Consider the following 121,839-nt stretch of genomic DNA (forward strand, 5'->3'; position numbering starts at 1 on the left):
GGAAAGAGCTCTCCGCTTCATATATGAGGACTATATAAGCAGCTATGAAAATTTACTTTTGACTTCTAAACTCCCATCTTTAAAAATTCGCAGACTTAGAACCATTGGAATTGAAACATTTGAAATTGTTCACAAGAAAAGTTCAAGTTATCTCAGTTCATGACTTGATAAATATCAAAACACAACGCCTTATAAATTAAGCTGATATACCGAGAGTAAACACTACAAGATATGGGCTAAATATAGTGCTGCACAATTATGGAATGAGCTGCCAAACCACATCAGACAGGAAACTTCTTTAATTCAATTTTCCAATTTATGCAGACCTGTAATGGCAGCTCATGCCAATGTAATGCATGCAGTTAGTGCTTTATGATTTTAGCTTAGCTTGGATTTTTTGCTGCGTTTTATGCTAAATTATTTTGCTTTGATTTTATGATTTATCTGCATGAACAGTATTATTTCATTTTGCTTATGTGCTTGACTGCTTGCTGTCTTATGTCTTATCATATGTATGTTTGTCTTAATATGTGTGTTTGTTTGCATGTCATTTTGTTTGTGTGTAATGTATTAATAATGTCAATTTTAAAAGCTCACTAGAGCTTGTGTTACTTTGTTTGCAATGTATCGACAATAAATAAAACTTTGATTTGATTTGATATAATTTAAAAGGAACGATGTCAAGTTATAGAAATTAATAGACTGAATTAAAGTTGAGACAGAAAAAACAAATGACTATATTTGGAATTTATTTACCATAAAATTAACAAATACACAAAAAAAAATCAGTGTCGAAATTTTAGTGAGGCAATTGCCTCATTTGCCTCAATGGTAGTTACGGCCTTGATACAAATACATATTATCAGGCTTTACTAAGACGTACGTTTTCGGTAATTTTCGTCGGTAATTGGTTGTACCACGTTTGACTGCTTTCATGTCGATCCGGCCCCACGTCGATCCGGCCCAAGTCGATCCGTCCCACGTCGATCCGGCCCAAGGTCGATCCGGCCCATATTTAAAGTCGATCCGGCCCCAATAAAAAAATATATTTATAAGGAATAAAAATAAAGATATATATTAATTGTAATTCATAAATGTTTATGAATTTTATTATAATGTAAAAGGTGTACGGTAAAAAAAATGGCCTTTGACAAATATTTTCTTTAGATGAGTATAAAACAAGTAGGTTGATTATGTTTTCATTACAAGTTTTCAAGATTATTGGGTATAATTATAATAAAAACGTATATAACAGAATTTAGTACAATCAACAGACATCAACATTAATCAGCAGTAATTATCATTTTCTTTCAATTGACTGTGATCTTAACAAGTCTTTCAAACAAACCAATTATAGGATAATGATTTGATGAAACGCCTAAAACAAGTCATTATATTATGAGTTAAATTTTATAGGTTCCATTGGACTGTTAATATTTATTTAGCTATTATGTGTGTGAATTGAATAAAATAAAAATCGCCATGACATTCAAAGTTATCATGGAAAATAACTTCATATTAAAATGTTGAAGCTGCTATACAAACAGACACAATCACACTCAGTTTCGTATCGATTTAAAATAATTCTTTGACTGGTACACCAATACTTCACTTACATGTTGTCATCCATCATCGATACTTTTTGCAAAATCCATTTATACTGTTAAAATCCTCCAAAGTCAATATAGTTTATTCATATTTTATTATGGGGCCGGATCGACTTTGGGCCGGATCGACGTGGGCCGGATCGACTTGGGACGGATCGACTTTGGGCCGGATCGACTTGGGGCCGGATCGGTTTGGGGACGGAACGACCGGATACCCGTTTGACTCTTCACTTTAAAAACCACGTAATTGAAAATCAGCGGGTAATTTTCACGTGTTAAATTTTTCTTGAAAAAAGTGGTTCATACTGACACATATCCACTATAGATGTATTGAGATAAGATAAGGTAACATCTTTTGTTAGTTAAACATTATTTCTAGTCGGCTGTTGTCTAAACATTTGTTGTTAAATCTGTCATGTCTGTAGACTGTAGTGTAGATCAGTAGTCTAGTAGATGTGTCATGATGTGGTAAAACTAATAAAAAACTATCGCCGACCCCTCTTAGTCCTATAACATAAGCCTTTTCGTAGGTTCATATCGTTTGCTTTCGACGTTTTTTATCGGATACTTTTTTTTTACTGTCAATGCGACCCCTCTCACTTACTACAGCAAGGGACACTTAGAACCATAACAACAGGTCAGGAATAACCATTAATTGGTGAATTATACCTCAATTCAGGTATAATCCACCATTTGACATATAATGAGATACACCAATTGAGGTATAATGCAGTTTATATATGATGGAGCATCTTTTTGCATTTATCATAACAAGCTTTGATGACCACTGAGTGATGACATGTTATTGATTCTGACACTTCGTGCTGCATTTTGTAATAAAAACCCAAAAACTAATATAACCCTCCTTTTTCTACTTATAAATTCTGAATTTTCATCTATTAAATCTTATATTTGTTCTATAGTCTCTTCCTGTCCATTTCGACTAACAAATCTTAAACATGTTAAAGTTGGAACTGATGCAGACTAAGGAAACCAGTCATGAATATCCCTCAATTAGTGGATTATACCTCAATTGAGATATAATCAACATTTTCACAAAACGCAGCACAGGAACATGAGGAAGTCGGAATCAATTACATGTCAACAATGAGAATTCATCAAAGCTTAATATGGTACATGCAAAAAGATGCTCGAATATCTCTTAAAAAAAATTTTGTGATAAAAACTGCATTATACCTCAATTGGTCTATCTCACTATGTGTCAAATGGTGGATTATACCTCAATTGACATATAATCCACCAATTGATGGTTATTCCTGACCTGAACAAGCCTGCTTAAACTTTCACCTCATTCAATTTAGAACGCATTATTGATTAAAAAAACCTGAACAATTGATCTGCTTTTATATAAATTTCTGTTCTAAAGAAATGGTTATGTTGGCGAGTTCTGTACAGCTTCAGCTAAATACAGCAAATCAAGAGATGATGGATGCATCAGAAAAGTTTTGCCTGGCGGATCCAGAAATTTTCATAACTTATGTTAAGGGGGGGCCCACTGACTGCCATAACATAAGACATGTAAGAGGGGCACGCTCCAGTGATTCCCAAAATAATCAACAAAATTTTTCGCACACAAAAAGGGGGAGAGGGGGGAAATGCCCCCCTAAATCCGCCTCTGCTGGTATTGAAGACAGCATAGTGACAGCAAAGTCAATTGAAGGCTTCAAAGCTACACTACATAGCTCGCTCGTTCTTCTTCCTCATTGTAATAAAGCCCATAGGGATTCTACAATGTACCCATACAAGTACAGAGCTTGATCTGGCTAATGAGCTCAATCTGACTATAAAATATTATGACCCTTTTAAGATTTACATGAAATTTCAATTTCTCACTTATTATTCGGAAATGCATTCTAAAACTTTTCATCATCAAACAGTTAATATTTTTGTTTAACAGGTTAGGATTAGTCCCCCAAATGTTATTAATCTTTTTTTAGAGTCTGTGTGTGGAGCAGCTTTTTCTGATTTAGCTGTCCTAATCAATATTAACTATATTCCAGAAAATATTTACCATGCAATTACCTTAGACCAGCACCTTTTAAGTCTACAGCTCTGTTCCCACACATGAAGTAGGTTAGAATTGATAGAAGACAAATTTGCCTTTCAGAATCCCTAAAATTTGGAAAACATCTTATCTTAAATGGTGTTATAGATCCATTTTGTCAGAAATATATTGAGTTACTCTGGAGATGGCCATATTGCTTTCTCCCTTTTTCCTTGACATGTGACATTGCTTTTATTTGAAAAACTGTAGTGGAGAAATTCCAGTTTCCAGAATTTGCTTGTCAATATCACCTGAAAGTCAGTTTGTTGAAAAAGTGACTTGTGCTTCATTTTCTCAAAAGTGTTAGTAGGGCTTGATAATGTAAATTTTTTTATTAAAGCCAAAATATTGAAAATTGCATTTGTTTAGATCTAGTCGAGCAGCTTTTGGTTACCAACTCAGTGATATTGTTGTCTTTTTTCAAAACTACCTCTACCGTTTTTTATTGGGAAAAATGCATATTTTTTATTGAAATTGGGAAATAAGTATATTTTATTCTAAACACATTTCCGATTTTTTGCCGACCTTTGCAGTCTTTTTTGCACTGTTTTTTTCATGTATATTTTGGTTGTCAGACATTTTCAACCTGAAAGGTACTTTTCTAAGAGGGGAAAGAAACAGAAGCAATGATGGTACTTAATGCATTGAAAGCCACATGTGTTACAAACACCATGATGATTCTGATCAGAAAACCGGATCTCAAAAGTGCTTTCTAATATCAAAATAATAACATGAATACGATATTTACAATCATTACTACCAATGCCATCACTGTTAGGGGAAAATGTAAAACTATTCAGTCAGAGCTCTGACATGAACAAGTCAGAATAAAATGACTTCCATAGGTCAGATATAATTTGATGTAAGTGTTGTCTCCCTTCTTGCACTCAACAGAATATGACTTGTACAGGTCAGTTTATGTCAGACTTTAATTTATCATAAAATGACTTCCACAGGTCAGATTTTGCACAAAATATTGTGACTTAATATCTTCATATTCTAATAAGATTTATGCCCCTTTTTAATGCATTTTGACTTCGAGAGGTCATTTTTGTTCTGATTTGAAGCAGTCATTACTACCACTTTGTTATCAATCTCCATAAAAATATGGTGATTACTAGTTTCGAATTAAAGAGTTTTAAAAAGTGGGGCTCATCTGACATCATACCTTCTCCTTTCCAGAATCTAAACATAATATATTTATCTCATCACTTTCAATTATTTCAAAATACAAAGAAAAACCAGGTGAGAAAAAATGGATCATACAATTTTCTGAATATCAAAAGATTTACAAAATACAATATTGGATACATTACATGACAATACTTCAAATCTTCCAAGGAAAAACAAGACACTTATTCAGGATAAGACTATGTTAATAAAAGATATATTCTCATCCACTTTAAGCTAAATGTATTAAGAGCAAAACATTTATTATTTTAATATTTCATTGAGGTAAATACTGTTGTGCAAACTGACTCAAACAAGTCACATTATGTTCTGACTTACTAAATGTATTACAACTTTTAAGTCTAGTATTGTCATATTGATTTAAAAATGTATAGGTAAGCCAGATAAAAGACTGAGGAAATTAGGTCCCCATAAGTCACCATAATGAGGACTATAAAAAAGTTTATTTGGTATATTCAATATTAAATGTATTTTCTGACTTAAAAGAGTCAGTCCAAAACTAAAATAAATTTATTGAAATATTTAAGCCGGGCATTGCCATATGATATTAAATGAATGTATGGGAACGTCAGATAAAAGACACAGGAAATATATGTTAAGATCCCCTAAAATAAATAACCATTTGACTTAATTGTTTCTAAAAATTTATCAAATAATAAACTCGAAAATGGCAGATTCAGAAGCAGTCTGAAAGCAAGGACTTTCTTGGATTAAAGGAAGTACACCTAGCTTTGATTGGAAATTTTGTTCTGTAAACTGACTTTAACAGGTCAAATCATGTTCTGACCTCAAAGAGTCAGTCAAAACTAAACTTATTACAACTTTTAAGTCTAGTATTGTCATATTGATTTAAAAATGTATGGGAGAGCCAGATAAAAAACAGAGGAAATAAGGTCCCCTAAAGTCACAATAATGAGGATTATATAAAAAAGTTTATTTGGTGTATTCAATATTTAAATGTATTTTGTTTTAAACAGGTCAAATTATGTTCTGACTTCAAAGAGTCAGTCAAAAACTATACCTTAACTAATTATTGCAACTTCTAAGTCTGGCATTGTCATATGCATTTAATAATGTATGGGAAAAACAGATAAAGACACCCAATAATAAAGTCACAATAATGAGGGGGAGCTTAGAGGAAGAAGACCTAGTTTTGATTGGAAATTTTGTTCTGTAAACTGACTTTAACAGGTCAAATCATGTTCTGACTTCAAAGAGTCAAACAAAACTAGACTTATTTCAACTTTTAAGTCTAGGTTTTTCATATTGATTTTAAAATGTATGGGAAAGCCAGATAAAAGCCAGATGAAATAAGGTCCCCTTACGTCACAATAATGAGGACTTAAAAAAGTTTATTTGGTATATTCAATATCAAATGCATTTTGTTTTTAAAGATTTTCATCAAATTATCTTAAAATTTTATTTTATTTCTGTATTTTCATGACTTTTCTTTTCTGTTAAGTTTACACATAGAACTTGTGGTTGCCAAAAAAAATAAAATTTTAATAACCATTTGGCTGAATTGTTTCTAAAAAAACTTATCAATTAATTAACTCAACAGTAGCAGATTCATATTTAGGGGGGGGGGCTTAGAGGAAGAACACCTAGCTTTGATTGGAAATTTTGTTCTGTAAACTGACTTTAACAGGTCAAATCATGTTCTGCTTTCAAAGAGTCAGTCAAAACTAAACTTATTAATACAACTTTTAAGTCTAGTATTGTCTTATTGATTTAAAAATGTATGGGAAAGCCAGATAAAAGACAGAGGAAATAAGGTCCCCTAAAGTCACAATAATGAGGACTATAAAAAAGTTTATTTGGTATATTCAATATTAAATGTATTTTGTTTTAAACAGGTCAAATCATGTTCTGACTTAAAACAGTCAGTCCAAAACTAAGTTTATTGAAATTTTAAAGTTGGACACTTCCATATGATATTAATGAATGTATGAGAACGTCAGATAAAAGACATAGGAAATATATGTAAGATCCCCTAAAATAAATAACTATTTGACTTAATTGTTTCTAAAAATTTATCAAATAATAAACTCAAAAATGGCAGATTCAGAAGCAGGGCTTAAAGGAAGTACACCTAGCTTTAATTGGAAATTTTGTTCTGCAAACTGACTTGAACAGGTCAAATTATGTTCTGACAAATTGACTTAAACAGGTCAAATCATGTTCTGACTTAAAAATATCAGTCAAAAACTAAATTTATTAAAATTTTTAAGTCAGGCATTGCCATATGATATTAATGATATGTATGGAAAAGTCAGATAAAATACACACGAAATACATGCAAGATCCTCTAAGATAAATAACCATTTGACTTAATTTTTTCTTAAAACTTATCAATTAATAAACTCAACAGTGGCAGATTCAGAAGGGGACTAAGAGGAAGAACACATAGCTTTGATTGGAAATTGTGTTCTGTAAACTGACTCAAGCAGGTCAAATCATGTTCTGACTTATAAGAGTCTGTCAAACACTAAATGGATTGCAACTGTAACAGTCGGGCATTGTCATGATTGTGATGTGATTGTTACAATGTATGGATACAAGTAGGAAAAAAGATCACAAATATTAAGTCACAATTTTTAGAACTATATAAAAGTTAATTTGGTATATATTTGATATCTTAATATTTCATTGAGGTAAATCCTGTTGTGCAAACTGACTTGAACAAGTCACATTATGTTCTGACTTCAAAGAGTCAGTCAAAAACTATACTTTTACTAATTATTGCAACTTTTAAGTCTGGAATTGTCATATGCATTTAAGAATGTATGGGAAAATCAGATAAAAGACACCCAATATTAAAGTCACAATAATGAGGACTATAAAAAAGTTTATTTGGTATATTTAATATTCAAATGTATTTTGTTTACAAATTTCATCAAATTATCTTAAAATTTTATTCTATTTCTGCATTTTTATGACTTTTTTTTCTGTTAAGTTAACATATGGAACTTTTGGTTATAAAAAATATTATTTTAAAACCATTTGACTGAATTGTTTCTAAACAAACTTATCAATTAATTAACTCAACAGTAGCAGATTCAGATTAGGGAGGGGGGGGGCTTAGAGGAAAAGACCAGTTTTGATTGGAAATTTTGTTCTGTAAACTGACTTTAACAGGTCAAATCATGTTCTGACTTCAAAGAGTCAAACAAAACTTAACTTATTACAACTTTTAAGTCTAGTATTGTCATATTGATTTAAAAATATATAGGTGAGCCAGATAAAAGACAGAGGAAATAAGGTAGCCATAAGGCACAATAATGAGGACTATAAAAAAGTTTACTTGGTATATTCAATATTAAATGTATTTTGTTTTAAACAGGTCAAATCATGTTCTGACTTAAAAGAGTCAGTCCAAAACTAAAATAAATTTATTGAAATATATAAGCTGGGCATTGCCATATGTTATTTTATGAATGTATGGGAACGTCAGATAAAAGACACAGGAAATATATGTAAGATCCCCTAAAATAAATAACCATTTGACTTAATTGTTTCTAAAAACTTATCAAATAATAAACTCGAAAATGGCAGATTCAGAAGCAGGGCTTAAAGGAAGTACACCTAGCTTTGATTGGAAATTTTGTTCTGTAAACTGACTTTAACCGGTCAAATCATGTTCTGACTTCAAAGAGTCAAACAAAACTAAACTTATTACAACTTTTAAGTATAGTATTGTCATATTGATTTAAAAATGTATGGGTGAGCCAGATAAAAGACAGTGAGAATAAAGTCCCCATAAGTCACAATAATGAGGACAATAAAAAAGTTTATTTGGTATATTCAATATTAAATGTATTTTGTTTTAAACAGGTCAAATCATGTTCTGACCTAAAAGAGTCAGTCCAAAACTAAAATAAATTTATTGAAATATTTAAGCCGGGCATTGCAGGGCTTAAAGGAAGTACACCTAGCTTTGATTGGAAATTTTGTTCTACAAATTGACTTAAACAGGTCAAGTCATGTTCTGACTTTAAAAAATCAGTCAAAAACAAAATTTATTGAAATTATTAAGTCAGGCATTGCCATTTGATATTAATGATAATGTATGGAAAAATCAATTAATAAACTCAACAGTGGCAGATTCAGAAGGGGGCTAAGAGGAAGAACACATAGCTTTGATTGAAATTTTGTTCTGCAAATTGACTCAAACAGGTCAAATCATGTTCTGACTTAAAAGAGTCCGTCAAAAACTAAATGGATATGCATAAAATCTGGTTCATAATTTTTTTGAAAAGATGGAGAGATTAATGAGTCTATATTTTGTTATTCCGACTCACAAATGTCACTATGTGACAAATTTCGGGAATTTTTCTCTCCTTTTGACTGATTCCTATATGTTGTATGGGTGCCATAACTATCACTACAACATGTACAAAGTCAGCACATTTTAAGGGACGCCATCAAAAGACCAATGTAGGATAAAAAAACTTAAATCAAATAGTTTGGGGGTGGGGGTGGGGTTAAAGTTGCTGCAAGTTTTGTTTATCCAAAATCGATTTTACATAAATCCATATTGGTCAATCAATCTTTCCCAAATTAAGTTAAGAGGGGGGGGTGGGTTGGTCAGTGAAAAAACTATGTGATGTGAATTAAGTTTTTTTATCCTATATTGAACTTTTGATGTCGTCCCTAATGACTTGACCTATTACAGTATTTCTGTCTGAATTTTTTATGAATATTCTGTATTTACTAATTTAACTACATGTATGTTATTGCAAGTGTATTAATTAGCTTTGTTTATTACTTATATTAAACTAAACCTCTATTAATCAATTATCTTTACTCTGGTTATTGATTATATAAGAAAAACTCTGCCTATTACTATATGACTGTAATCTAAACTCTGATTGTTAACATCCTGGATTGCATATCTGCATGACCATTAAACTCATGGTATACCCATTTTATTTGAGGATATAAAAGTATTGTTTTTTCAATATAACATTTTCAGACACATTGGATCTGTGAAGACAACTTTCAATTTGACTTTAGAAATTAAAGAGTTTGTAAGCAAAATGTTGGGGAAATTTAATTATAATTAAGAATGTTTAAAATTAGTTAAGAAAAAAGCCGACATTAATAATGTTAAAAAAAATTTGAGGAGAAAAAACATACAAATTCAGACCAAATATGGTGACTTTGTTTTCCTTCAAGAAGCCGTACATATAATCCATAATATTTTCACTGTTTTTTAAATACATGTAAAAGTTGAAAGATAACTATCTATTGATTTTTTTTTAAATAGCTTTTTTCACAACACTTATAACTTTGTAATTTATGTTCCATTGTACACTTGTTATTCTTAATATCTTTAAAAATTGTTGTTTGGGAACAAAATCTTGTCAGGGTTTCTTATGGTACTAGCATGACAAGTGCATTCATATTCTAAAATACTCTAAACATTAAAAAAAAGTCAGTATTTTCAGATCATTCTGAGTCTTTCTGACCTTATTAAGTCAGAACATTCAGACTTTTATAAGTCAGAACATTCAGACTTTTATAAGTCAGAGTATTCAGACTTTTATAAGTCAGAGTATTCAGACTTTTATAAGTCAGAACATTCTGACTTCCAATGTTCTTCTCACTTCTGTAGAAACAAAGACTATCTATGTCTCAAATAAGAGGTAAATGCTTCATGTGGCTAAGCATCTGGGGTAAGAATTATAGATGTGTAATTTCAGAGGAAAACAAATATGCCAAAATTTTTTTTTTTTTTTCATATAGATTAGACTGTTGGTTTTTCCGTTTGAATGGTTTTACACTAGTAATTTTTTGAGGCCCTTATAGCTTGCTGTTCGGTGTGAGCCAATGCTCCGTGTTGAAGGCCGTACCTTGACCTATAATGGTTTACTTTTATAAATTGTAACTTGGATGGAGAGTTGTCTCATTGGCACTCATACCACATCTTCCTATATCCATGTAATTAATAAGATGTGATGCATGTGAGAGGAAAATAATACTGAATAGACAATTCTGTTTGCACAAACACTGATAAATATAATATGTAAAGGTGGTCTCTCAGCAGATTAAAATAGACAAGAAATAATTGTAACAGGATGCTGTTACGAAGTCTCCCAAACAAATTTAAGCTCCCATAATTCGTCATTCCCATGGTTGCCTGACATTGGGCAAGTTCCAGTACAAATTGGTTTTGTCTAGTAAAGTGATATGCATAAGTGACGCCTAGGGTTTGACCCTGCATGTCATTCAAATCTTCTTGAAATGACGAACAGGAATATCATATGGTTTACCTTTAGGGGTGGTGATCCAGAACATTTCAAAAAGGGGGATGGGGATGACCCCAATGGACTTCCCCTATATTTCATTTGATTTGTTTTATTGTCCTGTGCAAGAATGTATATGGTGTAGGGGTGGCGATCTCGACCGTTTACAAGTTTTCAAACATGAGGGGGTGGTGTGACCCTCAGGGACTCCACCTTTATTTCATTTGATTTGTCTTATTGACCCTTACAAGAATATATATGGTTAAGGGGTGGGGATCCCGACCGTTTACAAGTTTTCACACAGGAGGGGGTGGGGGTGACCCCAAGGGACTTCCCCTATACTTCATTTGATTTGTTTTATTGTCCTATTCAAGAAAATATATGGTTTAGGGGTGGGGATCTCGACCGTTTACAAGTTTTCAAACAGGAGGGGTAGGGGTGACCCCTAGGGACCTCCCCAACATACCATTTGATTTGTTAAATTGTCCCATACAAGAATATATATGGTTTAGGGGTGGGGATCTCTACCGTTTACAAAATATAAGAACATTTGCAAATGGCAGGGGGTGGGGGTAAACCTGGAGACTAGCCCGGTATATTTCATTCAAATCAATTTGACATTATAAAGAGGAATAGAGAAATGACAGGGATAGGGGTGATCCCTGGAGACTTGCCCTACATTTCATTTGATTTGTTTTATCATGTCCCATGTTCATAAATGAAGACCAGGTGTGTGCATCACTTATTGTTCTCAAGTTATAACTTTAAAAATAAAAAAAAAAACCCTTGGGTTCTTTAGTTAAACCCCTCCCTTCCTTTTTCTTTTATCAAAATTTTTCCCATTTTCGTTTCATTATCATCATATCAGTATTCACAATGATCGTTTTTCTCATAGGGAGAAACGAATCAGAAAGGTTAAAAAATCAGTTCGTGATTGAGTTTAAAAATAGAAAAATCACGTGACGATGTTCAGCTCGAAGCAATAATTTTACTTTTTAAATTGCACTGACTGGTTAATAATGTTAATATTGTTAAAGACAACACGAGTTATCTCCCGAAAATAACAATTCATTATCATAACAACATTTTCTGACCTGAACAAGTCAGAATTGTCAAACACCAGGTCATCTAAAAGACCACGCGTCCGTATTTACAGGTCGCGCGCCTTCATGAAACAGCAAAAAAATCACTTGCAAGGAACTTCTTTATAGGCAAAAAATATAAAAATGCCCATGAAAATACGGAGGTAATATGAATTACCTTTCTAAAAATGCCCACAATGACCTAGATTTTCACTAAAAATCGTAAATAATCAATATAATATTCAATGACTTCTCGTTCGAGACACTTCCAAAACAACGACTCTCAAACACGTGATCTCTTGCAAAAAACCACGTGATCGTATGTGTCGTAGATCGGCGGCAAATTCAAAATAACTTCTGGTTTGACGGACTCGAGTGAAAACTACGCAAAACAAAAATTGACGCGTACAGGTCAGAATTTCAAAACACTTTCTGACTTGAAGAAGTCATTTTATTCTGACTTGTTTATGTCAGAGCTCTGACTGCTATTTGGGAGGAATTTTAAGCCATTTTTTTTAGTAATTGGGAATTTTCTCTAGGGGAAAAAGCCGAATTTCGGCTGTAATTTGAGGCAAACAATATCACTGCAACTATTCCAGAAAATGAATAGGTTGCTAGATTGATCCCTCTAAAAACCACCATCTTCTGAGGGATCAATCTCTTAAACAATCAAGTATCCAGAAAAGTTGCTAACTGCAAGTTGATGCCTTTGATGTAATCATTTGCGCTTGCTGACTTGGTAATATTTTCTATAAAATCCAAAATATTTTGTTTTCACAGTAAATTTATATCCTATTTGAGACCCCTAACCTTTTACAAATATAGATTTGAATCAAAATAAAAAAAAACATATTTTGTTTATTTTAGATTGGAAAATGGTTGTAGTGAAGTATTATAGAGAATCACCATGTACAGGTCGTTTCTATCATGTGGCTCAAACCAAAATACAAAACATCTTGAGAGAAAATCAAATGGACTTAAAAATGGAGCAGTGTTTCTATGTTGATATTGATGAAGATGATGGTACATTATATAGACATATATGAATTAAGGATTTTCCAGAAACATGAGAAAAAAACTATGGACTGAAAATTTTCAGACCAACCTCTAGCCAGTGTCAATTGTCCACATATTTTACCAATAGATATAAGAAGATGTGGTATGAGTGCCAATGAGACAACTCTCCATCCAAGTCAAAATTTATAAAAGTAAACCATTATAGGTCAAAGCCTTGGGCCGCAATTAAAAATATCTTTGTTTCCCCTTACCCTACCCACCATTTTGGAAGTGGGTAGGTAGGTAGGCTTTTTTTTTTTTTTTTTTAGAGAAAATCCCTGAAATATATCTAACACACAGGAAAACACAGAAAAACAACAAATTGGCTTTATTGATACTAAAACAACATACTGTATAACGTATTATGCAGGACTTGAAAACCTTACAATTTCAGACTAGAAAATGTTTGTAAATATCAATGTCTTTGTGACTTAGATTAGACCACATATAAATTGAGACACGGTTCTATATTTTTCTTATAGTTTTATTAATTCAATTGAAAATATAAAACCCCAAGACTGCTACCTAGTAACATTCGATGCAAAAAATATGTACACTTATTTTTCATTTAAGGATATACTAGAAGCCACAAACCGTGATCCAAGCGAGTATGACTACGCCTATTAAGGCTTATTCTAGAAAACTATGAATTTATTTTTAACAATAAACTTTACCATGAAACCTTGGGCGTGCCTATGTGCAGATCAGCATTCGCTGAGTTAGCAGACCTTACAAAATTTGTTAATTCTTGAACACATTTTACAACGCTTTCAACACAGAGAAACAAAATGATAATGATAGTTGAAGTTCACCTACGAATTTTCCTGTAATGAAACAATATTCTTAGACACTGTCATAATTATACAAAGGAGAAAGATTCTTTAACGAAGGCATAGTATGATACAAGACATTAAAACCAATATCAAACCAACTGAAACATATCAATATCTGCACAGACACAGCTCACACCCAAAAAGTGTTTTCATTGAAAGGATTTATCAAGGGTGAAGTATTGAGGTATCTCAGAAACACAAGCAGCAAAACTGATCTTAAAAAAACGCTCAAACGAGGATATCAAATATCTGAAATCAACGATTTTTTTTATCAAACACAAAATACAGAAAGGGAAACTTGCTAACACATCGCCCAGCGAAACGGGAGCAACCGCTAGTAATGTTAACAAAATTCAACCCATCTATACAGAAACTAAAAATATAATAATGAAACACTGGCATCTTATTTCACAAAACCCTGAATGTGTGACCATATTTAATCATCAGCCCATTATAGCTTATAAAAGACATAAGAACTTACAAGAACTTTTATCAAAGCATTAGCTGGTATAGTCATCTCGACTTTTCACAACACAATATGATATTGAGCTCGAAAAAAATCAACTACTATTTTATCCAAAGACAACTGGTGTATGGTCCAATATCACATACGAAATGAAACAAAATAGCATAAATAGCACGCCAATATACAACTTATTTAGTCGACCACTGATGAAGGCGAAATCAGGGATTTGCCACAAACACGGCAGAAACACCGGGCCTAACATTTAAGCTCAAGGGTGAGCTCGGATGCGCAATCGTAACTACTCGGCTACGCATTTTGTTATTGGAGGCGTAGCTAGAATGGAAGAGTAGTTACGATTGCTCGGATGCATTTATTTAAAACATTATTCCATTCCAATTTTAGTATCCTTGCATACGTTGTTTACCCTTTGCTGCAAACACACGGGCGACAATGATTTTGCGGAATGTTGAAAATACGGACCATTCAAGGAAACGAAATTAAAAAACGAACTTTTGAGCGAAACGAAAAAAAAAAAAACAACAACGTGATTTTCGAAAAAAAATTATTTCAGTCGGCGGATTTTTAGAGGGTCGGTCGGGTAAGGGGAAACAAACTTAATTTTAATTTTGGCCTTGGCTCACACCGAACAGCAAGCTATAAAGGGCCCCAAAAATTACTAGTGTAAAACCATTCAAACGGGAAAACCAACGGTCTAATATATATAAAAAACGAGAAACACTTATGAACCACATCAACAAACGACAACTATTGAACATCAGATTCCTGACTTAGGACAGGTGCAAACAATTGCAGCGGGTTTAAATGTTTTAATGGTACTAAACCTTCACCCTTATCTGAAACAATAGTGTAACATCACAACATAGAAAGACACACTATGAAATATCAATTGAAATGGCTTAACTCAGTCAATGCCGGTATAGATAAATATGTACAAGATATAATGGTTGGAGCACAGCAGACATGCTATTTATGAAAGCAAGTGAAATCTACCTTAGTGCATTAAGCTTGAGACATTTGAAGACTTTGGTTTCTTTTATATCATTTCTATTGACTACTTGGAACCTTTAACTAAGTAGCTAATCTGTAGTCCTATAAGGCCAAAAAAAAAAATATATGTCTGTTTAAGGTTACATCCTTTAAAAAAATAGGGTAGGTAGCTATACATGTCGGTAGGTATTTCCATTTTATTTTTTTTTTTCATTTTTTTTTTGGCGAGATGTGTGATGTTGTTACATGTTGTTTTAACTAATATTAAGTGACTATATTAGCTTTTTACTGTCATATAAACTTCAAATAAATTGTTTTGTCCTTTCTAATATATAGGTTTATTAATGTACATGTATGCAGGCATATATGCAGAAATAAATTCATTATGCTGTACTGGTGTATGAACAATCAATATGTATAAAACAAGAAGACCCATCAGAAACGAGGAAAGATGATAAAACCTGCACTTATACATATGAACATACTGGTTCAAGTTTTGGGGGTTGTACCAACTCCTTGTATTAAAGAATGTTTCTTTCACTTTTGCAAATTTGATACATTAAAAAAACTTTTAATAATTTAAATTCTTTTATACCTTAATAAATAACCTTCCCAGGAACATTGCTGACAAAGTTTGGTGCTGTTTTTTTTTTAGAAGACATAAAGAGTAGACACCCCTGCAGACCATACATGTTGTTAAATGTGTGGTATTTACATTTATTTATGAGAGGTTATTCTGAAATTATCTATCTGTCAGTACTTGGCTAACCTCTACAAGTACTGACACATACCTGCAGAATTAATAAATAGAAAAAAAACATGCCTGTTTTAACATGTTTAACAGGTTCAATTCCTGGTTTGAAATATATTTGCAGGGATAGGTGTCAAAAGGGTGATGTCAGAAGACTTTTAATATTTAAAAAAAGTTGGGTATGCTCGTCCTCCAGCCATCATAACTTGAAAAACATTTATTGCAATGTTGGTAGCATTGTCTGCCGCTGTTTGGACAATAGATACCAAATTATTGTTGATTTCCTTCTCTCATAAAATATCTATACATTTAACATTGAATTTATCTACAACATCTCCAACAGTTAAGTTCCCGTCAACAATATAACCGTCAACTTGTTGAATTTCAGTCTTTCAAGTCACCGTTACTTTGTATGTTTTTGCAGGTTGTTTACTATGGTACAGATCAAACACATCGGTACCAATTATTAATTTGTTTGGTAACGTTGTCAAAATAGATTTTGTAAGCATGTGGTCGCATTTTTTTAACTTTAATGTGACCACGCTTGCTGCCTCAGCCTGTTGTGGCCATGCAAGCTGCCATTAAGATCTAGATCGTAAAAACGCTTCAATATCGGGTCCGCGATTTTAAAATTAAAGCGCTCAGATGATTCATCTACTTTCACTTTTGTTTTAAACTGAAAGTAGGTGTTTCCGGCTTTGTACTTTCACTTTCGATTTCATTTTTCAATAAAATGACAAAGGGTCGGCACCACAAAATAGGGACGGTCGGGTAACCGTAAACAGACATATTATTTTTTGGCCTAAACTAAAGGACGCCTAACTGAGTACATAAAATTATTTTGCATTGTAAATTTGTGCTAATTTTCTGAGAGGTATTGAAATAAAAAAATGGTTTTACTGCAAACATGTCAAAATGAAAGTGAAATATCTTGGAAAAAGCATAATTCTTTAAATATTTGGAGAACGCATATCAAAACTCACTGTGTCAAAATTTCAGAAAAAACACCACTATATTGAATGCTCTTACAAAGGTCTTAAGAACAACTGTATGCCAGTGACCTACTTTAATGTCTTAACACCAGGCAAGGTTATTGTGAAAGGTCAATTAGTATTTCAAGGATTGATTCAGATAAATGTTGACAAAAAAAAACTATTATTGTAGTAAATAAACCATTTTTTACGACGTTTCAGCCACTGGCCTTCTTCAGTTTCTTTATTATCCTTCTTAACTACATAGTAGACATTTTACTGTCACAATCATTAAAATGTTATAGATTAAGTTCCTTGGTAATGTTATGACATCATAATAATGTTCTCTATTGGAATTTTGAAACAAGAAAAAAAACGAAGTTAAATTTGGTTAGAACTGTCCAATACTGGTCAGTTGAAAGTCTTATAGAATGAAGTCAGATAAATTGCTGGTCAGACATAAGAAATTTATGGAAATGATTTACTCACAAATGGTAAGAACAAAAAACTAATAAAATGTAAAGTTTGTGTGTCAGCTGACCAGTGCCTAGTTTACCCACCAATAACCTCTGGAAAAATGTGTCTAATCCTTATAAATCTCAATCAAAACATTTACTATTTCTAATGTTAATTAAGACCTTGTTGGAACCATAGAAATGCCTAGGAATCTGTTTGGGCATGGCTATATCACAGTGAAATTGAAATAGTGTTTATATAGGCAACAAAGTAGTTTAATAAACTATGGTCTATCAAAGTTTAACCAATGAAAAAATAGTCTTATGAACCAATCACTCTCAATTGCAAGTATTTATAGATATGCAAATCATTTAAGAATGACCATTTTGTATGAGATTTCTGCATTTCTGTTTACACAAGTTGCTGTTTTAGACAGGGTTATTTTTAAACAGGTTTTACTATTCTATCTTGTCTCCTATAATACAGAGTACAATACTGTAAGAACTAAGGAATTAACATTTTATTTCTTGCTTTTGAACATATAAACATTGAATGTTAGAAAACTGTTCATGAAAAAAATACAAATTACAGGTTTGGAATTTGAAGATGAAAGTAAACTAATGTGGATTTTAGAGACACCATTTCAAAAGAAGAAACTTTCAAGAAAGCCATATCTGAAAGCCGAAGATTCAACGAAATGTTTACTTGTAGAGATTGGTCCAAGGTATTATAGGCCAAAAAAATATAGAAGAATGTTAACTTTCACATCCATAAAAAATATGATCATTTTTCCAACAATTTAAAAAAAAAATTGTTTTTGTTATTACAATTGTAGTACAGTCGTACCTCTTCATGTCGAAGTCGAAGGAACCAGACCAAAGTATTTGACTTATCCAAACTTCAACTTCTCTGAAGTCGAGTTTGTCGTCATAAGTATGGAATGCATGAAATACGGTACGAGATTTGTAATCTACATACTTTGAACAGTGTGCCTTTTTTTCGATATGACACTTTATGATACAAGTGTATTCAATCTCAATATTTTTAGGTCCTTCATAAGAATTAAACACACAAGTACAGATACAAATCATGCACTAATAAAATCAATAGTATACACAAATATTTACAAAGGTCAGTCACTGCAAATTATGAAATCTCTCGTGGAACGAAACAAGTTCTGAACGGTCACTGATGAGGTTGTCTGCTTTACATTGAATTTTTATAAATTTATCATAATTGTCTTAATCCTTTTATTAATTGTAATTAATTGACATCGGGGTCAATTTAAATTAATTTTACAATGACGGGACTATAAAATTTACTTGACTTAATTAAGTATTCGAATCAAACGAGTTCGACTCCTCAGAAGTTATTATGCATTGATCAAACAGGAATTTCAAGACCAAGAAATTATTTGACTCATCCGAGTTTTCAGCACAACCAAGTTTGACACATCGAGGTTCGACTGTAATTACTGGAACAAAAAATCAGAAAACCAATGTTTAATTCCTGTATTTTACACTTGGGTTGAAAACAAATGATCAGAAAGTGATTTTAATCTAGGAATCATTCACCATTGGTTTAAAATGACAACTCTGATTGAAGAACATTATTCAAGCATCATTTAAATGGCAAAATAGGACATAAAATAGAAAACATGTTAAACACTTTAGGATATTGTAGCCTGTTTGATTTAAGTTACATATAGGAGACTGGGAATTATGCCTCCTGTTTCATTTCAACCCACTTGAGACTGAGAAAGATCAACTCCAGACACTATATATAACTAAACTATATAGAAATTAGTACTGAATATGAGTTATGGATCAAACTAAAGTAATGAAAATTAATATTTGCTGCTTCACAGTTAAGCACACAGAAATTAATAGTTAGTGCAGACTGGTTGTAGAAGTAAGAGTAATGTTTCTGGATAAGGTGACACATCTTCCTACAGACTTGAAAGCTTCAACCTTGTGAACCAGCACATTGAAAATCCAGCTCAGTGCCTCAGTCTAACACAAAGCAGGGTTCATATTCATATCACATTAACTTGTTCTTATCCTGATATACATGTGATATTTGCCACTGGACACTTAACACCAATCCATCATCATCATCATCATCATCATCATTATTAATATTATTATGGCTGACATAGGATACTGTTATGTTAGTAGTAGATCTTATAGATTTCAAATTAACTGAACATTAACACATATGACAAACTTCTATTGAATTATACACTCTATTAAATTATTCATTATCAGACAGTTAAGATAATTTAAAACAAATTTTTTCTGTAGATTGAATTTCTCTACCCCTTTCTCAACAAATGCTGTTTCAATGTGTCAGTCAGCTGGTCTTAAGATGGTTACTAGAGTCGAATACTCAACACGCTACCTTCTTCAGTTTGAATCAACCTTCAACCTGAATGCAGATTCTGAGATTGCTATCGTCAACGCATTACATGATAGAATGACAGAATGCAGATACAGCAGTCCTGTAGATGGTTTTAATTTAGAACATAAAACAGAGGACATCTATGAAGTTGATGTAATGAAGGAGGGAAGAGAAGCTTTAGAAAAAGCTAATATAGAAATGGGTAGGTTATATGGTGTGTAGAGAGGTTTTATGGAGCCAATATAGAAATGGGTAGGTTATATGGTGTGTAGAGAGGTTTAAGGGAGCCAATATAGAAATGGGTAGGTTATATGGTGTGTAGAGAGGTTTTAGAGAGCCAATATAGAAATGGGTAGGTTATATGGTGTGTAGAAAGGTTTTAGAGAACTGATATAGAAATGGGTAGGTTATATGGTGTGTAGAGAGGTTTAAGGGAGCCAATATAGAAATGGGTAGGTTGTATGGTGTGTAGAGAGGTTTTAGAGAGCCAATATAGAAATGGGTAGGTTATATGGTGTGTAGAGAGGTTTAAGGGAGCCAATATAGAAATGGGTAGGTTGTATGGTGTGAAGAGAGGTTTTAGAGAGCCAATATAGAAATGGGTAGGTTATATGGTGTGTAGAGAGGTTTAAGGGAGCCAATATAGAAATGGGTAGGTTATATGGTGTGTAGAGAGGTTTTAGAGAGCCAATATAGAAATGGGTAGGTTATATGGTGTGTAGAGAGGTTTAAGGGAGCCAATATAGAAATGGGTAGGTTATATGGTGTGTAGAGAGGTTTTATAGAGCCAATATAGAAATGGGTAGGTTATATGGTGTGAAGAGAGGTTTTAGGGAGCCAATATAGAAATGGGTAGGTTATATGGTGTGTAGAGAGGTTTTAGAGAGCCAATATAGAAATGGATAGGTTATATGATGTGTAGAGAGGTTTTAGGGAGCCAATATAGAAATGGGTAGGTTATATGGTGAGTAGAGAGGTTTTAGAGAGCTGATATAGAAATGGGTAGGTTATATGGTGTGTAGAGAGGTTTTAGAGAGCCAATATAGAAATGGGTAGGTTATATGGTGTGTAGAGAGGTTTTAGAGAGCCAATATAGAAATGGGTAGGTTATATGGTGTGTAGAGAGGTTTTAGAGAGCCAATATAGAAATGGGTAGGTTATATGGTGAGTAGAGAGGTTTAAGAGAGCCAATATAGAAATGGGTAGGTTATATGGTGTGTAGAGAGGTTTTAGGGAGCCAATATAGAAATGGGTAGGTTATATGGTGTGTAGAGAGGTTTAAGGGAGCCAATATAGAAATAGGTAGGTTATATGGTGTGTAGAGAGGTTTTAGGGAGCCAATATAGAAATGGGTAGGTTATATGGTGTGAAGAGAGGTTTTAAGGAGCCAATATAGAAATGGGTAGGTTATATGGTGTGTAGAGAGGTTTTAGAGAGCCAATATAGAAATGGGTAGGTTATATAGTGTGTAGAGAGGTTTTAGAGAGCCAATATAGAAATGGGTAGGTTATATGGTGAGTAGAGAGGTTTAAGAGAGCCAGTATAGAAATGGGTAGGTTATATGGTGTGTAGAGTAGAGAGGTTTTAGAGAGCCAATATAGAAATGGGTAGGTTATATGGTGTGTAGAGAGGTTTAAGGGAGCCAATATAGAAATGGGTAGGTTATATGGTGTGCAGAGAGGTTTAAGGGAGCCAATATAGAAATGGGTAGGTTATATGGTGTGTAGAGAGGTTTTAGAGAGCCAATATAGAAATGGGTAGGTTATATGGTGAAGAGAGGTTTAAGGGAGCCAATATAGAAATGGGTAGGTTATATGGTGTGTAAAGAGGTTTAAGGGAGCCAATATAGAAATGGGTAGGTTATATGGTGTGTAGAGAGGTTTTAGAGAGCTGATATAGAAATGGGTAGGTTATATGGTGTGTAGAGAGGTTTTAGAGAGCTGATATAGAAATGAGTAGGTTTTATAGTGCGTAGTGTGGTTTTATAGAGCCAATATAGAAATGGGTAGGTTGTATGGTGTGAAGAGAGGTTTTAGAGAGCCAATATAGAAATGGGTAGGTTATATGGTGTGTAGAGAGGTTTAAGGGAGCCAATATAGAAATGGGTAGGTTATATGGTGTGTAGAGAGGTTTTAGAGAGCCAATATAGAAATGGGTAGGTTATATGGTGTGTAGAGAGGTTTAAGGGAGCCAATATAGAAATGGGTAGGTTATATGGTGTGTAGAGAGGTTTTAGAGAGCCAATATAGAAAAGGGTAGGTTATATGGTGTGTAGAGAGGTTTAAGGGAGCCAATATAGAAATGGGTAGGTTATATGGTGAGTAGAGAGGTTTTAGAGAGCTGATATAGAAATGGGTAGGTTATATGGTGTGTAGAGAGGTTTTAGAGAGCCAATATAGAAATGGGTAGGTTATATGGTGTGTAGAGAGGTTTTAGAGAGCCAATATAGAAATGGGTAGGTTATATGGTATGTAGAGAGGTTTTAGAGAGCCAATATAGAAATGGGTAGGTTATATGGTGAGTAGAGAGGTTTAAGGGAGCCAATATAGAAATGGGTAGGTTATATGGTGTGTAGAGAGGTTTTAGAGAGCCAATATAGAAATGGGTAGGTTATATGGTGTGTAGAGAGGTTTAAGGGAGCCAATATAGAAATGGGTAGGTTATATGGTGTGTAGAGAGGTTTTATAGAGCCAATATAGAAATGGGTAGGTTATATGGTGTGTAGAGAGGTTTTAGGGAGCCAATATAGAAATGGGTAGGTTATATGGTGTGTAGAGAGGTTTTAGAGAGCCAATATAGAAATGGGTAGGTTATATGGTGTGTAGAGAGGTTTTAGGGAGCCAATATAGAAATGGGTAGGTTATATGGTGAGTAGAGAGGTTTTAGAGAGCTGATATAGAAATGGGTAGGTTATATGGTGTGTAGAGAGGGTTTAGAGAGCCAATATAGAAATGGGTAGGTTATATGGTGTGTAGAGAGGTTTTAGAGAGCCAATATAGATATGGGTAGGTTATATGGTGTGTAGAGAGGTTTTAGAGAGCCAATATAGAAATGGGTAGGTTATATGGTGAGTAGAGAGGTTTAAGAGAGCCAATATAGAAATGGGTAGGTTATATGGTGTGTAGAGAGGTTTTAGGGAGCCAATATAGAAATGGGTAGGTTATATGGTGTGTAGAGAGGTTTAAGGGAGCCAATATAGAAATAGGTAGGTTATATGGTGTGTAGAGAGGTTTTAGGGAGCCAATATAGAAATGGGTAGGTTATATGGTGTGTAGAGAGGTTTTAAGGAGCCAATATAGAAATGGGTAGGTTATATGGTGTGTAGAGAGGTTTTAGAGAGCCAATATAGAAATGGGTAGGTTATATGGTGTGTAGAGAGGTTTTAGAGAGCCAATATAGAAATGGGTAGGTTATATGGTGTGTAGAGAGGTTTTAGAGAGCCAATATAGAAATGGGTAGGTTATATGGTGAGTAGAGAGGTTTAAGAGAGCCAATATAGAAATGGGTAGGTTATATGGTGTGTAGAGAGGTTAAATAGAGAGCCAATATAGAAATGGGTAGGTTATATGGTGTGTAGAGTAGAGAGGTTTTAGAGAGCCAATATAGAAATGGGTAGGTTATATGGTGTGTAGAGAGGTTTAAGGGAGCCAATATAGAAATGGGTAGGTTATATGTTGTGCAGAGAGGTTTAAGGGAGCCAATATAGAAATGGGTAGGTTATATGGTGTGTAGAGAGGTTTTAGAGAGCCAATATAGAAATGGGTAGGTTATATGGTGTGTAGAGAGGTTTAAGGGAGCCAATATAGAAATGGGTAGGTTATATGGTGTGTAGAGAGGTTTAAGGGAGCCAATATAGAAATGGGTAGGTTATATGGTGTGTAGAGAGGTTTTAGAGAGCTGATATAGAAATGGGTAGGTTATATGGTGTGTAGAGAGGTTTTAGAGAGCTGATATAGAAATGAGTAGGTTTTATAGTGCGTAGTGTGGTTTTATAGAGCCAATAGAAAAATGAGTGGGTTATTTGGAGAATAGAATATTCTAAAAAAGAGCAAGTAGTGGAGTATAGAGTGGCTTAAAAAGAGAAGTTCAGAACTATCAAAGTATTTTTGTCAATTGATAGGAGTAAAAACCCATTTGTGTCTCTTCAAATCATGGCCAGTACAGTACTTCTTTAGAAAAACTACTGTAATTTTGATTTTTTTTTTAGCTCACCTGATCTTAAAGGTGAGGTCAGCTTTTGCTATCACTTGGCGTACACAGTAGTCCATCACTTGGCATAAACTTAAATAAATCTTCTTTTCTGAAACTACTGGGTAAATGTTACCAAACTTTACCTGAATGTTCCATAGAGAAACTAGTTTAAACATCAGAAATATACAAAACTGATATAAATACCTGTGGTAACCAGTAATCAGATAACAACAGACAAAAAGCAATAACAAGTATCAATGTAGAACTATTGTTCTGAAAACTAATCCATATAATACATAATGTGATTCAAATTTGATATCTAGAATTGATTTATTTACAAAAGTTAATTTACAGATGTTTCGATTGATTTTCATATTCATAAGTTAATATCAGAGGTGGATTTAGCCCCCCCCCCCTTTTATGGAGCCTCATATATGATAAATGCATAGACTTTTTACAAGTATCACTCCAAACATTGGCTTGCAAGCCCCCCCTTTCAAAATCCTGATTCTGCACCTGAATATTCATGTCATACACACCCTTTAAAAGAAATTTGAAAATTATTTGTGATATTTTTAAGTAATTATAAATTTATATGACAGGAGTGGTATGTAAAACTAGCTTCGTTATTTGTTATACTTATTAAACTTGTGCTTCCTCAACAGGTATGGAATACTTTTTCTATGCAGCCTGAATTTTTTTCCCAGAGAACAAACCCTATTAAAATCTATCTTACAAAGTTAAAGAAGAATTCAAAATATGTAAGAACAAATGCTGAAAATTTATATGAAAAATGCATTTTTTTTCTGACCTGTAATATGGCGACAAGACTCTGTATTCCCCATCCTGAAGAATAACTTGATGGACTCCTTTGAGGCTGACTTCTTTGAGGCTTGTACATTAAAAGAATAGGAAGTAGAAATACTTATTAACATTATCACATGCTTACATCTTAAGTGTCAATTGAAAGAAAGACCATACACAGTTTCAGTCTAGGCTAAGGAGGAGGCGTTGACTTTTCACAGTTTTCTGATCAACAGATTGATTTTTATTTCAGGGGAGAATGACATCTGTTTTGATTTTATGTCAAGTAAAAGATATAACCAACACATTTATGTGTTGCAAAAGTAAAATACAGAAATACAGAAATAAGTATGTGTGGGTTGGTGGTATCATGTCCAAAAAGATATGTACCCAATGGTAAAACCACTGTTCTTAACGATTTCAGGACCTTTTTATTGACCTCTAGGCCAATAGGATGCAGAAAGGTACAGTTTTTATATCATGAGCTGAGAGACATCTTTAGGGAGTAATTTGACCCCGAAGAGCTAACATTGGAAGAAACCATGCCTTACTTCAGTAATCTATGGGAGGCCACTTTAGTAAAAAATGGCTAAAAATTATTGTTTTTGGTTTAACTTGGTCCTCAAATAAGAAGTTGTTAATTCAAGTCCCCCATCTAGTCTAAACACATGAATTGGATTGATTTCGTCTTGTATGAAGCCTTTCTGAATTTCTCATTTCCTTTTATGGAGCCTTTCTAAACTTCTCATGTCCTTGTATGGAGCCTTTCTGAACTTCTCTCTTCCTTGTATAGAACCTTTCTGAACTTCTCACTTCCTTGTATAGAGCCATTCTGAACTTCTCACTTCCTTGTATAGAACCTTTCTGAACTTCTCACTTCCTTGTATAGAGCCATTCTGAATTTCTCTCTTCCTTGTATAGAACCTTTCTGAACTTCTCACTTCCTTGTATGTCAGAGCCTTTCTGAACTTCTCACTTCCTTGTATGGAGCATTTCTGAACTTCTCTCTTCCTTGTATGTCAGAGCCCTTCGGAACTTCTCACTTCCTGGTATGTCAGAGCCTTTCTGAACTTCTCACTTCCTTGTATGGGGCCTTTCGGAACTTCTCACTTCCTTGTATGGAGCCTTTTGGAACTTCTCACTTCCTTGTATGTCAGAGTCTTTCAGAAATTTTCACTTCCTTGCCTATTCTCATTAAAAAAAATCTGCCAATCCCACAAAGAAAGCCTTTTGTTGTACCTCCATATTTCCAAGTCAGATTTTTGTACCTTCTTTCATAAATGCTGCAAAATAACATTAGAAATAGCATAGACTTATTGGAAAAGATTTTCTGTCAAATAATTTGGAACTAGGCCCCCCTGCCCCTGAACAATGGAATACAGTGAATGGTTTAAAACTAAAGAAAATGTACTTATCCTGTCAAAAAAGGGAACCTACATGATTGAGTTCTGAATTTACTGTACAGGGGAAACCAACTTTGAAAAAGTCAGATTGCAAATAGAATAGTTTCAACTTTTATAAATCCAATTTATGTACCAAAAATGAAAGATGTTATCATTTGTATATTTGTTTGACTGTTATTGAATATCTAGGATACTTCTATGGGAAATCAGTGAATGGAACTCATCAAAAAAATTTGTTCTTGTCATAAGCAATATGAACAATGCCAATGGTGAAGCAGGAAATGCTTACCCTTCTGGAGGTGTAATACCACCATTGATTTTCTCCTATTAGTCTTTGTTAAATTTGCACTTTTCAAAAAATTGTGCAGAATTTATCTTTGTTTCAAATAAAGAAATACTTGGCATGAGTAAAGTTTTATCCTGTCCAGTACTATAGAAAAAATTTCACATAACATTTCATTGCATACAAGAAAATAACCATCACTGGAAGTTAACCAATCAAATTTTCCCCTTTTTTTAACCTGTGTACAAGCGTTAGTAACCATGTAACCTCAAGTTTCCAAAATATTCTATAGAAACCCCAAATAAAAAAATAATGGTGCTTTGAAATACCCAAGATATATGTTTATGACCCAGAAATGTTTTACTGCAATGAAATGTAGGATTAATTACCTACAACTGTCTAATTCAAGGGAATATTTTTTTTCAACCTATTTTCGTATGCAACCGGATGTGACATACTATGATTTGGTGGTATTACACCTGGAACACCTGAGTTCACTTGTTTTTTCAAGAGGTAGTGTTGCTGAATTGTGGTGCATAGTCTGTTGATTTTTTTTAGGAATCTATTCCTCTTAAACCTTTTTTTTTAGGAATATATTCCACTTATTCCTATTAGTGGATTGAAAACAAAGTTTATATGATTGATCTATAGGATATCTACTATGTCATGTGTATGTAGTTTGTGATTTTAGTCCTGTTTGGTCAACCAACATGACCACCATTACTAAAAATAGAACAAAGGGTCAAACTGCAATTATAGTTAAAGAAAATCAAACAATGGTAAAGAGGGTCAGCAATACAAGCCCAGGTTTACCATATAAAATGCATATAACATGTATATATTTCAGGTTTAGCTTTTGATAACTGGGATCTAGATTACTATACCAAGCTGTTTAAAGAAACTATCCAAAGAAATCCCACAAATGTTGAATGTTTTGATCTGGCTCAGTCCAACAGGTAATGCACAAATGTTTTGATCTGGCTCAGTCCAACAGGTAATGCCTGAATGTTTTGATCCGACTCAGTCCAACATGTAATGCCCAAATGTTTTGATCTGGCTCAGTCCAAAAGGCAATGCCCTAAGGTTTTGATCTGGCTAAGTATAACAGATAATGCCCAAATTTTTTGATCTGGCTCCGTCCATTTGGTGATGTATAAATGTTTTGATTTAGATCAGTCCAAGAGGTAATGCCCCAATGTTTTGATCTGGCTCAGTCCAACAGATAATGCCTGAATGTTTTGATCTGACTCAGTCCAACAGGTAATGCCCAAATATTTGGTCTGACTCAGTCCAACAGGTAATGCTGGAATGTTTTGATCTGACTCAGTCCAACAGGTAATGCCCAAATGTTTTGATCTGGCTCAGTCCATTTGGTGATGTATAAATGTTTTGATTTAGATCAGTCCAAGAGGTAATGCCCCAATGTTTTGATCTGGCTCAGTCCAACAGATAATGCCTGAATGTTTTGATCAGGTACAGTCCAACAGGTAATGCCCAAATGTTTTGATCTGACTCAGTCCAACAGGTAATGTCTGAATGTTTTGACCAGCTACAGTCCAACAGGTAATGCCCGAATGTTTTGATCTGACTCAGTCCAACAGGTAATGCCCAAATGTTTTGGTCTGACTCAGTCCAACAGGTAATGCTGGAATGTTTTGATCTGACTCAGTCCAACAGGTAATGCCCAAATGTTTTGATCTGACTCAGTCCATCAGGTAATGCCCAAATGTTTTGATCTGACTCAGTCCAACAGGTAATGCCCGAATGTTTTGATCTGTCTCAGTCCAACAGGTAATTTCCCGATTGTTTTGATCTGACTCAGTCCAACAGGTATGTAATGCTGAATGTTTTGATCTGATTCAGTCCAACAGGTAATGCTGGAATGTTTTGATCTGACTCAGTACAACCGGTAATGCTGGAATGTTTTGATCTGACTCAGTCCATCAGGTAATGCTGGAATGTTTTGATCTGACTCAGTCCAACAGGTAATGCTGGAATGTTTTGATCTGACTCAGTCCAACAGGTAATGCCCATATGTTTTGATCTGACTCAGTCCAACAGGTAATGCCCGAATGTTTTGATCTTACTCAGTCCAACAGGTAATGCTGGAATATTTTGATCTGCCTCAGTCCAACAAATAATTTTATAAATATTAGTATTTAAAGAAATAAAGAACTGCTGAACCAATGCCTTCTAAATTTCGTGCTGGTAGAGTTCCCTTGCGTGGATACCAGATGGTATGCAGGGTTGTGTTAGATAAAAAATAATATAATACAGCTAAATTGACAACAACACTTAAGTAAACTGCAACTTTTAAAAGTTGCAGTTTACCAATTTAGCGGTATTTTGATATTAGTATTGTTAATCTTAATATAGAGATTATCATATTTGGGTAGTCACGTCCACATTGTTTGCATATATATTTCAGTTTGCTCAAAACCAAGAGCGTGGGTATGAATAAGTAACACCAAATATTTTTCTTTCTTGAATATACAAATGTCTTCCAAAATAACTGAGCAGGAATCCATTTGCTTATTAAAGGAAATTTGTTTGGCTGCATTCTTGATTTATTAGTTTATGTCCATAATACATGTTGATTCTTTGACTCACCTTGGCTTAAAGAATTATTTGACCTTTGCCATCACTTTGGATTTGTTGTTAATTTATAAAAAAAAAATCAACTACTTAAGTCAAACAAGACCAAACTGACCTTAATCAACTGAAAGGATGTTTTTCAACATTATATTCATTACCCCAGGGATAAACTCATCAAATAGGAAGAAAATAAAATCGCATAACAAAAAGACAAAAACCACAACAGATCAATCTAAAAGCACTTACAATTTGTTTTAAGCCAATTTTAACTAATAAGCATGTTTCCAAGACTAAATCTGATAAATTTCATAATTATGATTTATTCTGTAATGGAACTGGTTGAAATGTAACAATATGTTATTTTTAATCATTCAAAAATTGCTACTCATTGAATCATTTATCTTTTTTTTTATTGTCTCCCAAGGTTTTAAATTAGATTAGATTTTTGGTGTTTTAACGCCACTTTTGGGCTATTTCGGGGCGGCCAGTTTTTATTGGTGGAGGAAGCCGGAGTGCCAGGAGAAAACCACCAACCTTTGATAGGAAAACTGACAATCCTAGTCAATTAAAATTGGAGTCGAGTGGAGTGGGGTTCGAACTCACAACCTCAGTGTTGACTGGCTAGTGATTACAGTAGTAACTACTTAGACCACTCGGCCACCGAGGCCCCCCCCCCCCCCCTCAAGGTTTTAAGTTACATTGTGTTGGCATAGAAATTTGTCTCCGAAGGCTTTTTTTTAGACAATGTAGAGTTCTAGAGTACTTTTCAGAAGTCTTTTAAATATGTTTATTCACTATTAACTTTAGAGGTTATGAGAGAAGCCTTATTAAAAATAATCACCTCTGAGCTCACATAGTGACTAGCAGATAAAAGTTTTAGTTGGATAGAAACATTCTTATATGTTTTTACTAGCATTAATGGTATGTTTTGTTTATTTTCAGTGAGCACAGTCGACATTGGTTTTTCCGTGGACGATTGGTGGTAGACAACGAGGAGGTTCCAACGTCACTATTCAAAATGATAATGTCAACACAGGAGAATTCAAATAATAATAATGTCATCCAATTTTCAGATAACAGCAGGTATTCTATGACATGCTAGTACAAACACCAACAAAAACAAAGGTTTTCAGATAACAGCAGGTATTCTATGACATGCTGTACAAACACCAACAAAAACAAAGGTTTTCAGATAATAGCAGGTATTCTATGACATGCTGTACAAACACCAACAAAAACAAAGGTTTTCAGATAACAGCAGGTATTCTATGACATGCTGTACAAACACCAACAAAAACAAAGGTTTTCAGATAACAGCAGGTATTCTATGACATGCTAGTACAAACACCAACAAAAACAAAGGTTTTCAGATAACAGCAGGTATTCTATGACATGCTAGTACAAACACCAACAAAAACAAAGGTTTTCAGATAACAGCAGGTATTCTATGACATGCTGTACAAACACCAACAAAAACAAAGGTTTTCAGATAATAGCAGGTATTCTATGACATGCTGTACAAACACCAACAAAAACAAATGTTTTCAGATAACAGCAGGTATTCTATGACATGCTGTACAAACACCAACAAAAACAAAGGTTTTCAGATAACAGCAGGTATTCTATGACATGCTAGTACAAACACCAACAAAAACAAAGGTTTTCAGATAACAGCAGGTATTCTATGACATGCTAGTACAAACACCAACAAAAACAAAGGTTTTCAGATAACAGCAGGTATTCTATGACATGCTGGTACAAACACCAACAACAACAAAGGTTTTCAGATAACAGCAGGTATTCTATGACATGCTGTACAAACACCAACAAAAACAAAGGTTTTCAGATAACAGCAGGTATTCTATGACATGCTATTACAAACACCAACAAAAACAAAGGTTTTCAGATAATAGCAGGTATTCTATGACATGCTGTACAAACACCAACAAAAACAAAGGTTTTCAGATAACAGCAGGTATTCTATGACATGCTGTACAAACACCAACAAAAACAAAGGTTTTCAGATAATAGCAGGTATTCTATGACATGCTGTACAAACACCAACAAAAACAAAGGTTTTCAGATAATAGCAGGTATTCTATGACATGCTGTACAAACACCAACAAAAACAAAGGTTTTCAGATAATAGCAGGTATTCTATGACATGCTGTACAAACACCAACAAAAACAAAGGTTTTCAGATAATAGCAGGTATTCTATGACATGCTGTACAAACACCAACAAAAACAAAGGTTTTCAGATAACAGCAGGTATTCTATGACATGCTGTACAAACACCAACAAAAACAAAGGTTTTCAGATAACAGCAGGTATTCTATGACATGCTAGTACAAACACCAACAAAAACAAAGGTTTTCAGATAACAGCAGGTATTCTATGACATGCCTGTACAAACACCAACAAAAACAAAGGTTTTCAGATAACAGCAGGTATTCTATGACATGCTGTACAAACACCAACAAAAACAAAGGCTTTCAGATAACAGCAGGTATTCTATGACATGCTATTACAAACACCAACAAAAACAAAGGTTTTCAGATAATAGCAGGTATTCTATGACATGCTGTACAAACACCAACAAAAACAAAGGTTTTCAGATAACAGCAGGTATTCTATGACATGCTGTACAAACACCAACAAAAACAAAGGTTTTCAGATAATAACAGGTATTCTATGACATGCTTTTACAAACACCAACAAAAACAAAGGTTTTCAGATAATAGCAGGTATTCTATGACATGCTGTACAAACACCAACAAAAACAAAGGTTTTCAGATAACAGCAGGTATTCTATGACATGCTGTACAAACACCAACAAAAACAAAGGTTTTCAGATAACAGCAGGTATTCTATGACATGCTGTACAAACACCAACAAAAACAAAGGTTTTCAGATAATAGCAGGTATTCTATGACATGCTATTACAAACACCAACAAAAACAAAGGTTTTCAGATAATAGCAGGTATTCTATGACATGCTGTACAAACACCAACAAATAGCAGGTATTCTATGACATGCTGTACAAACACCAACAAAAACAAAGGTTTTCAGATAACAGCAGGTATTCTATGACATGCTATTACAAACACCAACAAAAACAAAGGTTTTCAGATAATAGCAGGTATTCTATGACATGCTGTACAAACACCAACAAAAACAAAGGTTTTCAGATAACAGCAGGTATTCTATGACATGCTATTACAAATACCAACAAAAACAAAGGTTTTCAGATAATAGCAGGTATTCTATGACATGCTAGTACAAACACCAACAAAAACAAAGGTTTTCAGATAACAGCAGGTATTCTATGACATGCTGTACAAACACCAACAAAAACAAAGGTTTTCAGATAATAGCAGGTATTCTATGACATGCTGTACAAACACCAACAAAAACAAAGGTTTTCAGATAACAGCAGGTATTTTATGACATGCTGTACAAACACCAACAAAAACAAAAGGTTTTCAGATAACAGCAGGTATTTTATGACATGCTGTACAAACACCAACAAAAACAAAGGTTTTCAGATAACAGCAGGTATTCTATAACATGCTAGTACAAACACCAACAAAAACAAAGGTTTTCAGATAACAGCAGGTATTCTATGACATGCTAGTACAAACACCAACAAAAACAAAGGTTTTCAGATAATAGCAGGTATTCTATGACATGCTGTACAAACACCAACAAAAACAAAGGTTTTCAGATAACAGCAGGTATTTTATGACATGCTGTACAAACACCAACAAAAACAAAGGTTTTCAGATAACAGCAGGTATTCTATGACATGCTAGTACAAACACCAACAAAAACAAAGGTTTTCAGATAATAGCAGGTATTCTATGACATGCTGTACAAACACCAACAAAAACAAAGGTTTTCAGATAACAGCAGGTATTTTATGACATGCTGTACAAACACCAACAAAAACAAAGGTTTTCAGATAACAGCAGGTATTTTATGACATGCTGTACAAACACCAACAAAAACAAAGGTTTTCAGATAACAGCAGGTATTTTATGACATGCTGTACAAACACCAACAAAAACAAAGGTTTTCAGATAACAGCAGGTATTCTATGACATGCTAGTTCAAACACCAACAAAAACAAAGGTTTTCAGATAATAGCAGGTATTCTATGACATGCTGTACAAACACCAACAAAAACAAAGGTTTTCAGATAACAGCAGGTATTTTATGACATGCTGTACAAACACCAACAAAAACAAAGGTTTTCAGATAACAGCAGGTATTTTATGACATGCTGTACAAACACCAACAAAAACAAAGGTTTTCAGATAACAGCAGGTATTCTATGACATGCTAGTTCAAACACCAACAAAAACAAATGTTTTCAGATAATAGCAGGTATTCTATGACATGCTGTACAAACACCAACAAAAACAAAGGTTTTCAGATAACAGCAGGTATTCTATGACATGCTAGTACAAACACCAACAAAAACAAAGGTTTTCAGATAACAGCAGGTATTCTATGACATCCTAGTACAAACACCAACAAAAACAAAGGTTTTCAGATAACAGCAGGTATTCTATGACATGCTATTACAAACACCAACAAAAACAAAGGTTTTCAGATAACAGCAGGTATTCTATGACATCCTAGTACAACACCAACAAAAACAAAGGTTTTCAGATAACAGCAGGTATTTTATGACATGCTAGTACAAACACCAACAAAAACAAAGGTTTTCAGATAACAGCAGGTATTCTATGACATGCTAGTAAAAACACTAACAAAAACAAAGGTTATCAGAGAACATTGATGGAGAAACCAAATAAAGAGTAAAATAGATCTTTTTAAACAGCAGGTACTGTAAATTCTGAAATTGTTGCGTGCATTTACTATTGCAATTTTGGAAGAATAAACAAAAATGTGAGTTTAATAATTGCAATTTTCGGAAAAGCTGCATACAGATATATGTATCAGATAGCAGAATGCAAGTTCTTATAATTGCAATATTCGAGAAGTTGCATTTTTTGCATTAAAAAAACATCGCAATAATTTCTGAATTTACAGTACTCTATGATAAGAGAATAGGATTGTATATATAAAAACAGATACAATTCATCAATTACACAATGTACATAAAGATAATAAGTATAGATGCTGTGCAGATAATGGTGGGAGCCTTTCAATATAACCTCCCTTTAAAGACCATTCACCTGACAAAGAGGTCAAATATCACACAGAACTGTAAAAATCTCACAATATTCCCCTCTTACTGTTGATTCATTTATTTTTGTAGATCTTTATTTTCGTTGATTTAGAAAAAAATGTGTTTTCACGGATATTTGATTTTGTGGTTTTGCCAAAGTCTGCATACAAGCCTATAGAGGATATGACTTTGCTGAACATTGTAATTCACGGTTTAACTATACCCATGAAATTCATGAAATCCCCAAGAAAATAGTGAATCTATAGTATACCGACATTTAAGTATTCACAGTAGTACAGTGTCCAAGCTATTTAACGTGAAGTTATAGCTCTCTTATTGTCTTGGTAATTTTTTTTCAGTATAATACTGGTAATGATAAGCAAGAAATAACTGATCAATGAAATGAGGATGAGGTCAGGTGAACCCTGTCTGCCTGACATGCAGACATTGCAAGAATCCTATATATTAGATATAGTTTTCCTATATTTCATGATAAGTTTGAAATTCACTTGACAAAAAAATTATAGAGTTTTTTTAAGCAATCGCTAAACCAAGGACAATGGACATATGACAGATGGTAATTTCTAAACATTAGGCATCTGTATACAAGGTATGAAGCATCCAGGTCTTCTACCCTCTGAAATATAAAGCCTTATACAAATAGATTAGACTGTTGCTGTCTTCTGCCAATTGTAATCTCTATGTTTTGCATTCCGTGACTTTCTTCGCAGGCAGAACAAAAACAATGTAATCATATCCTCAGATTATGGTATGGCTCCTTTGTCAGGACAGGACAATTCAAACAATATTAATGATTCTAAGATTGACATGGAATCAAACAGACCTAGAAAAAAAAACCATTATACTATTGCATGCGCTGCTCTGTGTATTTATATTTATTTTCGTATCAGATCATAGACCATTGTCATTCATTGGAGATCATCTTGATGATTAATTAGGTGGCGTCTAGTCTAGAATACATATGAAATTCTGAAACACTATAATGAGTCCATGTATTGTTTATTGTTTCTTTTGTATGTTTCAATTCGTTATAAATCAAATATGTGAGTTTGAGTCAAATCTGTGAACATGAATTTAACAGCTAATGCCCATTTGAATATTTATTTTTATAATTCAAAGCAAATTCATCTGTTAATCTACATTATACAATTATATATCAATTATCAGCCCAAGATCTACATGCATTACAAAAAAAAACCCAATTTTCATAAATTTTTTTAGCCCAAAAGCTGAAATTAACTGAAATTTTTTGTCAACTAAATGCAATTGTTAGTCTGTAATTCATTTAAATACAAGAATGAGCAAAAATCAGATCTATGACTGCTTGCATTTCCAAAACGTCAGCACAACTCTTTGAATTCAGAAGGGCACAAGGAGAGAGGGAGTGACATGGGTATCATTAACACAGGCTAATAAATGTTATTTTATTGTAGTGCTATAAAGGGATTTGATGTTAAAGTTATACAGCCTGTTAATACAACAGAAGTCAGTAAAATGGAGGAGATTGATGCTGGAAGACATATTATATTTACTGCTGAAACACACAACTTTCCCACAGGTATTAGATGTTCATAAGGCATTAATTGGTCTTACAGACGTCTGTATTTATATTTTTGAAATTTGTCGTACATATTTACTAAGGGCTTCAAACATCTTACATTTAGTGCAAAACAACAAAATCTTCCAAAATAGCCTCATTTTGAGATCTTGACATTAATAGTTAGATATAAGCACGAGCTTTACCTAAAAAGATATTTTGCTACAAAATGTATTTTACAAAGACTTTAATGCGTGTAGAATATCTTTTTGGTTAAAGCTCTTTTTCATATATATTTGGACCATTAATCACCGTAAAATGGCAATTATAGACCAAATACATATCATACCTAAATGCCTAATCCTAAATGTATATGTGTATAACAATAATGTTTAGTTGGGTTTTAATTTATTGATAACAAAATCAATATTTAATTTGTCTGATAAAGTAAAAATTAGGATGTGCTATCCTGTTTGTAATAGGTTTTCTACATGTACAGCCAAACTTCCAAAACTAAAGTCATCTTGAATTTTTTAACCTAAAAAATATCATTTCAACTTCTGTATTACTGATTGGTAACTCAAAGCAAGCAAGCATGAACCAAAAGCAAGTCCAACTCAGTCAATATTGGACCAAAATATCCCCCATCAATGTTTCATTCTGGGCAAATTTTAGATGTAAAGGTTTTTTCTTTCTTTTAGCTTCCCTGGCCCAGTAGGCCAGGGGTGAGCTATTGCTTTTACTTGGCGTCTGTTGTCTGTCCTTGTTGTATTCATAGTCGTCGTTAGTTGAATGTTAACTTTTACAAAAATCTTCTCATCTAAAACTACTTGGCCAAATTTAACATATCTTGGCCACAATCATCACTGATAGAGAGAAACTTTGAATAGCAAAAATGATCCTCTAGGTTAGATCTACTAATAAGTCAATAATGCTTAACGTGGCATGAGAGTATAAATTAGAAATGATAGAATTTGTTCATACTTTGCCAAAACGTAGTATATATTGTAACATTTTCAAAACTATGATAAAAATGATAAGTTACCGAGCATTTTCTCGAGCTACAGGTTGTGACAAAATGACACATATTATATGGATTATACAGGAAAAAACATCATTATGTGATTAGAACCTAAACTATATGATGGAATTGTAAAATAAAATACGAGAAGATTGCTTTTAGAAAATGCTTTGAGAATATTAAAAGAAAAGATAGGGTCACCGTACGTTTTTTCCGGCTAAAATTTAAAATAGCAAAATTTCATGTAGATTCTTTCAGAAAATTAACTATTTCAGAGTTACCTCCCCTTAAAATGCCAATTTAAAAACATTAAAAATCAAGCAAAAATAATCTATGCTTGTAAAAATATTATTTATAAGTTAAAATCTTACAAGTTTGTTCTTTTAAATGAAAATTCACATTAGTTATCTGCATTCCTCATCAAATTTTGCTAACTTGATTGAAAATCTGGACCTTAGGTTCTCTGTTATTTACAATCCAAGATGGCAAAATACACCCATACCACCTTAAATCATCAGTCCAGTCATTAGAGGAGTTACTGCCATTAAATGACAATTTACCAGTTTTTGTGTTTCTGCAAGATGTACAATTAGGTCAGCATGATGAAATTGTCAGTTGTCTTTTATTGGAGTTATTCATTGCCCTTAAATGAAGATTTTTACACCTTTTTGTGTTTCCAATAAATAGAAACTGTAAACAGGAAAAATGATCAGCAATACATATGAACAAAAAATATTTTAGTCATGAATTATATTTTAGTCTACAATGTTGGATAGTGTCTATTGTTGAAGTTGCACATATACCTAGGTAAGCAACACAGGCTCTTTAGAGTCTTTAGTTTTTTGTTCCCTCTGGTATGGAAGGAAATGTTCCTTTTCTGCGATGGCATTTTCCTGAATGTGAACAGTTGGTGAACGACAACTCATGACTAACTTAAAATTGGGTAAACTAAGATGCTTTCTGAAATAGCAGATGATAATATTGGAATATGGGAGATGGGCAAGGAGTGGAAGTTCCAGAAATGTTTGTAAAAATATTGTGAGGCTCCCACTGAGATCAAGAGAGTTGACACCTATGAGAAATGTTGGAAAAATATTATGAGGCCCCACTGTGATCGAGAGAGTTGACATCTATGATATATGTTAATGCAGTTATCTATGCGATAAACACATGTGAGACAATGTCACATAAACATGATGTCAATGGAGACCTTCTTAATTATATTTGATACCTACCAGGAGAGGTTGTCTCCACTTTTCCTTTGCAGTAGGGCAGCCTTATAATGTAGTGTCTACGGTTTTACAAAGAAAACATTTTTTTTTATAACGTCATAATATTAGCATATAACAGTAGTAGTGATTACAGTTTTAACACCTATCCTTTTGAAGTAGCAGTTTGTTTAGTTCCTACATAGCATTTACAAAAGGTATGAGGAAGGATCTTAATTTGAAGAATAAAAGCTTATATAATATTCACCATCATAATATGTTGTATATTTTTTCATCTATCACATTACAAAACTAGTGTTAAAAACAGTTAATAGTTTGTCTTTATTTTACAAAACAACGTTGGAAGTTATTTAATAACAATAATTCAGCAACATACAACTGTAAACAGCAGAAACAATCAGTAAATTCAAGATCTATAAAAACAATATCAAGCAAGGAATAACATGTTTATATGTATCTATTGTTTTCTGTGTGTTATTTTGGTGCCTTGTTTCTCAATTTCATTTGTTTAACTTTTGAAGTACTTCATTATTGTCTAAATATCTGCAGATATTGTTTTAGAATATCTATCATGTTGTGTGTCCTAGTGTCATTATAAAGTCATCATAAGCTCTTAGTTCATAAAAGTCAAGGAATAAATATGCTTTTAGCTATAATTATTATATTGATGGTACCGCTATTAACATAAGCTTTGTCCCAAAATTTTATACCAAGTTCTTTAACAGTTGATAGGGCACATGTTTTAAGAATTCAAGCATGAGGAGTTGAATATTTGATGGATACAGATATAAAAAGTAGTTTATAAGAGCTCTTAGTGTAATTGAGGAAGACAATACATAGCGAGAACATTGTCGTGTTCAGTTACTGCTCATCCCCCGTCATGTTGAATTTTGTTTATGTTAGATCTTTTCTGCAGTAGAAATTTGAAAGTATGAACATACTTAATTTGTGATCTCAGTTTTATAAGTATTTAAGTATAGATCTACATCAAACAACCACAACTTTGTTGGCTGCTTTGTCAGCAGGTACAAATACAAAATATTTGAGTCTATTTAAATTGTTTTTCAAGCTAGTAGAAAAATTATGTAGAATGTGATTATATTAACAAGTTTTATTCATTTTATTCCCTTCCACAATAGCAGAGTACATGGTTTCTATGCCTCTGTCTGTTGGTGTGTTTATTCATCTGTTCATCCATCCTATATCAGGTTCAAGTTTTAAATTAAGGTAGTTTACCATGAATTTGTGCCACATCAACTAAGTAACTATGTTCATTATGATGTGAACTTAATTTGTTTTGACCCAGGTTGTGTGGTCACTGAACATTACAATGTTATAGACCAAAACATGAATCATGTTACATGTATTCAAAATTAGGTCAGAGAGACAACCCAGAGGAAAACTGTGGACTGATAATGTAAGACTGGTATTCAAGAAAATTGTCATCACTGTAATTGACAACCATGACCACTGAACTATCTATGACAATAAGATGACACAAATATAAAATTATTTTACATACAGGTGAAAATTAATTTTTGAGAATTTTGTATTCACTGCTTGATAATAAAAGGCTGCAAAGCACTATAGTGGCCTTCACTATTGCCCAGGAAATACTACCATTCCACCTTAATGAAAACTCACTAATACAGTGTATATACAAAACATGTATGATACAGGAGAGAGGTAACAGACATTCCTGAAAAAATTGTGTTATAATGTCTGACTGGTATTTAGAGAAATCGGTCATCACTGTTATTGACAACAATGACTGCTGAATTATCTAACATTTAAATGGCATATCAAAGATTAATAATTTAGGCACAGTAGGAAAAAAATTTGCAATATTGGTGAATAATAAATTTACTAAAGTTCAAGCTTTATTAAAGAAATCTTTAAGTCTATAAGCACTGAAAAAATAAAACAATATTAGGGAATAATAAATTTACAAAAGATCAAGATACATTAAAAAAATCTCTACTTGTACTGTCTAATTTTGGGAAAATCCTAATTAGAAAAATTGGTTATCAACTGTCACTTGGTGAAGCCTTATTGCAAATGAAATTTGTGGGTTCAACCAGATTTTAATTTAATATAAAAGGAGATGTCGGGGTCTTTTGTCAATACACAAAATATGTATTCTATCTAAGGACACATCTGTTAATGACGTCTTTACACTAAATCCATTGGATGTTGGATGTGTACTGATTGATATATTAGTCTAAGAATAGTGATTTCTTTTATTAATTGTTATTGGCTTTGAACTAGCTGTCAGTAACAGCTACTGTGAGTATTCTCAGATCTGTACTTTGTGTCTTAGGGATGTATAAATACCCTGCCACATCTGGTCTGTGTTTTTCTGCTTTGTATAGATCTGATGAGTTAAGCCATTTTCAGCTGATTTTTGTCGAGCCTGCGACTTTTGTCGCAGAAAGCTCGACATAGGGATAGTGATCCGGCGGCGGTGTTAACTAACTTCTTAAAAGCTTGATATTTCAGAAGGTAAAAGACCTGGATGCTTCATACTTTGTATATAGATGCCTTATAATATGAAGTTTCCGTCTGTCGTATGTCCATTGTCCTTGACCTCATTTTCATGGTTCAGTGACTACTTGAAAAAAAAGTTAAAATTATGTGTAATAGGATAACTTATATTTGGTATGTGCGTAACTTGCAAGGTCCTCATGCCTGTCAGACAGTTTTCACTTGACCTCCACCTCATTTCATGGATCAGTGAACAAGGTTAAATTTTCGTGGTCAAGTCCATATCTCAGGTACTATAAGCAATAGGTCTACTATATATGGTGTATGTAATGATTGTAAGGTGTACATGTCCAACTGGCAGGTGTCATCTGACCTTGACCTCATTCTCATGGTTCAGTGGTAATAGTTTAGTTTTTGTGTTTTGGTCTGTTTTTCTAATACTGAATGCAGTAGGTTAACTATATTCGGTGTATGGAAATATTTTACGATGTACATGTCAGTCTGGCAGGTTTTATTTGACCTTGACCTCATTTTCATGGTTCATTGCTCAATGTTCAGTTTTTGTGTTTTGGTCTGTTTTTCTAATACTGTATGCAGTAGGTCAACTATATTTGGTGTATTGAAATATTTTACTATACATGTCAGTCTGGCAGGTTTTATTTGACCTTGACCTCATTTTCATGGTTCATTGCTTATGTTAAGTTTTTGTGTTTTGGTCTGTTTTTCTTAAACTTGAAGCAATAGGTCAACTATATTTGGTGTATGGAATGATTGTAAGGTGTATATGTCTGGCTGGTATCATCTGACCTTTACCTCATTTTCATGGTTCATTGGTCAATGTTCAATTTTCTTGGTTAACTTTGTTTCTTAGATACTATAAGCAATAGGTCAACTATATTTGATGCATGGAATGATTGTAAGGTGTACATGTCTGTCTGACAGGGTTCATCTGACCTTGACTTCATTTTCATGGTTCATTGGTCAATATAGAATTTCCATGGTTTGGTCTGTTTCTTTTATACTATAATCAATAGGTCATCTATATTCTGTGTATTGAATGATTGTATTAAAGGTGTACATGTATTTCCGGCTTGAGTTATCTGACTTTGACCTCATTTTCTTGGATCATAAATGTTAATGTGATACTTTTAATAAAACTTTATATGTAGGACTATCAACATAAAATCAATGGTCAGTATAGTAGGTGAGACATTTCAGCGTGTGCACTCTTGTTATAGTTTGTTCTTATTTTGTGCAGTAGTTGTAGCAGTGAGGGTTTAAAAAGGATATTAAAATTACAAAAGAGAGCTGCTAGATTAATATTAGAAACAGACCTTTCGCTCCTTCCGAGCCCTTATTCAAACACTTAAACTGGATAACAGTTGAACAGAGAATAAAATATCACAAGTTTTTGATGACATTTAAGTGCTTAAAAAATGACGCACCATCATATCTTATTAACAAGTTTCATTATGTTTCAGACAGAAATCCATACTCCTTGAGTAATGCTATTCAAGGAAACCTCATACTCCCTAAACCAAAAACAGAATTGTTCAAAAAATCTTTTATGTATTCTGGACCATTCTTGTGGAATAATTTGCCAATACCGTTAAGAAATATTACAAATGTTAATTCTTTCAAATACAAAATAACAGATCATTTATTGAAATCAACCTAGCTGTATAAAAAATATTGAAAACTGATTATGTCATCACGTTTATTTTTTCTTAACATTTTATCAAATTGTATTGAACATTTTTATCATACTTGTCTTTTTATACTAATGTATGCAATGTATATGTCTGCATTTTGTTTGAATTTTATGATGAGGGCCTCAGGGAAGATTAGTTATATAGCTAACTGTGTAACCCTCTTAAAATAAAGTATTGTTGTTATTGTTGTTGTTGTTGTTGTTGTTGTGCTGTAACACCACTGTCCCAGGTTAGAGGAGGGTTGAGCGTTCACAAACATGTTTAACCATGCCACATTCTTTATGTGCCTGTCCCAAGTCAGGAGCCTGTAGTTCAGTGGTTGTCTTTGGTTCATGTCTGTCATTTGAACTTGAATGGATAGTTGTCTCATTGGCAATCATACAACATCTCCTTATTTTTATATTAATACATTGTACATATAAGGAGAGAGATAAGGGACAACCCTGTAGAAATTATTTTTTAAGGATAATACCAGACTGGTATTCAAGAGTGAATTTGAGTTTGTCATCACTGTTATTGAAAACAAAGACCACTGAACTATCTATGACATTTAGATGACATTTCCAAGATTCATAATTTGAGCACATTAGAAAAATTAGCAATATTATGGAATAATAAATATACTTTTAAGTCTATTTGTACTGACTAATTTTTGGGCAAAATCCTAAATATAAAAATTTGTTATTGGTACAAAATCCTAAATAGAAAAATTTATTATTGGTACAGCCTTTTTGCAAATAAAAAATGATGGGTTGAACCAGAATTTTTGTCTCGCCTTGATTAAGTTGAAAAAACACATGCTGAGTCCTGTGGCGCCAGGGGCTTCAACAATGTATTAGTTTTTGATTAGGTCAGTTTATGGGAACCACTAGTGACAGGTCTATGATATTTGTTATGCAGTTGTATTAGCACATCTGATTTCCTGTGAGATTATTCTGCCCCTCACACTCAGTCGTGGCCTATTGACTTTTGTATAGCTTACATGGTATTACTGCCATTTTAATTTCAACATTTGCATTATACTATAAAAATTACATACAGGCGCAACATATCTCTGTGTCGACAGTTAATTATGAATGAAGTACATGTGCAATGTTTCATTTTAATCAATAAGACAAGCAACATTAACCAAACAAAAACAAAATGTTTTAGAGGTCAACTTTTGGTCAAGAGATAAGTGACTTCATGTCAAACTCTGTCTCAACTGAGACTGGAAAATATTGTCAGTCTACCATCAACACCAAATTCTCTAAATTGCAAAAGAACATGGTCTTGATCAAGTGATATATATATGTGTGAACATAGAAACTTTCAGACATGATAATGAGCAAAAGACTTTACTGTTAGACTGTACAGTGAGAAAAAGTACCCTGCATGATAAAATGTGAAACAAATCAATATAGAAAACAAACGGCCTGATTTATTATGCTTAACATATAATATGAGAAACAATTATTGCAGACTGCAACTACCTACAACTGCTAGATAAAAGGTTCCTGAATTGGGACAGCTACACAAAGAATAAGGCAGGGGTCAAACATGTTTGTGAGTGCTCAAACAATTAGTATGTAGGTTTAATTTTCAGAAGGTAGAAGGCCTGTATACTTTATACCTTGTAAATAGGTGCTTAGTGTTTTATGTCTCATTTTCATGGTTCAGCAATAGTAGTTTTTTATTCATGTTGATTTCTCACATTTAATGAGTAATAGGATAAATGTTTTGGGTATATGGGATCAAGGTAGAGTTTCCATGAGTCCATATTTCAGATGCTATGAGCAAAAGGTCAACTATATTTGGTGTATGGAATGATTGTTAGGTGTACATGTCTATTTGGCAGGGTTAATTTGATCAGGTTTGTGTGCAGATACTTAAAGCAATAAGTTAATTATATTTGGTGTATGGAAGGATTTTAAAGTGTCCTTGTTAGACTGCAGGGGTTCATCTGACATTGACCTCATTGACATGGATCATTTTTATTGGCACATTTATGTGATACTTGCAGTTAAACTTTCATCTTAAAAAGAATTTCAACATAAATTCAATCATGATCAATTATAACTTGTGGACATTTCAGTGTGTGCACTCTTGTTGGTTAATTATCATATTTATGATTAAAATACCCACCCCTAAACCATATAACATTTTAAATTGCCTTGATAAGACCTTTCTAGTTCAGGATAAGCTTTAAGTGCTCCATGAAACCTCTTTCTAAATTTTTAACATCAATTTTATCAACAATCAAAGGGCTTCAAAGTTATTGTGAAACTACCTATTCTAGAGGTGGCGTGAATCAGATGTGGATACTAAAAAATTCCATAGATCTTTTAGAGCACATAAAATCTAAGACTCTTGCAATAGTATTACAGCAGAATGCATTGAATGTGTAGGTAAAGGTTGAATCTTTGGTTAGCTTGCTTGTTAGCTGAACCGTGAAGTCATTATTAGGTTAGGTATACTACCCTCCTTTCGGAGTAGTATAGTCCTACAGACAGATAGATTGGTTATCGGTCGGACTAGTCTACTCTTAAAGGAGGGTAGTTTACCTAACCTAATAATGACTTCACGGTTCAGTTAACAAGCAAGCTAGCCAAAGATATTACCTTTACCTACACACTCAATGCATTCTGCTGTAAAACATTTGACTTTTCTACACTTTACTTAAGTATTCCCCATTCCAAACTAAAAGACAAATTGAAAGAGTTGGTCCTGCTTTGTTTCATAAAAAAGAATGGCCAACGTAGATATATAGATTCCACCATTGCAACAAGTGTGTTACGATATTTCTCCACTTGAGACAGTTAAATTTTAATATTTAAAGCGTGAGGCTTGCCGAGCTCTTTAAATATTAAACTTTAACTGTTGAGAGTGGAGAAATATCGTAATACACGAGTTATAGTGGTGGAATCTGTTTCTCTAATTATTTTTCTTCCTTTTCAAAGATTTGCAGAAAGTTGTGTTCTTTATATGTGACGTCATCAGGCATGGTCGCCTTTTTTCATGACATCACAATCGGGAATTCAGAAGACACCAAGAAAATTTAACGTCATAATTAAATTTCGACCAATCATTTGCAGAGAACAGATTTATCACTAGTGAGGAGAACAATTTTTTCACAATCGGTTGGGAAATGTGAAAATAGTGACAAAATTGGAGAAACAAGTATCTTGTCTTAGGGAGGGATAAATTTTACTTTGTAAAAAATCACTCTGATTCAAACAAAAAATTCTCTGAAACTGACATTATCAAGATGCTTGATTTCTTGATTGACAACATATTTGGAGGACGTCTTTTTCAACAAACAATCGGCATTCCCATGGGAACAAACTGTGCTCCTCTTTTTGCCGACTAGTTCCTTTATTCATATGAGGCTAACTTCATACAGGAACTTCTTAGGAAGAAAGAAAAGAAGTTAGCAGTATCCTTTAACTTTACTTTCCGCTATATAGATGATGTTCTCTCACTAAATAATTCAAAATTTGGTGACTATGTTGAACGCATCTATCCCATCGAACTTGAGATCAGGGATACAGTCTCATATCTTGACTACCATCTAGAAATTGACAATGAGGGTAGGTTGAAAACAAAACTTTAAGACAAAAGAAATGATTTCAGCTTCCCAATTGTGAACTTTCCATTTCTATGTAGCAACATTCCAGCAGCGCCTGCATAGGGAGTATATATCTCCCAATTGATATGATATTCCAGGGCTTGTATTTCCTATCATGATTTCCTTGATAGAGGGTTGCTGCTCACAAGGAAGCTATTAAACCAAGGGTTCCAAGTGGTGAAGTTGAAATCATCCCTTCGTAAGTTTTACGGACGCCATCACGAGTTGGTTGACTGTTATGGAATATCCGTTTCACAGATGATAGCGGATATGTTCCTAATGTCGGAACTACAATCCCGTCCCCTTTTCCTGAATGCGACCTACCGAAGAAGACTTATTACTGGGTTGTACTAACATGAGCAATAGACGGGTGCCACATGTGGAGCAGGATCTGCTTACCCTTCTGGAGCACCTGAGATCACCCCCAGTTTTTGGTGGGGTTCGTATTGCTCAGTCTTTAGTTTTCTATGTAGTGTTTTGTGTACTATTGTTGGTCTTTTTTAGCCATGGCGTTGTCAGTTTGTTTTCGACTTATGAGTTTGAATGTACCTGTGGTATCTTTCGCCTCTCTTTAGCAAATGCTCACACCCCACTGCAAGACAGCCTCTAACAATATTTTCGAAGGAACTTTCTGCTTTATTTGTTTACTCTATACCTATGCCATGAATAAAACAAATACAGCATAATAACAACAGAATATAAACTAATGGCATATGCATTGAAATCAACTTTCATTAATTGCCTGCTATAATCTCCAAGCAAAATACAACAACAATAAAAACATAAGACAACTACTGGGCACAGAAAACATGTTTGATAACTTGGCATCTCGCGCTACTTGAGTGGTATGGTTTATTTCTTCAGTTGAGTAGAAAGAGAATGTATGATGTCGTGAGCCTACATCATTAACATTGCCTAGGAAAACAGGTAATCAGTGCATTATCTTTCAAACTCTATGATGTTTCTCAGCTAAATCTCATCTCAGGTCTCTTGCCCAAACACCCTCTACTTTAAAAAAAAACATAGATAATCTATTATTATTTTTTTTTAATTGGATCATGACTGCCTAAAATGTTGTCATGGCTGCCTAACATGTGTTACATGTTGTCATGACTGTCTGAAATATGTAAATTATTGTCAAGAATGCTTGAAATATGTAAATTATTGTTATGACTGGCTCTTTACATAGAAAAAGGACCTGTAGTAAGCAAGGTGAAAATTACTTTAATATTTTTAGGTGTGGCACCATTTCCTGGAGCAACAACTGGTACTGGTGGTAGGATCAGGGATGTACAAGCCACTGGTCGTGGAGCACATGTTGTGGCTGGCACTGCAGGTTATAGTTTTGGTAGCCTACATATACCAGGTGAGAGTAACATTTAACATTTGTGTATACTTGGGACCAGTAATTACATGGCTGAAATTGCTGACTATTGCATTGGTAGCCTTCATATACCAGGTGAGGGTAACATATACCATTTGTGTATACTTGGGACCAGTAAATACATGGCTGGGATTGCTGACTATTGCATTGGTAGCCTTCATATACCAGGTGAGGGTAACATATACCATTTGTGTATACTTGGGACCAGTAAATACATGGCTGGAATTGCTGACTATTGCATTGGTAGCCTACTTATACCAGGTGAGAGTAACAGACAACAATTGTTTGTATATGTGGCTGAAAATGCTGACTACAACTTTGGTACAAGTGACGGCAGGTGAAAAAAGAGTACAGGCAATCAGTGATATATAGTATTCAGAATGACACAACTGACTCATGATTTGCAGCCAAAATATACCAAGTAAAGGTTCCAGAAAGCTGCTAAAACTATGGTGTTAAATTGAAGAAGGAATCTAGTAACACAGTGAAATGGGTTTTAAAAGACCTGTATCTCTAACAAATCATATGAAAAAAAAGATCCTAACACATATATCATTTAAGGCACATGGAAGAAAATGAACTTTAAAATAGAAAACTAATTAAGAAATTCCATTTAAGATTTTTTTTAGTAAAATATAACCTTGACAGTTGTAGAATCTGTATATGAAATGTAATTGTAGGTTATCCATTACCATGGGAAGACCCATCCAGTATCTATCCATCAAACTTTGCCTCACCTTTAGATATAGCTATAGAGGCTAGTAATGGGGCATCAGATTATGGAAACAAGTTTGGGGAACCAGTCCTGGCTGGCTTTGCAAGGTCATTTGGTTTGACATTGGAAGATGGTGAAAGAAGGGAGTTCATCAAACCTATTATGTTTAGTGGAGGGATAGGTCAGTTAGAAGGATGTCATGTTTCCAAGGCTACACCACAGAAAGGTTTGATATCAAATCAAAATAATTTATAATGAAACTATCATTTAATATCTGTTTCAAGTTTCAGTTTTGAGTTTTGTTTTATAACGATTTAAAAAAAAAAAATTTTAACAAGTTTTTTTTCATTAGAACTATTGAAAAAATATGAATTTTTCGAAGGGTACAGAAGCTTTCCATAAAAAGATGGTCACATTTACTTCAATTCTACACCTCACTGATTGATTTACATTTTGCATCCTGACATCAGATCTCAGATATTTATTTACTCAATATGAATTGGTTTAACTACAAGGATGCATCTTGCAGATTATAGCAGCCTTTCACAGGTCATTTTGAACTATTATTTATTGTACATTGATTAAGTTTTACATCCTATATAAACGAGGAGTAGTAGTTATGGAGTATGATTGTCATTGAGACAAATATCCACCAGATACCAAAGGACGTAGATGTTGGTAAATATAGGTCGCCTTATGGCCTTCAACAATGATCATTCAGATCTCAGATGTAAGGATTCATCTGATAGAGTATAACAGTTACCCACATAAAGTAGGTTACTCTGACCTATATTTTACACTTCATTGACTTCTTTCAATTTCCAAGTTTTATATTTGATTTAATTTATCAAATATCAAATGACTTGCAATCATATAACTTGGCTTAAGGATGCATTGAGGAGAGTTTAACATCCTGAAAGTATGTCTCTCTGACCTAAATTTTATGATGCCTTGTTTCATTCATAAATCTGACTGATGTTTTTCTCATGTCATTTTGTCATGTTAGAGCCTTTTATAGTTTAACTATATGGTATGGGTTTTGCTCATTGTCCAGGGTCTATAGTGACCTTTAGTTGCTTATATATTTGTCATTTGGTGACTGGTGGATAGTTGTCTTATTGGCAATCATTCCACATCTTATTGCTGAGCATGTGACATTTTTCAGGATTTCTGGATTGAAGCATTCGTTTCTTAGATATTTACTAAATACAATCAGGTCAATTTCACACAGATGTTAATATCAGCTGTGTTAACTGGTTTTGATTTTATCATTTAAAGTTCATCAATCTTATTCCTGGATAGGGCAAACATTGTTATCATAGATTTCATTAAACCTTGCTTAAAAGGGCTATGTAAGATTTTCTGATCAATTACCATTTTCTGTTGTTAATCCATGGTTGAAACCCATTTGAAAAATAGACTTCTCAACCACCTGCCAACGTCTTGGTGGTCTCCTGGTAGCGTGTTTGCCTTGAGTGCGGGAGGTCATGGTTTGGAACCCTGGCCGGGTCAAACCAAGGACTTTAAAATTGGTATTTGCTGCTTTTCCACTAAGCACATGGCATTAAGGAGTAAGATTAAAGACTGGTCAGCTGGAAGTCAGAATAATGTAAGATGACATGTCTCCCTGCGGACTGTTACCTTGTGAAATAGCACGTATAAAATCCGGCTCAGCGTGTCGGTCTAGTACAAAGCAGGGTTAGTATTCATATTACATTGACATGTTCTCATCCTGAATATGCATATTAATTTGCTGCTGGACATTAAGCAGCCATCCATCGTCATCATCAACCACCTGCCTAGTTGAATCAAACTTTGCCTCAATTATAAAAAAAAAATATGCAAAAATTGAAATCCTGAAATTTTGCACACCTTTGTTATATTTAAGCTTATGTACTAAAACACAGTTGACAAACAAACTTTGTTAAAATGATATTATGTTGATTATTCCATATTAAGAAAGGTTTGAATATTACCATTCCTTATTTTTCAGGTATGGAAGTAGTGAAGTTAGGGGGACCAATCTACAGGATAGGAGTAGGTGGGGGAGCTGCATCATCAGTGCAAGTTCAAGGGGACAACAAGGAGGAATTAGATTTTGGGGCAGTCCAAAGGGGCGATTCAGAAATGGAACAGAAATTGAATCGCTTGATTAGAGCCTGTATAGAGATGAGACAAAAGAACCCTATTGCAAGCATACACGATCAGGGAGCTGGAGGAAACGGTAAGAGCAGAGAAAGTCAAACTTGTAGTAACCTCAGCAGGTCTAGATACAGTTTTACTAGCTTTGTCTGTCCTTCTGTCCCTCCTTTAGTCTGTCTGAAACACATGAATGATACCTAAGAATGATACTATAAGTTAATTATATTTAGTGTACGGAATGATTGTAAAGGGTAAACATCTTTCTTGCAGGGTTCATCTGACCTTGACCTCATTTTCATAGATCATTGATGATATTATTTCTTTGTGATACATGTAATAAAACCTTGATCTTGAAGACATAAAACATAAAATTCAGTAATTATCAGTAATGCAGATTAGAAATTTAAGAGTGAGCACTCTTGATGGATTTCAGTTCTAGTGCTCTTCAACTTTGTATTTGATTTGGCCTTCCAAATGTTTTTATTTGAATGCCACTGATGAGTAACATGTGAACAAATACGGGTCTGGAGTCCTAATTATAAGCTGGTTTGTTTCATATTATTTTACAACCATTGGGTTGATGCCACTGTCTGTCATTTATTCCTCCCAAAGTGTATCATCAAAACAGTTGTCAGCACTTCTGTACTGACATGAAATTTAAACCTTAGCCAATTTGACACAACTTTTTGGAATTTTTGGTTTTCAGTGTTAAACTTTCTGTTTGATTTGTCCTTCCCGACTGTTTTGATAAGAGTGCCACTGATATGTCTCGTGTAGATGATAACACACCTAGCATATAAGAATTAAACTTTAAACAAAAGTGTTCAGCAAAATAAGATCTACAAATTAGTAAACTTGGCTGAAATTGTCAATTGTCCACTATTAGGAGTTATTGCCCTTGAAATTTGGTTACATTTATTACTATATAACCGATTGCAATGAAGGAAAAAAATAAATATCAAAGTGGCATATTTTTTACCATTTGGGCGATTCAGGCTCTAGGGAGCCTCTTGTTTGCATCTTTTAAGACTTTACTCTATTCTTCAATACACTGGATAATCTATGTGTTGTTATGGAAAAAATACAGACTTATTAATTCTGTTTGTCTCAGATTGAATTATGTCATTCTTGACACCTTCAGATGTGTACAATGTTATACCTGAGTGACTTTTAGGTATGTATGAGAAATTAGTATGCACTTATTTACATACTTAATTTAGATTGAAACTTTAATCATTATTTATGTTACCTGAAAAATGGCTCAAAGGATAATGTTTTTGGCCCAAATGAAGTACATGTACTGCATTTTTCAAAAATCTGTGCAAATGCAACCAAAAAGTACCAGTAAATTTTTCTATAGTCATGACTTTCAAATTCAATTTTAAATTTCAAATTGAAGTTGCAATATGATTCACAAATTGGAAATTGAAAGTAAGATCTTTTCAATCGTTTATGCTCTTTTAGGGAAGGATGGGAAAATAAAACTTTTTGTTTCTAATGTCAAACCTGACTATTTTATATATGTTCCTGGAATGTTGAAAATCTTCTTATAGATACAAATCAAGAAATAAAAAACAAACTGACATTTCAAGTCAATTTAATTCAGACGGCCTTATTGACAAAGAAAAAAAAAATTTTTTAGAATGTTATTCATAAAATATTACCTCGGTTGAGCATAACAGCTGTATTGTTCTGAAGGATTAGCTCTATTTATTGTTTAAATTTCATTCAAAGCAAGATGTTTCTTTTCTCTTTAGTAAAACTAATGATTATGAACTTTGAATGTGTTAATAATTAGGACCACTTCTAAGTATTGACTTGCCCTATTGATCCTGAATTCAAATTTTAAAATTTACCCAAAAACAAAACATTTTTTTAGCAATATTTATTACCAAACAATATACAAAAATATGTTTACACTGGTAAGATTAATTATTTAACTTCAAATTCGTTCATTTCCAAATAGATACAGACGTGATTTTTCCTGCAGGAGTCAAAATCTCCCAATTTTTTAAGCCCTCCCCTTTACCTTCAGTTAATAATTCAAATCTTTTGGTTTTAAAAATTTGTTTTGTCAGTCTCCATTTTTTGTAACGATTGATGTCAATCTCTAATATCGTGGATTTTGTGGCCTTGATGAAGTTAACTTTATTTTACCTGTAAATCATAGAACTTGGATTATTATATTTACCCTAACCCACGATATGTAGGTTTAGAAGTTGATCACATATGTTCAAGGGGAAAGCATGCTATATATACATAGAAAGACCTTTGAAAAGTTGAGGAAATTAAATGACTGATCATTCAGTGACATATATTCGGGTCATTGATTTTACTTTTTGTTTCATTCTTTCATTGTTTACTAGTTGAAGCCGGACGATGCATTAACAACTTGGGAGATGGAAGTTGAAACACTGGTCTAATTTGCTCTTCAGACTTTGTAAAAAGTCCTCAGTGTCTGAGCAACAAATTAATGAGCAAGGGTTTTGTCAGAGAATGTCTTGTCCTAAAGTGCCAAGACCTAAGATATAAATATTCTGTGGCTACTTCATAAATAATACAAGATGGTCTTGAGTTATAGATTCTAGGTGCTAAAGTTGTGTATCTTTTTACTTTAACTTTAGTTTCTCCCTTATTTGTTTTTGTGCTATTATGTTTCTTTTGATCGTATGAATTTTGACGTGACTCAGTATTTTTGCATCCTACCATCAGGTTTTTTACTTTTTAACTTCGGGCATTCCTGGTGGGTCCTGAGGTGCGATTTAGACGCAAAGGATTTTAACAGTGTTGCTTCTATTTTGTTTACGTTTGTAATTATATTTACTAAATTTTACTTTATGGAGAAAGTGTATGCTATATACAGTATGTACTATCAACAACAAAAACTTTTTTGTTGAAGTCATTCATTGTCAAATTTACTATCTACTATACCTTTTATGTTGGCGTCTTTGTTAGATTTATTTGTGTGTTTTGTTTGAATTTTTGAGTCAGTTGTGTTGTATGTCTGTTTATATATGTTTACACAGTTTTGGCTGCTGGATCCCAATTATTGTCACATTAACCTTTTATGTCTGTTTTGGTTGCTCACCCAACTTTCCCAATATAACGGAACTATAAACAACTATCATACAAGTGAGAGGTTTAGCTAGCTATAAAACCAGTTTTAATCCACCATTTTTTTCATCAAATGCCTCTAACAAGTCAGGAATATGACAGTTGTTTTTCTCTTGTTCCATTGATTGATAGCATTTGATTTTTATGGACTTGCCTTCCCCTTTTTGAATTTGCCTTGGAGTTAGGTATTTTTGTTATACTTTTTTTACTCCCATTCTTTGATTCAGTTAAAGCACCCCTCTGAAATAACAGAAGTTAACTCACTCCAAGAGCAAAGGAAAAATTACCATTCATGTTACAAATGATTTTAACTTTCTGAGGAAAAATTAAAAATTATATTTTGAAAATTATTTGAGAAATCTATATTTCTTTTCAGTGCTAAAATTGAAATGGATAACACATTTATTTACTCACAAGTATGTACCTTAATATGGGAACAAACTTTAAAAATTGTGGAACACATAAAAAAAAAGATGAAAAATGATAGAAATGAGAGAAAATTTAGATAGAAATATTAAAGCTTTTTATGTAGGTGACAAGACAGTGAAATCTACCCAGTACACATAAATTGTATTGTTGTTTACTTAATAAGTTTTTATAACTGATTAATGAATAGATGCTGTAAAACTTACCATTTTCTTCAGTAAGTCAAAAGGAGTTCAAAGTAATTTTGTACCATATTAAATGCAAAATTGAGTTCTACTTTTATTTGTTAAGAGAATACATTAACAATAATACTCTTTTCTAAAATAAAAAGGGAAATTTGTAGCTATATTATCAAAATGAACACTGAAAACGTGGATAAAAAATCTCCAGTTATGAGGCCTAAACTCCAGCTGAAAAATTTTCAAATCTCCAGTTGTGACTTGACAACTTTGTCTCATGAATTTAGATAAGCTGTTATGTATTCTTTGAAGGGGGGATGGTAGTCTTAACTATCTTTATATTTTTCTCCCCTGCAGGTCTCAGAGCTGGGGGAATAGTTATGTTCTCTGTCCTTCTGGCTGGCCATTCATCTGAAACAGTACTCAGTGACTATTTAACATAAAGCGTCCATACTTGGTAGGATTTTGTCATCATATTCTCATGTACCATGCTATATTGTCAGTTAGATTAAACAGTTTTTAAAGGCAGTGCTTTAATGCCTTTCTAGTTGCCGGGTTAATCCTTCCTTCCGCGATATCCAACTTATCTACGTGGGGGGTCATTAAACTCTAAGTAGATCCGGAAATGTTGAATTCTCTCCTCTTCTTATTGCGATATAAAATGTTTTTTGTTTCATTTCATTTACATTGGGAAATAGAGAAACGATCATTGTGTTTTGTTAGTTTTAAAAACTTTTGATATATTAGTATTTTGCATTATAAGCAGTCAACCGATTGACAAACTAGAATTATTTGAATTCCGTGTGGAAAGAGCTCGGGTTAATTTCGAGTGTTATCTGCAATCTAGATGTTTATAAATCATTTCAGTCGTTGATATAATAATTAAAGGTCGACTGAACCATGTGAACATGAATTATATTATACAATTTAAAGCGCATTTCTGTTTATGCACGTGAACCCGTCTAACGTTATTTTCGCAGTTATATAAAGTAGCAAATTATCGTTCCTGAATAGGTGGCGCCGTGGTAGCGGATCCTGTTCCTCTTCTTCCGGTTTCTGCACTGTGCAACTATTTCAGTTATATTTTTAATTAATGATGCCAAGTACTTGTTGTTGTGTACCTGGATGTCATTTAAGAGGAGGACATGCATTTCCAAATGACTTAAAAAGAAGGAAAAGTTGGATCAACGCCATGGCCCATACGCAGATTGGACGAGAACACGATGATATCGTGGAGTCCATCTCAATCAGCTGTTGTTTGCAAGGCACGTTTTACTGAAAAAGACTACGTGCAGGAAACTATTCATGGTAAAACTCTATTTTCTTTGTGAAATATATAGTTATATATGTAATCGCCATGCGAATAAACCAAAGTCTGTTTACAACCGCAATTATCGTTTTAGAATAAAAGGGGGTGGGTAATTCAAGACGTCATAATTTTTTGGATTACGATTCAATGTGATCTGTTTGAGATTTTTTGGTGATTGCTACAATTATAATGATTTCTTACAAGAGGTATATCATACTGAGAATTATTTTAGCAGTAATTATGCTAATGTAGTAATGACAGGAATGCATAAGCTATGCCTCATAGACTTTCTTGAAAAATATCAATGACAATGTTAACAGGAACAAAACAATGACATGCTCTCATCTATATTATAGTTATTTAGGTACAAACAATGTACGTTTGTTGCATAAGTCTCTCATTGTTTGTACTTTGGATTTACATAACATACATTGAATCAGGCAAACATAGTTTTATCCAGATTGTAATGAATAAATCTAGTTAATATTTCGCCAGGTAGTACAAAGTATACATTGCTAATGGAAGTTCATTTAATTATAAAAAAACTAATGTTTTATAACCTTTTTCAGGGCGCAAACCCACCATACAGAGACTTAAGTCTACTGCAATTCCCAGCCTATTTTCCTGGACCAAGCAAGAAACTGAATCGTCCGCAAAAAGAAAAATCAGGGCAGTTTCCTATGAAAACAAAAGAACTAAACTTGATGAATATTGTAGTAGAAATCTAGAGGAAAGTTTTGATTGTAAAGTTGGTTTTCCTGAAGAAGTCATTCATACTGCAGAAAGGATTTATGACTGTCCACCACCAACTGCCGAGCTAATGTTGAGCTTCACAGATGGAATTACGCAAACACCATCAATGCCTATGTTTTTAACAGAGAATTTTGAAATGAAGACACGTGACACAGCCATGCATTTTTATACCGGTTTAGAGTTGTATACTAAATTTTTATTTGTTTTGACCACACTTGGTCCAGCAGCACATTGTTTGAGATGCATATATTTTCAAATTGATAGGGTGTCAGTTGAAAATCAGTTTTTTTATGACTTTGATGAAATTGAGGCATCATACAACCAACTTTGAACTGTCTAGATTCTAGATTGAATCTAGTGTTAAGAATATTGTGTATACATGGATTGTTTTTATGTCTAAACAGTGGTGTGAGGCTAACACTTGGCCATCTAGTGGTTGAGTCAGGTATTTTTCACCATCCAACTTCAAATTAAAGTTTCCTACGACTTGGATTATTATTGACAGCACAGAATATCCCGTGATAAAACCTAAAGCTCCTAGAGCTCAGGCAACCTTTTCATCAAATAAAAACAGAAACACTGAAAATTCTTGAATGTTCGACACCTGGTGGTTTAGTCAACTATGTCTCTATGTCACATAGAGCGAATTATTGGACTTGGCAAAACATACAAAATTCTAATAAATCCTATGAATGGAACTGAAACAAAACTTTCATCTGAAATAACATTTAGTTGTTTTATGTTGTGTAATTTGGACTTAGCAAAACATACAAAATTCTAATAAATCCTATGAATGGAACTGAAACAAAACTTTCATCTGAAATAACATTTAGTTGTTTTATTTTGTGTAATTTTAGAACTTGTATTGTGCCAAAGGATGCATAAATAAAAGTGACGCAATGAATTTTGTTCTGATATATATATATTTACAATTACATGCACATGTAAATTGTAATGCATATAAAAATAAGGAGATGTGGTATGATATTCAGTGAGTTTATCAAACTAAAGTGCATAAGAAATGGGTTTAAGCAGTTACAGGTGTTACTGTCACCGTACAATCTCCAACAATGAGAAAAACTCGTGACCTGTAAAAAATTTCAGAGATCTTACAACTAAGTTTTGTTGTCTCACCTTGACTTTGGTGAATTTTTTATATCTGTTGATGTAAATATAAAAAAGAAGATGTGGTATGATTGCCAATGAGACAACTCTCCACACATGCACAAGAGACCAAATGACACAGAAATTAACAGCTATAGGTCACAGTACGGCCTTCAACAATGAGCAAAGCCCATACCGCACAGTCAGCTTTAAAAGGCCCAGAAATGACAATGTAAAACAATTCAAACAAGAAAACTAACGGCCTATTTTATGTAAAAAAATGAACAAATATAACAAATATGCAACACATAAACAAACGACAACCACTGAATTACACTTTTATAGGCTTCTGACTTGGGACATGCACATACATGTACATACAGAATGTGGCGGGCTTAAACATGTTAGCGGGATCCCAACCCTCCCCCTAACCTGGGACAGTGGTGTAACAGTACAATATAAGAAAGAACTATAAAAATCAGTTGAAAGAGGCTAAACTCATCAGATGGATAAATACAAATACAAGTGGACGTGGTCGGGTAGTTGTACATCCAAACAACAAAAAGACACTAAGTACAAATCTGAGAGTACTCGCAGTTACTGACAGCTAGTTCAAAGCCACTAACAACTGATAAAAAAATCTTGCATCTAAGACTAAATTATCAATCCGTAAGCTCCCTTTAGAATTTTATAAATTTTAGATTTTACATTTCTGAGTTATGGGGTTTTATTCATTAAAAAAGGGGGGATTTTCCAGTTTTTGGACAACAACTCAAAAATGCTTTAAGCAGATCACATGAAACTTTGGTGAATTATTTATAGCTATTGATGTAATCTCCCTATTGATTTTCATAAATTTCAAATATGACATTGAGAAGAAATTGAACTTTATTTGTTTATAGTCTGGCAACAGATTTATTAAGTATTGCACAACAGCACAGTGTATTGCACAACAGCACAGTGTATTGCACAACAGCAAGAAATCTTTAATTGAATATAAATTCAATTCATATAACCGATTTCAAGTTCATTGACTACATTTATTCAGAAACTATAATATGTCAAATATTTAATTACAATCCAAATTCAGACCTGTATCAAGCTTGAATATTGTGTCCATTTTTGCCCCAGCTGTTCAGGGTAGTACCTCTGTGGGTGTATCCAGCTGCGCTCAGCTAATCAGTTTATTTCTTAATTAAGAACTCCTTTTTATACGAATGCAAAAAAATTTTTGTGGTCGTATATTGGTATGATGTTGGCGTCGTCGTCCGAAGACACATTAGTTTTCGCATTCTAACTTTAGTTTAAGTGAATGGATCTCAATGAAATTTTAAAATAAGGTTCAATACCACAAAAGGAAAGTGGGGATTGATTTTGGGGGTTATGGTACCAACAGTTAAGGAATTAGGGGCCAAAAAGGGGCCAAAAATAAGCATTTTTGTAACTTCCAGACATAACTTGTGTGTAAGTGTATGGATCTCTCTGACATTGTACCACAAGGTTCCATATCACAAAGGGAATGCTGGGATTGATTTTTGGGGGTAATGGCCTCCAAATTTTAGGAATTAGGGGCCAAAAAGGGGCAAAAAACAAGCATTTTTCTAGTTTCATGACAATAACTTGTGTGCAAGTCTATGGATCTCTCTGACATTGTATCACAAGGTTCCATATCACAAAAGGAATGCTGGGATTGAATTTGGGGGTAATTGCCTCCAAATTTTAGGAATTAGGGGCCTAAAAGGGGCAAAAAACAAGCATTTTTCTAGTTTCATGGCAATAACTTGTGTGTAAGTGTATGGATCTTTATGAAATTGTACTACAAGGTTCCATATCACAAAGGGAAAGCTGGAATTGAGTTTGGGGGTAATTGCCCAAAAAGTTTAGGAATAAGGGGCCAAAAATAAGCATTTTTCTAGTTTCCAGACAATAACTTGTGTTCAAGTGTATGGATCTCTCTGAAATTGTACTGCAAGGTACCATACCACAAGGAATGCTGGGATTGATTTTGGGGGTAATTGCCTCCAAATTTTAGGAATTAGGGGCCAAAAAGGGGCAAAAAACAAGCATTTTTCTAGTTTCATGACACTAACTTGTGTGTAAGTCTATGGATCTCTCTGACATTGTATCACATGGTTCCATATCACAAAGGGAATGCTGGGATTGATTTTGGGGGTAATTGCCTCCAAATTTTAGGAATTAGGGGCCAAAAAGGGGCAAAAAACAAGCATTTTTCTAGTTTCATGGCAATAACTTGTGTGTAAGTGTATGGATCTTTATGAAATTGTACTACAAGGTTCAATATCACAAAGGGAAAGCTGAGTTTGAGTTTGGGGGTAATTGCCCTAAACGTTTAGGTATTTGGGACCAAAAAGGGGCAAAAAAACAAGCATTTTTCTAGTTTCCAGACAATAACATGTGTTCAAGTGTATGGATCTCTCTGAAATTGTACCGCAAGGTACCATACCACAAAGGGAAGGCTGGGATTGAGTTTTGGGGTGATGAATCATAAGGGGGTTCAAAAAATTTGGGGGGGGGATTCTTTTTCCTTTTTTTTCTTAAAAATTTTCCATTTTAAATTGGTTATTTCTGATTTATATATAAAAGCAAATAATAATGATATGGTTTGAATAGGTAAATTAAATTTTTTTAAGTATCTTAGACCACTTTCATTCTGTGTCAGAAACCTATGCTGTGTCAAATATTTAATTACAATCCAAATTCAGTGCTGAATCAAGCTTGAATGTTGTGTTCATATTATTTCATTCATAAATTACTTTATGCTTGGAAATATAATTTTGCTTAGAGTTGAAAGAGTTGACATGTTGCAATGTACATTTACTCTACATAGTTCTATGGTACCAAATCAAAAGTTTATATAAAGAAAGAAGTCAAAGGTTTCCCATCATAGTTTAGTTACATACATTTTTTTTGTACCTGAGGTCGTTGAATATAGATCATTATATAAATAAGGAGATGTGTTATGATTGCCAATGAAAAAACTAAGGATTTTCTTATCCAAGGAATAGATTACCTTAGCCGTATTTGGCACAACTTTTTGGAATTTTGGGTCCTCAATGCTCTTCAACTTTGTACTCGTTTGGCTTTGTTACTATTTTGATCTGAACGTCACTGATGAGTCTTATGTAGACGAAACACACGTCTGGCGTATTAAATTATAATCCTGGTACCTTTGATAACTAATTTGACTATAAACATAGATAAAAAAGGTACAAACTGGACATAATGCACTAGTTCATAAACAAGTGAGAACAATCGCCTTCATATAGTGCTCAGAATATGACATTCATAAAACTTATTCAATATCATTAGAGAACTCTAAATCTTAAATACTGAAAGCCACCTCTGATAAGTACACTGTACTATGCAAGATAATGATGTAACTAGACTTAAAATACACACAACCTGTAATTAACTGCCTTTACAGCGCTTTCGTGCTTTGATTACTGGAGTAATTGGATGTACACAATTTGTTTCAGTATAGTAACAATGACACCTAGTGAACACAATGCCTCTGAATCAGTTGAACAGAAAGTTCTCATACCTGGTTTGCCATCATGCGTAGTTTTCGAGGCCTTTTATATCTTGACTATGCGGTATGAGCTTTGCTCATTGTTGAAGGCCGTACGGTGACCTATAGTTGTTAATTTATGTGTCATTTGGTCTCTTGTGGAGAATTGGCAATCATACCACATCTTCTTTTATACATATTAAATGATCATTTAGATTTGAACATTTTGAAGGGATTTTTTGAACTGACCATTTCAAAAGTATTGTAACTAACAACACCTTGTGAATGCAGTTCCTCTGATAATCTTTTACAGAAACCTCTCAAACTTGGAAATATTATTTGCTTTCATGTTAAGTTGACAATAAATTACCATTATTTTGATTTGAACATATTTAAGGACTATAAGCATAATTTGACTATTGAACCACATTGACATATTGTGTCTTTCAATTTAATTCCTCATTTATCCCTCTGGGGGACATTTTCCTACAGCACAGCAAACTTGCTTTCTTTGACGGGAGAGTGGTAGTCCGACTTTGATAAAAAATCTCAAGTTATGAGGCCCAAACTCCAGCTGAAAATTTTCAAATATCCAGTTGTGACTTGACAACTTTGTCTCATGAATTTAGATAAACTGTTATGGATGGTAGTCTTAACAATTTTTTTTCTCCCCTGCAGATCTCACAGCTGGGGGAATGGTTATGTTCAGTGACTATTTAACATAAAGCGTCCATACTTGGTAGGATTTTGTCATCATATTCTCATGTACCATGCTATATTGTCAGTTAGATTAAACAATTTTTACTTGAGTAATAGGACTTACACAATTTGTTTCAGTATAATAACAATGACACCTTGTAGACACAATGCCTCTCAGTCTGTTAAACAGAAAGTTCTCATACCTTGTAGGATTGTTTGCCATCATGTGTAGTTTTCGAGGCCTTTAAATTTATAAATTATAATGAAATATGATTAAAAAATCTATTGAGGCTTTTGATTTTCCAACATCAGGTTTGATGAGATTAGATTTTAAATGTTTCACTTTCTTTGAGGGGAGGATTAGTTTATTTCTTAACATTTATTTTTGTATGGTTAACCAGACTTATATTTATAGCCTATAGATATAAGAAGATGTGGTATGAGTGCCAATGAGACAACTCTCCATCCAAGTCAAAATTTATAAAAGTAAACCTTTATAGATCAAAGTACGGTCTTCAGCATGGAGCTATCTTTGGTTCTGAAAAAAAGAGGAAATTCTCATTTACAATCTCATCAAAGGGCAAAAGGCCTGAGGTATGATGTACCGAATGTTTCCTGGAGTTGAAATACCATAGATAATCTGTTTATCGCTATTTTCCTAGACAACGTCATGAGTTATGACCTTGGCTTATAATGTCATCTTGTTTTTAATTGAGAAAATCTGTTCTCAGTTTAGAATCTTTAGACGATAAATAATTAACACACAGAAAGGTCAAAGCAAAATTTAAGAAAATGGCAATAAACAGTCTGACCATGGGAAATGGAAGACACTGTAAAATTTAACATTTCTGATTTTAAATGTGCTAAATAAAGAAAATAATATAAACCTTTCTCAGTTAGTGTTATAGTGTTATTTAATGGGTGTTTTCCAATTGGTCTGATATAAAGTCAAAGTACAGTGCCATTGGGTCGAGGTTAGCTGTATTGGCTTGAGTTGTAGCTTTGTGCCAATACAACTGATCCAGACCCAATACAAGGGTACAGGGACATAATAACGGATAAATATAAGAACACACATGTAATGACACCTTCATAAAGTAATGACATAAAATGAACACCAAAAGCTGGCTGATAACAAATATGTCTGTAAGAAGACTAGTACAGGATCAATATGAAAACACACACTTTATGACAACTAACTTTAAATTTCAACCAATAGCTAATCTTGACCCAATAAGATTATTCGAGGACATGATACAGGACTTCAATTTCTATTTCACTGATGTTTTAGGTTACTGTGGATTCATTTATTTTTGTGGGTTCCAATAATGCGACTGGGTAACTATCGCAATAATAAGAACTCGCATTCTGATATCTGTTACATATATCTGTATGCAGATTTTCATGATATCGCAATAATTAATCTCGCATTTTTGTCCATTCTTGAAAAATCGCAATAATAAATGCACGCAATAATTTCTGAATTTACAGTAATTCATTGAACATTTAAATTCATGGTTCACCTGTACCCACGAAATCCAAGAAAATTGGTATTCAACGAAAAATAATGAATCAACAGTAGTTTTTTTTCCGATACTAACTAATGTTGTAGAATTTCCATCTGGACAAATAACTAGAACATGAGTACTATTATGGTTTAAGTTTTTGTGTGCAAATATAATGTGTAACACAATCTTCTTTGGTGAAAACAAAGTATCAACAAAGAAAACATTTATTGTTACATATGAAAAATATCAACAGCTTTAACATTGAACTTGTTCATAAAACAGCTGTCAGATTTTTGAAAATGATTTTGCTTTCCACTATAAATGTTAATATTTATAACACGACCCCTAATAGTGCCTCAACCCCTAATAGTGGCTCAACCCCTAATAGTGCCTCAACAAATGAGTGAAAAGAGGTTGTGTCATTCCTTGGTGCAAGAGCCATTGGTTCAGAAGACACCATCAGACTCGAGTGAACATGGTAGTGTCTATATTGACAGTCATTGCTGTCCTTATCACGGAATGTTTCATTAGGCAATAATGCATTTGAAATGATATGGGAGGCTTCCTTCTGCTGCTTGTTAGACAAAACAGAGTAATCCATCAAAGTTTGAATGTTTTTCCAACCACCAAGTTGTGTTACCTCAGTATTTCTCATATTTGAGTGTAATAATGTAGTAGCAAACGCTTTTTAGTGGAATAATTAACCTTTACGCCTTCTAAATCTCTTTCACTTGCTATTGTCTTCATCATATTGCCACCTATTGTATTTCTCCCAAGAGGATTGTGGGAAGACAAGTTTAAGAGTTTGTAAGAAGGTGTATATAAAACCTTGACTTTGGATCGTTCCTCAAATCTTCTGGCATGTGATCACTTAGTTGTAAACATTTGCACTGGACAGTAAATGTTATTTGGCTCTGTTAATAGATACAAGAGGATGTGGTATGAGTGCCAATGAGACAACTCTCCATCCAAGTCACAATTTGTAAAAGTAAACAATTATAGTTCAAAGTACGGCCTTCAACACGGAGCTTTTGCTCACACTGAACAACAAGCATAACTTCATATATGACCCCCATGTTTGACTCCGCTGCTGATTTTTTGACTTCTCTCTATAAAATAAAAAATAACGTTAACTTGAATATTGACAGTAGTTAAAAGAAAAAAAAGAGTCAATATGAAATATCATTGATATACATACACCTTTCTAGTATAATGTATGATTTAGATATAAAAAAGTGTTGTGCATAGACGGTTTTCTCTTTGTCATTAATACACTGTCTAAGCCTGTTATTAATTATTTACTAAAACAAAATAATTTATCAAAACTGTTTATATATTTACTATTCTGGGACTATAATTTTTGTTGCCTCTCCACTTAGTGTTTAGGGCTATGTAGTTTTATATGTATAATAACCCTTGTATGTTATTCTATGATAAAGTCAGCTCAAAATGTGAAGGCGTTTAGAAAAAAAGTCTGTATAATTTTGTTGTGGAATGATACAAAAAGTCTGTATAATTTTGAGCTGACTTTAGATACAATAGTCTACTATGATGAGTTACACATCAAGTTTACCTTTGGTTCCACTCTACTGATTTTTGCAGAAAAAGAGGGCTTTGGACTTAAATAACACGAAAATAACAGTTATAGAGAATTTTTTTCAAAATGCCTTCACATATTCAGCTGATTTTAAGTACATGTATGTTAGTCTACTATGATGAGTTACAGATCAAGTTTATGTTTAGTTCCTCTATGTTGATTTCTGCCAAAAGAACTAGCTTTGGACTTTGGACTTTTTATGCCCCAGCAGTAAACAAGACATTAAGTGACCTTGACCGTCCATCCATCTTTCTGTCCAGCTGTCCCATTTTCGTTTTCGCACTCTTAACTTAAGTTTGCCCCATGCAAATTTTATGAAACTCATACACAAATTTGCCAAGAACTGCAACACACAGACATAGTTTGATTTTGGGTTGTGATTCATTTACTGTATTTGAGTTATGTCCCTTTTAACTTGGAAAATCGCAAAGCTTGAGCAGGGGCATTCTTCTTTAATTTTCTAAATGTCTTCACATATTGAGCTGATTTTTAGTATGGGAGTCTAATATGCTGATGGAGTTTACATTTTATTCTGCGTCACAGATTTTTGCTGAAATTATGGGCTTTGGACTTTGAAAATATTAGGTTAATCTCCATAGAGTGTGCATTTTTTCTAACCATGTTGATTTTGGGGAAATTATCAACCTTTCTTATCAAATTTCCACTCCTAAAAATGGCTTCAAGCTTTTTTTGCGAGCAGGGCCATTCATGTCATTCTGACACATCTAGTTTAAGTTATATAAATACCTGTGAATTCCACATATTCTATTTCTTTGGAATCTTTCTTGAGTTATTTATTATAATTGCATATGTACCATTTAAGTACATCTGAAAATTTGTGAAATATTTACTCTGATAGAATCTTGCCATTTGAGAATCTAGTTCTAGATGTGAAATATCCTTTTCTTCTCTGAGTTCCTTATTTGTGATCAACCAATCTGTGAAAATTTTCATGTCTGATTTTGTTTTATAGTTAGTATTTCTATTTACATTCTCCTCAAGGAACTGGTCTGTTTTTTCCAAAGTTACAGTTCTATAATAACCAGTCTGAACATTTCTCCATTTTGTAGGACCTTGTTTTCCTAGTCTTCTTGATCATCAGAGGTTTCATCCCATAAATCTAAAAAATACTACATCAGATTTCCCTTTTACCATTGAAGGATTTTATTAGACTTTCTTAAATGTTAGAATGAATTTATCTGTTATCTGAGGAATATGAATCATATTTATTTTAGAGGGGGCAGGGTAATCCACAGATGTAGATTTGATGAGTTATGAAAGGTATTCTAGTATTTGGACATCGTACTTAAATGATATTATTATACAGAAACAACTTGCCTGCACACAATTTATTCAATATAGCAGTGTCAAGCTGCTGTAAGTTTTGTATAAAATCTCCTTTCCCTTTGTCAGTTTTTAAAGGAGTATGGTAATTGGAACTCAGGTGAAAACCTGGCATTGCATTTTTGCGCCTGTCCCAAGTCAGGAGCCTCTAGCCTTTGTTAGTCTTGTATTATTTTTAATTTTAGTTTCTTGTGTACAATTTGGAGTTTAGTATGGCGTTCATTATCACTCAACTAGTGTATATATTTGTTTAGGGGCCAGCTGAAGGACACCTCCAGGTGCGGGAATTTCTCGCTGCATTGAAGACCTGTTGGTGACATTCTGCTGTTGTCTGTTCTATGGTCGGGTTGTTGTCTCTTTGACACATTCCCCATTTCCATTCTCAATTTTATTGAAAAAAACAAAGTGTTGTTTCAAGTCATCTCAGACAGCCTTGTTGACAGAGAAAAACAAGTTTATTTATTGAGAAAATATGTCCTCTTTTGAGTATTATTGCTGTGTTGTTCTGATTGATAAGTTGCTAATGAATTTATATTTATTGTTTGAATATTATTTAGGAATATCTTTTATCAAAACATCTTGGAGAATTATGTCGTGTTATTTGGGTTCTCCATTCTAAGAGGTGTGAAGATAAATAGATTTTGTATTATATTTTTATATTTCATTGGTCTAGATAGACCTTCATAGACAGTCTAGCAGTGAAAAATTTAAGTAACGTGTTATTTTTAACACTTTTTTTATTATTATTTAATAAATATGATAAGTATCAAAATGCCAGAAAGTCACAATATTAACCTTGGTTATTTTGCAAAGAAGAATTTTTTTATATCTTGCTGTAGGTTCAGAACAGGAAAAGGAAAACAAGCTGCATTTCAAGTCTATATGGACAGTTTTGTTGACAAAGAAAATAGTTTACTTTTATTATGTTAGGTTATAAATTTGACCACTTCTGAGCATTATCACTGTATGATTTTCAAGGATTGGTTGCTATATATATTTATTTATTTATTGCTTGAATTAAAAGGGAGATATTTTCTTTTCTTATTTAGCTCATTATGAAGAACCTTGATAATGGAAAATAGGACCACTTCTTAGTATTAACACATTTTGTTTTGCAACATGTACAATTGAGATACAATTTTAAAAAATTGTTGCAGCTTTTTATTCTGTTTCTAAAACTTCAGGTTTTTCATAGATAGAAATTTTATTGTACTACAATTTCCTTACTGAATTGTGATTTTTGGTCCAATTTGTTGCCTGGTTCAAATTTCTGTACACATTTTTTTTGTCATAATTTCATTTGACATGCGCTCAGAAAAACAATTACGATTTTGGAAATACATTTGTATCTCGTTTTTTCTCAAGAATCCCCACATATGACAAGTTTTTATACGCCTGTTTACAGGACGTATTATGGTATACCGTTGTCTGTCCATCCGTCCGTCCATCTGTCCGTCCGTCCGTCGTCAACATTTCGGACAATAATTCACAAAAGCTTTAACCAATCTGCATGAAACTGTGGTGAATTGTTTATATCTATTGACGTGAGCTCCCTTTCGTTTTTTATAAATTTTACATTTTAAGTTTCCGAGTTATGGGGTTTTATTCATTAAAAAAAGGGGGATTTTCCAGTTTTCCGATAATAACTCAAAAACACTTTCACCAATTTGCAAGAAACTTTGGTGAATTGTTTATATCTATAAACATGAGCTCCCTTGGGATTTTTATTAATTTTATATTTTATGTTTCCCAGTTAAAGGGTTTTATTCATTAAAAAAAGGGGGATTTTCCAGTTTTCGGACAACAACTCAAAAATGCTTTCAGCAATTTTCATGAAAGTTTGATGAATTGGTTATATCTATTGACATAAGCTCCCTTTCGATTTTTATAAATTTTAGATTATACATTTCTGAGTTATGGGATTTTATTCCTAAAATGGGGGTGATTTTCCAGTTTTCGGACAATATCTTTAAAGTGCTTTGAGCAGTTTTCATGAAACTTTGTTGACTGGTTTATATCTATTAAGCTAACATCCCTTTAGTTTTTCATAAATTTCTGAAATTACATTGAGAAGTTATTGAACTTTATTCTTTAAAAAAGCGACGGGCGTATCATGCGCTCATGGCGCAGCTGTTTATTTATATTTATAACAATATTTGGGACACTGGTTTTCTATTCCTATGCCATCACAGCAGATTTTTAAAACTACTTCAGAAATGGTGAATAAAATTGAGAATGGAAATGGGGAATATGTCAAAGAGACAACAACCTGACCAAAGAGCAGACAACAGCCGAAGGCCACCAATGGGTCAATGCAGCGAGAAAATCCTGCACCCGGAGGTGGTCCTCAGCTGGCCCCTTAATAAAATTGTGTACTAGTTCAGTGAAAATGAACTTCACACTAAACTCCAAAACATATATAAACATGTATAAATGTCGATATAAAGCAAGTTGAAAGATTATTTACAAGTAGTTGGACATATTTTCATAAAATAAATTGTAAAAAGGCTAAAATGGCCACTGAACAAATACATATCGAAGAAATTTAGTGCTTATCTTCCCCAGTGGGATGTGTTGCAAGGGACATAGAATTACTGGGCTTATTTTTGTCCATATGTCTGTGTCTGTCCATCTGTCGGTCAACAATTTTTGTAAACGCTAAACGCTAAAACTCCAAAAGTATAGTTAGGACTGGCCAATGAAATTTCGCACAGTTGTGCATATTATATTTTGGTGCAGTCAGCAGGCTCAATACTTTTGAAAAAAATTTGCTTTTGTTCGAAAATCCCAAATTTTGAGAATGTCTTCTTGTAAAAGGAATATCACAAAAACTGATATATAGTTATTTCAAAGTGATTGACTAGTTAAAAAAAAATGATAAAAACTTACATTTGTTAAAAAAATCACAAATTTTGAGAAACATCGTCTTGTGATAGGATGTCAAAAAAAATTTATATATCATTTAGGCATAATATGCATTACAAATTGTTTCCTCATTTCAAAATTGTGTTAAAATAGTTTTTGTTAAAAAATTCTAAGATTCATATTTCTTGCAAGGATTTAAATGAAAAATGTATCATCTGCTATTAAGAAATTCTTTTCTGTGTCAAAATTATCAGTTGCCCACCAATATACAAAGTGCTTGGATTTTAACTAAATATATATTAATCCAGAACACCTCCTTAATTAATTGCTGGTGTCAAAATTTATGAAAATTAACAACCTATAAACATTCACTTTGTATGCATCAGTTTCTTAGCCTCACATAAAAATTTACAAGCTGCCCTTGCTGATATGTCAGTTTTTTAGTTACCTCATACTACCAATTTATGAGACTAAGTGGGTATATTAAAAAAAACACATTCTCAGAAAGCATGAGGAAATTTATTTGGCAATTTTTTGTGTATACTTGTGGCCTTAAGAAACATTATGTAGACTATAGGGTACAAAGAACATTAGTGACCCACGCCTATTGTATTGGAGATCTTGTCAAATTTAGGAATTACGAGAAAGGACCTCAAAGATAGCAGTATGTTTTCTTAAAATTTAATTACTTTAGAAAAAAATCCTCAAATACATTTGTCTTAAAAATATATCACAAGCTGTTTTAGTTATTTTTATTAAACATTTAACACATTTTTCATTTTATCAGTTTTATGCGTAAACAGATTCTACAACATTTATTATAATGACATTCACCTTTAACACTTTAACCATTAGCGATAAAATTTGCAGCATCAGCAATGATTGCGGTAATCTGGGTCAATGTTTAAAAACCTGTTACAATTTACCACTTTTCATGTGTTCAACCTAACCTTCATATAGGTAATCTATTGTAGATAAAATACATGAATAAGTATTTTGAAATGCACTTGGTTATTCAGATATCTTTGTATACATATTTATCCGACCGACCCTACTTTTGAGCGGCGACCCTTATTGATTTTATTCCCGTCGTAAAGTGTAAAATTAACTGAACTTGTGTCAAAAGTTTGACGGCTGTCATATTCATGATTGTGAACATTTAGATGTATCAGGCAATGGATTTATTTTATTGGCAACTCACAATCATGAATATGACAGCCGTTTTAAGAAACTTGCGACTCGTGTGATGAAATAATCACATTGCCACAATTATTTTCCAACCAAGGGAAATAATCCAATCATTAAAAATACGGTTAAACTCGGCCTCTGGACAACTCTAACCAAGGCAAGACTGACCGCACGACTCAAAATCATGTTGCAAAAAATAAAATGGAAATACCCTATTTGGCCTAGGAGAAAATACAAACTTAATTACATCTTATTATTGTTAATGTAAGTGTTTTTTTTTATCAATTTTTAAAGTACATCCTATATTTATGATCAGATTTCTAGTATATCATATTGATGCTCCTCACTAGCCATCTTATTGACGACTAATTATTGGCCACTGATCTGCATTCTCAAGAAAATTGAGATCAAACAGAGTGACTTGGAATGCCTAATTTAATGGTAGAACATGTGTATTTACAGTCTTATTTGAGAACAGAATGTATTTGTGACACTTTTATCAATGACAAGATTATGAAATTACTTTATATGAATTTTGTGCTTTGTTTAGACATTTCTATCCCATGACTTTATATTGTATTTTTTTTTTTTATCTTTTAAAGATATTTAACTTTATGAATGTATTAATTGATTTACATAAGAAAATGACAATAGTGTCAATCAGACTGTGACTCTTAAACAACAAAAGTTAAAATCGAATCAATATAATAACGATTCAAAATTTGAAAAGGATAAACAAAATATATCTGCAGTATATCCCTATTTTGATAACTGGAATCTTTCATTGGAATACCAGGGGCCTCGGTGGCCGAGTGGTCTAAGTAGTTACTACTGTAATCACTAGCCAGTCAACACTGAGGTTGTGAGTTCGAACCCCGCTCGTGCGGGTACACTCGACTCCAATCTTAATTGACTAGGATTGTCAGTTTTCCTATCGAAGGTCTGTGGTTTTCTCCGGGCACTCCGGCTTCCTCCACCAATAAAAACTGGCCGCTACGAAATAGCCTAAACGCGGTGCTTACAAGTGGCGTGAAAACACCAAAAATCAATCAATCAATCATTGGAATACCTGCATATTCATGATAAGAAAATATTAACAATGATACAAGGTAGGTCCTATAATAGGGGTCAACTGGGATGAAGGGCAGAAAATTTGGAAATCTACTGGAAATAAAGATATACTGGATTGGGACAGAAATTTGGCCTGTCAACAGGCCACCTAGGGACCCCACAAACATGACTGCAAGGGTTTTTAGCTCACCTGGCCTAAAAGGCCAAGTGAACTTTTCTCATCACTTGGCGTCCGTCGGCGTCGTCCGTCGGCGTTAACTTTTACAAAAATCTTCTCCTCTGAAACTACTGGACCAAATTTAACCAAACTTGGCCGCAATCATCATTGGGGTATTTAGTTTAAAAAATTGTCAGATGACCCGGCCCGCCAACCAAAATGGCGGCCATGGCTAAAAATAGAACATAGGGGTAAAATGTAAATTTTGGCTTATATCTCTGAAACCAAAGCATTAAGAGCAAATCTGACATGGGGTAAAATTGTTCATCAGGTCAAGATCTATCTGCCCTGAAATTTTCACACAAATCAGACAACCCATTGTTGGGTTGCTGTCCATGAATTGGTAATTTAAAGAAAATTTTGCAGGTTTTGGTTATTATCTTCAATATTATTATAAATAGAGATAAACTGTAAACAGCAATAATGTACAGCTAAGTAAGATCTACAAATAAGTCAACATGACCAAAATGGTCAATTGACCCCTTAAGGAGTTATTGCCCTTTATAGTAATTTTTTAACAATTTATTGTGAATTTTTGTAATCTTTTACAAAAATCTTCTCCTCAAAAACTACTGAGACAAATTTAATCAAACTTGGCCACAATCTTCCTTAGGGTATCTAGTTTAAAAAATGTGTCCGATGACCCCGCCTGCCAACCAACATGGCCGACATGGCTAAAAATCGAACATAGGAGTCAAATGCAGATTTTGGCTTATATCTCTTAAACTAAAGCATTTAGTGCAAATTTGACAAGAGGTAAAAATGTTCATCAGGTTAAGATCTATCAGACCTGAAATTTTCAGACAAATCAGACAATCCGTTAGTGGGTTGCTACCCCTGAATTGGTAATTTAAGGAAATTTTGCAGTTTTTTGTTATTATCTTGAATATTATTATAGATAGAGATAAACTGTAAACAGCAATAATGTTCAGCAAAGTAAGATCTATAAATTAGTCAAACATGACCAAAATGGTCAATTGACCCCTTAAGGAGTTATTGCCCTTTATAGTCAATTTTTAACAATTTTTTGTAAATTTTTGTTATCTTTTACAAAAATCTTCCCCTCTAAAACAACTGAGACAAATTTAACCAAACTTGGCCACAATCATCATTAGGGTATTTAGTTTAAAAAATGTGTCTGATGACCCTGCCTACCAACCAACATGGCCTACATGGCTAAAAATAGAATATAGGGGTAAAATGCAAGTTTTGTCTTATTATTTTTTGGACCGTTATAGATAGAGAAAATCTTAAAGGAGCAAAAATGTTCAGAATAATGAGCTCTACCAATTGTCCATATATGTCAAAACTGTTAGACAAATTCTTACAGGAGTTATTGCCCATAAATGACAAATTTTACCATTTTTTTCATTTTTGCTTATCATGAAAACTATGATATTTAGAGAGAAACATTTTTTTCCCCTTATGCCTTATATGATTTAAATTATAATAGATAAATAAACACTTTAAATCACAAAAATGATCAGCAAGGCATGATCTATTAAAAAGTCAAATTTGGCCGATATAGTTAGTAAACTGTCACTGTTCATAGGAGTGATTGCCCTCAAATGAGGATTTTTTTTACCATCTTTTGTGTTTTGAGCAAAAACTAAAGAAGGTAGACAGAAACTAAACAGACTAAAAGATCAGTAATACAAGATCAACAAAAAAGAGATTTTTGTCATGAAGTCTTTTCTCCTCTACAATGTTAGAGAGTGTCCTTTGTTCGATATGCACAGAGATCAAGGTGAGCGACACAGGCTCTTTAGAGCCTCTAGTTTTAGGTGCAGAGGGAATGGGATTTTCTCTACATGAGGCACAGGATTAAAGAGCCCCATTCAGACCTGGCATGACTGCACATTTATATATCCTGCATAGCCAAAAGCATGCCATTTGAGAAATGTTTTATTACTGGTTGGTAGATTACCAAAAGATGACCATATTTTTATACACCAGTCAACCCTTGGATTGTGAAATAAGAGAAGCTCCTACATTGTTATAAGGCAGACTTCATACAAGAGCACATCTAGTAAAATGAAAATAACTGGGAATAGTCTTAACTTCACACTTGATTCGCTACTTAGATGAATAACTCAACATTTGTTGACTTGGGTTATTCAAATCTATCTTGATGAATGTGTAATTACGATACCACAGGTACCGTTAAGTCTGTATTAAATTCAGAGATTGACGAGGGTCTGTTGACAACTAAAGCCTTGTATAGGATAATGACCTGCTATGTATAAAAAGCAGTGATTTCAATTTTCCCATTGTGAACTCTCCATTTCAGTGAAGTGGCATTCCAGCAGTGCCAGCTTTTTGAGTATATATTCATTACTATACTATATTCCAGGTCTTGCGTTGCCTATTCCTGTTTCCCATTTTGTTGATAAAGGGTTGCTGCTTGTAAGTACGCTGTTTAATCAAGGGTTTTGAATGGCGAAGTAATTCAAGTTGCAGTTCCTTATGAAAGTTTTAACAACCCTTCACCTCGTTTTAAAGGGGTCTGTGTTCTTGACAAAGTTTATAACATATCTTTCAGTAGGATAATAAAGTGTGATCTTTGTAGGCTTTCTTTAGTTTATAACATATCTTTCAGTAGGATATTAAAGTGTGATCTTTGTAGGCTTTCTTTAGTTTATAACATATCTTTCAGTAGGATATTAAAGTGTGATCTTTGTAGGCTTTCTTTAGTTTATAACATATCTTTCAGTAGGATAATAAAGTGTGATCTTTGTAGGCTTTCTTTAGTTTATAACATATCTTTAAGTAGGATAATAAAGTGTGATCTTTGTAGGCTCAGTAGGATAATAAAGTGTGATCTTTGTAGGCTCAGTAGGATAATAAAGTGTGATCTTTGTAGGCTCAGTAGGATAATAAAGTGTGATCTTTGTAGGCTTTCTTTAGTTTATAACATATCTTTCAGTAGGATAATAAAGTGTGATCTTTGTAGGCTTTCTTTAGTTTATAACATATCTTTCAGTAGGATAATAAAGTGTTATCTTTGTAGGCTTTCTTTAGTTTATAACATATCTTTCAGTAGGATAATAAAGTGTGATCTTTGTAGGCTTTCTTTAGTTTATAACATATCTTTCAGTAGGATAATAAAGTGTGATCTTTGTAGGCTTTCTTTAGTTTATAACATATCTTTCAGTAGGATAATAAAGTGTGATCTTTGTAGGCTCAGTAGGATAATAAAGTGTGATCTTTGTAGGCTCAGTAGGATAATAAAGTGTGATCTTTGTAGGCTCAGTAGGATAATAAAGTGTGATCTTTGTAGGCTTTCTTTAGTTTATAACATATCTTTCAGTAGGATAATAAAGTGTGATCTTTGTAGGCTCAGTAGGATAATAAAGTGTGATCTATGTAGGCTTTCTTTAGTTTATAACATATCTTTAAGTAGGATAATAAAGTGTGATCTTTGTAGGCTTTCTTTAGTTTATAACATATCTTTCAATAGGATAATAAAGTGTGATCTTTGTAGGCTCAGTAGGATAATAAAGTGTGATCTTTGTAGGCTTTCTTTAGTTTATAACATATCTTTAAGTAGGATAATAAAGTGTGATCTTTGTAGGCTTTCTTTAGTTTATAACATATCTTTCAGTAGGATAATAAAGTGTGATCTTTGTAGGCTCAGTAGGATAATAAAGTGTGATCTTTGTAGGCTTTCTTTAGTTTATAACATATCTTTCAGTAGGATAATAAAGTGTGATCTTTGTAGGCTTTCTTTAGTTTATAACATATCTTTCAGTAGGATAATAAAGTGTGATCTTTGTAGGCTTTCTTTAGTTTATAACATATCTTTCAGTAGGATAATAAAGTGTGATCTTTGTAGGCTTTCTTTAGTTTATAACATATCTTTAAGTAGGATAATAAAGTGTGATCTTTGTAGGCTTTCTTTAGTTTATAACATATCTTTCAGTAGGATAATAAAGTGTGATCTTTGTAGGCTTTCTTTAGTTTATAACATATCTTTCAGTAGGATAATAAAGTGTGATCTTTGTAGGCTCAGTAGGATAATAAAGTGTGATCTTTGTAGGCTCAGTAGGATAATAAAGTGTGATTTGTAGGCTTTCTTTAGTTTATAACATATCTTTCAGTAGGATAATAAAGTGTGATCTTTGTAGGCTCAGTAGGATAATAAAGTGTGATCTTTGTAGGCTTTCTTTAGTTTATAACATATCTTTCAGTAGGATATTAAAGTGTGATCTTTGTAGGCTTTCTTTAGTTTATAACATATCTTTCAGTAGGATAATAAAGTGTGATCTTTGTAGGCTCAGTAGGATAATAAAGTGTGATCTTTGTAGGCTTTCTTTAGTTTATAACATATCTTTAAGTAGGATAATAAAGTGTGGTCTTTGTAGGCTTTCTTTAGTTTATAACATATCTTTCAGTAGGATAATAAAGTGTGATCTTTGTAGGCTCAGTAGGATAATAAAGTGTGATCTTTGTAGGCTTTCTTTAGTTTATAACATATCTTTAAGTAGGATAATAAAGTGTGATCTTTGTAGGCTTTCTTTAGTTTATAACATATCTTTCAGTAGGATAATCAAGTGTGATCTTTGTAGGCTTTCTTTAGTTTATAACATATCTTTCAGTAGGATAATAAAGTGTGATCTTTGTAGGCTCAGTAGGATAATAAAGTGTGATCTTTGTAGGCTCAGTAGGATAATAAAGTGTGATCTTTGTAGGTTCAGTAGGATAATAAAGTGTGATCTTTGTAGGTTCAGTAGGATAATAAAGTGTGATCTTTGTAGGCTTTCTTTAGTTTATAACATATCTTTCAGTAGGATATTAAAGTGTGATCTTTGTAGGCTTTCTTTAGTTTATAACATATCTTTCAGTAGGATAATAAAGTGTGATCTTTGTAGGCTCAGTAGGATAATAAAGTGTGATCTTTGTAGGCTTTCTTTAGTTTATAACATATCTTTAAGTAGGATAATAAAGTGTGGTCTTTGTAGGCTTTCTTTAGTTTATAACATATCTTTCAGTAGGATAATAAAGTGTGATCTTTGTAGGCTCAGTAGGATAATAAAGTGTGATCTTTGTAGGCTTTCTTTAGTTTATAACATATCTTTAAGTAGGATAATAAAGTGTGATCTTTGTAGGCTTTCTTTAGTTTATAACATATCTTTCAGTAGGATAATCAAGTGTGATCTTTGTAGGCTTTCTTTAGTTTATAACATATCTTTCAGTAGGATAATAAAGTGTGATCTTTGTAGGCTCAGTAGGATAATAAAGTGTGATCTTTGTAGGCTCAGTAGGATAATAAAGTGTGATCTTTGTAGGTTCAGTAGGATAATAAAGTGTGATCTTTGTAGGTTCAGTAGGATAATAAAGTGTGATCTTTGTAGGTTCAGTAGGATAATAAAGTGTGATCTTTGTAGGCTCAGTAGGATAATAAAGTGTGATCTTTGTAGGCTCAGTAGGATAATAAAGTGTGATCTTTGTAGGTTCAGTAGGATAATAAAGTGTGATCTTTGTAGGCTTTCTTTAGTTTATAACATATCTTTCAGTAGGATATTAAAGTGTGATCTTTGTAGGCTTTCTTTAGTTTATAACATATCTTTCAGTAGGATAATAAAGTGTGATCTTTGTAGGCTCAGTAGGATAATAAAGTGTGATCTTTGTAGGCTTTCTTTAGTTTATAACATATCTTTAAGTAGGATAATAAAGTGTGGTCTTTGTAGGCTTTCTTTAGTTTATAACATATCTTTCAGTAGGATAATAAAGTGTGATCTTTGTAGGCTCAGTAGGATAATAAAGTGTGATCTTTGTAGGCTTTCTTTAGTTTATAACATATCTTTAAGTAGGATAATAAAGTGTGATCTTTGTAGGCTTTCTTTAGTTTATAACATATCTTTCAGTAGGATAATCAAGTGTGATCTTTGTAGGCTTTCTTTAGTTTATAACATATCTTTCAGTAGGATAATAAAGTGTGATCCTTGTAGGCTCAGTAGGATAATAAAGTGTGATCTTTGTAGGCTCAGTAGGATAATAAAGTGTGATCTTTGTAGGTTCAGTAGGATAATAAAGTGTGATCTTTGTAGGTTCAGTAGGATAATAAAGTGTGATCTTTGTAGGTTCAGTAGGATAATAAAGTGTGATCTTTGTAGGCTCAGTAGGATAATAAAGTGTGATCTTTGTAGGCTCAGTAGGATAATGAAGTGTGATCTTTGTAGACTTTCTTTAGCACTGGAAAACATGATACTGATCATATGTTTTAATGTAGGATTTGAAAATTTTAAATTTTGTATTTTGAAGTTTGAATGTGGAGTTTTGAAATATGAATGATTCTTCTCGCCTTTCGTAAAAAAATATGAGTTATTTCCTTTGTCCATTATGGTTGTTAAACCGACTACAATTATATCTCCAACTTATAGTATTGCCTTCCAAAGCTTAATACAATGCAATGTTTAATTTTTAGTGCCCACTGCAAAAAAATGCAATACTCACAAGCAATTTTATTTTCATTTGGAATGGGGTCTATATTTAGCTGTGAAGCCTGGTGAAAATTATATATTTCATTTATTGTTTTTGTATGTAAATAGGTCATTGGTTTTCTTTTTTTTTTTCTCTCTCATTCTAGAGCTTTTTATAACTTTCTATATGATTTTGACTTTGCTCATTGGTGAAGGCCGTACAGTGACCTATAGTTCCTAACATCTATGTCATTTAGACTATGGTGGATAGTTGTTTCAATAGAAATCATACCACACCTTATTTTATACTGAAGTAAATTTCTTAACTTATAAAGTATATTTGAAAAGGACCATTTTATTTTGGAATCCTGTTTCTCTTTGTGAAGCCTTGTTTTTAGCTCACCTGGCCCAAAGGGCCAAGTGAGCTTTCTCATCACTTGGCGTCCGTCGTCCCGCGTCCGTTGTCCGTCGTCCGTAAACTTTTACAAAAATCTTCTCTGAAACTACTGGGCCAAATTTAACCAAACTTGGCCACAATCATCATGAGGGTATCTAGTTTTAAAAATGTGTCCGGTGACCCGGCCAACCAACCAAGATGGCCACCATGGCTAAAAATAGAACATAGGGGTAAAATGTAGATTTTGGCTTATATCTCTGAAACCAAAGCTTTGAGAGCAAATCTGACGCGGGGTAAAAATGTTTATCAGGTCAAGATCTATCTGCCCTGAAATTTTAAGGTGAATCAGACAACCCGTTGTTAGGTTGCTGCCCCTGAATTAGTAATTTTAAGGAAATTTTGCCGTATTTGGTTATTATCTTGAATAATATTATAGATAGAGATAAACTGTAAACAACAATAATGTTCAGCAAAGTAAGTTCTACAAATAAGTCAACATGACCAAAATGGTCAGTTGACCCCTTAAGGAGTTATTGCCCTTTTATAGTCAATTTTTAACAATTTTTCGTAAATTTTTGTTATCTTTTACAAAAATCTTCTCTGAAACTACTAAGATGAATTTAACCAAAGTTGTAAACAATCATCATTAGGGTATGTAGTTTAAAAATTGTGTCTGATGACCCCGCCCACGAACCAAGATGGCCGACATGGCTAATAATAGTACATAGGGTAAAATGCAGTTTTTGGCTCATATATCTAAACCCAAAGCATTTCGAGCAAATCTTTCAAATACAAAATTGTTCATTAGATCAAGATCTATCCGCCCTTAAATTTTCAGACCATTCAGGCAACCCGTTGTTGGGTTGCTGTCCCTGAATTGGTAATTTTTAGAAATTTTTTCAGCTTTTGGTTATTATCTTGAATATTATTATAGATAGAGATAAACTGTAAACAGCAATAATGTACAGCAAAGTAAGACCTACAAATAAGTCAAGTGACCAAAATGGTCAATTGACCCCTTAAGGAGTTATTGCCCTTTATAATCAATTTTTAACAATTTTCATAAATTTTGTAAATTTTTACAAAATAATTTCCACTGAAACTACTGGGCCAAGTTCATTATAGATAGAGATAATTGTAAGCATCAAGAATGTTCAGTAAAGTAAGATCTACAAACACATCACCATCACCAAAACACAATTTTGTCATGAATCCATCTATGTCCTTTGTTTAATATGCACATAGACCAAGGTGAGCGACACAGGCTCTTTAGAGCCTCTAGTTTCTAACTGAAAGACTACTTCATTCTAAATTAGAAAGGTGATAAGATGGACCCTCTTTTGTGTTATTATGTAGGATAACTATCAGCTATGTGTTAAAGCTGGGTATTGGATACCTGACAACCCTACGGTGTCTTCTCATAGGAAAAAAAACCTTTTTATTGGACCAGAGAGAACTTTATATGCAAAACTGAAAAAATAAAGAGGATAAAGGGAAAAGACCAGGTTAATGGCATGAAGCCAAATTTATCTACTACTATTGTTGGAATTTGGTAAACTGACCTTTCAATTCTCAATGCTAAATATCTATATTCTAGGCTAATATACCAATTTAACTGGTAACATAAAATAGTAATTTGACTGGTACAGGTGTTTTTCAAATGACCATAATGACCTAAAATCACATATTCCTTTGTAGTCAATTATTTTTTTTTTGTTCTGAGACAAATATATTAAACTGAAGTTTCAACTGAATGATTAATTACAAATGATTAAGGGTTTATGCGTAGGAACTATTTTGTTTTGAATATTTACCACTCTCAAGTATGTTCTTTTTCGATTTGACGGTTGATTTTTGTTGCATCTTGCAAAGTCTATCTGAATTATTTTGCAAAGAATTCCGCTCAAACTGGTGGTACAGGGGCCGTCTTAAACTTTCAGTGAGGTGAGAGTTTTTTTTTTGCTCCGTTTGAAGGCCTCACTGTGACTTTCAGATGAAGAACAGCAATAAAAGCTCTTTTCCTTTGCTTTTTGTGGGTTTTTTTTTCTGTGCATGAAATGATATTGTGTCATGGATGGGTACCCAATATCCATTGTTTTGCTATTATAATGCAGGGTTTCTTATAACTATTAATCTGCAGTAAATCATCATATTTGTTATTTCTTACTTGTTTGACCTATTATCTTTTAGCTTGTGTAATTTGCCGTGAAATTATTTCATATTCTATAATTCAGTGTTTAATCTTGTACTTGTGAAAACAGGAGAAAAACTTGCACCTATGTACAATATGTACAAAGTAAATACAACCACATGTTGGACTTGTTAAAAAAATGATTCATACTTAGTTGAATTAAACGTTTAACTTGTTGGAATGTGGGTGTTTTAGCACAACCCCCCTAGCTGCTGCAAAATAGACAATTTCTTCTATTTTATTACCATAATTTGACCTTGAGAGGTGAAATTGATGTAAATGTGTTTCATTTCCAATTGTAGTCACAGTCACCCATCCATTTATTTTGACAGGCAGTGTATTATTATCTTTCTCAGGAAACATTTTTATGTGATTTCTATAATTATTTAAATGACTTTATGTGGTTTACAGGTAATGTTCTGAAAGAGATTGTGGAGCCAGCTGGTGCCATTATTAAAGCTTCCCAATTCCAGTTAGGTGATCCCACAATAAGTTTGTTAGAATTATGGGGTGCTGAATATCAGGAGAGTAACGCTGTCCTTGTTAGACCTGAAGATAAGGAAGTATTAAGAAAAATCAGTGAACGGGAGAGATGTCCTGTATGTTTTGTGGGCAAAATAACTGGTGATGGCAAGGTATGAAATATTGTACTGAATTCCAAAATATATAATTAAGTCAAAATTTCTTGCAAAATAAGTGACAGTAGTAATAAATATGTTGATGTAGTGAGTAGAAATAATTAGTGCTCCTTGGAAAAATTAAGACTGATGCAACCAATGCAAAATTTAGAGTTAGAATTTTTTTTCTCAAAAATATAATGTATCAATTGCTACAGGTTGCATTGGTGATATTGTTAAGAAGATGATTTAGAATTTGGTTAACGACTCCAATCAGATTTTCTGAAATGATAAAACTAGGAATTTAGACCCAAAATTTGTAGAGCAATCTGAATTTTAGGTAATTGACACCTTATATTCTTTTTAAAGAATTGTTGTTGTTTATCCAGCCATCTGAAATGTCCAACATCTATAACGTTTTATGCACTGACTCATCTTTTCACTACAAGTTTTACATCTTGAAATAAAGGGAAGATAAGTAACATACTGTCTCTCCTTAAAAACCAAAAATTCACAAAGGGTGTTGATGAACTGAAAAAATTTGAACCAATAAAAGATTTTTTGATCCCTTTGAGTTGCTGTGCCATATACATTAAACCCAAACTTCAGTTCTTAACAATGTAGCTAACTTCATAATTACATGGAATCATTGAATATGCAAGTGTTGAGTACTGATAATGTATTTTGTATTATGTGCATCACAATATGGAAAGGGAAATAACTCTAGCTTAAACTTGGATTTTTTTTTTTTCGGTTGAATAACAAAAAAAACATTTAATCAGATGTAGTATCAAAATGACAAAACTATTGTAGCTAACAGTTGTAGCCCAAACTGAAATGCAGTCAGTATAATCAACTTAAAAAAAAAAGTTTTGCATTGAAATTTAAATTATATCCATAATGATCATGATGATGAAACAATTTACATCTAAAGATAAATGTAGGAACAACGTAAATCTTATTTGAGATTTTGGATTGATTTTGTAAGTTAACAGTGAAATCCACATAATTCTATACCCCAAAAATAAAAAAGTTATTTTACAGTGATATTATTATCAACTTATCACAAATATTTTATGAAATTTTTTATCATGGGAACCATAAAAACTAGTATTAACTTCACAACTAGAATTGTAATATTCTCATGTGTCATTATATAAATAACACATAGCTGAGAGGGTGATAGAGCAGATTGTTACCCCGAGAAAACATTGTCAACTGAGGCGAAGCCAAGGTTGACAATGTCTTTTCGAGAGGTAACAATCTGCTCTGTCACCATCTCAGATATCTGTTATTTAATTTATTATACTGAATGTTCTGTTATTACTTTCGATTAAATTTCAAATTCAAAGTAATAAACTATGACGTCTTGTACATAACAATCATCTGTATTTAGTAAAGCGCACACTTGATCAAGCATCTCTGTGAAGGGAAATAGAGTATTTGCCATAGGATAGAGTCGTATTTAATAAAGGGCACACTTGATCAAGCGTCTCTGTGAAGGGTAATAGAGTATTTACCATAGAATAGAGTAAATTAACACCCTCTTATAAGCCAATCAAAATATTGCTTTTTTACGTGAAGTATAATAAATTAAAGTAAAAATACAAACCAAACATGACTTTCATATTTGTAGATAAAAGTGGAAAATTTTCATCAATTAGAAGGAGATGGCAGCCCTGCCAAAAAAAGAACAAAAAAGAATTTTCCTTATCCTGTAGACCTAGAATTGGAACATGTGTTAGGGTCTATGCCTAGAAAGGTAAAATAAAACATATGTTATGTTCTACTGGTATAGTGTCAGTTACAGTCAGATTTTTAGTTCTGATAAATTATTTTACAGGAACAACGTTTTAACATGTTAGATATGAAGTGTTACTAAAAGTATAATACCATAGACTCGGTTAAAATTGATTTATTGATGTGGGTTTTTTGCTTGATATTTTTTATAGGTAAAAGGACTAGTTACTGTCACTCATGATTCTAGCCGGTAATTAATAAAATTTGCATTTAATCGAGACATTTAATGTCATATTTTGCTATTGTTAAGCTAGACTTCAAATGGTTTTTTTAAAATGAAATGATAAATTAGCACTTGGTTCTGTTCCAAGAAAGGTAAATAATCCATTAGACGATGTAAAGCACCAATATTTATAAAGGGGGAATAATTCATTAATACATACTTAAGCTATATGCCTAATAAGCCATTAGAAATTAAAACAAAAGCTACTTTAGGTCTGCAATCAGCACCTATTGAATTCAAAGATATTCCAAAACATTAAAATGGAATTATTAAGATGACCAAGACCATTGCAACCTTAGCCATGGCTCAATTCATAATTTTAATTAGTCTCTCATTAAGTTGAAGTCAAACAATAAATTACTCATTAGGATTATTCTTCTTTTGAACATAAATCTGTTTGTCTGTTTACTATTCTAAAATAAACAGATCATAAAAAAAAGTTCTGCATCTATTTTCATGTTTTATTCTGAAGGCCAATTTTCGACATCCTGCCCCATGACAGCTTTCGAATAGCCTCATTTTCAGATCTTGTTATCAATATTTAGAATTAAGCAACAGCTTTACCTAAAAAGATATTTTGCTACTATGATGTATTGTACAAAGATGTTAATGTGCGTAACATATTTTTTGGGGTAACAATGTTTGCTCATATTTATCGTGTCATAAAAGGGTGTAGAAAATGGCCATTTAAGTTAAAAATATGTCAATTTCAACATATTTATGACACCATAGTGACCTTTCTGCACTAAAATGACCAGATTATGTTCTACTGTTCATTTATAAATAAAATTTAACATAGCTTGAGTAATTTGACTATTTCTGCAATTTCAGGGGCCAAATTATGGCTGATATTATACCTCATTATTTCTAATAATTCCTACATGGTAATAACTACTGAAAAAATCAAAGACAGCTTTTGTTTAATTTAAAAAAAGGTGGTGCAAAAGTCTGATGTTTGTTTGGTTGTACCAACAAAGCTAATGTACTTTGTTATAAGTGTTTTATCTCAAAGTGCATCTGGAAGTTTGCTAAAGCAATTTCCTTGACCAATTCCATTACACCAATCTTTAACATTTGTATCATCTGTTATGTTTATCCATTTGGTTTCGTGATAGATAAAAGCCAGTGGCAGGATTCAGCTGTTTGATAACCAGAAACGTAATTTTACATGTCCCTTATTATTTTCTTTCAGGAATTCATATTAGAAAGACGTAAACCTGATTTAAAGCCATTGACTTTGGAGGTGAATCTGACCTTGAAAGATGCTCTTGATAGAGTATTACGTTTACCATCAGTGGCCAGTAAGCGTTACTTAACAAACAAGGTAAGGTGAATCTGACCTTGAGATCTTGGATACTGTCTTCAACATGTTGCTCTTTCTTGGTGAAATTTTGATACAAGAGAAAACTCAAATTTGACAAAGGAGAAGGTCGTCCGGTAAGGGCTAATATTTGCCTAAAATTCGAAGTACATCCGATGAAAGATTTTTGTCATTTTTGTCGAGCCTACGATTTTTGTCGCAGAAAGCTAGACATAGGGATAGTGATCTGGCGGCGGCGGCATTAGCTAACTTCTTAAAAGCTTTATATTTTAGAAGGTGGAAGACCTGGATGCTTCATACTTTGTATATAGATGCCTTATGATACGAAGTTTCCATCTGTCACATGTCTATTGTCCATGACCTCATTTTCATGGTTCAGTGACTACTTGAAAAAAAAGTGAAGATTTTTTAGGCAGTTAAGCTGCCTTATGCGAGCACCCTAGATTTGTGTTCTACCCAATAAATGCTGAAATACGTGCCATTGTTATTATCTAGCTGGATATAATGTTATTTATAACTAATTGAATAGTTTTTTCATACTTTTAATTCTGGATTACAAAAATATGACCAGAAAAAACCTTAAACGATCGTCGAACCACCCAAAAGTTTTGAAGTTGCACATAGGAAGTAGTGCTCAATAGAAATCCTTATGTAGTTTATTATCCCCTGTGCTTTTGGCTAAGATGTCAAAGAACAATTGTATGAAATATTTAATCGCCGAAAATCTTTAAAGACAAGTAGTTTAGATTTCCCAAATGGCAAAAGTCGTAGGAATATTGTTTGTCGTCAATACGTGTTACAACTACGTCAGTAGTCTATTAATAAGTTCCACTGTTCATGCTGTTGGCGGCAATTTCAAATTAGAAGACGAAATTTTCGTATCCTTTCAATTTGGAGGCAGGGATTCAAATAAGCGGTGGTCCGAGGTCCGCGACCTTCCACTTTTGCAATCGGACTCTCGACTTGGTTACTAGCTACGCCCGACGGACCTTTCACTTGAAAGAAAATTAAAAATAACTTTGCAAACCTTTTTACCAACGTCTCTAAATAAACGATCTCAAAACGTATTTTCATCTTTATTATTCATGACAGCGATGTTCATTTTGTTCAACCGCTAGCTTTATACAGATAATCGCCTACAAGTAATGTGTAAATTCGAGTAAAATCGTATCTGACTGACAAAAACAACATTGAAAAACAATGGATGCCGTGTAGACAATTACAATATCGGGTCCGATTCCGGAAGCGGATAAGGGTAATTCCGGGTTTTGGAGATCAACTACAAACAAAAATTTCAGGCAGGTGACAAAATACATCTATGCATGGTAAATAAATATAAACACTAGAAATGGAAACCAAAAGATATATGTAAAAGAAAGAAAAAGCAAAAAATATTTGATACAGAAACTCAAAATTACTTTTTGACAAATTTTAATGTCAAAATCCAATACAATGTGACAGCTGGGAACAGTATATCTAACAATATATGTTCCTGGTGACAGTATAAATCTTCTTTATCAGTGATAAATGTTGATAATGCATGTAAGATGCTTTTAAAGTGTAAACATATTACTGCAATTTTTTTCTCAATTTTGAAGGGTCAGTTAACATAGCTGGAAGTTTCTTACTTTGTTTTCGCAAATAGTGCAACTAGATTTTATGATACCTGAATGTAAGCAAATCATATGATATATAGGTGGAATCCTTTGGGTCACTCTACCCCCTCCTGTTTGATAACTTTGAAACGGATGAGATCCCCACCCCTAAACCATATATATTCATGTATGGGACTATATAAATAATCAAATGAAATATAGGGGGAAGTCCCTAGGGTTACCCCATCCCTCCTGTTTGAGAACTTGGAAACAGTAGAGATCCCCACCCCTAAACCATATATATTCATGTATGGGACAATATAACTAATCAAATGAAATACAGGGGAGTCCCTGGGGTCACCCCAACCCTCCTGTTTGGGGACTTTGAAATGGTCGAGATCCCCACCCCTAAACCAAATATATTCATGTATGGGACAATATAATAAATCAAATGAAATATAGAGGGAGTCCCTGCGGCCACCCCACCCCTCCTGTTTGAGAATTTGGAAACGGTCAAGATCCCAAGACAAGACAAGACAATTTATTTAAACTTAAGCACACGTATGGTGCTATAAGAGGATAACAATTATACATTAACAATTACATATATACTTATACATTTACAAGCAAGACACACAATAAATAAATAAGTGATATCATACAATAAAATTGAAATAAACCATAGTTGGTTGATTTGTTTGCAAAATTCTTAATTGCAACGTGGATATGAAGTTATTGTAACATGCTTTGTATTATGAAAATATTTTTTTCAATATGTCTTAGAAACATGCACACTTTTGTTAGCAGTGGCACGTTACAGTGTGATAATAGACCAGTAAGTTTCAATTGGGAAGGATTTTGTGTGTAATATGTAGGTATATATCTTTCTCTTAAAGACATAATTTGTTCATTGGAGCATACAAAAAAATAATGATCCCATAAACCATACATATTCATGTATGTGACAATATAACAAATGAAATGAAATATAGGGGGAGTCCTTCGGGGTCACCCCACCCCTCCTGTTTGAGAACTTGGAAACGGTCGAGATCCACCCCTTAACCATATATATTCATGTATGGGACAATATAACAAATCATATGAAATATAGGTTGAGTGCTTGGGGCCACTCTACCCCTTCCTGTTTGAGAATTTGAAAACGGTCGAGATCCCCACCCTAAACCATATATATTCATGTATGGGACAATATAACAAATCAAATGAAATATAGGGGCAGCTCCTATGGTCACTGTAAACCATCCTGTTTGAGAACTTGGAAACGGTCGAGATCCTCACCCCGAAACCATATATACTCATGTATGGGACTATATAACAAATCAAATGAAATATAGGGGAGTCCCTGCAGTCACCCCACCCCTCCTGTTTGAGAACTTGGAAACAGTCGAGATCCCGACCTCTAAATTAAACCATATATATTCATGTATGGGACAGCAGAACTTATCAAATGAAATATAGGGAGAGTCCCAAGGTTCACCCTACCCCCTCCTGTTTGATAACTTGGAAACAGAGGAGATCCCCAACCCTAAACCATATATACTCATGTATTTGGCAATATAACAAATCAAATGAAATATAGGGGAAGTCACTGGGGTAACCCCACCCCCTCCTGTTTGAAAACTTGATAACGGTCGAGATCCCCACCCCTAAACCATATATATATTCATGTATGGGACAACATAAAAAATCAAATGAAATATAGGGTTAGTCCCTAAGGTCACCCCATCCCCTCTTGTGTGTGTTTTAAGAACTTGTAATAGTTTGAGATACCAACTCCTAAACCATATTCATTCCTGTTCGTCATTTCAAACAGATTTGAATTACATACAAGGTCAATCTCATAGGCATCACATATGCATATCACTTTACTAGACCTAATCAATGTGTACTAGACTTTGCCCAATGTCAGGCGACCATGGGAATGAATAATTATGGCAGCTTTGTTTGGGAGACTTCGTAACAGCATTCTGTTACAATTATTTCTTGTTTATTATAAAATTTTATTGATGCAAAAAATGAGTAGGTTTAATTATATTTTGAATAATTTCTGGTTCTATAAAAAATTTCATTTTAATATGGCTCATTTTAAAGAAAACATATCTTTCAAGCCCAAGAGTGTTTGACCAACTTTATTATAATCACCTGTCATTTTATTCCAAACTTAGACATGTTAGACATCATGGACTTGGGGTGAAGGTGGGGGTCATTTACATTTACTATGGGCAGGTCAGTCAGACCTCACCTTTGATCCCCGTAGTAGTAAACATTTGTCTGATTTGTGTCTCATAACTTTTGCACTGTAGAACACAAACTCAGTTTTCTTTCCAGGGAAGCAAGTCCATGCATACTATTACAAGCTCGTACTAAGTCAACTTGAACTACTAACAGTCAACTAATACCAACGTTAACTATCAACTAGAACAACTGCAATCATTTCAAACTTGTACCACTGCAGACACATGACCATTAAAAATATACTTGATATATGCGTTGCTTTTGAAAACCTTGATAAGATATGAATTATTTGCCTTAATAATTAATTCATTAAATGAACATAAATGCACAATATATGAATGTTTAATGTTTGTTCTTTTAAATCTTAAAAAAAATGAAGCAACATAGCCACAGTTTTCATAATTATGTTTGCCTTGGTTTTTGGTTAACTGCCTACAGCGCTTACAGTGCTTTGATTGTAATGTTAATTTCTCTCTTATAATGAGTAATAGGATAACTATATTTGGTATGTGCGTACCTTGCTAGGTCCTCATGCCCGTCAGACAGTTTTCACTTGACCTCGACCTCATTTCATGGATCAGTGAACAAGGTTAAGTTTTGGTGGTCAAGTCCATATCTCAGATACTAGAAGCAATAGGTCTAGCATACTCGGTGTATGGAAGGACTGTAAGGTGTACATGTCCAACTGGCAGGTGTCATCTGACCTTGACCTCATTTTCATGGTTCAGTGGTTATAGTTAAGTTTTTGTGTTTTGGTCTGTTTTTCTTATACTGTATGCAATAGGTCTACTATATTTGGTGTATGGAATAATTGTAAAGTGTACATGTCTAGCTGGCAGGTGTCTTCTGACCTTGACCTCATTTTCATTGTTCAGTGGTCAATGTTAAATTTTTGAGTTTTGGTTTTTTTTTCTAATACTATATGCAATAGGTCAACTATATTTGGTGTATGGAAATATTTTATGATGTACATGTCAGTCTGGCCGGTTTTATTTGACCTTGACCTCATTTTCAAGGTTCATAGCTCAGTGTTAAGTTTTTGTGTTTTGGTCTGTTTTTCTATTACTATAAGCAATAGGACAACTATATTTGTTGTATGGAAGGATTGCAAGCTGTACATGTCTGCCTGGCATGGTTCATCTGACCTTGACCTCATTTTCATGGTTCATTAGTCAATGTTTAGTTTTCTTGGTTAAGTCTGTATCTTAGAAACTATAAGCAATAGGTCAACTATATTTAGTGTATTGAATGATTGTAAGGTGTACATGTATTTCTTGTTTGGTTTATATGACCTTGACCTCATTTTCTTGGATCATGTTAAGTTTATGTGATAGTTGTAGTAAAGCTTTATATTTAGAACTATCAACATAATATCAATGATTAGTAAAGAAGGCGAGACATTTCAGTGTGTGCACTCTTGTTTATACAATTAAGTGTCTACTTCAGTCGATTCAATTAGTTTATGTTAAAGATTTTAACTGATTTGGTCATCAAAGAGCCTCAAATTCAAGCTTAAATTTGAAAAATCTATCAAATATGCCATAAAACGTCACTTTTCAGATGGTTTTTGTCTAAAATGGAAGTGGCCGCATTCATGTTCAGTCTCAACATTTATATATGTTATGTATTATCAATAAATACAACATATATTTAATATCAAGACTGAACACAAGTGCGGCCACTTCCATTTTAGCCAAAAAAAACGTCTTAAATGAGCACAAATGCTAAAATTGTGAAGATTTCAGTATTTTTGCATGCAATAATGATGCTAATACCTGATGCATGTCCATTGTATTGTCAAAAACAGCCCATATTTATGTAACAAAAGTATTCTACTTTCCAATAAATAGCTAAAAATTTACATTTTCAAAAACTTTGTAAAACGCTGTATTTTGGTGCCAAAAAGGGGTCTTACCAGACCTACTCCTTTGTGATTGGCTGATGTTTTTGTTATGTCAAAAATCAATAAAAATAAATCATGTGTGAAAATTTTTCTTTACCATTTTACAATTTATCATTGATACTCGTTTAACGCTTTTAATCTGTGACCAGTAAACAAACTGTAGCAGGTATAGCACATCTAAACCTTAAAAATGGCCTTATAGAGTAATACACTTGTGATAAGTTGGAAGTTCACATCATTAAATAACAAGATATTGCTCATCTGACTTTGAGATGACTTTGGAAGAGCATGACATCTAAAACCTATGGTCTGTAAACAAATAAGGAATTATTCATTTGACCTGGATATAGTATTCTGATTACAGTTGTCCCCAATCCCCTTATTATAGGAAAATTATACATTTACTTATGAAAACATTATGAATGGGTAGATTCCAGTTGTAAATTTTCTCCAAATTTGCATAATTCATAGGTTGGTGGGGAAAATTGATACCTGTGTTTTATAATCAACTTGTTTTCAATCCTTAGCCATGGAGAATTATGGCAACACTTTTGATTTCAGTTACCTGTATTGTGTAATCAATCCCTCCTAATGTTTTAAACCTTGAGCCTTTCAACTTTATAGTATACATTGTATTTGCACAGTTCATTGGAATCAACTGAATTTCCTTTCTTTTCATTTTTTAAATGTCGATCCTGTCAATAAGATTTTTGCAGCTACATTAGGGATGTCTATTTCATAGTGAACTTTGATCAATTTGATTTTCCTCATGATTGTAATGGTTTGTAATTGTTGAAGACTATCTTGTTACCCTCTAGATTTCATTCTGGTATTTTGTACCTGACTCGTTGCGACCCGGGGGATATGACAATGGTCTCTGTCTGTCCATTAAAAAAAAATCAATACTCAGAGTCTGTTTGACATACATCTTTAATACTTGGTAGGATTATTTTTCATCATATTCTCTTGACCGTGATGTCTTGTGAGTTTGATTTTTTTATGGGACTTTGACCATTTTTTTCAGTTTTGTAACAATGACACCTTGTGAACTCAACTCATCTGAAACTATTTGACAGAAAGCCCTCATTCTTGGTAGAACTGTTTGCCATCATGTATTATTGACTATATTATACAGTCATTTTGATTCAACTACTTTTTTTGGAGTTATTGGACTTTGACTATTTTTTGGAGTATTGTGGCAGTGGACACAACTCCTCTGACACTATTTAACAGAAAGCTCTTATAATTGGTGCTATTGTGCGTCATCATTTGTAGTTGACCATATTGTACTGCCATTTTAATTTGATCATTATCATGAGATTTATGGGACTTTATCGTCCCATAATGATACTATGTGACACACAATTTCATTCCTCACTTATACTTTGTAGCAATCTTGTTCCCTTCATATTGGGGATGTAGGGTATGCAAGTTTGCTCACTAAAGGTTCTTTGATTGATATATTGTTAAATTTGTTCTCATCCTGAACATTCATGAAATATTTTGCACTGGACATTAAGCAAACAATAATTAATCAATAATTTGTTTTGCAGGTAGACAGATGTGTTACCGGACTAGTTGCTCAGCAGCAGTGTGTTGGACCACTACACACACCGCTGGCTGATGTAGCGGTTACAGCACTGTCTTATTTTGATAAAGTAAGTTCATTATGTGTTAGTACTTCAAGACGGTCAAATCATTAATGAACCTGATTGGAAGGAGATGTTTGGTAAATGTAAGGCAAACATTAATCTATATACACAAAGTCTTTCTATCTTGTCCTGATTTTGCATAAGATAATTGACGATGAAAGTTAACAATTAAATCAATATGTTTTGATTATGTCAGATTAAAGGGTAACCCCTAATGGAAAGTCAGTGATATATGGTGTGTAGTTGTATAAGCATTAGCACATCTTATTTCCATAATCAACATTAAAGGAAGGCAAACCAACTTCATTATATGTTTTGTGTTTCTCGTATCAGTTTGTTTGGTGATTAGTTAAGTAGGTATGGCCTTTGTCTTACAGTCTAACCTTGTTGTGTTGAAAACTCAGATGAGTCAAAGTAATTTCTTGGTCCCGGTAAAATTTCCATTTGATCAATGCATATTTACCTCTGATTAGTCGAACTCGGTTGATTCGATTACTCGGTTAAGTCGAGTAAACTTTATAGACCCGTCGATGTAAAATTAATGTAATTTGACCCCCATGTCTCAAAGTTCAAAAGTAAGCAATTTCTTGAGATGCAGACTTGATGATAACAATTCTAATCAGATTTATTTCTTATGCAACCATATTTTTAGTGATTTTTTTCATAATATATAGGACTGACCTTTGTAAATATTTGTGTATTGATTTTATTTGTAAATGTTTTATGTCTGTCCTTGTGTTAAAATTTTATGAGGGACCAAAAAAAAAAAAGGAGATTGAATACACACTCATTAGGTGTCATGTCAAAAAAAAGGAACACTGTTCAAAATATCTAGTTCACACAAATCTAGTGCAGTATTTCATTCAATCCAAATTTATGACGACACACTCGACCTCAGATAAGTCGAATACTTTTGTCCGGTCCCTATGACTGACGTAACGAGGTTGGACTGGATTTAGATTTTGTATGTTGCTGAAATGTTAGTGGCCCAGAATGATGGTCAGATCATTGTCTTGTGAGGCCATTTGATCTAGGTGGGTATGAACCTGGTAATGCATGTAAAAATATTTGAGGGCACAAGTGAGATTGATAGTTTATAGATATTAAAATACCTTTGAAACAAAGATTGTCTGGTTGTAATATTTTATTGGAAACAAAAGATTTGTCTGGTTGTAATATTTTATTGGAAACAAAGATTTGTCTGGTTGTAATATTTTATTGGAAACAAAAGATTTGTCTGGTTGTAATATTTTATTGGAAACAAAGATTTGTCTGGTTGTAATATTTTATTGGAAACAAAAGATTTGTCTGGTTGTAATATTTTATTGGAAACAAAAGATTTGTCTGGTTGTAATATTTTTATTGGAAACAAAAGATTTGTCTGGTTGTAATATTTTTATATTGTAAACAAAGATTTGTCTGGTTGTAATATTTTATTGGAAACAAAAGATTTGTCTGGTTGTAATATTTTATTGGAAACAAAGATTTGTCTGGTTGTAATATTTTATTGGAAACAAAAGATTTGTCTGGTTGTAATATTTTATTGGAAACAAAAGATTTGTCTGGTTGTAATATTTTTATTGGAAACAAAGATTTGTCTGGTTGTAATATTTTATTGGACAAATGATAGAAAAAAACAAAGCTACAAAGCATTTATAGGTAATAATTGATTGATTGCAAAGCTTTAAAGATCAAACTGCTAATCAACTTATACTAATATCGGAACAAAAGATAAACCTAATTCTGAGTTATTTTGATGTTGATCTTTTCATAATTCCAAAGACATAAGAAACACTTGTTAAAGACATTTAAATAATCTAATAATATAAATACCTATCACACACATAAAAAAAGGCAAAATACAAAAGCAGATATATATGAATATAAATTAAAAAGTAAAATGACAAAAATACCAAACTCAGATGAAAATTCTAAATGGAAAGTCCCTAATCAAATGGCAAAATCAAAAGCTCAAACACAATATCATCAAACGTTAAATTTGTACAATACTGGTCAGTTGATAAAGACAGCTATTTACACTTATTATATTAGGATCATGTCATTCTTGGTTGGCTATATAAACTTAATATTACCATTGAAATAGTTGTAGAGAACTAACTGTAGGTGATCATGTTGTCTAATATTTCTAGGATCTAACACATTAACAAATCAAGATACATCTTAATACCTAGCTGGATGTTCATGTACACATGGACATGAAAGTAAAGGCTAAGGAAATAGTCTAAGTTAATTTGTTAAAGGTAAACTGATGACAGATATTTACAGTTTTACAGTGTTGATTGACACTTCATCATGAAGAGCAAAAAACAAACCAATTATATATATTAGTTAAAAAAGTAAAATAACAAAAATTCTGAACTTCAAGGGATATTGAAAACAGAAAATGGCAAAATTTAAAGCTCAAACACAGCAAACGAATGGAAAAAACTTTCATATTCCTGACTTGGTACAGGCATTTTCTTATGTAGAACATATATCCTCGATATCCTCAATATTCACAGATGTGGAGAGACACCAACTTAACAACACAAAAGAGAAATCTAGTTATTTAGAAATATATCTATATCTTTGTATCAACATGCAAATCATTATTATCATTTTATACATCATATTTCAGATTGGTGGAATTTCAAAAAAGCCTGAAGCTAAACTTTAACCACATAATTAATGTTTATGATTTTATAGGTAGGATCAGCCACTGCTATATATAGGAGAACAACCAATCAAAGGCTTGATAGATCCAGCATGTATGTCAAGGATGTCTGTCGGGGAAGCTCTCACTAACTTGGTGTTTACCCATATTACACATAATTAATGTTTATGATTTTATAGGTAGGATCGGCCACTGCTATAGAACAACCAATCAAAGGCTTGATAGATCCAGCATGTATGTCAAGGATGTCTGTCGGGGAAGCTCTCACTAACTTGGTGTTTACCCATATTACACATAATTAATGTTTATGATTTTATAGGTAGGATCGGCCACTGCTATAGGAGAACAACCAATCAAAGGCTTGATAGATCCAGCATGTATGTCAAGGATGTCTGTCGGGGAAGCTCTCACTAACTTGGTGTTTGCCTGTATAACAGATCTGAAGGTAAGGCCAACACCGATTAATTTAGATTATATTTATTTTTAGCTCACCTTTGCCAGCCTGGCTTCCATGGTTTTCGGCCATGTTTTGTTTTCATTGTTCATTGTTCATTGTCTGGTAATTTTTTTTAAAACTTTTTTTTAATCGTTCTTTCCATTTACATCAAAACTGTCAAACAACTAGGAGTAATATTTTCCTTTTATTTTGTGTTTTGGGGTAAAAACTAAAGTAGATAGAGGGAAACTGTAAACAGAAATAATGATCAGCAGAAAAAAAAAAGATCATGCTTATATATTGGGATCATGTCATTCTTGGAGATCAACAAAAAAGAGACTTTTGTCATGAATTATAATATAGTCTGCAATGATGGAGAGTGTCCATTGTTGACGATGTACATTGACCTTGGTGATCATGAGCAACACAGGCTCTTTAATGATGTTTTTTTTTTAATTATTTTATAGTAATTTTGAGCTAGAAATATTGAACACATGCCAGAACCATATTAGTATTTACATGAGAGGTGTTAAAAATTGAAGGCATATTACATAGTTGGATCTTGCAGGTACACTAAATTTGTAGTGCCCAATAACTTGCAGAAAATTAACTGAAATCTATGCAACTTTCAGAAAATGCTTAAAACAGTAACTTTAGTAGAACACATTTATATTTATTATGATGTCAGTCAGCATCTTCTAATAGTAAACTGAAGATTTTTTTATTTGGTATTAACTCTTCCTATGAAAAAAGGCACACATTAAAATCTTCTCATTAAAATTCGAATTTTAATGAAATATTCATCAGAAAATAAAACGTTATCCCACCTTATCTTTTAACATCAACCTCATGTTTACCAGCGTAGTAGATATTATAATTCTTATGTTCAATTGTCATATAATGTGCATCAGTTAATCACAGACTGTCTACTAGCAGCCTGACACACTTTTGAATTATTTTAACAAAGTGCCAATCTTATATTATATATATATAATAATCCCCAGTTAATGGTCGACACCAAAACATGTAAAATATGTACAAAAAAGCTACAGATGTCTTTCAATTTCAAGTGCTAGAAATAAGTACTATCACTTTCTGTATCTTACAAGAAACAGTAAAGATATACCTAACACTTAGTTTGACAGATAATGTATGTATAAGACATAAAGTAACCAACTTATTTAGTTATATTTCATTGAAGACTTTAACATGTTTATTTTGTATGGTCACTAGTTTCTTTTGTTTGAGATTATAATGAATCAAACCAGACCATCGACTGGTTTGAAGTGTATTCAGTGGTTTATACTGTTTACCATCAGATGACACATGTTGTACTGATTTATCATTACACACCACATACAGACTGTCATCTTGTAGTGTAGTCATACTATAGGGTGGTGATGGTAATGTTAGGGTGTGATGTCTGTTATCAGTATAACTGTACCAATACAGCTTCTTGTTAAAGTAGTAATCACAGTAGAATATTCTGCCACCAGAAGCATGTAACCTGAAAGGACGACAGTCAGTCTGTATTGTCTGTACCACCTCTCCTGTCTGATGATCTATGATCAGTAGGCTGTTGTCACCACCTACAACTAACTTGTTGTTTATAGTTGTAATGCCACTCCTCAACGCTTCAGGTGTTGATATTGATTTAAGTTTGAGTTTATTGTTTATGTCAAACATCTCTATACACTCACTACCCCACAGTGTAACAGCTACTGTAGAGTTGTTGACTGCTGTAACACTCCCTGGTATACCCTGTACATGTATACTGTCTACATGTGATCCATCTGTATTACAGACCAGTAGTCTGTCCTGGTCAGGTAAACACATCACCAGTCTACCATCATCCATCATCACTATATCTGTTACATCACCTACTGATGTTAGCTTTGTCTGATGATAAATTGTGAAGATTGACTGTCCTAGTTTGTATGGCTGTATTTGATGTTTCTGCTTAATCACTGAAATATACAATAAAATATGAAACAATTTGATCAAAAGGGGATTATTTTGAATATCATTACTTCTTTTAATCCATGCATCAAAATGGGGGTAATGGAGAGACAAAAAATACTGTAACAAGAATTGTTATTGATATAAATATTTTAAATGAACTATTTCAATAAATTTACAATACTTGATGTAGATCTTTTATGTTGACATAAGAAAAGATGTTTTCTTTGTAAATACACTGGTTGTGTTACTTTAGGTATTGTAATTATTCAGAACGACAAGGGAAAGATAGTTTAATATACTTGTTGAACCTACCGTGTCTGTCAGTTTTCTCTTTGGATGATTGACATCTTACATATTGTAATATCTCCTGTAATAGTCGGGAAACGTTTATAAATTTCAAAATATATGTGTATATATATATATAAAAAAAATTATTCATTTCTTTGACACAGATCTCTTTGTGGATTATTTTTTTTAATCTTGGTAAGACATGACAGTTTATGACTTCTTTAGTCCTGTGATCACATCATTTACTATAAGGGACGTATACATTTTTCGCATCTGTCCTTGCTCAAATGATCATTCTTTGAATTTCTGGATTATAATAAAAGAACTTTTAGATTAAATATTTTTTTAAAGCTTATGAAAATTTTGTTTTACATTTGAATTTCCAGTCAGCTTGTTTTGTAAGGTTTCTGAAGATATGCAACAGTTATTTCATTTTAATGTAAAAAAAACCCAACTATTCTTAGATTTTTTCTCTCAATGCATTCTGTGATCTTAAAATTTGATGTCTATTTATTGGTAAGCTGAGTTGTTTTGGTTGCATGTTGCTTTTGTATTTTGTCTTTAAAAAAAAAATAAACAGAAACAATCAAAGATTAGCCACTGACACCAAATCATCCAAATCATGGAAGCATTAAAGTCATATGAAATGAGTGACTGATGAAAAATAATGTGTATCCAATTCTTGAACCAATGCATGCATATATCATAAACTTTGTCTTCTGTAGCACAATTTTATCATTTTTTACACATCCATATCATATAATCGTCAAAAAAATATTTCACTCGTTAGTGTTGATGTGAAAATATGGCAGCTTATTAATTGTCGTGTTTTGAAGCCGAAGTTTACAGATTGTCACCTTTGTAAACAATCAACAAAAAAGCTTGGATATTGAGGAAAGCAAGTGTATAACGTACAATAAGATATAGTTTATTTCGATGACGGAGTGATGTTTACGTTTGTTGGTTTTCCCCTTCACACTTGCAAATTGCGCTCACCGGATTTTTAGGAGAAAGGTCACGCTGAGGTTTCTGCACACAGAAAACATGTCGAGGAATTGTTGTGTGGAAGCCAACAATTAAAAAAAGGTTAATTTCTTCTAAATTTGGACAAATTAAAAAATTTTCCTAAGAAAAAAGTATATGTACAAAAGTTTTATGACAAAAACTAGCCATTTAGTTATAAAAAACATATGCATCATTTTTTTTAATTTGAAGTTTCATATGACTTTAAGATATGACTAACAACCACTATTGATGAGTTCTGATTTGTGACACACCAGGCTTGAGATGCATGGGCACATGAAGATATGCTCCGTGTTTGTTCCTACCTCCAGTTTTGTTAATAGCTCCATATTTGATTGGCCATTGTTTATATTCATTGCAGTCAAAATTTCAGCAGTGCTTGATTCCAATTTGTCACTAATCTAAAATTATATAAGTAATTAAATAATGTACTAAAAAAGTATGACAAAATCACTGAACTCAAAGGCAAAAATAAATTGTTTCCAGTTTGTATTAGTGTTACCCTTGCTTGATAAAAATGAAAAGGAAGAAGATTATAGATTTTGTGGCCAATAGGGTTAAGGTCACTGTTACTTAAAGAAGAACACCAGAATTGACAGCAAACCAGGTTTTCTCGTTTTGAAAGTGCTTTCTGGCTTGTTTGACTTTCATGATTTGTGCCTGTTTTCCAATCTATCAATGACCAGAACTCTTGAACATAAAAGTGAACATGGACAATATATACATATATATATAGTGTCAATTATAAGATGATTCACATGCATGTTGTAGGTGTGTTTGATTTGTCAATACCATTTTTACAATAGCATGGTTAGAGAAGTATCAAAACAAACAAAATACACATCATGATAAAAAATAATGATATCCTTATTCTATATATAAACATATATAATAAGAATATGAAGATTTTTTTTTTTAAATGGATTAAATCATCATGTTATATAGAATTACACATGTAAACAATCTAGTCGTAAATGATCAGAGATAACTGATTGAAATGAAATAGACCAGTAAAACACACCTATAACCATGATAACCTGAAAATATATTTTTGAACTAACTTGTACTAGGGGGTGTTTAAAGACCTTGAATGCCCAATTGGTTGTCCTATCCTTCTTAACTATTGAATCCGACCAAAAGTAGGTAGTTCCTTAACTAATAATGATTTTATAGTTTAGCTAACAAGCAAGCTAACCAAAGATACTACCTTTACATAAACACTCAAGTATATGTGCTGTCAAACAAACTAAAAGATGAAAAGCATTATTGGTTGAATGGTTCATTAGTCACAACATTGAAACTATATAAAGTGCTGTTTTCTCATCTATTAAAGACCATAACTCCTAAATGGTAAAAGTGAAAAAGTCAATAGCAAACTTGACCTCCATTTTGACATCAGTAACAACATTTTAAATTTTAAAAACCATTGGTTGGACAGTAAGTAAGTTTTGGCACAGAAAGCGTTGGTCACCACTGTCATCCACCGCCCGCCCCCCCTGTGTACGTCACCATTTAATAATCCGGATTTTTCCAAAAATAAACAATTGCCAATTTGGAAAATAGTTTCTGGATTGTAGAATGAGTCCCATATTTGATTAAAATGAAACTTATACAAATGGAAGATTTAGGAAAGAAGGGGGAATAGGACAATTTATTTTGGGGTCAACTCTAAGGTCAAGGTCACTTACTAAAAATAGAATAAAATGCTTCGCTGGGGTGCAGCTTGATACGACCGCAGAGGTCGAACCCTGAACAGTTGGGGCAAGTATGGACACAACATTCAAGCTTGATACAGCTCCGAATTTGGATTGTTATTAAATATTTGACACAGCATAGGTTTCTGACACAGAAAGAATGTAGTCTAAGAACTTGAATTTTTTTAATTTACCTATTATGGTCCAATGTCCAAAATCAAAATACATGGTTAGATTCAGCATATCAAAGAACCCCCATATATTCAATTTTTGTTAAAATCAAACAAAGTTTAATTTTGGACCCCAACTCGGACAAACTTGAAAACTGGGCCCATAATCAAAAATCTAAACACATGTTTAGATTCAGCATATCAAAGAACCCCAAGAATTCAATTTTTGCTAAAATCAAACTTAAGTTTAATTTTGGACCCTTTGGACCTTAATGTAGCCCATTTTAAAAAAGGGACTTAAAATTAAAAATCCAAATACACGGTTAGATTTTGAATATCAAAGAACCCCAATAATTCAATTTTTGATGAAATCAAACAAAGTTTAATTTTGGACCCTTTTGACCTCAATTTGGACCAACTTGAAAACTGGGCCCATAATCAAAAATCTAAATACATGTTTAGATTCAGCATATCAAAGAACCCCATATATTCAATTTTTGTTGAAATCAAACAAAGTTTAAATACTGGACCCCAACTTGGACCAACTTGAAAACTGGGCCCAAAATTAAAAATCTAAACACATGTTTAGATTCAGCATATCAAAGAACCCCAAGAATTCAATTTTTGTTAAAATCAAATTAGTTTAATTTTGGACCCTTTGGACCTCAATGAAGACCAATTTAAAAAACGGGACCCAAATTAAACATCTAAAAACACGGTTAGATTTGGCATATCAAAGAACCCCAATAATTCAATTTTTGATGAAATCAAACAAAGTTTAATTTTGGACCCTTTTGACCTCAGTATGAACCAATTTGATAGCGGGGCCTACAAATAAAAAATCTAAATACATGGTTAGATTCAGCATATCAAAGAACCTCATATATTCAATTTTTGTTGAAATCAAACAAAGTTTAATTTTGGACCCCAATTTGGACCAACTTGAAAACTGGGCCCATAATCAAAAATCTAAATACATGTTTAGATTCAGCATATCAAAGAACCCCATATATTCAACTTTTGTTGAAATCAAACAAAGTTTAAATACTGGACCCTATCTTGGACCAACTTGAAAACTGGGACCATAATCAAAAATCTAAACACATGTTTAGATTCAGCATATCAAATAACCCAAGAAGTCAATTTTTGTTAAAATCAAACTAAGTTTAATTTTGGACCCTTTGGACCTTAATGTAGACCAATTTAAAAATCTAAATACACGGTTAGATTTGGAATATCAAAGAGCCCCAATAATTCAATTTTTGATGAAATCAAACAAAGTTTAATTTTGGACCCTTTTGACCTCAATATGAACCAATTTGATAACGGGGTTCACAAATAAAAAATCTAAATACATGGTTAGATTCAGCATATCAAAGAACCCCATATATTCAATTTTTTTGAAATCAAACAAAGTTTAATTTTGGACCCCAATTTGGACCAACTTGAAAACTGGGCCAAAAATCAAAAATCTAAATACATGTTTAGATTCAGCATATCAAAGAACCTCATATATTCAATTTTTGCTAAAATCAAACAAAGTTTAATTTTGGACCCTTTGGACCTTTATGTAGACCATTTTGAAAACTGGACCCAAAATTAAAAATCTAAATACACTGTTAGATTCGGCATAACAAATAAATAAATGTGATCAAAGATTTTACAAATCTAATGCACCATACTGTGCAATTAAAGATTACTTCTTGAAATTTTTCAATATTTGAAATTTGAAAAAAAAATAATATTTGAAGAATAATTCTTTTTAATTTCTGAAATCTGAAATGAGGAAAAATTGACCCCCCACAATTTCTTTTTATCCCCCCCCCCCTTTTTTCCCCCAAAAAATTCTTTCCCTCAAGATATGGTCATAATCTCAATTCAAATTTCCAATGGAGTTGGCAACCATAATTACCCATTTAAATTTACCATAGTGCTAACTTAATCTATTTTATAATAGAATTAAAATTATAGTGTCAAATCTTTCATATGGATTTTTTTGTAAAAAAAAATGATGCAACATTTGCAGATATTTTTACTGGTCTTCCTTTATAAATATGCATTTCTTTAAACATAATTTAAAAGCAGTGTAAGGGAAGTAACCAAAACGTTGTATTTGGATTACCTCCCTTACACTGTTTTAAATTATCTTTATTGTTCATTAACCATTACTTTATACATAATTTGAAAGCAGTCACTACAAAAGTCAAAAAGTCTGAAAAGACCAGTTTTTGTCTGAATTTGCAAGAATTTTTACTCGACATTCTTAATTTGTCTGAATAATTTTTAAAAATTCTTGACATAGTATGAATTTGTCTAATAAGGTTCTTGATTTTTCTTGACAAGTGTCTTGACAGTATGAACATTGTCTTAAAATTTCTCGACACTTCCTGTATCATCTGATAAGAGTCTGGATTAGTCTCGACCAATTCTTGACTGTCTTAAATTTGTCTCGATCTGTCTTGACATATTCTTGACATTCTAAATAATGTCTGAATATGTCTCGACACATTCTTGACAGTCTTAAATATGTCTTGACACTATCTCAACAGTATAAAATTCGCCTGAAATGTGAACAGACTTATTCTGCACTGTTTATGACATTCTATTGCTGTTGTATACTCCTTTTTATTATGGCTAAACTAAACTTTGAAGAATCAAGGATTAATTTGGTATAGTAAGATACCCTTTTGGTGCAACTAAGTTGGAATACCCTGAATAATCCCCCATGTAGTTTAATTTTGATTTATTTTTATTAAACATTTAAGTAATTGTTTTCACTTGGAATATAAGTCGAAGGTATTGACAAACAGCATTTAGATTTTTGCCGTTCGCAAAACTGCCAGTCAAATTTGCTTTGCTAAAATAGGTGTCTTGTATCTCTTTTGGACCCCACAATTCATCTTTTGGGTGTGTGTGGCTAAAAAAAGAGGGGGGGAGGGGCTTTCGTTTAGGTCAAAGAATTTGTTCCCATCTTGATTCAAAAACCTTATTCATTTTTTAGAACAACCCAAAAACATTTTTTATTCAAATTTGAGTGTTGAATTTTATAATTTTTTATCAAAAATAAATATTTGTGATAACTCCTTTCTGAAAAAAAAATGTTTAGATCTATATTATGCATGTCTGTTTGAGAACCATTTCATAAGACCGATGATTTCTATAGAAATCATTGATGGGATCATGGGACCCATTATAAATACATTTTTTTTATTATTCCTGGAGTAGATAATAATTTTCTTTTAATCTTTGGGAATTATTCAATTTGTTTTTATGTTAAAATAATTAACTTCATAATTTTGATGAAGAAAATCCATTTCAATTCAATTTTTTTTCATCAAAATGATGATTTTCATTTTCATCTATCAACAAACTTTTTAAAATGTAGTTGCATGGTCAGTCAACTGATAAGTTGTATGGCTGATTACAGGTAAAGCAATAACTTCTATTTGACAGTTGCGTGTACTCTGGGGTGTGGAATACCTTAATTTTATGGGGAACATCCTGTCCATGTGTAATACTTAATATGTTCCAACAGATGACATTACACAAATTTTTCTTCTGTTAAATGAATGATTTGTATATCATCATAATTTGCTATTTATATAAACCACATTTTGGTATAATAATTATTTACCATATCAACATTGAATATTATGAATGTAGAATGAAATTTTTTTTATGAAATATGTCTACAGTATGATTGGTTTGAATCATTTAATTTATAAGATTTAGGAATCAAAATTTGTGATTATTTAAAAACCCACATTGAAATTGTTTTATATCAACACACCCACATTTGAATTATTTTATACTTTAGATTTCATAGCCATATTTGCATTTGTAAAAATATTTATATACCCAAATTTTCAATTATTTTACATGCCCAACTTTTATTTTTGTTGTAAAGAAGTGTAACTTGAAACAACAGTATATCATATAAAGAAAAATAAAGATTAAAGTTATATCATGAATATTGGTCATGATTTGTAAAACTCAGAACTGTCAAGTAAATTTAAGACACGATTCAAAATGTTCAGAATATGTCAAGCCATACTGAGAAAAAATAAGAATGTTGAGAATATGTCGAGAAATTTCAAGACAGTATTCAAATGTCAAGAATTTGTCAAGAAATTTTAAGACCATATTCAGAATGTCGAGAATATGTCGAGTAAATTTCATCCAAATTTAATATAAATGAGAATTTGTCAAGAAAAATTAAGACACAATTCATACTTTTGGAGAATGTCGAGTAAAAGTTCATGCAAATTAAGACAAAAACTGGTCTTTTCAGACTTTTAGACTTTTGTAGTGAGTGTAAGGGAGATAATTTCAATGATGTATTTGATTTATCTCCCTTACACTGCTTTAAATTATGTTTTGTTCTAAAGTATTTGTCCATTAACCAGGACAACCTTGTTTTTCCCCCTTTTTTGCCCCTAATTCCTAAACGGTTTGAGCCATAACCCCCCAAAGCAAATCCTAACCATCCCTTTGTGGTATGGGAACTTGTAGTATAATTTCATAGAGATCCATACACCGTTCCACAGTTATTGTCTGGAAACTAGAAAATGCTTATTTTTGGCCCCTAATTCCTTAACTGTTGGTACCATAACCCCCAAAATCAATCCCAACCTTCCTTTTGTGGTATTTAACCTTATGGTGAAATTTCAAAAAGATCCATTCACTTAAACTAAAGTTAGAGTGCGAAAACCAATGTGTCTTCGGACGACGACGCCGGACAACGACGACGCCAACGTCATACCAATATACGACCACAAAATTTTTTTGCGGTCGTATAAAAAAGTAGAAAAAATGGTTTCAAAATGAAAACTTGAGTTTTCTTTTGCCTTTGCGTCCTAAATAGATAGATGATATAGGGAGGAGAAGAAGCTTATTGATTTTGGGGTCAAATGTCAGGGTCACTTTGACTATTAATAGAATTTAAAAAAAAATTGTTTCAGGATGGTATTAAACAGTGATTTGTACATATTGTAATAAATTTGTAAAATTAAAAAAGCAACAATAGTAAAGGTTTATTTGTCCCTCCAAGCATACAAGTATGGTAATGTTTTGAAGTACCACCTTTTCACGTGTAACCACTTTTTTGTGTGTCACACATGGGATGACATGTGGTAATGGTCTCCATCCATCCATCTGTCAATTTGAAATACAGTTATACTCTGAGACTGTTTGAAATAAAATTATCATACTTTATGGGATTATTTGTCGCCATATTCTCTTGACCTTGCTATTTTGTCAGGTTGATATGACAATTTTTAAGGTAGTTATGGGATTGACCATTTTTGTTGAGCCTGCAAAATTTATTTCGTGAACGCCAGACATAGTGATCCGAGATTTTGTCGCCAACATTTAGGTTCAGTTTGAGGTTAAATTTTTTTTTTAGTCATCAATTTAAACAGAAGCTTGTTTATGACCAAAATACAGTATCTAGAGCTAGATTTTGAAAATATTTATTTTCAATTTTCTGTTTTACTGATAAATGGAATTAGTTTTTTTTACAGTTGACATGTAGGTTTAAGTTTTTTACAAAACAATTACTTTTTCAAACCTTCAAAGAAGAAACTTTGCAGAAGCTTTTTAAGGATTACGAAATATTGTCTGAAGCATACCTTTGAAAATATCTTTTTTTTCATTTTTAGTATAAAGACTTTGTTTTTACAGTTACAATTTTCATTAAAATCATGGGATTAATTTTTTTGACATGATAAACTTGTAAGTCTTCAGGAATTGTTATGAAACTTGGACAGAAGCTAATCTTCAAGACAAAGAAAAAGTTTGATTTTTTTTTAGCGTCTGTATATAACTGATAAATGGACTCACTTTTTAAGTCAACTTTACACTTTTACACTGACAGCAGCAATCAGACACAGGGTTCCATGGAATCCCTAATTATGAATTTAAGTTTTTTTTTTTTTATGACAATAACATCTTGTGAATGGAACTACTGTAAGACCATTTGACAGAAAGCTCTCATGCTTGGTGTTATTGTTGTGTATCGTGTGTAGTTGACCATTATTTACCATCATTTTGATCTGAACATAACCAGTTTTATGGGACATCTTTTTTGAGTATTATGAGAATAAAATGCTCCGCAGGGCGCAGCTTGATACGACCGCAGAGGTCGAACCCTGAACAGTTGGGGCAAGTATGGACACAACATTCAAGCTTGATACAGCTCTGAATTTAGATTGTGATTAAATATTTGACACAGCATAGGTTTCTGACACAGAATGAATGTGGTCTAAGAACTTAAAAATTTTAAATTGGACATTCACCTATTATGGTCCAATATCCAAAATCAAAATACATGGTTAGATTCAGCATATCAAAGAACCCCAAGAATTCAATTTTTGATGAAATCAAACAAAGTTTAATTTTGGACCCTTTTGACCTCAATGTGGACAAAGTTGATAAAGGGGCCCAAAAATCAAAAATCTAAATACATGGTTAGATTCAGCATATCAAAGAACCCCATATATTCAATTTTTGTTGAAATCAAACAAAGTTTAATTTTGGACCCTTTGGACCTCAATATGGACCAATTTAAAAACGGGGCCCAAAATCCAAAAACTTAATACACGGTTAGATTCAGCATATTAAAGACCCCAAGAATTCAAGAATAAAACCCCATTGAAATTGATCAAGAAATAAGCAATTTATACGAAGTATCTTCTTTTGCACAATACTATGCAATTGAATATTTCTTGCTATTGCGCAATACTGTACAATTGACAATTTCTTGCTATTGCGCAATATTGTGCTATTGGATATTTCTTGCTATTGCGCAATACTGTGCAATTGAAGATTTCTTGCTATTGCGCAATACTGTGCAATTGAAGATTTCTTGCTATTGTGCAATACTGTGCAATTGAAAATTTCTTGCTATTGCACAATACTTATTATATAATAATTTACACATCCTGTTTGGTGTGTATCTCCTACCATATCATTATAATTTGCTTTTAAATATAAATCAGAAATAACCAACTTAAAATGGAAAATTTTAAAAGAAAAAAAAAAGGAAAAAAAGAAAAAAAAAGAAAAAAAAAAATCCCCCCCCCCCAAATTTTTTGAACCCCCTTATGATTCATCACCCCCAAACTCAATCCCAGCCTTCCCTTTGTGGTATGGTACCTTGCAGTACAATTTCAGAGAGATCCATACACTTGAACACAAGTTATTGTCTGGAAACTAGAAAAATGATTATTTTTGGCCCCCAATTCCTAAACGTTTCGGGCAATTACCCCCAAACTCAATTCCAGCTTTCCCTTTGTGATATGGAACCTTGTAGTACAATTTCAGAAATATCCAAACACTTACACACAAGTTATTGTCATGAAACTAGAAAAATGCTTGTTTTTTGCCCCTTTTTTGGCCCCTAATTCCTAAAATTTTGAGGCAATTACCCCCAAAATCAATTACAGCCTTCCCTTTGGTATATGGAACCTTGTGGTACAATGTCAGAGAGATCCATACACTTACACACAAGTTATTGTCTGGAAGTTACAAAAATGCTTATTTTTGGCCCCTAATTCCTTAACTGTTGGTACCATAACCCCCAAAATCAATCCCAACCTTCCTTTCGTGGTATTGAACCTTATGGTAAAATTTCATGGAGATCCATTCACTTAAACTAAAGTTAGAGTGCGAAAACCAATGTGTCTTCGGACGACGCCGGACGACGACGACGACGCCAACGTCATACCAATATACGACCAAAAAATTTTTAATTTTTGCGGTCGTATAATAAAATCTCGTGGAGGCAACTCCTCTGAGGCCAATGGACAGAAAGCTTTCATTCTTGGTACTATTGTTTGCCATCATATGTAACTGACTATATAGTACCGCCATTACAATTTCACCATTTTTACAGGAGTTATGGGACTTTTACTAATTTTTTTTATGCCCCACCTAGGGGCATGATGTTTTTTGGTATATATGTCCGTTCGTTCCTCCTTCCTTCCGTCTGTCCGTCGGTCTGTCCTGCTTCAGGTTCAAGTTTTTGATGAAGTTGAAGTTCAATCATCTTGAAACTTAGTACACATGTTCTAATTTTTAATGCCAAATTAGAGATTTGACCCCAATTTTTCGGTCCACTGAACATAGAAAATGGTAGTGCAAGTGGGGCATCTGTGTACTATGGACACATTCTTGTTAGTATTGTAATAACAACTGACACTGTTTAACAGAAAGTTCTCATATCTGGTAGGATTGGTTGCCATCATATAATTGGCCATATTGTAATGTCTCCAATTTTATCTAACCACTATACAAGATCTAGAGTTACTGGACTTTAACCATTTTTATCTTCCCAGTCTATAGTAGTATGAAGTCGTTACCTTTAACCTCAATAATGCTAAACTATGGTAACATATATTGTGGGTGTAGTCGATGATCTGTTCTTTGATTGGAAGAAAATGTCATTGTTAATGTGTAAGCATACATTTGTTAATATTTGCAATTTGTAAGCAAACCATACAACATTTAATCCCGCTGCAAATGTTTGCACCTGTCCTAAGTTAGGAATCTGATGTACAGTAGTTGTCGTCTGTTTATGTAGTTCATACGTGTTTCTCGTTTCTCGTTTTTTATATAGATTAGACCGTTGGTTTTCCCATTTGAATGGTTTTACACTAGTCATATTTGGGGCCTTTTATAGCTTGCTGTTCGGTGTGAGCCAATGCTCCATGTTGAAGGTCGTACCTTGACCTATAATGGTTTACTTTTATAAATTGTTACTTGGATGGAGAGTTGTCTCATTGGCACTCATACCACATCTTCTTATATCTATGCAGTCTCAAATTATGGTCAACACACTGGTGTGTCATATACTGTCAGATTTGTAAAATTGTTTTTATACCTCCAATCGAGGATTTGTGCATCAAATAATCTGTTCTTCCAACAAATATTTCCTTCACACTGTTCACATCAACTACTAAACAGAATGACTTGATGTTTGGTCAGCATATACAAATGTATAATTTCATAACAAGGATGTTTGCTAATCTGTTTCAAAATAACAAGCCTTTTAAAAGACTGTTCTAAAATGATAGTATATAAATAAATAAACTAAAAAGTAGAAAAAATTGTGCTTGTTTTCGAGATGTAAGCTATTGAAAGTTTGGCAGGAAACAGTTCTCTCTAGATTTTGCATACTTTTAACATTGGCCGCTTTTTTGTTTCAAAAACTATGAAAAAATAACAAGGATCTTATAAGATTTTCAAATACAGCTTTTTAAACTATATGTAATAAAATTATGAATATAAAAGTAGGGGTTAGTGAGCGAATTTTTTTAATGGCAATAAATGGATAAATCCAGAGTATTTTGAAAATCTGACAAAATTCAATAAAATGCTTCGCTGGGCGCAGCTTGATACGACCGCAGAGGTCGAACCCTGAACAGTTGGGGCAAGTATGGACACAACATTCAAGCTTGATACAGCTCTGAATTTGGATTGTGATTAAATATTTGACACAGCATAGGTTTCTGACACAGAAAGAATGTGGTCTAAGAACTTGAATTTTTTTAATTTACTTATTATGGTCCAATGTCCAAAATCAAAATACATGGTTAGATTCAGCATATCAAAGAACCCCATATATTCAATTTTTGTTGAAATCAAACAAAGTTTAATTTTGGACCCCAACTTGGACAAACTTGAAAACTGGGCCCATAATCAAAAATCTAATTACATGTTTAGATTCAGCATATCAAAGAACCCCAAGAATTCAATTTTTGTTAAAATCAAACTAAGTTTATTTTGGACCCTTTGGACCTTAATGTAGACCAATTTAAAAAACGGGACCCAAAATTAAAACTCTAAATACACGGTTAGATTTGGAATATCAAAGAACCCTAATAATTCAATTTTTGATGAAATCAAACAAAGTTTAATTTTGGACCCTTTTAACCTCAATATGAACCAATTTGATAGCGGGCCCACAAATAAAAAATCTAAATACATGGTTAGATTCAGCATACCAAAGAACCCCATATATTCAAATTTTGTTGAAATCCAAAAAAGTTTAATTTTGGACCCCAACTTGGACCAACTTGAAAACTGGGCCCATAATCAAAAATCTAAACACATGTTTAGATTCAGCATATCAAAGAACCCAAAGAATTCAATTTTTGTTAAAATCAAACTAAGTTTAATTTTGGACCCTTTGGACCTTAATGTAGACCAATTTAAAAACGGGACCCAAAATTAAAAATCTAAAAACACAGTTAGAATTGGCATATCAAAGAACCCCAATAATTCAATTTTTGATGAAATCAAAGAAGTTTAATTTTGGACCCTTTTGACCTCAATATGAACCAATTTGATAGCAGGCCCACAAATAAAAAATCTAAATACATGGTTAGATTCAGCACATCAAAGAACCCCATATATTCAATTTTTGTTGAAATCAAACAAAGTTTAATTTTGGACCCCAATTTGGACCAACTTGAAAACTGGGCCAAAAATCTAAAATCTAAATACATGTTTAGATTCAGCATATCAAAGAACCCCATATATTCAATTTTTGTTGAAATCAAACTAAAGTTTAATTATGGACCCCAACTTGGACCAACTTGAAAACTAGGCCCATAATCAAAAATCTAAACACATGTTTAGATTCAGCATATCAAAGAACCCAAAGAATTCAATTTTTGTTGAAATCAAACTAAGTTTAATTTTGGACCCTTTGGACCTTAATGTAGACCAATTTAAAAAACAGGACCCAAAATTAAAAATCTAAATACACGGTTAGATTTGGCATATCAAAGAACCCCATATATTCAATTTTTGTTGAAATCAAACAAAGTTTAATTTTGGACCCCAATTTGGACCAACTTGAAAACTGAAATCAAAAATCTAAATACATGTTTAGATTCAGCTTATCAAATAACCCCATATATTCAATTTTTGTTAAAATCAAACAAAGTTTAATTTTGGACCCTTTGGACCTTAATGTAGACCAATTTGAAAACTGGACCCAAAATTAAAAATCTAAATACACGGTAAGATTCGGCATAACAAATAAATAAATGTGGTCAAAGATTTTACAAATCTAATGCGCCATACTGTGCAATTAAAGATTACTTCTTGAAATTTTTCAGTATTTGAAATTTGAGAAAAAAAATAATATTTGAAGAATAATTCTTTTTTATTTCTGAAATCTGAAATGAGAAAAAATTGACCCCCCACAATTTCTTTTTACCCCCCCCTACCCCCCTTTTTCCCCAAAAAAATTCTTTCCCTCAAGATATGGTCATAATCTCAATTCAAATTTCCAATGGAGTTGGCAACCATAATTACCCATTTAAATTTACCATAGTGCTAACTTAATCTATTTTATAATAGAATTTAAAATATAGTGTCAAATCTTTCATATGGATTTTTTTGTAAAAAAAAAAGATGCAACATTTGAAGATATTTTTACTGGTCTTCCTTTATAAATATGCATTTCTTTAAACATAATTTAAAAGCAGTGTAAGGGAAGTAACAAAAACGTTGTATTTGGATTACCTCCCTTACACTGTTTTAAATTATCTTAATTGTTCATTATCCATTACTTTATACATAATTTAAAAGCACTGTAAGGGAGATAATTTCAATGATGTATTTGATTTATCTCCCTTACACTGCTTTAAATTATGTTTTGTACTAAAGTATTTATCCATTAACCAGGACAACCTTGTTTTTCCCCCTTTTTTGCCCCTAATTCCTAAACGGTTTGAGCCATAACCCCCCCAAAGCAAATCCTAACCATCCCTTTGTGGTATGGAAACTTGTAGTATAATTTCAGAGAGATCCATACACCGTTCCACAGTTATTGTCTGGAAACTAGAAAATGCTTATTTTTGGCCCCTTTTTGGCCCCTAATTCCTGAACTGTTGGTACCATAACCCCCAAAATCAATCCCCACCTTTTTTTTGTGGTATTGAACCTTATGGTAAAATTTCAAAGAGATCCATTCACTTAGACTAAAGTTAGAGTGCGAAAACCAATGTGTCTTCGGACGACGACGACGACGCCAACGTCATACCAATTTTTTGCAGTCGTATAAAAACAAGAGGAGCAAACTCAATCCTTTTACTGCATGTTTTTGAGGTCTCATTAGGATATGTATTTATATAACATGTTGCTTACCTCTTCAAGTTTTTTGTGAATGTCAAGAAGAAAAACAAAGTACTTGTTGCACAATGAGTCGTCCAATGGTCTGTTCTGTATCCTTATGAAGTCATCTTGTTTACTGGGGTCAAGTTGAAGGACATATGTCGTTAGGTCTTTCCATAGTGTTTTGAACTCTTTTTCAGTTATGGCACCTTTGGTGTTGTGACTCAGATAATTGTTCTTAAATTCCCTTAATTCTTTTATCAATGTCTCTTCATTTGGTGTCAGATTGCAGCAATTCAGTAAAATCAAACTAGCCAAGGTAATATCAAGCTCATCTAACTTAACGTTATTAGCTGTATACAAGCAGTGACAGTGATGCTTAGGTGGTCCTGGATTCTCTGTGTACAGTAAATCCCATTGGCTGTAGTTTAATGGTAGTTTTCTTCTATTCTTACAGTTGGTACTGTCCACACAACACTTTATATTGGTGTGACGTAGATGGAAAAGGATGTGTAATACAGGTTTACTGTTGATGAAATCTTGTAGACATCCTAACCCTTTACTTTTGTAGTCATTCTCTAACCTCTGTCTGAAGACTGGTGTAACGATCTCCAGTATAACAGAACCAACTATAAAGTACCGTCTACGGTTATCTGGGTCCATCCTGTTGTAAAAGAAGACATTTATAACATAAGACATACTATTATTTTCTAGCCTTAGTCTGCAAACTAGTGAACCAACAATTGAGAACTACACTCCTCCCTGTCCATTCTATAGATAACAAAAAGAATTAATAAAATGCTCCGCTGGGCGCAGCTTGATATGACCGCAGAGGTCGAACCCTGAACAATTGGGGCAAGTATGGACACAACATTCAAGCTTGATACAGCACTGAATTTGGATTGTGATTAAATATTTGACACAGCATAGGTTTCTGACACAGAATGAATGTGGTCTAAGAACTTAATTTTTTTTAATTTACCTATTCAAACCATATCATTATTATTTGCTTTTATATATAAATCAGAAATAACCAATTTAAAATGGAAAATTTTAAAGAAAAAAAAGGAAAAAAAAATCCCCCCCCCCCAATTTTTTGAACCCCCTTATGATTCATCACCCCCAAACTCAATCCCAGCCTTCCCTTTGTGGTATGGTACCTTGCAGTACAATTTCATAGAGATCCATACATTTGAACACAAGTTATTGTCTGGAAACTAGGAAAATGCTTGTTTTTTGGCCCCTTTTTGGCCCCATATTCCTAAACGTTTAGGGCAATTACCCCCAAACTCAATCCAAACATTCCCTTTGTGATATGGAACCTTACAGTACAATTTCAGAGAGATCCATACACTTGAACATAAGTTATTGTCTGGAAACTAGAAAAATGCTTATTTTTGGCCCCTTTTTGGCCCCTTATTCCTAAACGTTTTGGGCAATTACCCCAAAACTCAATTCCAGTTTTCCCTTTGTGATATGGAACCTTGTAGTACAATTTCAGAAAGATCCATAGACTTACACACAAGTTATTGTCATGAAACTAGAAAAATGCTTGTTTTTTGCCCCTTTTTTAGCCCCTAATTCCTAAAATTTTGAGGCAATTACCCCCGAAATCAATCCAAGCATTCCCTTTGTGATATGGAACCTTGTGGTACAATGTCAGATAGATCCATACACTAACACACAAGTTATGTCTGGAAGTTACAAAAATGCTTATTTTTGACCCCTTTTTGGCCCCTAATTCCTTAACTGTTGGTACCATAACCCCCAAAATCGATCCCAACCTTCCTTTTGTGGTATTGAACCTTATGGCAAAATTTCATAGAGATCCATTCACTTAAACTAAAGTTAGAGTGCGAAAACCAATGTGTCTTCGGACATCGACGCCAACGTCATACCAATATACGACCACAAAATTTTTTTGCGGTCGTATAAAAACTATATTGTCAGTTGACTCAAATTCTCAATCTTCAGTGTTATTGCGAACCCAATAAAAATTTTCCACAGTGCCATCTCTATCTTGACCAGGTATTTAAACTTTTGTAAGTTCACCTGTCCTATTGAATAAATACAATAGCTATTTTTCTCCATGTAGTTTTTTCACTGGGACCTTTAAATTTCTTCTAAGAGAAATCTATCACTCATTGATTAATTTACCTGAGTAAAAAAAAAATCTTGTAAATAGAGGAAAATAGATATAGGAAGATGTGGTATGAGTGCCAATGAGACAACTCTCCATCCAAGTTTTATACTCAAAACTGCATGTGATGTTATATTTATTCACTATTGATAATATATTTTCAATAGGTTGAATGTAAACAGTGATGCAAAGTTGAAACATTAATAAAATATAAAAAAGAAGATGTGGTATGATTGCCAATTAGACAACTCTCCACAAGAGACCAAATGACACAGAAATTAACAACTATAGGTCTATGTACGGCCTTCAACAATGAGCAAAGCCCATACCGCACAGTCAGCTATATAAGGCCCCCGAAATGACAATGTAAAACAATTCAAACGAGAAAACTATCGGCCTAATTTATGTACAAAAAATGAATGAAAAACAAATATGTAACACATAAACAAACGACAACCACTGAATTACAGGCTCCTGACATGGGACAGGCACATACATACAGAATATGGGGGGGTTAAACATGTTAGCGTTGATTTATGTTATATTAATAATATATTTTCATTCAGTTTTATATAAACATTGATTTAATCATAAAAAGCTGATTTCTGACAAAACTTTCAACATTGTTCCTTTTAAAAAAAAATTTGTTTTACATGAATAAAAACTTCAAAATTATGATGTTCAAATTAAGATCTGCTTAAATGTATTCTATAACTAGACAAAAAAAAATCAAATTTCAATAGGAACGTTGATAAAACTTTTGTTTGAAATCAACTTTTTATGATTGAATCAATGTTTATATTAAACTGAATGAAAATATATTATTAATATTGAATAAATACATCATCACACGCAGTTAATGAGTATAAAAAAGTATTTTTGTCTATATATAAGAAAAATTTTTTACTCGGGTAAATTAATCAATGAGTGATAGATTTCTCTTAGAAGAAATTTAAAGGTCCCAGTGAATAAACTACAGAGAGAAAAATAGCTATTGTATTCATTCAATAGGACAGGTGAACTTACAAAAGTTTAAATACCTGGTCAAGACAGAGATGGCACTGTGGAAAACTTTCATTGGGTTTGCAATAACACACATCACAGAACCAGCATTGAAGTAATGTCTACGGTCCCAGTTCTTTGTGCATTCTGCAGTAATAAGTATTATTGTCCCTAATTTTTATGAAACTTATATCATAGGTTTATATCAGCAATGCCTCACACAAGTTTGAAAATCAGTGCCTTTCAATTCTTTTAAAAGAGTTATGTCCCTTGGAAATTTTTATTTTATGGAAAATTATATTGTTAGCATTATCTTGTATACAATTCTGTCCTGATTTTTATCAAATTGATATCAAATTGATATCAAATTGATATCAAAGGTTTATATCAGTAATGTCTTGGGACAAGTCTGAAAATTAGTGCTGCTCAAATATTTTTAAAAAGGTTATGCCACTGGGAAATATTAATTATATGGAAAATTGCATTGTAAGCACTTGCAGGTGCACAATTTTTGCTATATTTTTATCAAATTTATATCAATGGTTTATATAAGCAATGTCTCGGGCAAGTTTGAAAATCAGAAAAATGCTTTTATTAGTTATTGCCCTTGGATAGATAAAATATGTGCAACACGGTGGACATTGGAACTGTGTTCTTTTATTTCCATTCAAATTACTTTATATAAAAAAATCTTCTATGAAACTACTTTGACATTTGGAATAAAAATTGGGTTCTATTATCCCTAGTCTTGTAAAAAAGAGTGGATTACACATTGATTTACCTTTTATGTTAAGGATATGAAAATTTGATGTGCCAGGGACATCTTTCCCTAGTCCTAGTGCTGCTCAAGGATGATGAACAAAAATAAAGCGAAAAAACCAAAGGAACAATCAAAACTCATATTTTATATTTTGCTTATTCAAAGGAAATGAATGTTCTATCCCACTATTACTTGTATCTTATTAAAGAAATTTTCATACATTTTGTAAAATTTTAAGGCTGCTCCAGAATAAGATAATGTAACTTACCACTATTCACACACTTCTTGTACTCTTCCCATTAAAAAAAAAAGAAAACAAAAACAAAAAATCTGATTGGTAGTTTATAGATTTTAATGTATAATGTTGTGATAAAGCAAAGGGTCTTTTCATTCAAACATCTTTGGATGAAGCCTCTATGTCTATCAAGTTTCTTTTACATATATATGCAAAATACTTTTGAAATAAGATTTGTTACTCCAATTTAAGTTTAAATAAATGTGGATAGTGTCCACATGTGTCCACAGATGATGCCCACGCTTGAATATCATATAGTTATAAAGGGACATATTAATAAACTGAAGAACGGTAAAAGTGACACTACCCAAATTTGAACTTGATCTGAGTTTTGTGGTAATAAGCATTGTGTGTAAGTCTCATAACATTTGGTTGAGACTAACTTAAGTAGAGAACAGAAACTAAAAATTCAGCAATTTTTCTATTAGTAAATACGCACAACTCTAGAACGGTTGTGAATAAGGTTTATAACATTTGGTTGAGACAAACTAAAGTTAGAGAATGGAAACGAAAAATTCAGCAATTTTTATGTTTATAAAGGGACATAACTCAAGAATGGTAAAAGTGTCGCCACCAAATTTCGTACTTAATCTGTATTATATAGTAATAAGCGTTGTGTATAAGTTTCATAACATTTGGTTTAGGCAAACTAAAGTTAGAAAACGGAAACAAAAAATTTGTACTTGATCTTAGTTTTGTGGTAATGAATATTGTGTATAGGTTTCATAATATTTGGTTGGGGCAAACTTAAGTTACAGAATGAAAACTAAAAATTTTGCAATCTTTCGATTTATAAAGGGGCATAACTCAATAATGGTTAAAGTGACACTACCCAAATTCAACTTGATCTGTGTTTTATCAGTGGAAGTCAAAATTAAACATTGCATTGTATAAAGCATTGATTGTAGTTGATTCAACTATGATCATGGACAAAGGAAGATAATTCCAATTTAAAAAATTACTTGATTTTTAGAAGAAAAAGTGACGCCACCAAAATTCAAACTTGATCTGTGTTTTGTGGTAATTAGCATTGTGTATAAGTTTCATAAAATTTGGTTGTGGCAAACTTATGTTAGAGAACAGAAACTAAAAATTTTGCAATTTTTCCATTTATAAAAGGGCATAACTCTAGAACGGTTAAAGTGACGCCACCAAAATTCAAACTTGATCTGTGTTTTGTGGTAATAAGCATTGTGTATAAGTTTCATAACATTTGGTTGAGGCAAACTCAAGTTAGAGAACGGAAACCAATTTTGGGACGTATGTACGTACAGACGGACAAAGGTAAAACTTAATGACCCCACCGCTACGGCGGGGGCATAAAAAGCTTTATAGGTTCTTCACTAAATGCTTTACTTTCAATGATTTTTTCAGTCGCTCTTTTTTTGAAAATTCTGTTCTCAGTTATATAAAAAAAAAAAAACTTTCTGCAGTCCCTTTGCTGAGAATTAATTATATTGATATAAGGGAAAACTATATTGAGATGGAAAAGAATATCAAGAATCAAGATTGACGAAACTAAAAAGGAAAGACACAATTGAAAGCAGATAGAATAACAAATAAGAGGAATTCTATAAGGGAACATAATATTGAGAGCAGAGAGAAAATAAAGTAAGAGGAATTCTATTAAGGAACACAAAATTTAAAGCGGAAAAGAATATCAAGTGAGAAGGATTCTATAAGGGAACACAATATTGAAAGCAAAGAGAATATGAAATAAGAGGAATTCTTTAAGGGAACACAATATTGAAAGTGGAGAGAATATCATTAGTATGAGAAATTTTCTATAAGGGAATATAATATTGAAAGCAGAGAGAAAATAAAGTAAGAGGAATTCTATTAAGAAACAACAAAATTTAAAGCAGAAAGAATATCAAATAAGAGGAATTCTATAAGGGAAAATGATATTAGAAGCAAAGAAAATATCAAGTTAGAGGAATCTATAAGGGAACACATTATTGAAAGTATAGAGAATATCAAGAAAGAAGAATTCTATAAGGGAACACAAAATTTAAAGCGGAAAGAATATCAAGTAAGAGGAATTCTATAAGGAAACACTTTATTGAAGGTAGAGAAAATATCTTGAAAGAGCAATTCTAAATGGGAACTTACTACTGAAAGTATAGAGAATATCAAGTAAGAGGAATTCTATATGGGAACGCAAAATTTAAAGTTGAATGAATATCAAGTAAGAGTATCAATTGAATATCAAGTAAGAGGAATTGTATGAGGGAACACAATATTGAAAGTATAGAGAATATCAAGCATGAGAAATTCTCTATAAGGGAACATAATATTGATAGCAGAGAGAAAATCAAGTAAGAGGAATTCTATAAGATACAAAATAACACATAAGAGGAACACAAAATTTAAAGCGGAAAGAATATCAAGTACAAGGAATTCTATAAGGGAACATTATATTGGAAGGGGAGAGAATTTCAAGTAAGAGGAATCCTATAACATAACATGAAATTGAAAGGGTAGAGAATATACAGTAAGAGGAATTCTATAAGCTTAAGGGAACATGATATTGAAAGGGGAGAGAATGTCAAGTAAGAGGAATTATATAACCTTACATGAAATTGAAAGGGGAGAGAATGTCAAGTAAGAGGAATTTTATAAGGGAACATGTTGTTGAAAGCAGAGAGAAAATCAAGGAATAGGATATTTTTAAGGGAACATGACATTGAAAGTAGAAAGAATATCAAGTTAGAGGAATTTTATAAGGGAACACAATATTGAAATCAAAGAGAATATCAAGTTAGAGGAATTCTATAAGGGAACACAATATTGAAAGTTGAAAGAATATCAAGTAAGAGGAATTCTATAAAGGAACACAAAATTGAAAGTGAATATATTGAAAGCAAAGAGAATATCAAATTTATAAGAGGAATTCTGTAAGGGAACACAATTTTGTAAGGGGAAAGAATATCAAGTAAGAGGAATTCTATAAGGGAACATGATATTGAAAGCAGAGAGAATATAAAGTAAGAGGAATTCTATTAAGGAACACAATATTGAAAGCAGGGAGAATATCCAGTAAGAGGAATTCTATAGGGAACATGATATTGAAAGGGGAGATAATATCAAGTAAGAGAAATTCTATAAGGGATCACAATATTGAAAGTGGAGAGAATATCAAGTAAGAGGAATTGTATAGGGGAACATAATATTGAAAGCAGAGGGAATATCAAGTAATAGGAATTTTATAAGGGAACACAATGTTGAAATCAAAGAGAATATCAAGTTAGAGGAATTCTATAAGGGAATACAATATTGAAAGTGGAAAGAATATCAAGTAAGAGGAATTCTATAAGGGAACATGCCATTGAAAGTAGAGAGAATATCAAGTAAGAGGAATTTTATAAGGGAACACAATGTTGAAATCAAAGAGAATATCAAGTTAGGGGAATTCTATAAGGGACTACAATATTGAAAGTGGAAAGAATATCAAGTAAGAGGAATTCTATAAGGGAACACAATATTGAAAGTGGAAAGAATATCAAGTAAGAGGAATTCTATAAGGAAACATAATATTGTCACAATTTTGGCAGGAAAATGAGAATATCAAGAAAGAGAAAATTAAATAGAAACGCCATGTTGAGATAGGAGAGTATTTATCAAATTAGGGTAATATTATATGGGAACTGAATATTGTCAAGGGATTGACTGGAGGAAATGTCAACTTAGGGGAAAATTAAAGAAAACACAATATTGAGAGAAGAGAGAATATTAAGCATTGTTAAGTAAAGGGAGTATTTTAGAGGAACACAGAATTGAGAAGAGAATGAATGTTGTGATCAGTGTCGTTGTGGTATTTTACATGTATTGGAATGATATTATAACTATTTATGTAGGGATACTGGAAAATGTTGACAGGAATAGGAGGTATCTTTAAACTTATAGTTAATGATAATATTTAAATATATAACCTCATTGACCAAATTGTTTTCAGAAGAGTTTCAAAACTTTCACTTTAGTTGTAGATGATATTTTCTCTTTTTAAAACCTACAAATTATGAATAAAGTATAGTAAATCATTATATCACTAACCTTTTGCTCATATCAATTTGTTATTGTTGGTAACCCAGAGAACAAAGAAGGATCTGCTTTCTGGAAGACAGTTTATGGATGGAAAACCCCATTACTATTTTTAGAATTAAATAACTTTGCTAGAAAATAAGCATTATCTCCCTTTTTATACAGTTTTAACCAGGGGATAATTTAATAAATTTAAGAAAATAAAATGAAATCCAAAATATACCAGATACTAGTATATCTTAAAATTGATGTTTCATTTAGTTTTCGTTTCAGCCCAGTGGTTGATTTCAGTATAGGTTCTGTTTTGTTCTTGTACGAAATATTTTTACTATGTTATAATTTACTTTCATTTTACTTTAAAACATTGGGAAGGCTCTATATACATTGTTGCAGCATGTGGTTGTATAGGGGTTGAAAGCAGCTAATATCAACTTTATGTCATTAATTACTTTCCTCATATTTATGATCAGGATATATGACATTGTTGTAAATCAGACAAATTTTATAAAGTGAATTATTGTTGATGGATGCTATGGTCAAGTTTCAAAATTTGTTTATTCAGGATGAGATAATATCCACCATTGTTATCTACTTTGTAATTGGAAAACACTCATCAAATATATATAGGAATCTGATGTTCAGTAGTTATCGTTTGTTGATGTGGTTCATAAGTGTTTCTCGTTTTTATATAGATTAGACCGTTGGTTTTCCCGTTTGAATGGTTTTACACTAGTAATTTTTGGGGCCCTTTATAGCTTGCTGTTCAATGTGAGCCAAGGCTGCGTGTTGTAGACCGTACTTTGACCTATAATGGTTTACTTTTTTAAATTATGACTTGGATGGAGAGTTGTCTCATTGGCACTGATACCACATCTTCTTATATCTATAAACATTACTAAAGATTCATTAAAGCTTATGAATAGCTTAGGAAAATATATTACTCTTAAGCTTACATGGGCAAGACTTCCATTTTCCCTTACAAGTATACATATAGTTTTGACATTACTATATGGAAATAAGAATTCTTACAGAATTATGTCAATCAGAGACGAGTTTAAAATATAGACGACAAGTATATGGTGTAACTGTATTTGAATAGCATATAATAAAACTCACATTTATAAAATAAAAGAAGAAAAATGATATAAATTGTAATTAAAAACAGGTTTATAAGAAATAAAAAAAATATGGATGCAGATATTATCAGATAGTTGAAGTTGATAGCTACATGGCTCTTTATTAAGTATGACAGGGCTTCAGTTGAAACTTAACAGATTTCTAATTAAAGGTGATCAAATCGGGGATTTGCATCTATGAGAAAATAGCCCAATGACTGTCAACAAAACTAACTGGAGGTCAATATACAGTCTTTAACCATAGACAAGTGTCAACTTACAGTATATCAAGTTCTTTAAATCGCCTAGGTCTAAATTCTAAAATATTGTAAATTAGATGTAAAAGAGATAATGAAATGTCCACAATCAATAGA

The 121,839-nt window shown here is 32.9% G+C and overlaps 1 protein-coding gene and 1 long non-coding RNA gene across 2 annotated transcripts; both read left to right on the forward strand.

Moving 5' to 3' along the window:
* The first annotated feature begins 1,849 nt into the window (after positions 1 to 1,849).
* On the forward strand, positions 1,850 to 96,752 carry LOC127726469 (phosphoribosylformylglycinamidine synthase-like). Its single transcript, XM_052233846.1, has 16 exons — positions 1,850 to 1,952; positions 13,061 to 13,216; positions 18,326 to 18,458; positions 20,038 to 20,336; positions 27,663 to 27,771; positions 30,353 to 30,493; positions 36,065 to 36,189; positions 47,459 to 47,587; positions 48,286 to 48,546; positions 50,314 to 50,544; positions 80,787 to 81,010; positions 82,629 to 82,754; positions 84,208 to 84,339; positions 91,641 to 91,745; positions 94,733 to 94,858; positions 96,654 to 96,752. Exons 2-16 carry the CDS (start codon positions 13,069 to 13,071, stop codon positions 96,750 to 96,752), a joined length of 2,388 nt encoding a protein of 795 aa, XP_052089806.1. The 5' UTR covers positions 1,850 to 1,952; positions 13,061 to 13,068.
* Positions 54,701 to 60,807, forward strand: LOC127726422 (uncharacterized). Its single transcript, XR_007993534.1, has 3 exons — positions 54,701 to 55,489; positions 56,060 to 58,847; positions 59,010 to 60,807. It is a non-coding gene; the product is annotated as an uncharacterized LOC127726422 (long non-coding RNA).
* Positions 96,753 to 121,839: the final 25,087 nt, after the last annotated feature.

Source organism: Mytilus californianus, unplaced genomic scaffold, assembly GCF_021869535.1.
Source record: "Mytilus californianus isolate M0D057914Y unplaced genomic scaffold, xbMytCali1.0.p SCAF_17, whole genome shotgun sequence".
Classification (NCBI taxonomy): Eukaryota; Metazoa; Mollusca; class Bivalvia; order Mytilida; family Mytilidae; genus Mytilus; species Mytilus californianus.

Bases quoted from the DNA above. Each gene is read 5' to 3' on its own strand.
- LOC127726469 (XM_052233846.1), top strand. From the start codon at position 13,069: ATGGTTGTAGTGAAGTATTATAGAGAATCACCATGTACAGGTCGTTTC. The intron at 36,190-47,458 runs GTATTAGATGTT...TAATATTTTTAG, and splicing joins AACACACAACTTTCCCACAG to GTGTGGCACCATTTCCTGGA. The intron at 48,547-50,313 runs GTTTGATATCAA...CTTATTTTTCAG, and splicing joins CAAGGCTACACCACAGAAAG to GTATGGAAGTAGTGAAGTTA.